The following is a 144,179-nucleotide window of genomic DNA, read 5'->3' on the forward strand; positions in this document are numbered from 1 at the left end:
TTTGTAGGAAAACATGGAGATTATGATGAACAGGGAGAGTGTGATGAACAGCTATTAGGAATAGATGAATGGTCAGATCAGAGAATGCATAAATAAGTCAGAGGCGAAGCTGTTCACTGGATAACATCAGGATATAATTTTCTTTCTTTACTCCCCTTAAAACATCCGTTAAAATAGAGAAATACGGATGTCAGATCAAACAGACTGAGAGGCAATATATTTATTTATAGGGATGAGAGTTATAATCACAAGTATGCAACAAAAAACACATTATTTATAATCCGTTTCTGTGCAAAAAGATGTGCAATACACAAATCTGCAATGTAATGTACGCAGTCTAATTGCGGAAAAGTTGATTGTTGGAAATTAAAGCCATCTGTTGCATGTATACTGTGAATTTAACATACGGGGGAAGTCAGTCATTTCAGGAGTTATAAAGTAACAACGGTGTAGGTTCAGGTGCTGAAATGTGGGCAGTTTCTTCAATGTATGTCAAACTTGCATTAAATTATACAATAATTATTTTTTTCTATAAAATGTACAAAATATATTGGGACAGTCGCACATATAAAAAAGTCACGTCATATATAATATTTCTAATAAACATATTCTGTTAAAAATTTGTGCATGTACAAATAATATATATATATATATATATATATACGTATTCTGCGTAACTCCTCTCCTTTCTAGGACCCACGTCTGCATTAGTTTAAGGTGTCCACACTATTTTGACAATTGTTGCGTGTTAATGTTTCTCTCTGCTCCCCTTGTGAACTTTACAAAATAATAGAGCTGCCAATCTACACAATGTGCGATCTCCAAGCTCCTACAATCTTCCAACCTTTTCCCACCCCTCCCCATACTCCCAAATTCTACTCCTTTTTTATGTTAACTAGATTACATTTTGAGCCTTTCATTTATAAATTGTATTTCATGATAATTATGTATCAAAGTGCACTGTGACTTTATGCTCTATGTATTTAACACTTACATTTAGGAAACAGTTCTTATTACCAAAAACACATTTTACAAAAATATAATATTGGGTTAAAGATGAAGAAATAAGTTAAAACAAATAAGTATTAGTATGTCATCCCACCTTTGGGTTTAATAACCTCCTTCAATTAGTGATTAATGTTTATAGTTGATCAATGAGATTAAGATCTGTAGTCTCTCCCTTAAAAGTTTCCTTGTCTATGAATATTGTGGCCTGACACCACCTGAAAACCTGCCAGGATACACATTTGACTGAGAAAGTTGTTTCTCAAACCAGCAAAGGAGGTCACCTCGGATCACCAGTTACCCCACCTTCACTGTATGTAGGCTTACACTTGCTGAACATTCTCTTCCTCTCATTACAGAGAGCTGCAGGACCAACCTGCAGGCTTTTTCCCATGCAAATGCAGGATTCTAAAAGCCTCATATATCAAGATTCAAAAAAGCAATAGAAACACACTTTCCAACTACCACTCAAATGAGTCCCTTGATTGTGCTTCATATGCTGACTCATAACCACACTCCACTCCTACAGTTTCCCCAAGAGTTCAGCTACCTTCATGATGATTTTACAATAGAAAAGATCCTTCAGGCAATTAAGTCCATAAAATTGGCTACTGTGCTCAGCCTGGAAGGTCTAACTTCCCAATATTATAAAAAAAAATGTTAATATTTTAATCTATAAACTGAGTGGCATATTCAACACCATCCTTAGTAATGCCAAGATAGTCATAATCCCCAAACTGGGGCGCAACCACAGGCCCATTACTGAGTGTTGTTTTGAAAATATATGCTAAATACTGGTAACCCATGTAAATTCAGTCCTCCCCCTCTTGTTCCATCTGGATCAGATCAGGTTTATCCTACGTGATAAATTCAACTTGTTTAAGACTGAGATAATAGATATATACATCCCGGATATAAAATCTTTTCTAGAATAAAATTTTCCCAATAGCTTAAATATTTAGGAATTTGCATAACAATACACTACTATCAGGTTTATTAAGTGAATTACCTGGCTCTGCAAGTTAAAATTAAAGCAGCCATTAACCTTTGGAACAAGCACGCAATCTCCTAGATTGGTAGAGTGATTGTTACGAGCTGTGGCGGCTCCGGGCACCGCATAGACTCGCTTCTTGCCCAGCCTCAGAGTCCCGGTCGTAGTCATGACGACCGGGACATCATTTCCTCCTGCCCCCGGCTGTTGCCTAGTCAATGGTCTGGACGCCTTCAGTGCTCAGCGCCGCGTCCCGGCATCTAGGGCAGCCGGGTGCGTGCGCATATTCAATATAATTATAGCCCAGCTGGGCTAAGTATTCCCTTCCTGCCGGTTATAGTTCCAGCTTCTGTGCTTTAGTCTGCTCCCTCTCTGTACCTGCTTGTCATTATACCTGTTTATTGTTGCCGACCCTTGCCTGGATTTTTGACTACGATTGACTGCCTGTGCCCCTTGACCCATTGCCTGGACTCTTACGCTGCTGTTTTGCCTGTGACCTCTGACCTCGGATTGTTTACTGGACACGCTGTCTGCTGCCGACCCTCGACCCTCGCCTGGACCTCACTCCACCTTCCTGGGTTCTCCGCAGCCGGCACCCATCTCATGACCCTCAGCTGTCTGCGGCCAAGTCTGTCCCCACCACTAGGGGCAACAGTGAAAACCAGACTTTCGGAGTAGACTCCGGGTTTTGTGGTGCTGGCTGTTGGGGTTCCTAACATTATAACCGGCCTAAAAGATTTACTTTTGAAGTGAGTGAACAATCTACTCGGTCCTATGGAACCTAGTCCGGCTCAAGTACTGGCAGGACAAATCCAGACCTTGTCCCAAATGGTCCAAGAGTTGTCTCAGCGGCAAGCCACCCAAGAACAAGCGTCAAGAGCCTCACAAGCCACTCAGCCTTCTGTCGTAGAACCCAAATTAACCTACCAGATCGCTTTTCGGGAGACCGTAGACTCTTCCGTGAAAGCTGCAAGCTCTATTTCAACCTAAGGCCATTTTCAGCAAAGAGTGGGAATTATAATCTCCCTTCTGCAAGGGGATCCTCAATCTTGGGCATTTAGCTTGGATCCTAACAGTCCTCAGCTGCAATCTGTGGACGCATTCTTTCAAGCTCTTGGTTTGATCTATGACGACCCGGATCGAGTGGCTTCTGCAGAGGCGCAACTGCGGTCCTTAAAGCAAGGACGACGTTCTGCTGAAGATTACTGCTCCAACTTCAGGAGTTGGTCCTCGGACTGTGAATGGAATGACCCAGCTCTTTGTAGTCAGTTCCGATTGGGTCTGTCCGAACAAATTAAGGACGCGCTTGTCCAGTATTCTACTGCTGGATCACTAGAGGAACTCATGCAATTAGCCATTCGGATCGACAGAAGATACAGAGAAAGGAAAGCTGAGAAGGAAAATCCTTCGGCCTTTTCTCCTGTGCCTTCTCCTACTTATCCCAATGATCAAGTGGAACCAATTCAACTGGGAGCATATCGGTTATCTTCAGAAGAACGCACCCAGAGATGCAATTTGGGCCTCTGCTTATACTGTGGAGAGAAAGGCCATTTGCTCCGTTCCTGCCCCGTCAGACTGGGAAAAGACCAGGCCAAGTGAACATGGAGAGAGTTCACTTAGGCCTACAGGTAATCTCTTTGAAGAATTCCCTACTAATACCTGCCCAACTCTTATACGGTGGACAGGAAATTTCTGTTCCTGCATTTGTGGATAGTGGAGCTGCTGGAAACTTTTTAGACTTGACGCTTGCCCGGTCCCTGGATTTCTCAGCAGTTCCTCTGGAAACCACTATCGCTGTGCATGGGCTAGATGGGAATTGCTTGAACAAAGGTGAGATCCATCATCGCTCACCTCCTCTTCTGCTGAAGATGGGTGCCCTTCACTCCAAGACCATCTCGCTGTACTTAATTCATTGTCCTTCGGTACTTCTTATCCTGGGTTATCCGTGGTTGGCCCTCCATAATCCCAGTATCGATTGGACTACAGGTGAGATAACCAGGTGGAGCTCCATGTGCTCTTCCTCTAGTCTATCCTTGCCACTCAGGGTGACTCATACTTGCCCAGAGCAGCTACCCTTTCCGTATCGGGAATTTCTCAATGTTTTTTCAAAGAAGGAAGCAGATATTCTCCCGCCTCACCGGGAATACGACTGTGCGATTGATCTTATCCCAGGTTCCAAATTACCTAAGGGAAGGTTGTACGCCCTGTCCATTCTGGAGACATTAGACATGGAATCATACGTAGAGGAGAATCTGCGAAAAGGCTTTATTAGGCCTTTCAAGTCACCTGCAGGGGCTGGCTTCTTCTTCGTGGCCAAGAAGGACGGCAGCCTGAGGCCCTGTCTTGATTACCGAGGGTTGAATAAGATAACTATAAAAAACACATACCCTTTGCCACTTATTTCGGTCATCTTTGACCAGCTTAAGGGAGCCAGGATCTACTCAAAGATTGATCTTCGAGGAGCATACAACTTGATTCGTATCCGTGAAGGCGACGAGTGGAAAACGGCCTTCAATACTCAAACAGGCCACTACGAATACCTCGTCATGCCTTTCGGCCTCAGTAACGCTCCAGCCGTCTTTCAAGACCTAATTAATGATGTCCTTCATGAATTCCTGGGCTCCATTGTAGTCGTCTACTTAGATGACATCCTGATCTATTCTCAGTCCCTGGAACAACATCGTGAACATGTACAACTGGTTCTTTGGAAACTCCGCCATCATCACCTCTACGCGAAATTAGAAAAATGTGAGTTCGAAGTTTCCACAGTCACATTTTTGGGGTATGTCATCTCCCGGGAAGGATTCGCCATGGATCCCGTGAAGGTGCAGGCCATTCTCGACTGGGTGCGACCCTCGAATCTTAAAGCAATTCAGAGGTTCCTAGGGTTCGCTAACTATTATAGAAAATTTATCAGATCCTTTTCTACTCTCGTTGTTCCTATCACAGCCTTAACCCGCAAGGGAGCAGGAACAAAAAACTGGTCTCCAATCGCTGTGTCTGCCTTCAAAGCCTTGAAACAGGCCTTTGTGTCAGCACCTGTGCTTAGACATCCAAATCCAGACCTTCCATTTATCAATGAGGTGGATGCCTCTGATGTAGGTGTGGGAGCAGTGCTATCCCAAAAAGACTTAGAGGACCATCGCCTTCACCCCTGTGCCTACTTATCTCGAAGATTTTCTTCTGCCGAGGGACATTACGATGTTGGCAAACGGGAGCTGCTGGCCGTCAAGTGGGCATTGGAGGAATGGCGCCACTGGCTTGAAGGTGCAAAACATGTAATCACAGTATATACCGACCACAAGAACTTGGCCTACATAGAATCAGCTAAAAGGTTGAATTCTAGGCAAGCGCGGTGGTCCCTCTTCTTCTCCCGTTTTCGCTTCATCATCACCTACCGGCCTGGCTCAAAGAACCTCAGAGCTGATGCCTTGTCTTGCAGATTTGTCTCTTCTCAAGCTACGGTCTCTGAACCCTGTTCCATTGTTCCCGCTTCTTGTATTTTGATTGCCTTCACGCAGGAACTTGGTAAAACCCTTCAACAATTTCAACCACAGGCACCTCCTGAAACAGCGGACAAACTCTTTGTGCCAGTACATCTCAGGAAATCGGTCCTCTCACAGTGTCATGACAACAAGACTTCTGGACATCCCGGTGTTGCAAAGACCATCAAAATTATTTCTCGTGTTGTCTGGTGGCCATCATTATCTGTGGATGTTAGAGAATATGTATCATCTTGTGATCTGTGTTCCAATAATAAGATTTCTCGAAATTCTCCTTCTGGGTTACTAATGCCGTTACCAGCCCCAGTTAGACCTTGGACCCACTTGTCCATGAATTTCATTGTTGATTTACCTCCTTCTTCCGGGTGCAACACCAACTGGATAACTGTAGATCGATTTAGTAAAATGGCCCATTTTATCCCGTTGAACAAATTACCCTCAGCACGCTCTCTGGCCACCTTGTTTATTAAACATGTTTTTCGATATCATGGGTTGCCGGAGGATATAGTATCAGATCGGGGGTCACAGTTTATTGCAGCGTTCTGGAAGGCTTTTTGCTCCCTCTTAGGTATTAGGCTCAGTCTATCATCGGCCTACCATCCACAGTCTAACAGCAAACCGAGAGGGTGAACCAATCCCTGGAACAATATCTACGGCTATATATATATCCAAAAATCACGACGATTGGTCTGACCTTCTCCCATGGACTGAATTTGCGTACAACAGCGCATGCCACACTTCTTCTCAGTACTCTCTCTTTTATTGTAACCTTGGATATCATCCCAGAGTCAACTCATTGTCCTCTCTATCTACTGATAGGCCACCCGAAACCAGGGCCACGGCCACCCGGCTTTAGATGATCTGGAAATCAGTTCATCAATCTTTACTCCGAGCATCTTTTAGGTCTAAAGTTTTTTCTGACCTGTATTGCTCTGCCTGTTCCTTTAAGGTAGGAGATTCAGTGTGGCTTTCTACTCGGAACATAAGACTCCGTCAACCCTACAAAAAATTAGGACCCAAGTTTATTGGTCCTTTTACCATCATAAAACAAGTCAACCCAGTAGCTTTCAGACTGAAGCTCCCTGAATCTCTAAAAATTCCCAGTACTTTCCACTGTTCCTTGCTGAAACCTGCCCGGTCTTCTCAGAAATTCAGACCTCGACAGTCCTCCAGGCCTCACCCAGTCTCAGTGGATGGACATCAAGAATATGTTGTCGAGAAGATCCTCGATTCAAAAAAAGTCCAGAGTCAGGTTCACTACCTCTTTCATTGGAAAGGGTACGGCCCTAAGGAACGGTCCTGGGTACCACAAAGGAATCTGCACACAGATAAACTACTCGCTGATTTCTTAAAAAAGTTTCCAGAGAAACCTGGGTGTCAGGGTTCCTTGACCCCTCCTCAAGAGGGGAATACTGTTACGAGCCGCGGTGGCTCCGGGCACCGCCGCGACTCGCGTCCTGCCCAGCCTCAGAGTCCCAGCAGTCGTCATGACGACAGAGGCGTCATTTCCTCCTGCCCCCAGTTGTTGCCTGGGCAACAGTCGGGACGCCTTCAGTGCTCAGCGCCACGTCCCGGCAACTAGGGCAGCTGGGCGCATGTGCATATTCAATATAATTATAGCCCAGCTGGGCTAAGTATTTCCTGCTGTGCAGGGCGCTGTTCATTGGCCCCTGTATGTTTATAAGGCACACAAGCCCTTCCTGCCGGTTATCGTTCCAGCTTCTGTGCTTTAGCCTGCTCCCTCTCTGTACCTGCTTGTCATTATACCTGTTTATTGTTGCCGTCCCTTGCCTGGATTTTTGACTATGATTGACTGCCTGTGCCCCATGACCCATTGCCTGGACTCTTTCGCTGCTGTTTTGCCTGTGACCTCTGACCTCGGATTGTTTACTGGATACGCTGTCTGCTGCCCACCCTCGACCCTCGCCTGGACCTCACTCCACCTTCCTGGGTTCTCCACAGCCGGCACCCATCTCACGACCCTCCGTCTGTCTGCGGCCAAGTCTGTCCCCACCACTAGGGGTAACAGTGAAAACCAGATTTTATGTTTTTATTAACTTTCTTTTCCCCCAGCCCTCTCCAACAACATTGGTGGTCAGTGGCAGCAACAGGCAGCCAATCGTGAGGATGTCTGTTGCTGATTGGCCTCAGACAGGAAGCGCTTATTTCACTTCCTGTCTGAGCAGCGCGGAGTGATGCAGCATAGAGCAAGGTAAGTGTGTGTGTGTGTGTGTGTGTGTGTTGACAAGGGGGCTTGTGGCAATCGTTTGATCAGCATATAGCACAATAGCATTTAACATATAATATACACCTGGTGAGTATAAGACACAATAGCAATAACATCTTCAATATCAATAAATCAATTTTTAGTTAAATCACTTAACATTAACATTCATCTAAAACATTTGGTGCACCAATATTATCCCTGGTAACGTTACCATATTTTACACTCAGTCCTGGGTTGAACTGTGCACAGGAATTTCGTAGTGTTTAAATATCCTGCAGAGGTTTCCAGAAGGGTTAATAATCCTGATTAAGTCTCTGTACTTTCTCTCTAAAAGGTAGATGTTAAACTGTAGGCAGTGATAAAGATTATAACAAAGCACAGGACTGTTGCTCAATTCAGTCACAAGATGGCGCTGTTCTCACATCACTCTTCCCTCTGACGCTGGGGTATGTGCAGTACACTACAGGCTAGGATTTTACTTTGAAAAGGTTCTGCAGTTCGTGGAGACTGTGTTGGATGCCCCACTGTGTGTCCCCAGCCGTTCTCCAGTCGTGTGTGCTGGCAATGTCACCAATTCCAGCAGCAGATCAGTCTCTCATGTCAGCTTTCCCTTTCTTGTTGCTATATCACACACTCCTCCTTCCTGCACATCCTCCTGGGTACGTACTTTCAGTTCAACTGTCAACTGTCATTCCCACTGTCTCTTCCTCAGCCTCTAGTAACCCCTTGTAGCTCTGCATTTTAAAAGCGTTTATGCACTTCCTCTGTGCTGTTTAATAGGGCTTTGGGGCACCACACTTGTCTAAGAAGGAAGTGATATATTTTCAGGAACTACTTTGTCCACTCCGTGATGTGCCTAGTAGTTCTGAAGAGTTACGCCCTTATCCCACTACCCTCAAAACACCCGTTCACTGTTGTATGTACAAGTGGCAGGTGCAAGCAGCAATTTGGCAGCACGGTTTAGTAGTGGTTAGCACTTTAGCCTTGCAGCACTGGGGTCATGAGTTCAATTCCCAACCATGGCCTTATCTGTGAGGAGCTTGTATGTTCTCCCTGTGTTTATGTGGGTTTCCTCCGGGTGCTCTGGCTTCCTCCCACACTCCAAAAACATACTGGTAGGTTAATTGGCTGCTAACAAATTGACCCTAGTCATTGTGTGTGTCTCTCTCTGTGTGTGTGTATTAGGAAATTTAGACTGTAAGCTCCAATGGGGCAGGGACTGATGTGAATGAGTTCTCTGTACAGCGCTGCAGAATTAGTGGCGCTATATAAATAAATGGTGATGATGATGATGCAAAAAGCTGTGAATGAGACCTAACTCTCAATATTTCAACCATTGGGTCAGAATTTTAGTTCATGCAAGAATCTGTCATTGCAATTTTTCCTTTTTTGTAAATTCAACTACCAGCTGTCTCATGCTAAAACGTTTTATTTGGTTTTCACTTTGATAACTATCAATGACACTAAATAGATGGTGCAAAATAGTTGTGCAGATCACTCCGAACAATTCTACTCATTTATTTTAATGTTTAAAATACATAAAGTCTTTCAATATTTAATTGCACTTATCCCAATAATAATCTTGTATGTAAATGGGGTTTTTTTGGTACAGTTCGTATTGAGTTTACTTTCATATTTGTCAAAAAAAAGTTTAATTATCAGTAAGATACTGTTTTATTTGCGCACAATTTAAACAACAGTATGTTGATTAAAATATTATAAATGTAATAGTAACTATCCCAATATTTTCCCTACACTGTATATTGATTTAATGCTCTATCACAGTGATGGTCAACCTGAAACACTTCAGGGAACTTATGGTATGGCCCCCTAACCTTCAAGAGGTAATAAAACAACACATTTAAGATAAGACACCTATCAGTATTGACATATCGACAGTTTTTTTTAAACAAAAGTAGCATACAAATCTGAAAATAAAACCGGATGGACATAGGGCCACTGGCGACAGCTCGGAGGACCACATGCGACCCTCGGGCTGTCTGTTTCCTGTCACTGCTCTAGCAGAATAAAACAAGAATCCTTGTTTATGAAATAATCAACCACTTGTCAAAGATATTTGAAAAAGTAACACTATTTCCATCACTATTTATAAGAAATACAGCATGGTAGGTAGTCAGTATAGCATTTGTGTCAGTAAGTAGAAATAAAAATATAAGTAAATGACCCTCACAGTGAAAAAGGAAGAATATACTATATAGAAAAAGATGCTTATGTTTCTGCACGCTTTGCATTTTCAATGACAAATCTGAAGAGTTGCAAAACAGGAGTGTTATGGGCACAAAACTCCTTTCTTTCCGAGGCATTCAATATAGTAAGCAAAATATGATTTGTGAGTGTGCTGTGACGTTCAGCTTCTGAGGCTCAGATGCCTTTAATGAAAACAGACATGTTTCCAGAACATGAGAAATCTTGGCATAAATATACAGGCAGTGAACATAGGAGTCATCTACAGTCAGGCACAACATTTGCAGGGAGAATGTCAGCTGCCTAAACTGACTACAAACCATTTATTAAGTGTTCAAATTTGGATAGTATATCATCGCATCCCTCAATTCAGAAGTTCATTTTAAAGTCACTATTTGAATGGGAATGTTCAACTTGTATCTGCACTTACCTAAGGTAAACCTTTTTAATTAATAATATATTCAATCAATCCTTTGTCATAACATTTACAGACAATTTATGCTTCATGAAGAGTTACTAAACCCAAAACAAACTATTTTGCTGTATAGAGTGTGATCTGCAAAGTACTATCGCGCCTATCTATTAATGTCAAACTGTTTTGATAGAAAGATTCAATTGTTGCCCACTAGACACCATGTTTCTGTGAATGTCCACATTCTTAGGCATTGACTCAGGTTAAAAAAAAAAGACCTGTTAGCTGTACAGCAAACGTAACATTTGTTTTTTAGCCTCATTTATCTAAATACATGGGACACTTTTTGTAAAATACAGAATCAGTGAAGAGAGGTAGAAGCTAGAATGCAACTGGGATCGACTATAGATTTGGGCTCTTCAGAAGAATTCATGTCATCAGAATGAAAGGATCTGGAAAGTGCGTCAGACTTTTTATTCTTTGATCCAGGCCGGAAAGTCAGCTTAATGTTGAATCTTGAAAAGAATCTTGAGGGCTTGATTGAAGAACTCTGATCACATGTGTCTGTTAACCAGATATATTCATAGTAGAATGGCTGCAAAGCCAGTGATGGCTGCTTAGTTAGTGTGTATAGCTCTACGTGTGTATAGATACAAGTGTGAAACAAAAAATTTAAACAGCATAATTCGGAGTTATACCGGACATCAGGCTATGAGAAGTGTCTAATCTCTGTTTCCTCTCTTTCATCAACAGGTAATTACTACAGCCTTATTGCCTTATTGCAACAGTCTGATCTGAATTAAGAAAATGCAATTTTATTTCTAATGGTAATTACTACAGCCTTATTGCAAGTTGTCCTTTCACTGTTTGTTTGTTTAAACCTTTTACTGCTAAGGTTTGTTGGGGGGGGGGGTTATTGAGGGCTTGATTGAAGAACTCTGATCACATGTGTCTGTTAACCAGATATATTCATAGTAGAATGGCTGCAAAGCCAGTGATGGCTGCTTAGTTAGTGTGTATAAATACAAGTGTGAAACAAAAAATTTAAACAGCATAATTCGGAGTTATACCGGAGTTGCACAGGAGGAAACAGGAGAAGAACATTCTGCCTATTAACACAGCTTCACAAGGACAACTGTCAGTATTCACCTGAAACTCCATATTCTACCTCTGATGTTTTCAACTCTCCCTGGCTACAAGCTACATGCAACATGAGGACTGTTTTGGACTCTGATCTCATTTTCCTCTCATCTCATGAAAGTTTGTTTTATTTATCAGTTTGTTTTCAATGCAAAATCTACTTGCTCAACCACTCCCTACCCATGCTACAGTTATTTCAGTCCCCTATCTCAGCACTGTACTTCAATTCTATTTAAGCTTTGTCTCCCATTACAAGTAGGAAGAAATTATACTGTCTTCAACCACTCTCCTCTCTCATGACTCTGCAAAATCTCAGCTATTCAATTACCCGCTCTTTATTACTCTCCATTCAACACTTCCACCCACATGGCTCCCCACATCATTACTTTATACTATCCAGACATACAGGAATACACTACATTTGCTGCATCCTAGCTCTCCACTACTTATCTGATTACGCTGGACATTGCAATTAGGCAATTCCTTTAATTCCTCTTTTTTGCTATTTGACTAATAGTCCCAATGCTTGCCAAAATATTTTTCTTTATCTCTTTTCATGGTATTATCTTTAGGACTATATCCTCCCTCACCCATCCTGCAACACACACGTCTGTCCACATTGCCCCTTCATTACTTCACTCCCCTCTAGTGAACACTCATGAACTCTTTTGCTATTTAAATTCAATAACTTTAACAGCCTCACCCAGCCGCCAGAAACTAAAAGGACACACATCTTCCAATCATCTTTCCTACCTTTCTTCCTCCCTGTTTCTATTAGCTGGTGATATATCACCTAATCCAGGTCCCCCTCACTTCTCCCACACACACATATATATCTGAACACTACAGAAATCTGGCAAACCTCAAACACATAACCTGTCTCCCCTCTCTTCCAAAGTCCTTTAAATGTGCCCTTTGGAATGCACGCTCTGTTTGTAACAAACTTACCTCCGTACATGATCTCTTCCTCTCATACAACCTCAACATTCTAGCAATAACAGAAACATGGCTCATGCATTCAGACACTGCCTCACCTGCAGCCCTTTCACATGGTGGTCTCCATTTCACCCACACCCCCAGACCAGGAGGCAGACAAGGAGGGGGAGTTGGACTACTTCTCTCCCCACAGTGCACATTCACAGTTCTACCAAGTGTCCCATCACTCACATTCACATCTTTTGAAGTACATGCTGTTAGGATTTTTAACCCATTCTCTATGCGTGTTGCTGTCATCTATCGCCCCCCTGGTCCACACCAACAATTTCTTGAACACTTCTCTGCATGGCTCCCTCACTTCTTATCTACTGATATCCCCACCATCATCATGGGTGATTTCAACATCCCTATTTCTAATCCACGTTCCAATGCTGCTTCCAAACTACTCTCTCTAACCTCCACACTTGACCTCTCCCAGTGGATTGAATCCGCTACTCATCAGGATGGCTACTGTCTTGATCTTGTTTTCTCTAGACTATGCTCAGTTTCTGACTTCCTTAACACTCCTTTCCCCCTCTCGGATTATCACCTTATTAGATACTCGCTCACCCCCAGTTCTTTACCCTCCCTAGTGTCAAACTCTTCCAAGCCTCCTTGTACCCTCAGGAATATCAACGCTATTGGTTTTCCACCTCTCTCCAACACCTTCTCTCCCCAATTTCTACATTCTCCTCCCCTGATTGGGCAGTACCCCATTTTCAACAAAACCTAGCAACTGCCCTGGATCAAGTGGCTCCAGCGACACTACATACTTCGCGTAGAATTCGTTGCCAACCGTGGCACACTACAGTAACACGAACTCTACAAAAACTTTCTCGTAAAGCAGAACGTCACTGGCGTAAATCTTGTGCCTCTAATGATTTCATCACATATACTGATATCTAACACTCCTACAGAAATGCTCTGGACACTGCTAAACAAGCATACTACCAATCTCTCATCTATGCTCAGGCTTCTAACCCCAAATGCCTCTTTAACACATTCAACTCTCTTCTGAATCCTCGTGCCCCAAATCCTCCAACTAACATCAGTGCACAGGATCTTGCTTCCTATTTCAAGGACAAAATTAATAAGTTCAGGCTTGAAATGGTATCTCCCTTGACAAGCAATCTGCTCAATTCCTTTGTAGCACCCTCTGACACTCTCTCTTCATTTGATCCCACAAATGAAGAGGAAGTTTCTACTCTCCTCTCATCTTCCTACTCTACCTCCTGTCCTCTTGATCCTATTCCCTCACAAATTGGTATGTCCCTGTCTCCTGGGCTCATTACCCCTCTAACTAAAATCTGTAATCTATCTCTTTCTACTGGTATTTTTCCATCACTATTCAAGCATGCAGTGATTACTCCCATTTTAAAAAAACAGAATTCTGACCCTAACTCTCTCATAAATTACCGCCCCATCTCCCAGCTCCCATGCCCCTCCAAGCTTCACACACTTTCTTACAGCAAACAACCTATTGGATCCTCCTCAGTCAGGCTTTCGCTCTCAACACTCCACAGAGTCTGCGCTGACCAAAGTTGTCAATGATTTGATCACAGCAAAAAATAATAACCAATACTCTCTTCTAATTCTCCTGGATCTCTCTGCTGCATTTGACACTGTTGACCACTCTCTCCTTATACAAACGCTACAATCCCTAGGTCTTGAAGGCACTGTCCTATCCTGGTTCTCTTCCTACCTATTGTCACTCACCGGACTGTGAGTGCCATTTCCCGTGTGTTCAGGAATTGTGGCCGTCCGCCATCCTGAGGGTCTGCGCATGTGCAGCCCTTATCAAGCCTTCAATACCTGTTGCTTTTAATTGATTGGATGATCAGGCAACCCTCCCTATTTAAACCACCTGTGATCATTACCTGGTTGCCTGATCTTGGAGTCTCATTCCCCATGAGCCTCTGAAGGTGTTCCTGTGCTCCTCGTGTATTCAGCTTCTGCTGATTCCTGTTTACTGCTATTGTGGTTGCCAGACCACTTCAACTCTCCTGTGTTCATCGTGCCTGCACTCAGCTGATTCCTATCCGCTGCCTCCGTTACTACTACAGAGTTCCTGCTCACTTCAACTCTCCTGTGTTCATCGTGCCTGCACTCAGCTGATTCCTATCCGCTGCCTCCGTTACTACTACAGAGTTCCTGCTCACTTCAACTCTCCTGTGTTCATCGTGCCTGCACTCAGCTGATTCCTATCCGCTGCCTCCGTTACTACTACAGAGTTCCTGCTCACTTCAACTCTCCTGTGTTTATCGTGTCAGCTCTCCGCTGCCTCCGTTACCACTACTACTGGATACCAGACCGCCTCAACTCTCCCGTGTTCATCATGTTTCCAGTTTCACTTACTACTGCTTCCTGAGTATTGCTTCGTTGATTCTGGATTACCTGCCGTGCGCTGCACCAACCTGATTACCGCTTCCACCCTCCAGTGGTCTCTCCTCCTGCCGGCCTTCAGCCTTCAGGTATCCCTGCACGTCGCTCTGACAGCCTGCTCTCCTGAACCGCGGTATGCATACTTTCCATTGACTTTGCTTTTGTATTGCATATCCATCTGGACTGAGTTGTGTTCTTCTCCGGAGCCTCCTATCCACTGAAGCTATTGTTACCATTGACTTTGTTTTCTATTGCCTGGATTGCTATTGAGACTTTGTATACTTCAAGCAGCGCTGGTCAGTTATTGTTGTATTGTGGATATCATCGTGGGATCAAGTTCGGTGTGCCCCGTGTATACTCTGCTTTACATTCATCTCCTCGTGCCCCTCCTCACATATATATAGCAGTGGTACAACTTGCTGACGCAGACCACTGACTCCTATTCCCTGTGACACCAGTTTCAAGTATCCTCTCATATAGCAGTGGTACAACTTGCTACACGCAGACCACTGACTTCCCCGTTACCTACCTTCACCTGGATTCCATTCCTTCACTATAGACAGCGGTACAACTTGCTTTACGCAGACCGCTGACTCTCACTACCTCCTCGCTACTCCTGGACATTCCTCCTCACTATAGCAGTGGTACAACTTGCTATACGCAGACCACTGACTCTCCTCACGTTTCCTTGTCCATCTGGATCCTCGTGTACATTCATCTACTCATTACCAGTTGCTGCTAGTCATAGACTTTCCTTGAGCATTCTCTCACCATCTGCTGTTTCTCCTGTTCCGTTGTCACCCTGCTACCAGAGAACCATAATACCAGCTATATTACTCTTGTATGTCCATCATCTGGTGATATCCTGGGCAAAGACTCCTAGTGCCCGTGACACCTATCTAATCACTCTTTCAGTGTTAATTTCTCTGGATCCACCTCTGCTCCGCTTCCTTTATCAGTTGGAGTTCCACAAGGCTCAGTCCTAGGTCCTCTGCTATTCTCTATCTACACCACTTCTCTTGGAAAACTAATAAGCTCCTTTGGATTTCAGTATCATCTCTATGCAGATGATACACAAATTTATCTATCCTCTCCTGATCTTTCACCATCTGTGTTGTCTCGCGTTACTGACTGTCTTTCTGCCATTTCATCTTGGATGTCTTCTTGCCAACTCAAACTCAATCTTTCAAAAACTGAATTAATAATATTCCCACCCAATAACAGAAGCTTCCTGCCTGACATTTCTATTTCTGTTGATAACATGACCATAAATCCCACCCCGCAAGCTCCTTGCCTAGGTGTAATCCTTGATTCACAACTGTCATTTATTCCCCACATCAACTCTATATCTAAATCATGTTACATACACCTAAAGAACATTTCCAGAATACGCACATATCTGACACAAGACACCGCAAAAACATTAATTCATGCACTCATCATCTCCCGCATCGACTATTGCAATTCCCTCCTTACTGGTCTTCCCAAAGTCAGACTTGAACCCCTACAATCTATTTTGCACGCAGCGGCTAGATTGATTTTCCTTACAAACCGTTATTCCTCTGCTAAGCCACTCTGTCAGTCTCTGCATTGGCTGCCTGTATTTCAACGAATCCAATATAAAATTCTTCTACTAACATACAAGGCCATCAACAAAATTGCACCGACATACATTTCCTCACTTGTCTCGAAATATCTCCCTATTCGACACCTCCGTTCTGCACAAGATCTACATCTCCTCCACTCTCATCACATCCTCCCATTTTCGGTTACAGGATTTTTTCCGGGCTGCACCCACTTTGTGGAATTCCCTCCCACGCACAGTAAGACTTTCCTCTAGTCTTCAAACCTTCAAGCGTTCACTGAAAACCCACTTCAGACAAGGTTATGATATTCCTCAACCATCATCTTAATTTCCCTAGATTACCCTATTACCATCCTCTACACTGCTAACGCAAGACAACAACCTTCTGACCAACATTGCAACACACATAGCCCACTCAGTACTTTTACCTTTGCAGTCTTGCTGGTTCATTGTGCAATATGATGTAGCACATGCCCTTGTGTTTCTAACTCGCATTGTCCTATAGATTGTAAGCTTTCGAGCATGGTTATCTTACCTTTCTGTCTGTATGTATTACCCAGTATTGTCTTATTAATGTTTGTTCCCAATTGTAAAGCGCTACGGAATTTGCTGGCGCTATATAAATAAATGTTGATGATGATGATGATGAAAGAATAGAGCCCATCTGGCTTGACAGGGATTTAGACACTTAGCAGATCTGAGATAAAGAAGATTCTTATGGTTGGTATAAATGGTCACAGGAAATAATGCTCTGCCAAAAAGATGTCGCCAGTTTGATGCCTAATAATTCTTGATCTCCAATCCCATTATTCTTTTCTGCTGAAAGAAATTTTACGAGAGAAAAAGCTGCATGGTGCAGTTTTCCAGAAGGACCTTGTTGGGATAATACCGCACCTGTGCCATAAGAAGAGGCCTCTACTTCCAAGAAAAAAGGACGTTGAGAATCTGGTTGCAGCAGTATGGGTGCCGAGGAGATTGCCATCTTCAGATTAAAAGCGTTAATAGTCTCAGATGACCAGAGTTTGGGATTAGCAGTCTTCTTGGTTAAGGCAGTAATGGGAGCAATGACAGGAGAATATCCCTTGATAAATTGCCTGTAATAATTAGAAAATCCAAGAAACCGCTGAATTGCTTTTAAACCTGTGGGAAGCAGCCATTCCAAACTGGCTTTCAACTTTGCCGGATCCATCTGCAGGTCCCTTCCTGAGAGAATATATCAGGGTAATTGTTTTTGCTCGAACAGGCATTTTTCTAACTTGCAAAAGAGATGATGTTTCCTGAGGTGGGTAAGGACCATCTGTATGTGTCTCCTATGGGAGGGACGATCCTTAGAAAAAATTAGAATATCGTCCAGATATATAGCCACAAACTGAAGGAGGAGATCCTGGAATATTTCATTCATGAAATTCTGAAAATAGCCGGGGCGTTACATAACCCAAAAGGCATTACCAAATATTAAAAATGACCGTCATGAGTGTTAACGCCCGTTTTCCATTCGTCCCCGTCTTTAATGCGGATAAGGTTGTACGCTCTTCTTAGGTCTAACTTGGAAAAAACAGTGGCTCCCTTAATTCGATTGAAAAATTCAGAGATTAATGGCAGTAGATAACTGTTCTTGACAGTAATTGCATTGAGGTTATGAAAATTAATGCACAGATGGAAACCACCATCTTTTTTTTTCACAAAAAAGAATCCAGCACCAGCAGGAGAGGTGGACTTCCTGATGAAGCCCCTCTTTAGATTTTCCTGCACATATTTCAACATACCCTGCGTCTCTGGAATAGAAAGAAGGTAGATGTGACCTCAAGGAACAGGTTGCCTAGGGAGAAGTTCAATAGCGTAATCCTAGAAGCGAGGAGGTGGAAGTTTGGTCGCCTTCTTTTCACAAAAGACATCTGCGAACTCTTGGTTCTGAGGTGGCAATGCTGAGACAGAAGAAAACCGGAGAGGTACTACTTTGTATAGGCAATGTGGTCCACAAGAAAGGATTTGAGCAGTTTGCCAATCCAGAGAAGGCGAGTGGAGGCGAAGTCACGAAGGACAAGGACTAAAGAATTTATTGCTCTAGGGATTATTAACAATCTTCTCCTTATGTAGGGCTCCAATCTGGAGTGTAAGTGGAACTATCTGAAACACAATTAGCCCCCCAGCTATCTTACTGCCACTGATAGCCGTGAGACGTACTGGACGTTCTAGGGGAATCGTAGGAATGTCATAATCTGAAACTACAGAAGCTGAAAAAAGTTCCCTGCTGTTCCAGAGTTCAAAAGGGCAGAGAGAAAAATGGAATGCTTTTCAGAAGAGAGAAGAGCTGGAACAAGGATATTCTCTTTTTGATAAGTGTTTAGGGGTGAGAGACCGGATGAACCTAACGAGTGCTCTCCCTGACTCACTAGGCTTTGTCGTTTCCTGGACAGATAGGACAATTACCAATAAGATGGTAATTTCCTCCACAAAATAGACATAATTTGTTTTTAAATCTTCTCTCCCTCTCCTCGGGAGCCAGCCAGGCTCGACCCAATTGATTGGGTTCCTCAGTAAAGATAGGAGAAGTCTGAAGCTGAGGAGAAAAATGAATATTTGATCTTCGTACCCGTTCTCTCTCTTGTGATCTCTCCTAAAAATGTAAATCCACCTTTACACACATAGAGATAAGGTCATCCAGAGAAGAAGGAAGCCCTTGAGAAGCCAGATAATCTTTTATCTTTTCTGATAAGCCTTACCAGAAAGTAGCTACAAGAGCCTTGTTATTCTAATGCAAATCGGATGACATTCATCATCATGATCATCATCACCATTTATATATATAGCGCCACTGATTCCGCAGCGCTGTACAGAGAACTCACTCACATCAGTCCCTACCCCATTGGGGCTTACAGTCTAAATTCCCTAACATACACAGACAGAGAGAGAGAGACTAAGGTCAATTTTAATAGCATCCAATTAACCTACCAGTATGTTTTTTGGAGTGTGGGAGGAAACTGGAGCACCCGGAGGAAACCCACGCAAACACGCGGAGAACATACAAACTCCATACAGATAAGGCCATGGTCGGGAATTGAACTCATGACCCCAGTGCTGTGAAGCAGAAGTGCTAACCACTTATCCACCGACATTGTTCTAAATTGAATGGCATATTGACCAACAGACTGAGATCCTTGCCGTAAGCAAAGGATTCCTGTAGCCGCCCTAGAAATCCCTCCAGGCTCATCAAAAACCTTTTTAAAAGCTTTCAGAAATTCAACATAGTCCACCAAAGAGAGAGTCATTTCTCTCCCACAGGGGAGAGGACCAAGCGAGAGCCTGGCCCAAAAGGAGAGATATAATATAGGCCACCTTAGCTTTCTAGGTGGGGAAATTAGCTGTAAGCAATTTGAATTGTATTGCACATTGATATAAAAATCCTCTACATAATTTAGGGTTCCCGTCAAACATTGGAGAGTTAGGGATGCGTAACTGTGAAGTAGAGATGGAAACAGAAACTGGAGGAGCCTGAACCACTGGAGCTGTTTGGCGGGATGGCGCCAGGGTGCCTTGTAATGAATCCAGCCGGACATAGAGACCCTGAAGAAACAGCATGATGCGTTCTTGATTGGCCTCTTGTTTCTCTACTCCTCCCAGTAGATGCTGTAATAGATCTTTCAAAGAAGGATCTCCTGCTAGATCCATAATTTTTTGGGTCAGTGCAAACTGTTACAATTCAGATACCTGTATTAATCCTGATTAGCGCAGGCAGACCAGAGGCGCGGAGTCTAACGGATTCTCTGGTAATCACCAAGAACTGCTGCAAGGCGGGATGGGCTTAGCTGCCAGGAATCTGCAGGTCACGGCCCTCAAGGTTGCCTCAGAATGTAACACTAGATCTGAATCACTTGAGAATGTCTCTAGAGAGCAGCGGATCCGGAGAGATGCAATGAAGGGATCAGAGTAGTCAGACACGCTGGATATTGGTACGCAGAGACTTGATCAGACAGGCGATTACTGGTATATGGTTTAGGCAGTGAAGTACACAAAGATGTTTCACAGACTTGATCAGACAGGTGATACTGGTACACGGTTCAGGCAGTGAAGTACACAAAAATGTTCCACAGACTTGGTCAGACAGGTGATACTAGTGCACGGAGATCCGAAGGGTAGGAAGCAACAGGGGAGAACTGGGAGTCAGAGGCACAGCAAACGAGTTGCACTGACACCAAGCAAGTGTCAGTGCAGCCTCCACTCCAAGTTTCCCTTCAAAACCAGTTCTTGGGAGCTGCCATCTTGGATACAGTCATCTGATCCATCTCAGCAACTCAGAGTGCTGCTTCTGCCCAGCTGACCGCAGTCTCCAATCAGGAAACAAAAACTATTATAAAAGTACTTCCTGGAGCACTTACCTGTTGCCAATGCAACGTTGTATTTCCAAATTCCAACCTGGTTCCCAGCAGTCTGCAGTCTTTCTAGCTCAGACAGAGCAGTCTGCATTCCGTTTCCATTATGGTTCTGCCAGATCTACTCTGCTAGTCTATCACCACCTGTACCAGTCCTTTTATTTTCATGTGAAGGAACATAATCAGACCACCCAGCTTTGTGTATCTAGTCACCAGCCTACCTTCAGAGACACAACCCAGTGTGAGTATGGACAGATCCTCAGGCATGACATGAAGCAGGATAGAAGGGTGAGGGGCATGCCAGATAGGAGGAAAAGGTGGCAGAAGTTGAGGCGGGAGATGACAGTATTGATAAGAATTTTGGTTGTATCTTGGGTAAGAATAGTACGTATTCTATCTGTATTTTAAAGTGGAGGGAACAGAACTGGGAGATAGACTGGGTGTGAGAAGTAAAGCAGAGTGTTGAGTCAAGTATTACAACAAGGCAACGGCTTGGGAGACTGAGGAAATTGTGATGATGTTGACTGAGAGTGAAATATGAAGACAGGGGGTGACTGAGAGGAGGGAAGGGCATAAGCTCTGTTTTGGACATGTTGTGCTTTAGGTAGCATTGTAGCGACAGTTGGTCCTACAAGACAGCAGAGAAGGACAAAGATTATGGAGGAGAGGTAGATTTAGATGACATCAGTATAGAGATGTAGTGGAGGCTGAATAAGTGAAATAGTTCACCAGGAGAAGAGGCAAACAGTGAAAAAAGAAGAGGACTGAGCATTTGGATCAGTAGTAAGTGACTTTGCTAGGGCAGTCTTGTCAATAGGATGGGTGAAGGAGACAGGTTGAGGGGGAAGTGTATGAGAGCAGTGGAAAAACCTCAATAACTGGTGAGAAAGGGCAAACAGTGTTTAGGAGTTGGAGAAAAAAATGAGTGTGGGATGAATCTGGCAAGAGGAGATTTCTTGATGGATAGTGTTGGTTTTACCTTTGAAATAGGTGGCAAAGTCGAGAGCAGTGATGGAAGGTGGAGGTTTCTTTAGGATTGTCAAAATTAGCAAATTTAAAGGAGAATGGGAATATGCCAGTGGAGAAAGAGAGGTTGAACAGATGAGATAGAGGCAAACACGGAGTGGGGGAGAGGTAATGGGAAAGTTGGAAATAGGGTGGAGATATCAGGTTTCAGAGTGAGATGATGAGTTGAGTGCAAAACAGATCCAATGGGCAAAGGAGGTGGGGGATAAACCTGGTGAAAGCAATGGACTAATCCATAGCAGGGTCATGGATCAGGAACTGGATATTAATTCATAAGTACTGGGTGTATAATTACAAACTGCTGTACAGAATCGAAATGTAGGTGGAAGCTGATTAAGCTAGATTTTGGGAGGATTTGTAACACTGGCTCCAGATAAAAGCTGTCAGAAAACAATTACTGTGTCACGATCTGCCTCAGGCAGACCACTGCTTTGTTCCCCACTATTTTACCTTCTCAAATCCTTTGACTTTAGCTATGTCCATCGCTATTCTACAATCCTTTGACTTCTACTTGTACCTCACTACCAGTCCTCTCAGAACTAAGTTGCATGGCCGGACGTGGTGCGTCACTGATAGCTACCCCCTAATCAGTTCTTTCCTGTAAGCTGCCAGCACCATGACAAGTTTGCCATAGTAAATTGATGGTGAATCTAAGTTGGCAGCATTGGCCTCTATGACTACCCAAATTATCATTCAAAGGTGAATGTACAAGACACACTGGGTTAGGTGGGTGGCTCTATAAAACCTGTTGTAGTTAGTTTTCTTTCTGACCACATGAATTTAAGTGATTGCTGTAGAGCTTTGAAACTATGAGCAGGGACTAAGTGTCATGATAATATATTAACTTTAATGGATGAGACTCTACCAATCCACAATATTAGTAGCTTATTCCATTTTGCGTGGTTTGATTTTATCACTGCTGTCAGGGAAGGGATGTTAGTGGTGTGTAGTTGATTATAAGTTCTAGTTAAATAAATCCTCAAATATTTCAGTTTTTGGTGCTGCCTGTGGAAATCATGATTAAATTTCAAATTTTGTAAGGTGACTGGGGGAAGATTAAAATCTAAGATTTCAGATTTATTAGCATTGATATTATAATTAGAAACACTACTGAACTTTTGCATTTCTCTGAGAAGATTAGGGAGAGAAATATGAGGATTGGTGATGGACATGAAGACATCAGTCGTGTAAAGAAATCTTATGTTCCCAGAGGCCAACTTTTATTCCTTATTTGTCTGGGATGTGGACAGCGGCTACACCATTAGAGGAATAATGAATGGAGACAGAGGGCATCTTTGACTGAAAGTATAATAATTTAAATCCATTGCCAAGAACTTAGGCCCCTGGATTGAAATAAAGAACAGCTATTCCTTTTAAAAAGCAGGGCTTCTCATGCCCATTGTTACCAGTGTTTGATGCATATAAGGCCATCCAATTCTACCAAAGGCCTTTTTGTGTCTAGAGCCACTCTGTGTATTTACAATGTGGATAAGGTCTATTGCAAGTCTAATGTTATTGGAGGATGATCTGACAGATAAAAACCCCACATAATCCTGGTATACAAGAGATATAATAACTCTATTCAATGTATTAGCCAGGAGTTTAGCAAATAATTTGAGATCCACGTTTAATGACGTATCTATAGTTACCACAGCAGTTGGAGTCTGTCACACTTGTGGCGATAACTTCTATTTCTGCTGTTGTGGTGGACGTGTCGAATTTAGAGTCCCTAAAGATAGAGTTGAATAGTTCTAATTAGAGATGTTTGCTGATCCCCATGTTTTGGTTTTTAATGTGGTTTTGGTTCTAAAATGTCTTCATGTTTTGGTTTTGTTACAGGTTTTGCGTCAAAATCATGAAAGGATTTGGTTTTGGATCTGGATTTAATTAAAAATTGTGGAAAATATATAAAATTATGTGATTTTGTTTACCTGATTTTGCTACTATATTACTATTTATAGCATTAATAGTCATTTTAAGTCTATTTTCTAATGATCTCTTCAGAACTGTCCAAATTTTCACCAATTTTGACCAAAGTATTGCTGCTGACCCGTTCCAATGTATTGCTGCTGACCCTCTTGTTATTTATCCCCATTGAGGAAGATGACCAGTGACAACTGTTATTTAAATGGCCATGATTAATTTGTTGACATTCCTATCTATTCCCCAGTTCAAAAACAAAAATATTGGCTTTTGTGGGGGCCCAAACAAATCAAGCACTTAAGCCAAAAAGTGACAGTCCCTGTCGCTGAAGTGCTTGGTTTTTTAAATGCTTGGTTTTTGGTGGGCCCAAGGACATTGCCATCTTGACTTACACCATTTAGCATTGTTCCTTCTCATCATCTTTTAGATATCTACTAATGCCACTGTGCATTGTTGAGGTCTTGTGTCCACTCTCGTCTTAATGAATGATTTTGTAACTCTGCCATTGTTGCATTTGCTTTCTACAATTTACTTAAAAAAATAATTAAATAGTCTGTACGGTTCTCTAACTCCATCACATAATGTAAATCGTCAGCCATCATATCACTATTTATACATGTATTCTTTGCCAGTGCCAAATTCTGTCCTCTCAATTTTTCAGAATGTGGACTTTCAATTGCATTGTCTTGTCAAGACAGATGTTTTTGGCAACCAAATCTGCATCAATGACAGTTATACACAATTTCTTGTGTGGGAACTGTCCGTTTTACATATTTTTTACACTTCACTAATATAAAATATATATAAATTACACTGGTCAACACTGAATTTATAGCCATCATAATAGAGTGCTTTTGCGGTAACTTTGTGGTGCTGACTTCGAATATGACATCGGGTTTGCTAGATTGGCTCTAATTTATTAGATAATTGGTACCCCAATGAAAAACCTAAAAATGCAGAAAAAAAAAATCAGGCAGAGCCTACTTACAAGATCACATTGAAAATATCTCATATCATAGAAAGACAAATATATATACCCAGTTGTGCAAGCTGAGAGTTCCAGTCCCACCACCACTTCATTTTCAGGTCACCTACTGGCACTGTCCTCCAAAGTCATGGGCACCTTGGGTTCCCAACACCACCTGCCATCCAACATCAGACCAAGGAGATCCGACTATTCAGGGCAACCGTAGTCAACCGTACTAGGTCAGATACTACACTTGAGCTTAGCCAAAAGGATGAATCGAGATTGACATTTTAGTCTCAAACTGGACATTGTAACTGAATGTAAATATACATGGTAACTGGCATAAATATGTTCCCTTGTTTTGATTCACAAGGGTAGCACTACGACACAGATGTACCTTACACATAGCATATAAGTAAAACAAGGTACTTGAAAGCTTCACCTTTGGCTACCGATGAATGCTCTGCCCATCAAACAGTGCTTAGTACTAAACTTTGAAGTTTTTAGTATGGGTGCAGGCTACCTTCGTCTATTTACTTTTATAAATGTCTATTTCTATTCATTCAAACCGCTGTCCATTTAATGACCTTTGCCTGTTACTGTAGCTTTAATGTCTATGATGAATGCCCTGTAGCATTTAAAATGTATTGTGTGTGTAGTCTTTGAAGTTTTGTAGTATGGGTGCAGGCCACAAACATCTATCATCATCTACATTTATTTAGATAGTGACAGCAAATTATGGAGCGATTTACAACCGGGTATTTACGTGTCTAAATATCTACTGATGCCTCTGTCCATTTAATGACATCTGTATGTTACTGCCTCTTCCCCCACCATGATCTATGCTGTCTAACTTTACAAATTTAGTGTGTGCGTAGTGTTTCAACATTTTTATCTCTTGCACTGCATACTATGTTTTATGTTGCTTAATTTATCTAATGGGCACGCTACAGTTGGTGGCGTGGCAGATGACATTTTTTGCAGCATCTGCAATGTTCTACATGTGGTTGCTGAATGTCGAAAATGGCCAGAAAAACCCTCACATGCAAACACCCTTTTTTGCCTAATTAATATAGATTCCACTGAATGTTCCTTAACAACTTCGCAAAAATTGAAAAATACAAAATGTTTAGAATGTAGTAGTTTTTTGGTTTGCTGCTGACCCTCACACACAAACACCCAGATTTTTCCCACTTAATACAGATGTCACTGCTCCACACCAGATTACTTTCACTAGAAAAACTTAAAATTTTAAAATAAATAAATCTACATTTTTGGGGGGTTCTGCAGCTAATAATCACACTGCCTACCAAATTTTATCCTAAGCTTACAAAACTATCGTCAGAGGTCATCACTTATAGCAGCTGCCTTTCCCATAAAGCTGGATATGCTCACAGGTATTCAGATGCCCCCAGGTCTTAAACTCAATGTAGTGCAAGCTTATGAGTAATGCCACAGCACGGGAATAGGAGGTGATGACAACAGGAAAAGTGGTCAGGTTCAGGCAAAGATCAGGGCTGGCAGTGAACAAGGGTAACCGAGTCACAAGCAGAAGATCAGGGCCACAAGCAAACAATCAGAAGTCCAGAGAAACAAGCCAAAGGTCATACACAAAGGATTCCAGGAATCAGCACAACAGGACAGAAGCAGGGCAGCAACCAGGAACTGAATGCTGTAACTGACAGGGAGGCTAACCCCTCCCTGCCTTAAATACATAGAGCAGCCAATTACCAGCTAGGAGGCACAGCATGAGATAATTAGCCCCAGGAGGCTGATAATTATAGTAGATAGCAGTGAAACCATCTGGGCCAGGGGCTGAGGCATTTTTGCATTCCTTAATAGATTGGTTGATTTCCGCAAATTGTTATTTTTTTATTAAGTCTCTAAATACTTTAATTTTCTATTTTAGGGTAGTCTGTTATTTGTGATTCTACATTATGAAGTGCTTTATCATTTTTGATTGAGGAGATATGATTACAGACATGTTTGTCCCTTCATTTTTAAACAAAAATTCTGCCCACTTTGGCTTCATTTTCAGCAGCATTTCTGGCTGAGCCATTGTAGAGTTTTGGATTTTTAAGTGGATAGAATTTAGTTGAGTCGGCCCCTGAGTGCAATTAATTTAATATATGTTTTACCTTTCAAAAGACTGTGATGCATTATAGTGAGGGAAATGATTTATGTTTCTAATTCCAATATGTGTTTTTTCTCTGCTGTCTTCCTGGAAAAGGATAAACTGATCAATGTACCACAAATTGTGGCTTTTTTGGCTTTCCATAGGATCCGTGGTGGATCCAGACGGGAAAGTTTGGGGTGATGCCCCGCGCTCTCCCTAGCAGCGGCAAGCTACCTGTGGCCGCACACTATACACATGTGTTTGTCAGACGAGAAGCAGAAAGAGAATCCTGGCCAGCTGCGCTGATTGTGTTTTAAACACAATCAGAGTTTCCAGGCAGCATCCTATGCCTGCCTCTCGGTCAACAGGCACCTGTATACCCATTGCCCAGGGGTGTGGGAAGAGCCCTAGTGCCCTGCTTTTTTTTGCACAGCCCATCTCCCTAGGGAATCCAGCTCCATGCTGATCTGTCTGGGGCTGAGTGTTATTATGGCAGGGGGACCCCACAATGCAGATTCCCAAGCTATAGTGCCACCAGCCCAAGCTGGCATAACCTAGTGCTGGTTGTAATTAAATTAGGGGGCGGACCCCACGCTTTTTCTCCCCCCAATTTTGTTACTACCATCACTAGGCTGGCAGCACTAGGGTTAATCTGAATGGCGAAAGGGGGGACATGCAGGGTTTTGTTTTACCCTTTGGCTGCCAGCACAAGTTGTTAGGTGTTTTTGGAGGGAGGAGGTAGTTTTAAATTTTATTACTGTTTTCATTTTTTTAACCACTGTTTTGTGCTGGTGGGTCTGGCAGTTGTTTAGTCACCAGATCCTCATTTAATATTGGCATTGTGACTGTTGGCAATCACACGGTCGGCATATGCTGGGTGTCTGGAAAATGGAAATGTCAGCATTTACTCTGTCAGCATTTACTCTGTCAGCATTTAAATGTCGGCAAGATAAGTGTTGGGATTTCCACCATCGGAAATTAGCACCCAACTCAGTTAACTGATTAGGATTAGGTCTATGCAACTAGGTATCTTAGGGCTAAATAGTGAGTAAATTGTTTGCTTGAGGGATTTAAAATATGTCAAGGTTATTGTTTCCTTAGCAGCCTCAGCAGCACCTGTTCCCGGAAACAACTCTACGCAGTGGTTCCTGGCTTCCTTAACAGTTGCAGTGTTATTACGTCACCACCTCACTTAAAGGAGCCAGGAATGCCTCTCTGCATCTGCATACATCTTGACCTGAAGAGTGAAGAAAGAAGGGAGAATAATTAAGTGACCTAAGGTATGTCTGTCATCAAGGGTGGCACTATTTTTAATTAAACTCATCAAGGGGCCACTATTATTAGTTACATTCATCAAATGGGCACTACTATAAATTTCAATCATTAAGGGGGCACTATTGTTAATTACAATTATCAAAGGGGCAATATTATTAATTTAGATAATTAAGGAGGCATTATTAATTACAGCCATCAAGTGATCACTATTATTAATTGCAATTATCAAAGGGGCACCATTATTCATTTAGAACATTAAGGGGGCATTATTATTAATTACAATCATCAAAGAGGCACTATTATTAATTACAATCATAAAAGGGACACTCTCAATAATTACAATTATCAAGGGGGCACTCTTATGAATTTAGATAATCCAGGGAACACTATTATTAATTTAGATCATCAAGGGGACATCATTATTCATTAGATCATCAAGAGGCCTAATAGTGTTGTATATTCAGATCCATGTGACTCAAAATTGGGTAAGTAACTATCTCTGAATGATAGCACTATGCTCTAACTTTCAGGCCATAGGCCCTGCTGTCATAAGTGCCCAAGCCCCTAAGCCTTAATCCATCTCTGGGCCCGGGCCTGCCTGGGGTCCCTGGCCTGCCTGTATAGTTGTAGGAGCCATCAAACTGGTATGGTCACTCGCCCTTCGACAGCTATGAAAAAAGCCCCAAGAAGTTTCTGTACTGGGACCCAAAATTCCTCTGCATGGATTGAGCGCATGAAAGATAAAACTTGTTTTCCTTTGTATTAAAACCCTATGCTTGCCTTTGCATAACTTTAGCGGGCAATTCTGAACAATGGGCCATTGTACTTTCTGCCCATGTCAAATGCTTCCAGTCCTCCTTTGGGTGATATTCACAAATAAAACAAACTAATGAAAAAAACGTCTTATGTAGTAAAAATGTTATGTGCTGCTTTTATTCCACAGATCATGGTTTTGGAGCCACACAGGTATTATGTGTCACTAAATCTGCAGCTTGTTTCCTCTGAAAGATTAATACAAATTTAAATAACCCTCCTAGGATTTTGCTTCTCACATCTTGGCTGGATTGAGAATTGTTATAGATTGCTCCCCTGGACTGTGCTCTGGGCTATTCCTTTTGGTGTACTGCACAAATAATTTAAAGGTCACTGGAGCAAAGGCAGAATGTTTCTATTTCTGTTTTCCTATTAGTAAAAAAGGATTTTAAATTGCAGAACCATAACACAGGCATCTGGTAGTAAGCAGTCAGTGTAATTATAAATGTATCAAGTAAGACCATAATATGGCAGACCCAAAGCAAACGTTGATCATCTTTCAAAGCCTGCATTTTGCAAGCAATGTGACTGAGCCACATTGGAAAACTTGGATTCGTAGTCAGTCAAGGGATGTGTGTAATGCTTTTGACAGATCTCCTAATGTATGACATGTTCTTTTATTCTCCAGACACACTGGGATTTCAGGGTTTGCAATACTTTCATCAACTCCTAATATCTATTAAAAACATATTAAGTAATGTAGACATAACAGACATATTCTTCTAATATATAAGCACTCATTCTCTTATACAGACAGCAGGAGCAGGGTAGGCCGTGAGGAAGGGGGGCATATGCCTCCCGGGTCGGACAGAAAAAGTCTATTTTGGGCCGGTCATATGTATTGCTTGGTGCCTTGCCCCTCCTCCGGGACCAGCCACCTTCTACCGTTGGCCGCGGGGCGCGCTGCGGATCCTCCCTCCCCTATTGTGTGACCTATCAGAGACCCGGTGTCACATGAGACGCGCACCACGTGACAGGTGCCATCCCATGTGTGAAAAGAAGCAGACAGTGCGCGGATGGTAGAAGGTAAGTGTGGGGGGATGTCAATATTGTGTGTGTATGTGTGATGGCAATATAGTGTGTGTGTGTGTGTTATGTCAATATGGTGTATGTGGGGGGGGGCATTGTTGCAATATATTGTGTGTGTGGGCATCATGGCAATATAGTGTGTGTGGGGGCATCATGGCAATATAGTGTGTGTGTGTTATGCTATGTCAATATAGTGTGTGTGTGTGTGGTGGGGGGGGGCATCATGGCAATATAGTGTGTGAGTGTGTGTGTGTGTTATGCTATGTCAACATAGTGTGTGAAGGGGGCATCATGGCAATATAGTGTGTGTGTGTGTGTGTGTGTGTGTGTGTGTGTGTGCATCATGGCAATATAGTGTGTGTGTGTGTGTGGGCGCAGTATGTTAATATGTGTGTGTGTGGGCACAGTATGTTAATATAGTGTGTGTGAGGGGGGGCAGTATGTTAATATAATATGTGAGGGAAGGGGGGTCTTAATATAATGTGGGAGGTAGGCTATTAAATAGTGGAGTGCAGGGGAGGGCTAATTATTAAATGGGTGCTATTTTATTTGTGGGGTGATGGTGGGGCTATTTAATTTAATAGTGGGGCCTGTTAATTTAAGGTTAGGTCACGGGACCTTTAATTTAATGCTGAGGTGGTTTGGCGTTATTAATTGAATGTGGGGCTGAGTTTTGGGAGCAGTGCTATATATTAAATGTGAATGAATATGAATTATTCAATTGTGGGGATAGTTGTGGGAAATGGTTGTATTAAACATAAATGCTGTTAATTTACTGCTGGGGCTGTTTAGAGGGAGGGAAAAAGGTTTATATATTAAATGGGAATACTATTTAATGTCAGGGCTGGTTGGAGGGAAATAGATCTATTTAGCAAATGTGAATATTATTATTTTAATGTAGGGGATGGAGGAAGGCTTAATTATAAAATGTCTTATGAAATGACTTAACGCTGGGGCTGGTTGGAGTTTTCTAAATCTCATGTACCCATTTTTTTTCAAAATAGGGCCTCCAACATTCCTGAATCCAGACAAGCAGCAACTGATCTAAAGATACAAGTGGTGAAAGGGACAAGAACAGGTAGGAGAGAACAGGACAGTCTGCCAACTGTCCTGAATCTGGTGGGACAGTCCTGAATTTGGGTGACTGTCTCGCTTAGGACAGTTGGGAGGTATGTCCCACTTCACAGTGTACTGCTCGTGAAGGCACCTAACAGTAGTGCACACAGTATTGCCTGTGTATTTGTCTAAAATGATAACCATGTTACATCAATGCCCCTCCCCCTGTCTTAAGTTTCCCAGGCCCCCCAAAGACTTAATCCAGCTCTGGGCCAATGTGTCAGATTGACACTTAGTGCTCTGCTCCTCCTCCCAGTACCACCTGTAAAATTATTTGTTTTAGGTTAACCCTAAAACAAATAATAACCCTGTTAGTATATAGCAAAAACAAGCCTGCCGAGGCGGGAGGGCCCACGTCACGGGCGGCAGGGGTCCGCGGCGATGTCGGTGACCCACCCGACCCGTCTTGAAACACGGACCAAGGAGTCTAACGTGCGCGCAAGTCGGAGGGCTCGCGTAGAAACCCCGCGGCGCAATGAAGGTGAGGGCCGGGGCGCCCCGGCTGAGGTGGGATCACGCCGCCGCCACGGTGCCGGAGTATATTGTTGGTACCGCATCTGTATCTGTGTTCTCTACATACCACCCCTGCCCCCCCCGCCCCCCCTCTCTCTCTCTCTCTCTTTTTCCTCCCCAGGTTGTGCCACGGCACAAACAAGAAGACTATCTGCAGGTACTAGTGGAACTGTTCCATAGAAAACCAGTATGTTTCCGAGAGGCCTGAGAACTTGGGAAATACACCAAATTTTGGAAAATCATTCAGGAATGACCTACCTGCTTTAGACCACTGTAGGGCCATTTGGGGTGAGAGCCGCAGAGGGAAAGTTGGATTGCCCCATAAAAGGATTAAGGAAGAAAGAGATGGGGCTTAGTCGCTGGTCTTACAGCAACTGGTCCAAATAGATGGAGATGTTTAATTTGTTTTGAATACACTAATGAAGGACTAAGGGCTGGAGAATGCCAGAGCAAGGCAATAATATGAGTCATATCCAGAACGGCTGATTCTATATCTAACCACATTCTCATACCCGAGTGTGGAGAGCCATTGTACACATTGTGGCAGTGAGCTGAAAAGTAGTATTTGTGCAGATTAGGGATGCCCAAGTCACCAGAGATTCAGGGTCTCTGCAGAATGCAAGCTTTTTTTTTGGACTACTCAAATTGCATCACCATTTTTGGGAGTCGGGAAAAGGATTGCAGTTAGGATTCTGATGGGTAACCTCTACAAGAAGTACAGCAGTCTCAGTAATATCATTTTAATGGAGGCAATCTGGCCAATCCAGGAGATAATAATATTATTCCATGTAGCCAGATCCCTCGTTATATATGCCATTTTGCATGGTGGCTTAGTGGTCAGCACTTATGCCTGACCATGGCCTTATCTGTGTGGAGTTTGTATGTTCTCTCCGTGTTTGTGCGGGTTTTCTCCGGTTGCTCCGGTTTCCTCCCACACTCCAAAACATACTGGTAGGATAATTGGCTGCTTTCAAATTGACCCTAGTCTTTCTGTCTGTGTGTGTATGTGTCTGTGTTGGGGAATTTAGACTGTAAGCTCCAATGGGGTAGGGACTGATATGAGTGATGAGTGAGTTCTCTGTACAGCGCTGGAGATTTAGTGGCACTATATAAATAAATGGTGATGATGATGATGATGTCCTGGGTTTGTTTTTTTGGGGAAATTGTTTCCTTATCATTTTCTATTTTTATGCAGCTAACACCTTTCTTAACTTTACTGCATTTTTCTTCAAATTTTAAGGCTTCTGGCATGTTGTTCTTGAACTATCTTCATTCATTTCTCCCAGGTATTTATATGAAATGGATTCAGAATGTAGACCCACTTTGCCAGTAGTTAGCTCCTACTAGTCCAGTATGTCGAGATTAATTGTTACACTGCTATTTACCAGGGACCACTGCAAAGAAGTATGGGCTCCTTCTGGGAAACCCACATGTTGTGGACCCAGGTTCATGGTACTAGTTGACAGGTGTCACAAGAGTGCTTTGGCACAGGAATAGTACACTGAGCATTTTATAAGTTCTGCACCTGACAATGCTGCAATATATAAAACCAAGACAGGTTTCAGAGGATAACAAGGATGTAGTTTCTTAACAAATAGGAGGGTGTGCACACCAAAAGCCTTTCTCCAGGGATATTTCCTCTGAGCAGGGGAGGGCTGGCAAATTTTAGCCTGGGGAGCAAGACTTGAATCAGCAGCCTATTAGGATTATTTTAACGGAAAAAAATGCAGGTGGCCCAGTGACCCAGCCCAAGGTAGCTCACTATGGGATGGGCGGATTCCACCTGTCCCCCAGTCAAGCATGCCCCTGACTCTGAGCCATAAACTGTCCTATCTGCTAGTTAGAATGATTTACCACAGATTGTAGTAGCAAAAACCTTCCTTGTCACCAGGATGTAAAATATGTACAGGTTTCCTGTGCCTAACAACAATGGGCCTGAGTCATTAAGGATAGCAACGCGTAAAAAAGGAGTAACTTTGCACCTGGGCAAAACCATATTGCATTGGAGGGGGAGGTAAATTTAAAAAGTGGGGACAGATTTATAGTTGGAGTAGGGCATGTCCTAGATCATCTTTAAATTTCAGTGTAAAAATAAAGCTATCAAGTATTTGTGTGCTACATGAAAAGACAGCCAGTATTTAAGTTATGTGCAAAATAATTTGCTCCCCTTGCATTGTAACATGGTTTGTCCCGTAGAACATTTACTCCTTTTTTTTGCTTTTCTTTCCTTAATGGCTCAGTTCCAATGTACTGTTGATGAGTGAAGCAAATTGGAGATAGTGACATCAATTGCAAATGACCCAGAGAAAAAGGAAATTGTGTAAGTAGCTTTGGATTGACAGCAGAAACAACAAAAAATAGAGTCTTATTGGAAGACTCACTAAACAATTGTACCTACTTAGATATTTCTCACAAATCATCTTGATGGGTGAATACCTATTTACCTGAGTTACTGTTACAGACTTTGATTAGTCCATTCCATTTGCAGCTTTTTATAAACAACTCTTCAAACTCTAGAAATAAATTGAACTCCATGCTCAGGTACTATTTGTGGCAGAAAAACATTGAGACTACAATGATGAAAAAAAAATGTTCTGCTAGCAGCAAGGCAGATGGTAGACTTTTGAGTGTAATGAAGTGAGTTATCTCATACCACTTTCACATTGCCGCCCCTACAATTTCCTGGGATTTTCAAGCCAGGAGTTTGCTGTGTCACAGAGCATCCCAGCTCAGAGACCCCGTTTTCCCGGGTCAATCCTGTTCATACTGAACCCGGGTCTGCCCTGCCAATAAGTCTGAGTCATCACAAGAGGCGCTTTGATTGGCTGAAAAATGGTGAGATCATTTAAAGGGGAATTTTTTTTTTTTGCACACAAAGATGAGGCCAAAGTGGGTGGTGACTGTTCACAGCATTGCTTTAATCATGGCCGACGAGTCACTATTGTGTGGCTCGGAGTTCCTGTTTAATTGCATTTTTTGGCTGTTTTATAAAGCAAATGAGAGCTTGATGCAGCTGCTAACACTGTTTTTTTTTATTTCTTCCTCTCCTCTAATGGCCAGCAGTTCACGCACTTCTTCCTCTAGCCAGTGTTCCATGATTTCTCATATCTCTCTTCTCAGCAGCATTGAAATGACATCATCCTAGAGCGTCCCTAAGACCCCCAGTCAGCTTATTTATGTGTAACCAGGGTTGAAAAACCCGGGTTTCACCATTCACACTGCAGACGACCCGGGACTGACACGAGAATAATCCTGCAAAAGTCCCCGGACTAATTCCTGGATTTTATAGGCAGTGTGAATGGGGTATTAGAGAATCGATCCACTACAGTCTTAAGAGATAGGACCTGTGAGTGGAATGAAGTGAGATATCTTAGAAAAAGTATCCACTACAATCTTTAGAGAGTGGAGATTAGTAAAGGAAGTAGAAAACAAAAAGGACCAGCAGGAGTCTGATGAGGATCTCACTGAGAGCACAAACAAAGCAGTCAGAGACTAAATCTGACATGTCTCCTTGGGCCACAAGTAACTTCTGTTGATAAGTTCCAGAGTTTTCTTGACACCAGAATGTCTATCAAACTTGGAAAAATGCACCAAGGGTAGTAACTTGAGACAAAGGTCAGCAGCCACAAATGTCTTTTTCTTTGTGGAATTTTAGATTTTAGTGCCACAGCGCAAGAATGTGCCACGCCATGAGAAAGTTACCAAGTATCCTCCTTGCCACATTTGGCACAAGATAAAGCATCTTCTTCTGGCAATAAATGGCAGTAAAGTCAAATTGGTGAAGAAGAATAGTATACAGTTAGCCTAACTTATGACAAATTCAAGGTGTTAGTGACATTTATGATCTGTATAAATTGCAAGTGGATGAATGGCTTTTTTCAGGAGATACCACCATTCTGTCAAAGCAAGTTTTAGGACCAGGGGTTTCTGAAGTCAAAATTAATATTTTTTTTCAGTAGAAGATTTCTACAGAAGAAACCACAAGGATGAATCTTCTTAACTTTGTTGCACTGCAATAGGATTGACCCAACACCAATAGAAGAGTTATCAAATTGGAGAAAGAATTGTTGTATGGTATCTGGGTACTATGGAACCAATGAAGATGATACAAGTAGTTTTCAAGCAAATAAAAAATGTTTTGATGGCAGATATGAATATCCATTCCTTTTTAGTAAGAAATGTAATGGTGACAGTAGCAGCATAATCTTTAGTAACTTTATAATAGTAGTTCACAAATCAAAAAAACTTTTGACTTGGTTTTTGGCACAAGGGCTGAATCTAATTTAATACAGCGGAGAACTTGTCAGGATATATTTAAAGATCAGAAGCTGAAATAACGTATGCAATGAATACAACCTGGGATTGTTCCAAAACACATTTTTTTTTCAGTTTGGCATATGAGCTGCCTTCCTAGAGTTTTTGAAAGACAGTTTTAACATGTAGGTGTTGAAAGCCAAGATTGGATGAGTAGAAGAGAATGTCATTGAGATACACATTGACAAATTAATATAGGAGGTCCCTAAAAAAAAATTGAATACAGTTATGAAAGACTACTGGGGCATTGCATAAGCCAAAAGACATGACAAAATATTTATAGTAGCCATCACAAAGACAAGACAAATTTAATTAATCTCTCAAACGTGGAGATTAAGATAAGAGGGGGCTGATATTCTTTTATAGTGTTGCTTTTAGTCTTTTTTGGTTGTAGAGGAATTCATTTAGCCTAGAAAGACTTCTCTCAAACCATGTAGACATTGTAGTTTCATAGTCCCTTTAACAAATCCAGACTGATTCACACAACTTGCACCTGAATCAGGCTGTAGAGTTTCCCACATTGTAAGATTTTAGCATGTTTCCAGTGACTGGGGAGTGTTCTTCCCTCCTGTACACACCAGGGAAAGGAGGGCTTTCTCACTCTGATGCAAAAATCTCCTGCCCCCAATATTTTTTGGAGACCTGCTGCCACTGCCAGAACCCTCTGGTTTATGGTGTGGCTCTTGGCTGTTTAGGACTCCCAGAAAGCTTTGCATCTACTGTATTCACTTGAACCCATTGTAAGTACCTGTCTGGCAGCCACTGTACTATGTGGCCCCCACTTGGCTCAGGGGCTGCTTCTGCAGACCCTCCACCCACCGGCACCACAACACTTCATTTTCTGTGAATGGGAACTGGAGCAGCAGGGTAACTTTAAACATTTATTTCAATTATAAATCATTTTAATACATACATACATTTTAATTGAAACACATTCAACGCATTCCTTGATGCTTAACCATTATGACACTGCAGTGTTGGACAAAAACTCATCCGGCACTGCAGTGCCACATCAAATATATCCATATTTATATACATTTTGGAACCCTTGGCACCTCAGCACTGTACATTAACCATTCCAATGCTTCAGTGGTCATTTTCTACATGTGGGGCATGAAGGGTGTCCCTGCCAAGACTATTGCTTTTGAAAATTAGGAGCCATGCATGCGATCCCTAACTTCTTCATACGGTGTCTCTCGGAATTGTGTTCCCTAAAGCGATTAGCAATTTTATTACACAGTGCAATAATACCATCAGGGAATTTCACAGGCTACTACTTCATCCTTTATAAAACCCAAAACACCATGAATAAAACTATCTTTTAGTGCTTCCTTCATTGTTCTACCCAAGTTTACAAACCAGTCCTATGGTCAAAGTATCCTGGCTTAGATGCAGAAGTCTGATGGAGTCAGAAGAGACTCAACTGGGCTGAGATGAAGAATCTAAACTCTCAAGGGCAGGGTTCTCTACCCTATGTCTCATGTCTTTCCACTCTCCGTCTTCCTGACTTGTCCCTGTCATGACTTCTGCTTAATTGTTTCTGGTTGCCATGCAATTTGTTTATTTGCATCTATGCATTTATTATAAATTTACGTATACATACTTTTACATATACTTTACTTATGTTGGTAGACTCTAATGGGTTACACTGTTAGTAGAAATAAATAAACAATATAAAAAAAATATATATAAAAATAAAAATAAAAACAACAAGTCCACCAGAGAACAAAACGTCTCGGATCCAATCACAAATACCACGTATATATTCTAATGGACAAAAATGTCTTCATTTTACAGTTTTACTTTTTCAACTGTTGACTATGTCATAGTGATGCATTCTCCAAGAGTGAAGGTGGCAGAAAGTAGCTGTTTGTAAATATCTCCCATATTCTTCAAAAAATAACACAGATTTTACTCTGGTTTACCACAACTTCATTGGTGTAGAAGTGTGTAAATTTTTACACAATATGGAAAATGTTTAGCACTAAGTTATAATTTTAAATTGCTATTTGCACTGGAAGTTTTAATTACCTGATGCATGGTGAATAATGCTCTCTCGAGCTACCACCCATAACTTTATCTTGATTGCCCATGAAAGCTTCCTGCTTCCAAACACCCCATCTGCCAATCTCCCCTTCCTGCTGGGTGACATCCCCTGCTGCTGCACCTCCCCTGTCACCATAGTCCCTTACCATACATTACGCTGGCATCCCTGCACCACTTTCATAGTAGCACTGTAGACATCAGAAGAGAGACAATAAAGAGCGGGGTTAAGTTTGAACTATAGGTAAGTGCTTGTACAGTATTTTTATATATTACAATTATTATAAATGTATTATTGTTTTTATTTGTTAGTATTAAAAAATAGCATTCAGGTGCAAAATATTTAAAATATTGATAATAAAAAGCTTAAAATTAATTAACACTCATTAATATTAATATAAAACTTATTAAAATTAATAATATGTATGTTTTTCTCTTGGCACTTTTTAACTATATGCATACCACTGTAGTTCACTACACTGCTGCTTCCACTTGATTTGAAATCTGAGGGACTTGGAAAATGCATTCAAGTGGAAGAAGCAATGCAGCAGTAAGGAGCTACAGTGGAGAGCAAATAATTAACAAGTATAAAAAATGTTTTAAAAAAAATGTTTTTCATGGGCTGTCCACATCCCCTCTATTAGCACCTCTCGCCACTTTGGTGGCTGACAACAACCTTCTGATGACTGGGCACGCCCCTTCAGTGGCCCAGCACCACTTTGAAGTGGGTGCAGGCACAATATTTTATGGGTCCCTACCATTGCATTACCTTGTTGGACCATTCATGCTCCAGCCCATAATTTTATAAAACATTGATATACAGCCAGTTCTCGTTTCATTTGTGTTTTGCAGTTTTACAGCTCTCTGCTTTATTAATGGCCAAGGTACAGTAAATACCTCAAAATATAAAGGTCATTGCACTAGAAAATTAAATATATTGAAAATAGACCCCATAGAGTTGTATACAAGATTCAACCCAAGGGTTTGTTTGTGTGGTCAATTTGCTTGAATGTCCCACTTTGTCCCTATGACAAGAATTAATGCTACCTGAAATGGTGAATTTATATTTTTAAAAGTAATTCCATGTGATGTCTTTCTGGGATTCTGTTATACTTCACATGGGAAACAAGGTGTATGTTGAGATATGTCACTGTGATATTCTGTGATGTCTGTGTATTCTTGTCTTAAGAAGACCATTCCATCAACTACATATTCATAATCTACAACTGAACCCAAATATGGACATCCAACATACTTATGTATGCAATACATGTATTTACATTACAAACCACTTATATCAAAAAATAATTAAATGTTAATGCAATTCTCTTTATATTAGCACAATTTTGTCTCTAGCTTCAAGCAATATAAACAAGATTACACCATGGGCTCCACTTAGAGTTCGGAGAAAATCCAGCTAAAGAGTATAAATTTGCACCTGGATGAATGTTGTTGCAATGCAAGTGGAGCAAATGTAATTTTAATTTGTATTCAGGGAAAATACGGACTGTTTTTTGCATGACAAATACTGGGCAGCTTTATTTTAAACTCTGTGATTTAAAGTTGAGTCAGTGCGATCCCCCCTCTCCCACCTCGAAATCTGTTTGCACATTTTAAATATGATCATACTTCTCACCCCTGCAGCACTAAATGGCTTTTCCAAGGTGCAGCATTGTACCCAGGCCCGGCGCTCCCATTAGGCAAGGTTAGGCAATTGCCTAGGGCGCCGGGACCTGCAGGGCGCCTCGAAATTAAAAAAAAACGGAAATCCACGGGGAGGAGAGGAGGGAAGGGGCTATTGAATCTTACCTGCATGAAGCTGCTCCTCTCTGCTCTGTCTTCTCCCCTCCGCTCACTGACAGTGACAGGCCGTGATGATGATGTCATCATCACGGCCGACAGTGTCTGTGAGTGGAGGGGAGAAGACAGCAGAGAGGAGCAGCTTCATGCAGGTAAGTTAAAGAAAGACATGGGGAGGGGTGGGGAGGGGAGTGCAGCGGCAATTTTTACACGGGGGGGCGGCGATTTTCACACTGTGCCTAGGGCGCCAAGGACCCTAGCACCGGCGCTGATTGTACCTCTAGCTTAATTTACTCCTAACTGTAACTGAGGCCTCACAATTCCTTTAACTTATATGTGTTTTCAACTCACCAACCCGTTATAAACAAATGTAGGATATACAACAAACAAATGTGCTTTTCATAAACTTACCTAACAGCATAAACATATATTGTAAAATCAGATTGTGACATTGTGTAGCAATGTCAAAAAAAAATTGAATATCCAATTCTTGGCAATCAGGCTCCTGTAACATTCCATAGACTCATTATTTCATGGTGATTAGTCCTGTATCACTCTTCTCACATACATTTTTATTTTGTCTTGTAAGAATATGGAAACAATATTCAAACATTAGAGTGTTGAATTTAGACCTACAGTGCAATGTACTATAAATTTAAATACACTACTGCATACACTACACTGGTCACTGTTACGCTCAGAACATACTTTGGGTTGAAGTTTTATAAATGGTTTGGGGGATGCACTGCACCTTCCTCACCCCCATCCTGTCACAGAGCCTCCTCCTTCCTTTCCCTCCTCACTGTAGTTCTGATGTTCATATAAGTAGCTCACTTACAGAGCACATAATACACATAAGAGACGAGACAGTCCAGAGCACAGCAGATCTTATATACCCTGTATAGCAAATAATAACTGCAGTAACACAGGTGAGTGCAAGAACTGAAACTATCCTTTGTATGTACAGGTACCCAAAATAGTCACGCAAGAGGTGTATGGTACGAGGCACATGTAAGACAGATTCAAATTTGTAGTTTTATGGGTACATTCAGGACAACATAACTGACTTGTTTTAATTTAATACTGAATAATGATTATGTTGTGGTATTCGATATTTATATTATATATTGATGTTATTTATTACGCTAGTCAGTATAGGATTATATGGATATATGTTATCATTGTGGTCATGTAATATTTGAAGCTTAACTTTATCAGAAATATATTGTAATATTACTGAGCACAAAGCCTTCCAACTATCCTTCAATGGACATAAATCCCCCAGTCTTGCTTTTATTATGAAATTGTCCCTCATTTTGGTCTGATGTATATGTGCTTATGAATATATTTCTTCAATGACTTTAGAAAGTGTCTGACAGTCTCCTAATTACAATAAAATAGCATTCACACAGAGTATTGTATAAACGTGTGTAATTTTCGCTGTTTGAAGCAGGGTATAATAAGCTGTTTTCTGTGTAAATTTGTATGGAAAAGTCTGCTCAGGCAAGTGTTTATATACAAAAGCAACTTTTAACACTAATCTGTTAGCGAATTTAACTGTTGGGCAGGATGGCACTGGAGTATATATATTAATAAAAAATACCACACACAGAATATCTGCTTTGAGTAGTACGTATTACAGAGCACATACAGGTGTGTGTGTGTCATTATTAGGAATACATCGTTTTGCGACATGTATGTAATGAACGACTCATGTAGGGTAATATTGGATGTGTGGCATTATTAGGAATATGCAATGATGCATTGTGGTATTGCTGAAAATAGGTAAGGTAATATTAGGCTCTGACATTATTAGGCAAATACAACAATGCAGTGGATAGATTATTACAAGGCAAATGTTATGTAATATTATTTGTGTACCATCTATAAGAACATACAGAAAATTAGTGTGTGTTAATATTGCAGACTATACTGGAATATCAGCTATAGGATATTATTAGAAATAAACAGTAATCCAGTTTGTGTGGTAATATTAAATACATAAAGAGCAATATTAGCGATGTAGCATTATTGGGAACATACAGTAATGTAGTATGTATGGTAATATTGTGTGCATATAGGGCAATATTAGGGTTGTAACATTATGAGATATATACAGTAATACAGTGTGTGTGGTCATATCTTGTACATATGGAGCAATATTAGGGTTGTGGGATTATTAGGAATATATTGTAATGTAGTGTATATGGTAATATTATCAACTTATAGGGCAATATTTGGGCTGTGGCATTATAAGGAATATACAGCAATGCAGGAGGTGGGGTATTACAAGGTTCATGTTGAGTATTATTAGGTGTGTACCATTATTGTGCCAATATACAATAATGCAGTGTGTTTTAGTTTTGTCTATATATAGAGCAGTATTAGGTATGTGATATTATTAGAACAGGGCACATGTTGGATAATATTAATTGTATGTTACTAAGGGTAATGAATAATGCAACATGTATATTATTAGTGGGTTTAAATAATGTGATATGAGTTGTGTGCTATTGGTAGAGATATATAATAATGCTGATCACAGGATCATAATGGAGCCATAACAATATTACTACACAGGATGATTAGTAATAATGACTGTGCCCCATCATTACAGATGTCTGATATAAGCGGGAACATATAGGAAACAAGAAGTTTGATTTTTTAATGGATATATAGTATAATATCCATACATGCTGTAGAGCTGCAAACTCTTAGATGCTGTGTACTGATGGAGCAGTATAGCGTGTCAGGAATTGTACGGCACATACTAAACATTATATACAGGGAGTATGATATTGTTGGGAATAGCCTTATAGCAAGAGCAGTAACACATCATTTTGCAACTAAATGTTGCTCTGTTTCTGGGCACATATAGGTCATTACTATGTATATGCACATGCATGCTGCTGAATGTATAACTAACAGTCACATCCTTAAAACAATTCCTTATGTGGAATTTTAGTACGTGTGTCATGTACAGGTGTATAAAAAGTTACTTGTATATAGTAAGCTTGGGCAATAAGCAAAACTATAAGTGTTTACCTGGGTATTTACACATCTCCTGTATAAGGGTAAAGCTGAAATGCAATATATTGCATATGCTTTGCAGACAATGGAATGGTCACGATGACGATAATTTCAAAGGCGATAATTCAGAGGCAGTGTTATTCCAGTTTCTTGAGTCTAGGGGTATTATGTTGTGTAACTGTTCATATAAAGGGATGTGCAAAACTAGCAATATAAACTAGCTGTAAGGAAGAGAGAATAATTTAATCATTACCTTAATCAAATGCATTACTAAAATAACATATAATGGTGCTGTACATGCAATGTGTAAGAAAATTGTAAGGGCATTTTCAAAGCTCGCGTATCAATTCTACAGGTAAGCAAATTTTGGGCAAAAAGACAGTTGTCAGCGCTTATCCTTAACACTGCATGTCTGTGTTCATCTAGCAAACTTAAAATGTGAGGTATTAGTTCATATTTTGATCAAAACATTTAAGCCTGCATCCCAGCGTCAAGGGCACCTCATTATATACAGGTCCTACACTGACCTATATGCTTTAAACACCATTAAAATGCAGTTAAAAATGCACTCACCTCCCAGGTATAGGGGTTTACATCTAGCAAGGGCTGGCTTGTGAGCCACACCCAAATGTGCCTTATATAGGGTTGATGGACAGCTGCTATGACAATAGGCCAATATTTTGAAACAAAACCAGAGAGAAACAAGCCCGCGCTCAGTATATTCCATATTTTGGGCACTTGTACCCTTCTGAGACCAGCTTTTCTTTATGAAAACATGAAGAAAAACTGTTAAATTACCTTTCTAGCACTGCTGTCCTCTGTGCAGAGCAGTGTCATTTTTTGAGAGTTTTATTCCCCCTATCAAAATTCTGCACATACCCCTGAATATTAATATGTTTCTAGTATTAACAAATGATCAAATTCCAAAAACGTCACCAAGTCAACACTGTTTGTGGGAGAGTTATCATAGTAATCACAGCTCTAAAAACTAAAAGAACCACTGATCGATTTATTGGATCTGAAAATGATCACATTGAATAAATAAACTAATCATCACATGTTGACCCTTAAAGCAAAAACTCAGGCTTCATTACTTATACATGTAGATATAAATAAATTAAAATGAGTAACTTTGCTGCATTAATGCCCCATCAAACCAGCTCTTAGAAATAGGAGTATAACTTGTTTCTAATGGTTAATGTGCAAGATTATGATCCATTTCATTTATACAGTAGAATTGTAGTGAAGAGTTACTTGTTTTGTCATTTATTTGTCCATTAATATTGAAAATAAATAAATACATTCTATTTGTTTACTTCAACTTCATTTTATTTCATTTAATTTTGTATTATGTCCCTTTTTTATGTAAACTAAATTAATTCCGTCCTTTTTTTCCCTACAGATTTCCCGCACTGTCTAACAGAATGCATTTCATTTCCCCTGCATTGGTGATTTTAGGTAGGTTAAATTACAATACAATATATTTTTTTGTTACAAAGGAACAAAAAAAAATCATCTTTATTTTTTATGCCACTGATTTGAGAAATAGGCAGGGATCTAATTAGCACACGTATTTCTCCCAAACTTTAAGGAAAAAGTATCAGTTTACTAACTAACAATTCTGTAATACGTAAAAAGGAACATAAACATGGCATTGTTTCATATAGAACACACATACACATCAAAAATGTTAATAGTACCTAATCTGAGATTTGATTTTGAAAGATTTTGAGTGTTTTTTCCCTTTAATATTTAGGAATTATGAGTTTGTAATGATTTTAGTGTGTTTTTGCTTCCATAAGCAATTATCACAATATAGGCACCTCCTAATTAATTTAAATATGCAAATTATGGTTTGCCTTTGGTTTGGTATTTAGAGAAAATTCTAAATATTTTCTATTTATCCAAATCCAAAATATGAATTTTGTGCATCCCTATAATCAACATTGCATTATGAAACATTTGTACAATCAAATTACGATCGGGTCACTCTGTTAGTATTCAGTATTAATATGAGTTTATTAATATGCAGGCTCCTGACCAAGTATGTGCGTTCTGCAAGTGCACAGCCAGGATACTTCAATAGATGGCAGACTTGAACAGTAATATCTGAACAGTATCAGAGTAACGGCAGCTCTCACTGAGGGAAGAGCAACGTATGAACAGTTGCTGCACATTAATGACAAATGCACCCAAGTACAGAGGTGCTAACATGCCAGGATCACAGAAAACCTAGCCATCAATGGGGGATTTAGTTCCATGCTATAACAGCTGCACCAATAACAAGATCAAGTTAGGGCTCACGTGTCTACGTTTTCCAAGTGACTTTTTTATCTCCAAAAACTTAATCTCAGAATAATTATTTTTCCATTATTCATTTAAATATGAGGTGCTTTTATAACATTTACATAGGTGTCAAAAATGTGATAGATCTACATATAGTGCACTCAGGGACTCATATAGAGTTGGACATAAGTCCACAACAGAAGCACAAAATGCACTATTCCTTACTGCACATGCGGATACAGAAGAGTACTTCTGAGTCTGCATGTAGCACCACCCTACTGAACCTACCTGCTGAATTGAGAAGGCAACAATTAGGGTTGTGTGGGTGTGATTTTATTTATTACAGATAGGTTTTTTTTATGTGTTTGTGTGCTGATGTACTACATGTCCTAGCAGGCTCTGGATGCCAGGTCATGCTTGTACTTGTGGTTCCTCAAGCACCAGCATCTCTTAACCTCCACGGGTATGCTGGCAAAAGTAGCACAATCACAAGCATGCCCGCCGACTTAATGGCGGCCTGGGCAATGCTGAGACTTATAGCACACAAGGACAAAATGATGATTTAAATTTTTTTTTAACTTATTACCCCACACTCACCCCACCAGGCTGGCATAGCCTAGTGAATGTTTTAAATAGTTACAAATGGATAGAAGTGCACTACCCAGAACTAAAACGTGCCTGCAACTTCAGAAACTAGAGCAACCCTTAATTCTCTATATCCACACTAACTTAAAAAAGAAAATATGAAATAATGCTCAAACATATAATATTGTAAAAAGACCAAACTGATTTATTCTTCATCTGATAAAACATACATCCCAACATGCATGGGACTAACATAGTAAACCTGCATCAATAAAATAAGGGTATTGTAGTTATCTTGCAGGTACAAAGAACCAAATTGTCTGCATGGACTTCCTCCGCAAAGAGATGATCTAGACAAATAAACAAAAAATATAATGAGGGAATCTCGAATAGATATACAGTTAATCCACACTCTAAGGATATTATATAGTAAGATTACCTGCACTAGTGGAAATCCGTCCTCCCACTAAGCTGAAATGCCATTTTGCCTCTCTCTGGGTCAAAAGCTTGAACGCACTCTGTGGATGGAATTTAGAATCTAATCAGTAAGTGCACCTGATACTCAATCTGATCTTGGGCTCAGTGGTTACGGTAAAAACTAAGAATGTTAAATGTAAGCATCTGCTACAGAAATTATGGGACATATATAATAGAACATATATCTGCTCTATGCACATAGAATGAATGGAATATTTGCTATTTAGTGCCCACTGGCCGTGTAGGAGTGTTCCAATAAAAATGTGCTTTTAGGGTCTCAGGGATCCCTCCTCCCTGGATATGTACAAGAAAGCCCGCAGCTACTCCGGCGTGGCTGAAATTGTTTGTGATCCTACTGTGGCCACGGCAGGATCATTTAACATTCTTAGTTTTTACCGTAACCACTGAGTCCAAGATCAGATTGAGTAGCACGGATTGAATATCAGGTAAGCAGAAATGCCCACCTGAAATGCACAGACATGCACAGACATGCCCTCTCTGCTCACATGCTTTACACAGACATGCCCCCCTCCGCCCACATGCTTTACACACATATGCTGTCCTCTGCCCACATGCTTTACTTACATATGTCCCCTCCGCCCAAATGCTTTACACAGACATGCCCCCTCCGCCCACATGCTTTACACACACATGCCCGCTCTATTTAGAAGCTTTACACAAACATGCCCCCCTCCGCCCACATTCTTTACACAGATATGCACCTTCTGCCCACATGCTTTACACACACATGCCCCCTCCCCATCACCTTACCCCTTCTTCTTACCTTTTTCTCCACCAGTGACTTCTAGCTGCACATTAACAGGAGGATTTCCAGTAGCTCCTGCACTGTGTACCATGTGACTGCTGCAGCCACATGACCTGGTGATGTCACACTTTATATTTTTGGCCACTCTACCAAAATATATAAATATTGTTGTGTATACTATCTGTTGTTTGTATCAAAAGGTGTGTTGGGAGAAATGTGGATGCCATCTTGATCCCAACTTGATCAGAAAATATCTTTGTCCTGATGGAGTTTTTGGCCACTCTACCAAAATATATAAATATTGTTGTGTATACTATCTGTTGTTTGTATCAAAAGGTGTGTTGGGAGAAATGTGGATGCCATCTTGATCCCAACTATTCTCAGAAGTCTTTGGGATAAAAAAATGTTTAAAGATTTTTTTAACTAGTGGCACTCTAGTCTTGTATTATAGTATTGAGAAAAAAAACTTCTGCCTGTTAATGTACAAGTTTTGGATGAAATATTAAATAGACACTTAAATACCATGTATAAAAATTAAGCTTGATGTACAGCAGCATATAAATGAACACATACAGTTTTTTGCAAACTCCCTTAGACTGCGCATGATAGCATTAAGGTTAAATGATCATCAGAGTGCATTTTATTTCATTGAACAAAATCTCAAGACGTGTTTCTATTTCCAGGCATTATGGTGCAGTCAACAGCAGCAGATCCCAACACCGGAGAATGTGAGTGTGTTAAGTATGTGCCTAGTTCTATATGAGAAACTAGTGTGGGACATTCTGAAAGATTGCATTGCATGTCCACCAAGTCCATTTAGAGCGCCAACTGGCTGACAGAAAGATAAAAGTGAGAACCTGAGATTAGTATGTTTCTTTAAAAGTGTTCAAAACTGTCTATATGTCATTATATTGGCAATATAAGACATGTTCATTTGTAAATACATCATAAAGAAAAATACATCTTTTTCTAAAAATGCAGCTTTGATTAATTTATCAATATCTTATATTGGTGCTAGTGTTTTTATTTGAATAATATGAATATGAAAAATATAATATTTTTTGCAAATGTCTAAATCTAATGAAAGAAATTAATATCTATATAAAAAGTAGCTGTTAAGGTTATTATACAAATTACAAGTGACATGGGTATGGGTTACCTAAATTATAAAAAGATAGCTTAAAGTACTAAACATATACATTTTATTATATATTTATAAAATATTCATATAATAGAGATATTTGTTGATATACAGTTGGAGGAATTTTATTTTAAAGGAATGGTTTATTTGTGCTCTGCCCCACTACCACTGATAGAATGAAGGTGGCAGGGTTATTGCAACGTAAATCAGCCTATCCATCTTGCGATACTGGGGCACCCATAGTCTATTTACCTGTGGAGAGGGTACCCAGGGTTAACTGGAAAAGACTTCTACACCAACTAAGAGCTTACCGACCTATCTTCTTGTCTCCAGTACCATGAACGTGGAAACATATTCTGACACCCAGGCAAATATCCAGAAAAAGTATCATTATATTTATTAATACCAAAAACACCAGCAGAGCTATAGCACTTTTAAGCAAGAGTGAAATTAATAACACTACAGCATGTGTAACCTAACACATAGGCATATAAGTATAGTACAATACAGATCTCCTAGTAGCTATCTATCTGCTTCAGGCTTCATCCGTGGTAGTAAGGCGCCTTTCGTGTTACTAATGGCAAAGCAGTGGGTCCTCCTTCACTGTGTTCCCACTTTTGTCTGGGGCGCAGAGCCACAAAACCTGCAGTTATTCAGAACAAATAAAGAATATTGTTAGTCCTCGCAATCCCTTGCATTAGCCTTTGAGTCTTCAGTCAGTCCATTGGAGGCCACAATCCCTCACTAGTTCTGATATCCAGCTTCATGGTCACCAAATCTCTCTACTCCAGACACAATTTTTTATCCGGTCTATGGTTCCGCTTCTTCATGGCATCACACTAGGTTTCACAATGGATCCCAGAGAAGTGCTTAATCACTGGACATGAGATTAACTAGAGCATTGTTCCTGAATTGATCTCCTATGCTGCTAGTCTCCAGATTATTGCTCTCTGAGGGGCACTACCTACAGAGTCTGGCTGCTCTTGTGGATGCATAGCCCAGCAACCAGACGGCCAACGCTTAGCACAACGAAAGGAGCAGGTTGCACTTGACTTGATCTTGGCAGGATCAGTCTTATCCAAGGGTGTCAGTGGGTTTTCTTGAACATGCTCGGTACCCTCTTCATCTTGCATCTGTGGGTCTGGGGGAACATAAGCTCTTGTGAGAAAAATAAGTTAATCCACAGTGGGGTGAAGTTAACAGCTTGGTTTTTCACAACCTACTAAACTTCACCAATTTCCAGATTGCACAACTCTCTCAATTGTCCTGATTTGTGGCCCCTCTCAACTGTTCCAATTAGCTGCCCAAAAGGGTGGTAAAGTAGGTGATAATTAATTGACAAATTAGCATGGGTGCGTGGATTAGGGTGTGTGTAGTGTGAAACAGGAGTGTCTTATATGGATTGTTTGTGGGGCTTATTCAGAACCAATTTTGCCTGGGAAAATGTTGGAGAAATTAAATATATATATGTATAATGTGTGTATACATATGTGTGTATATATATATATATATATAATGTGTGTATACATATGTGTGTGTATGTATATATATATATATATATAATGTGTGTATACATATGTGTGTATATATATATATATGTGTGTATACATATGTGTGTATATATATATATATGTGTGTATACATATGTGTGTATATATATATATATATGTGTGTATACATATGTGTGTATATATATATATATGTGTGTATACATATGTGTGTATATATATATATATATAATGTGTGTATACATATGTGTGTATATATATATATATAATGTGTGTATACATATGTGTGTGTATATATATATATGTGTGTATACATATGTGTGTATATATATATATATATAATGTGTGTATACATATGTGTGTATATATATATATATATATATAATGTGTGTATACATATGTGTGTATATATATATATATATATATAATGTGTGTATACATATGTGTGTGTATATATATATATATATAATGTGTGTATACATATGTGTGTGTATATATATATATATATAATGTGTGTATACATATGTGTGTGTATATTTATATATATATAATGTGTGTATACATATGTGTGTGTATATATATATATATATATATAATGTGTGTATACATATGTGTGTGTATATATATATATACACACACATATGTATACACACATTATATATATATATATACACACACATATGTATACACACATTATGTGTGTATATATATAATAATGTGTGTATACATATGTGTGTGTATATATATATATATAATGTGTGTATACATATGTGTGTGTATATATATATATATAATGTGTGTATACATATGTGTGTGTATATATATATATGTACATTTATATATATATATATATAATGTGTGTATACATATGTGTGTGTATATATATATATATATATATATAATGTGTGTATACATATGTGTGTGTATATATATATATATAATGTGTGTATACATATGTGTGTGTATATATATATATATGTGTATAATGTGTGTATACATATGTGTGTATATATATATATATATATATAATGTGTGTATACATATGTGTGTATATATATATATATATGTATACAAAATTAATATGAGGTAAATTTAATATTAGTGAAAAAGAAATACCCATTATTTGTATATGCAATTGATAAATGGTAAGCATTAATATAAGACACTGATTAGGTTTATTCAATAACGCTAGTTTAACTTTCCTAATTTTGGTGTAATTCTTGAAAACCTTTGTTATTTTTTTTTATTAAATTGACCACACCCATTTTTCTACTAAAATTAGCGTTCTTTAAAAACACTAGTAGGGACAATTGATCACCTGTGATTTGTTTGTGAATTGTTCTGTGATTTTAGTTAAACATGGAAGAATATGACCCAATCCAGCTGCTAGCTGACTTTAATGCTAATCTCAGCTGCAGTTCAAATAGTATGAAAGTTTAATAAATTACACCAAGTATCTATCGGTGCCTGGCTAATGTCAACATTACTAACATTTCCTACTTCTGACAACATAATGGGGATGAATATGAATATTGCGTGAAAAGTAAAAGCTGTAATCAGACACATATCAGCCGCAGTTTAGATGCAGAGGAATATTTATTGGCACATTTTACTTTATTATGTGTTTCATAGCATGCAGATGTCTTAGGGCTAGAGCGGCTTTGAAATGTGAAGCAACAGAAAATTGTGACTTAACAGACATCTAGGTTTCATATTTCAAAACCAGATTTAGACTATTTTCAATTTTTCCATTGCAAGAATTACTCAACTATGTTACAAAACATATAGTGGGTTAATTAGGAATACTGCTGAAAGGTTCAAATTGGCAGGAAAGCTATAGCAACCAATCAGATATTTGATAATACTGTCCAATTTGCACTAGACTAAGGTTTCTCAACCTGTTGTAAGTGTACACCCAGGCAGAAGCCGATGGCCGTAGACCTTTGCGGGAATTTTCCAGGTATGCCAGTGGCTCCATTAGACTCCTTCTGTATTTCTCTTCTTTTGTCCAATTTTAAAGAAATATATATATATTTTTTTATTTTTTTTTTAACCTGTGTGGGAGGCAGGGGTTGTGCAGCCCGCACTCATCAGGACCAGCCCTAGCTTAAAGTTAACTGGACTGCCTCCCATTCATCTGCACAATAGATTAGTTCTCCTCTCAGTCTGTCATCCTATAATAAGATATTACAGGCAGGCTGCTGTCACTACCAGGAGCTATGCCAGGTACCATTAGCCTCCATCCTGCAACTTCAGCCTCATTGTTGAAGAATGGGCTCCAGCATCCCCACTTCTTTATCTGCCCCCTCCCCTGGACGAGCTGCAAGATATCACAGGGGCAGAACTGCACACTCAGACACCTTCTGACTGTGAGCAGTGTCAGTCTGGCTGCCGTGTCCTCCTTTATAGGTGATAGCATACTTCCCAACCTTCCCAATTTAGGCAGGACAGTCCAGATTTGAGGACTGTGTCACGCCATCCCAATCAGAACAGCTTTGTTCTGATCAGTGAGAAAGTTGACATGGCAGAGCAGCGGTGAACGGGTACCATGTGCACCACACCTCATCCCACTGCCGGAGATCAACATTGGGAGCTATGGTAATAGTGGCACATGTTGCCACCCCAATACATGATCGACTATACATGTTATATATCTGCAGCTACAGTTACAGAGATGCCACTGCCTGTGCCCCATTTCTGTGAGCAGAGCCCCTATATCCAGCACTCCATCACTGCACTATATCACTAACCCTTTATACCCATCACTATTTCACTGAACCCTACATACCCACAACTACCTCCCTGCATTACATTATACTGATCGTTCCATACTCAGCTTTATCTCCCTGCATTACATTATTGACGTCTTCATACTCAGCACTACCTCCCTTCATTACATTACTGACCTCTCCATACCCAGCACTACCTCCCTGCACTATATCACTGACTTCGAAATACAAAGAACTGAGCTCCCTACACTACATTTCTGACCCCTCCATACCCAACACTACCTTCAAGCATTACATCACTGACCCCTTCATACCCAGCACTACCTTCTAGCACTACATCACTGACCCCTCTATACAACCTACTAACTATGTCACTTGATACCTCCATATTTAGCTGAGGAGAGTGTTAGCAGCGTGAGACATTTTTCTATGACATTTCTGAGTTTTTCCAACAGATTGACACCGGTATGTTTCTTAGTAAAGTCAGCGATACAAAAGTATCTTGTCTGTGAATGACCTGGCATTGTGTGCTAGAAATAATACGCTGAATGGATGAGGAAGATGATGATGCAACAGACACTGCTCCTGCTCCTGGTGATGCACCTACCCAGTGGGGTGCAACAGTCAATAGTCTTTTGTTTGATCAGTGCCACTTGTCTACATATCCACAGTTGAGTGGATAGTCGGTACAATGGCATTTTGTAGGGACTGAATGACTTTCTTTTTTGGGAGAAATGGAATTAAGATGGAATTTGGTAGAGTGGCCATATGACCTCAACTAATCTGCTAAAACATGATCTATTGATTATGGAAATTGGACGCACATCCAATGCTAATTTGGCTGTCATGGCTTTAGTGATCCACTGTGCAACAGGATGTTGGCTGTTATACTTGGTTAGTTTTGCAAACGTTGTCTAAAACTATGCTTACTCTTCTTGGTCCCCTCCTGTATGGAAGTTCCAACCCCGTAGCATGCAAGGATGCCTCTTGGGAATCATGGATTGCATTAGAGGTGTCAGTTTGCATTAGAAAATTGGATGCTGGACTACATACTAATAATGAGGAGATTGATGTTGAAAGTGAAGATTACATGAGGTGTCTATCCATTCTGCTGTTAGCTGGTGTTGAACTGCTTGTTACAATATATGATTTTCCACCTTTTGATAAACTACTTTATTAAGCTTGGTGCAAATTACGTAACAGGGAGGAAGTGCCTAGATGGTCAACGTTCCTACCTCTTCTTATTGTGGTGTCACGAAGGCTACAGATATCTTGACAAATGTTGTCTGGGTTGAGATAAAAACATTTCCACATGCAAAAGGCGGTTCTTTTGGTCTTATGCCCTAAAATGACAGTGCGTTTATCATGGGCATGAGATGGTACCACTGGTGACTGCTTTACTTGGACACAATCATCATCATCCTCCTCATTATCTTGTTCAAGTGCAACACATTCATCATTTTCATATACACAATTATCCCCCTCATCCTGTTGCACATCTGCAAGTACCAAAGTACCATCCTCAAATTCTACGTCTAAATCATCATCATTACTACTCATCCTCACATTTCTGAGTAATTGAGATTTTTTGAAAGGAGGCTACTGTCATGGACACCCTTAGACTCTGCTCAGGAATCTGTGAGCAGACAATTTGTTCTTCAGTGTTCTTTTCATGCACTGATATGCCTGTTTTGGAGGTGAGGGACCTACACTCAGAACAAGAAGGTGGTTCAGGTGATGTTATATCAGTAACTTAATCCTCACATTTAAAGCTGATGTTTTCTTTGAGATTGACAAACAGTGTTTGGATGTGGAGCATGCTTTTTTACACATTGTTCCCACATGACCTTTTTCTACTAGTAGAGATTGGAAAAAGTACTACTACTGCAAGTACTAGCACTGGATGCTCCTAATCTGTAGAATGATGAATGACACAAGAGGAGTAAAGCTACTTGAAGTTGGAGCTGCTTGTAACTGTCACCTGACCAGGTGGACACCCAATGAAACCCAATGAAATAGGGAAAGGAGGAACCGTTACCTGACACTGCTCCACAATATCATTCAAATTTATACAATTGGTTCTTAAAATATATATTCTTTGGGAAGGGGGGGGGGGTTTGGGGGGCATGTTGCTCAGGGTCAAAGATCACCCTGTTTTTTGGCAGTTTAGTAGTACAGATGTCAGTGATACTGCTTCTTACACAATTGCCAACACAGTCTAACTCTTGTTTTTTAACAGTAAGAGATAAATGTTTTTTATTTGGGATGAGGTGCTCAAAGCCAAACAGCACCCTGTTTTGTACACTAAATAGTTCAGGTGTCAGAGTTTGCACAACTGCCTTTAGATTAAAACACTTTGATTTTAAATTCAAGAAAGAATATTTTTAATCTGCTCCTAATTAATTTACTAATATACTATTACTACCAGTAGCCACTGATTATATACTTTTCACTCCCTCACATTCAGTTTATCAGCACACAATTCCAGCAGACTGACCTGTAAATGAATTGTTCAGATTTGTGCAGTAAAATCACAGCTATTTCAATAAAGATTGTCTCTTTCACCCTGTCCAACCCTCTACAAGCCACTTTATGTGCACACAATTCTCGCAAACATCCTACCCACATGCTAACAATTCTAAAATGACAGCTGAGCACAGGAGGAAGAGCTATATACAAGATATCGACCCAAAACTCCTGAGATCCGGCATTTTACCGGAAATTACATTTTGCATTTTTTTCAGATCAGAATTTTGCGCGAGAAACCAAGTTATGACTCGCTACCACTCAGTACCCCACATTTCCAAACCGTTCATCTCCAGTAAATTGCTCACAAGAATGCTCTCGGTATTGTATGGTGATTACTATGATGCCCCCTTTATTGTATGGTGGTTACTAGGATGCAATCTATATTGTGTGTTGGCAGAGTCAGACTGGATCATTGGGGTACCGGAGAAATCCTGGAGAAATAGGCAAACAGCTTGGGGAGGGGACTGGGAGGATTGGGACCTGAAATTGTACTGCATGGGTTTCCAGAGAATCAGGGATTGGAGTTGGTTGTGTTATTCTCAATTTAGGTGTACAAGACTTGCAACAGCCTATGTAAATTGAAAAATAATATTTCAGTGCTACATTTTGGTGTTCAATATTTTTTTTTCTTTTCTCTATCCTCAAGAATAGATGTGACTGGTCTATTTTTAAGAGGGGTCATATTTTTGAATAAACACAACAACAACAGCAACCACCTATTTGTGTGACTGTGGTGGAGATGTCCTGCTGGGGAAATTTCCAGTGGGTTCATGTAAAGTTAACTTACTACAAAAGGCAAAAACATTCACATCCATTTTCAAGGGGTACTTATTTGTTGATATAATTAGTATATTCGATATGAGAAATAATCCCCTGGTGTATTGTGGTATTTTTACATTTGCTATCACAAAGAAAACATGGGGTAAAATACATGAATTCCTATAGCAAATCGTTATAATGTAACAGAGTAGCTGGATCTTGATACTAATCTCGATTGACACAGGCTTACTAGAGGTGCGGAGTCTAACAAACTCCATGGTGTTCACCAAGAGCCGCCACAAGGCAAGGTGGGTTAAGCTGCCGGGAGCCTGCAAGTCGCGGTCCTCTGGTCTGCCTGAAGATGTAGTATTAGCAGAGAGGGTGAGCAGGTAGGAAACATAGTCGGACAGCCGGGACTTGTACACAATCGGGCAAACGCAGTACAGAATCAGCGGGCAGTGTGAGGGATTACCAGGTTCGGTACACAGACAGGCAGCAGAGGTACAAGACAGGAGACAGAAGCCACATCAAACAAGCTGGGTCAGGAGCACAAGATAACAATGGAGGAGAGTCAGCAAGCCGGGTATGTACACTTAAGACAAGAGAATCAGAATGGTCACACAAGCAGAACTGGTACACAGGAATCAGGACTGGAACAGAGGAGTTACAGAGAACCACGAGGAATCAGGAGCTAGGAAGCATACAAGTTGCTCTGACACTCACCGAGTGTCAGAGTGAAGATTAAATAGCCAGATAATCTTATTAATAGTTAAGTGAGCGCTCTTTTTATTATTGTATGCTGCTCCTTATTTGTTTTTCTTATAAATAGATTTTCTTATATGAAGTGCAAAAACAATCAAAATACTGCTGGCTAGTATACTATAAACGTGATGTTAATCTTTTAGGGTGCTGCTAGTTCTGGTGTTTAACCATTCATTCCATTAAAATGGTTTCTATTTTAAACCCCTTCTGGCTGTTTGATTGTAAACATAAAACTAGCCCTTATTGTTATTGCAGCGGAGGTGTCTAATGACAGATATTACTCCGTTCATTCCACAGCAAGCATTTATAAATGCCTTTTAAATATTTATAGCCCTTCTGCAGAGTTTCGCAGCTGAGGTTTTTGTGAACAAGCTTATCCGTTCAAATTTCCAACTGCCTCTATTCTAGTCTTACATTGTCTCATCGCTGTGCTTCTCGTTCAACTCAAGTTCAGTGATAGTGGACACCGCTTCTCCACCGCTGTTCCTGTTCATGACTGCAGTGGACCACATGTGGAACGCAGAAGATTCTGTACGGTGTCCTGGTTGGATCAAAAACAGTATGTTCTCATTCTCTAACGCGTTTCATCTGTAAGACTTACTCAAAGAGTCCTTGAGAAAGTCTTACACTGAACTTGAGTTGAAAGAGAAGCACAGCGAAGAGACAGGGTAAGACTAGATTTGGGGCCGTTCGTAATCTGGACGGATAAGCTTGTTTACAAACCCCTCCGCTGCGAAACGCTGCAGAATTCAGGCATTCATGCCTCTATAGTCAATGCGGGGCGAAGGCCCCCATCTTTATTTTTTACAAAAAAGAAGCCTGCACCGGCCCGAGAGGAGGATCTCCGAATAAAACCCCTTTTTAAGTTTTCCTGAACATATTCCTCCATGGCATTAGATTCAGGGATGGAAAGAGGATATATACGACCTGGAGAAATGAATTTGCCAGGAATGAGGTCGATACCTAATTCTATGGGGGTCTAAGTTTGTGGCTTCCTGTTCACAGAAAACATCAGCGAAGGACTGATAAAGTGCAGGCAGAAGTGACAGGGGAATTACCCTGTGACGCTGGGTAGAGTTTCTGGGAACCACCTTCTGAAGACAGTGTGAATGGCAATACTGCCCCAAGACAAGATATGGCCGGATTGCCAGTCCAAAGTGGGAGAATGGAGGTGTAACCAAGGGTGTCTTAGAATGACCGGGTTGGTAGTTCTCTGCATTACTAAAAAGGAAATATTCTCTTGATGAAGTGCCCCAATCTGGAGAGTGAGAGGATTAGTACGAACTAGAATAGATCCTTCAGAAATACTACCCCCATCAATGGTGATGAGAGAGATGAGTTGTTCCAAAGGTTGGGTGGGAATGGAGAATTGCTTTACCAAAGTTGCTGAGATAAAGTTACCCACAGCTCCAGAATCGAGAAGTGCGACTGAGAAGAGGCAGAAGATCCCATCCGCAAGAGAATAGGAATAATAAGGCTATTCTTACTTTGGAAGGTAGAGAGAGACTGACTAGGAAGGTCTAATGAAACCTCTCCTGAACTTGTTAGCTCTTGTAATTTCCCAGTCCCTTTGGACAGGACCCCAGGAGATGACCGCTCTCCCCACAGTATAAACACAATCTGTTTCGAAACCTCCTCTCCCTTTCTTCAGCCATTTAGCGAGTTCTTCCTAGTTGGATAGGCTCCTCGGGAGGAAGTACGGGAGTCTGGAAATTGGGAACCAGACGAACCAAACTGCAACATTATTGCTCTTTCTCAGAATTAGGTTTCTTGAAACGTAGGTCAATTTTCACACAGAGTGATATTAGATCATCCAGAGATGTGGGAAGCTCCTGTGAAACCAGCTCGTCTTTTATACAGTCTGAAAGACCCTGCCAGAATGCAGCCACGAGAGCCTTGTTATTCCAAAGGAGTTCTGATGCCATAGTCCTAAATTGGACCGCATACTGACCCACAGACTGGGTTCCCTGGCGTAAACGTAATATACTGGTGGCAGCATTAGATACCCTCACAGGTTCACCGAAAATATTTTTGAACGTAGACAGGAAGGTAGCATAATTGTGTAGAATGTGGTCATTCGTCTCCCACAAAGGCAACGCTTGACCAGACAAAAGTGAAATCAAATAGGCCACCTTGGCTTTTTCAGAAGGAAAATTTCCCTGCAGAAGTTCAAACTGAATGGAACATTGATTAAGGAATCCTCTACACAGTTTAGGGTCTCCATCGAACTTAGGGGGATTAGGTATGCGCAGCTGTGAGGTAGTTGCAGCCGCTGTAGGAGGAGGGTCGGAAGCAGAGACCACAGATGCTGAAGATCCGGTAGCCATTAAGGTGTCACGGGCACTAGGAGTTCTGCCCAGGATTCACCAGGTGACTATGCTTACCAGAGGGGCGGAGTTTGCACAGCGGTCCTCTGGCAGCAGGGTGAATAGTGTAACGTATATAACAGCAGATGGAGAGAGGATGCCAATGAAATTGATGATAGTCAGTGACTTGCAGCTATGCTGGTAGATGAGTCAGCGACTTGCAGCTATACTGGTAGATAAGTCAGTGACTTGCAGCTATAGTGGAAGGCAGGTTTCAACCACGGAGAGCCGGGTGGACGTGAGCAGGTGAAGGAAGGTAATGGGAGAGTCAGTGGTCTGCGTACAGCAAGTTGTACCACTGCTGTGAAGGGAAGACTTGTCCAGGTGCAGGTAGGTAGCGGGAAGTCAGTGGTCTGCGTTCAGCAAGTTGTACCACTGCTGTGATGAGAAGACTTGTCCAGGTGCAGGTAGGGTAGAGGGAAGTCAGTGGTCTGCGTTCAGCAAGTTGTACCACTGCTGTGATGAGAAGACTTGTCCAGGTGCAGGTAGGTAGAGGAGGCGTCAGTGGTCTGCACACAGCAAGTTGTACCACTGCGAGGAGGTGAGGACTTGTCCAGGTGAGGATAAGTGGAGGAATGAATAGAGTCAATAATTGTATGAATACAATGAGAGCACAGAGGAACTTGCTCCAAACAGATATGCAGCGTTATAGCTAATAGTCTATAGCGGGTATGGATACCGCTGCTGAGTAGGGAAGCTTGTCCTAAGCGGATATGCAAGGTAACAGTTTAAAGTCAATAGCAAGTAAACATACCGCTGATGAGTAGAGAAGCTTATCCACGAGGATATGCAGGCACAGCAGGAGCGCTGAACGGCTGAAGCGGGTATGAGAACTGCTGATGAGTGGAGCAGGTAATCCAGCAGACAGCTGAGGACACGAGCAGGTTACAGAAGTCAGAAGCGGGTATGAGATCCACCGATGAGTAGAGCAGATAATCAGCAGGAAGCTGAAGACACGAGCAGAACACAGGAGTCAGTAGCGGGTATGGGAACCACCGATGAGTAGAGCAGGTAATCAGCAGGAAGCTGAAGACACGAGCAGGACACAGGAGACACCTTCAGAGACTCACAGGGAATGAGACTCAAGATCAGGCATTGATGTAATGAGCACAGGTGCCTTAAATAGGGAGAGGTGCCTGATCCTCCAATTAGATTAAAAGCAAAGGTCATAAGAGTTCTTGGGTGCTGCGCATGCGCAGTCCATCAAGATGGCGGACAGCCGCGGCTCAGGACAGGCGCCGGCAGGAAGGCTAGAGAACCACGCACCAGCGCAGAGGCACTCACGGTCCGGTGAGTGACATAAGGTAATCTGGATGGTATCCATCCGAGCAGATAGACTCTGGAGGAATTTTAGAAGTTGCTCTTGATTAGCTTCTTCACTCTTCCTACCTGGTGCTCCAAGAGATCCCTTGCCGCTGGATCCATGGTCAGACCAAACTGTAATGTAGTAGCTGGATCTTGATACTAGTCTCGATTGGCAATGGCTTACCAGAGGTGCGGAGTCTAACAAACTCCCCGGTGTTCATCAAGAACCGCCACAAGGCAGGATGAGCTTAGCTGCCGGGAGCCCGCAGATCGCGGTCCTCTGGTCTGCTTCAAGATGTTATATAAGCGGAGAGGGTGAGCTGGTAGGAAATGTAGTCAGATAGCCGGAACTGGTACACAATCAGGCAAATGCAGTACAGAATCAGCGGGCAGTCTCAGAGGTACAAGACAGGAGACAGAAGCTGCGTCAAACAAGCCGGGTCAGGAGCACAAGATAACAATGGAGGAGAGTCAGCAAGTTAGGTCAGTACACTAAAGAAATGAGAATCTGAATGGTCACACAGGCAGAACTGGTACACAGGAATCAGGACCGGAACAGAGGAGTCACAGAGATCCATGAGTAATGAGGAGCCAGGAAGCATACAAGTTGCTCTGACACTCACCGAGTGTCAGAGTGAAGATGAAATAGCCAGGTAAGCTTGAATTCCCCGCCCAAAGTTGCGGTCATGTGACCGCCAATACCCGGAAGCATGGCTACCAACATCGAAAACGGGTGGACTGGAGTGAGGAGAGGTAACTGTGACATATAGTTAAATAAAATATACCTTTATATGGTGCACATAATTAGACGAGAGAAAGTTTAATATGTGTATAATTATAAACTTCAATAATCATCGGGTGAAATTGACCTTATTGCAAGATACACTTTTTATTTATATACTAAATTAATGGTGATAAAAAAGTCCTCTGTGAGCTGAACATACACCCTCTAATGGCTGCCATACCCCCTCTTATGGCTGGCCACACCCCCTCTAATGGCTGGCCACACACCCTCTGGCCACGCAACAGTGATACAACTACTTTTTCATGGATCCATATTATTTCATTCCCCCATTTGTGCGCTAGTCTGGCACTGTGTTGTGGTCACTAGGATGCTCTCTATATTGTATATCGATAAACTAATTTTATGCTGTTAGAGAGAATTTAGAACCAGTGTGAGACTGACACTGGAATGATCTATTTTATTGTGACTGGGATTAATAAAACAGCAAAGATTTACAAGACAAACCCAAGTAACTAGATTAAGCAGTACATTCATGTAACCAATGCATGTACTCCACCCATTAGTGTGCTGTCTCTGCCAACTTGTGTTTGCTCCACCTACCAGTGCAATGCTTAGCCTACATGTGTGTTAGCTATGTCTACCGTTACAAGATCTGCCTGCCTTTGCACTAACTACACCTCCGATGTGGCTAAGGCTAACTGTAGAACCCAACATGAGTTCACTTTCAGAATTTTTCTAGTGCCACATTAAGGTCCCAATCTGCCCCTGCTTTCAGGGGCCACGAAAGACAAATTAAATGGGGTACTTCCATCAATTAAATTATACTTAAACATATATCTATCAATGATAGGGCAGCACAGTGGCTTAATGGTTAGCACTTCTGCCTCACAGGACTTGGAACATGAGTTTGATTCCCAAACATGGCCTTATCTGTGTGGGGTTTGTATGCTGCAGTTTCCTCCAACACTCCAAAAATGTACTGGTAGGTTAATTGGCTGCTAACAAATTGACCCTAGTCTCTCACTCTCTGTCTGTGTGTGTGTGTTAGGGAATTTAGACTGTATGCTCCAATGTGGCAGGGACTGATGTGGGTGAGTTCTCTGTACAATGCTGTGGAATTAGTGGTGTTATATAAAATAGATGATCATGATGATGAATGAAACACATTCAAAATAAATTAGCTAGGGTAAAAAAACATTCAAAGGCGTAAGGGTTACTTGGTATAATGCATACATATTCAGGGGTTCCTGAGATACAATTACACACTTTAGGGTTACTTGGGATAAAATTATGTACAGCAGGGCGTACATAAAAAACAATGATAATGTTATAACAAAAAAGTTTAAAATAACCTGCTCTAGATAAATAAAAGTTAATTGTCGGTTGCTATGGTTTTTAGTGCAGGTATATATATATATATATATATATATATATATATATATATATATATATATATAGGGCTGGCAGCTCTTTGGGTGTCTCCCCCTGCCCACTTTCTCAACACAATAAAAAATTAAAGTGCACCTTACTTACAAACCTAACTTACACAAACTGGACAGTTTATAATGTGGACTTAGCTACAAGATTAGAGTTGGGTCACTATATATATATCTATATATATATATATATATATATATATCTATATATATATATATATATATATATATATATATATATATATATATATATATATATATATCCATCCTCCTGTTGAAGTCTTTTTAAGATGAAACATGTCAAGCTAAGGTACTACAGACTGGTACTTTCTTCTTGACATCTGTATCCAGATTTGCTATTAGCAGGATTCTAGGATTCTCCTGACATCTAAACCCACTGGAGTGAAGATAAGGATTGTACTTGGATTACAGATAAGCTCTGTTTCATATTTCCATTGTGACTGTGTATTTTACTTTGTCAATAAATTTGGATTGTATTTGAACATACTATACTATATGGGCAGGGCCGGTGCAAGGTTGCCCGGCACCCTAGGCAAAGCTTAAGCTTGCCGCCCCCCCCCGCCCAATAAAAAAAAATCTAATTTCCCAGCCACTAACACACTTAAAAATAATAACTCTTACCTCCTCTTGGCTGGCTACAATGCAGTCCAGATGTCTGACGCAGCACTGATGTCTGATACAGAATGCTGTCCAGGCTTCACTGCTGCCCAGGAGCAAGCACGGGATATCTAGAGGGGAGGCTCCAAATGCTAGACTTCAGAACAAAACAAACGAAAGAAAAGAAAACATGACATCACTCACCTGTTACACACTGACATGTACCCCGCTGCCCACCAACTTCACTCACACATGCCCATCTGCTCACTAGCTGTTCTCACATATGTCACCCCTTGCCCATCAGCTTGTGTCACATATGCCAGCCGCATAACACCAGATTTACTCACATGCCCCCCTGCCCACTACTTGGCTCTCCTCTGTTGCTGTCTATTAATGTATTCTGTAGATGATATATTAAATATACTAACACATGCAAATAAATAGAGAAAGGTAATCTAAATGACAGATAATCTAGACCGTTCTATTTTATTTGCATTTGTTAATGTATTCTGCAGATGTAAAATTAATTATACTAATAGAGGGCAACAAAGGAGAGCCAAATAGAGGGCAAATACTAATGCACATAAATGGTTCCTTAACTATCCTAGAGTAGCCCCAGCAAGTTGAATTAAAGCTGTGCTTCATTATGCATAGCTGCATTTTGTCACGGCACTATTTTAGTACAAAGACACCATAGTCTCTAACTTAAGGACATTTCTAAGTGTAATCCCCCGTCTCCCTATTTTCTCCAGCCTCCTCCTCCCCCCCCCAATTTTCTGTAGCATCCATTCCCCTCCCCTTTCTGTAGCCTCCATTCCCCCCCCTTTGTATAGCCTCCATTCTCACCCCCTTTGTATAGCCTCCATTCTCCCCCCTTTGTATAGCCTCCATTCTCCCCCTTTGTATAGGCTCCATTCTCCCCCCTTTGTATAGCCTCCATTCTCCCCCCTTTGTATAGCCTCCATTCTCCCCCCTTACTGTAGCTTCCATTCCCCCCTCTTTCTGTAGCCTCCATTCTCCCCCCTTTGTATAGCCTCCATTCTCCCCCCTTTGTATAGCCTCCATTCTCCCCTCTTTGTATAGCCTCCATTCTCACCCCCTTTGTATAGCCTCCATTCTCTCTCCCCCTTTGTATAGCCACCATTCTTCCCCCTTTGTATAGCCACCATTCTTCCCCCTTTGTATAGCCTCCATTCTCCCTCCTTACTGTAGCTTCCATTCCCCCCTCTTTCTGTAGCCTCCATTCTCCCCCCTTTGTATAGCCTCCATTCTCCCTCCTTACTGTAGCTTCCATTCCCCCCTCTTTCTGTAGCCTCCGCTCTCCCCCCTCTGTAGCCTCCTCTTTCCTGTACTCACCTTAACTTCTTCATTTTCCTTCCTTTCTCTTCTTCCTCGCTTCTGTCTTCTTTCTCTGTCTCCTCTACACTGGCAGCGTCGTGCGTCGTGACGTCACAACGCTGCCAGGCGCTGGGTAAATTTTAAAATGCGGTGCTGCTACAGTGCAGCACCGCATTATAGCGAGTGGGTGAGCGAGTGGGCGGGCGGGCCAGCGGGGTGGGCGAGCGAGCGGGGCGGGCGAGTGAGCGGGAGCATTTATTTATAAATTATTACTGGGTCACCCGCTTCAGTGCCGCCCTCCAGAGCCCGGCGCCCTAGGCAACTGCCTAACGTTGCCTAATGGGAGCGCCGGGCCTGTATATGGGACTTTTTTATTTACATTTGCCTGTCCTAAACCTGTTGATGTAGTGATTCGAGCAAGGGAGAGCTCCAGCTGCATAAAGCAATTATACAGATAAGCGATTATTATCCTATACTTTGGTACACATAATTAGAAGTAGCTGGGTAAATATTGGATTGACTTGTTTGACAACACTGCACTATTTGGGTTTTTTGGTTTTTTTATCTCCTCTCTATGAGCATACAAGACTTGAGTGGATCTACATGGTAGAAGTGAAATAATCCAGGCCTCTTGTACTGATGAGAATTCTTTGAATTTTATATTTGGTACGCATATATACACGCCTTGGTTTCTGGGACCACACTCCCCTAAATGCTACACCATAGGCACCTTTCCCCTCCGTTTTGTTTTGTAGATTGTAAATATTGGCATATTTATTGACAATGGCTTCTGTGTGTATATATATATATTAATATTTCCTAACATTATGAATTAAATGAAGGAAGAAAATGAGATTCAGGAACTTGAAGTTAAAAAGTAAGCCATTCTATTATTAAAATGATATATTATACCGCTATTATTATACTTTACAAACTATTCAGATATGAGAACATCCAATGCTTATTTAAAAACTGCTGTCACTTATTTTCAGTGTGAAAAGTAATTAGACACAAGTCTGACCTGCACCCCTAGTGGCCAAATTACCATAACCATACACATGTAACTTAATTTTTTTATCAAGGAATGACTTTTAAACAAATCAGATAAAGCAATATGGTGCTTTAGTCTGTTAAAAATAAAACTAATGTTTAAGAAAAGTGCTATAAAATCTTTGGACCAATGTATGCAATGTAATGTATTCATAAAGCTTTTTCTGCTTTTAACTATTTGTAATGCTGTGTATTAGTACTTTTTCATTGGTTGATTTGGTTTTAGTCTACACCAAGCCATTACAAAAGTACACCTATTCATTACAGTATTAAACTTCCATTTCACATAAAATTAGTGAGAAGTCTAACACAACAATTATACTTTCAATCAGGGGCGTAGGAACTGGAGGGGGGGGGGGGGGGGCTCGGCAAACAGGGCAGCTGCCCTCCTCCCCCATGATTTCTGTTGGGTGGACAAAGACTGTGATTTGACCACCTATGAACTTCTACACAAACGCCTCCATGCTCCTTTCTGAAGTCATGGTATCTGTTCTAAACTTGTGATTTTTTTTCAAATTATAGACTGTCTTAGTATAACTACCAAATGTTCTTTAATATAGATTGTGTTAGTATAGATTTAATACAGATTGATTGATTTTTTTTTAGTTAAAAAAGCTTTAAAGGGGCAAATGTATCAATGCTGCGAGTTTGAAAAGTGAACATGTTGCCTATAGCAACCAATCAGATTCTAGCTATCATTTATTTAATACATTCTACAAAATGATAGATAGAATCTGATTGGTTGCTATTGACAACATCTCCACTTTTTCAAACCCGCAAGAAACTCGCAGCTTGATAAATTTATCCCTACGTGTTCCATCCATAAACATTTAATAAATAACCTGTATTGATGATGAACAACTAGCTACTCACTTAACTTTTACCCTGAATTTTGTGTGGTGTGTTCAGTAACAAACATGAGATATAAAAATTTAAATTTATAGTACATACCATAACCAGTGAGGCAGTGACTATAGATTTAAAAATATTCCCAATCAAATTAGAGTGGACTGTCAAAAAAAACTGTATAAAACTAGGTTAATGACTATGAAAAATGTACATTTTTAAGATGAACAACTGAATTTATTTATCTTTCTAACAGCTATTGTACTAATTGGTAATTAATATAAATAATATTTATTTAATAATGTATAAATACATTTTTGACCAACCCCTCAAACACTGACAAAAATTAATATAGGATTGTGAGTCTTTGTATATCTACAGTCACTGTTACAAGTATCGTAAAATGAGATACAAAACGCAAGAAAAAGGGGCTCCAAGCCCTTTTAATAGTCATTGGCCTTTTCTCTCCCCGTGAAAATTTTCGTTCTATGCCCATTGCTTTCAGTGGAGCTAGAAGTTTAAAACCAGAGAATTTCCCATTTCATACTGAGGAAATATTATTTAATTTCATATAAAGGCACAGGCCGGGGTCATGAGTTCAATTCCTGACCATGACCTTATCTGTGTGGAGTTTGTATGTTCTCCCATGTTTGCGTGGGTTTCATCCGGGTGCTCCGGTTTCCTCCCACACTCCAAAAACATACTAGTAGGTTAATTGTCTGCTATCAAAATTGACCCTAGTCTCTCTCTCTGTCTGTGTGTGTGTGTGTGTGTGTATGTTAGGGAATTTATACTGTAAGCTCCAATGGGGCAAGGACAGATGTGAATGAGTTCTATGTACACCGCTGTGGAATCAGTTGCGCTATATAAATAAATGGTGATGATGATGACACCAGATCATATAACTGTTTTATTATCATTTGTACTGGCTGCTTGAAAAATACATTAGCTCATTGTCAGTTTTACAAAGCTGATTGCAAAAGAGGAAAAAAACATTTTTGGCCATACAATTAACATCAACCAATTATGTAATACAACTTATGAAATGCAAGTATGAAAATGTAAAACAAAACCATCAACTTTTTTCTGTCTATCTGAAAGTGAATGGAAATGTCGATCCATTTTGTTTATGACAATTATCTGTAACAAAACGATTCTAGTACAGCTTTCCAAGTTCCTTTCGGCTTCACTGCAATGTGTTCTTTCTTTGTCATAAACTTCTAAAGGATTCATTTCTTTACTGCTAGCATAATATAATTTTTATTTTCACGCTACAGTGTGCTGTAATATTATCTCTGGTATATTTTGTTTTTACAAGGAAGCAGGAATGTATAAATCTAGAAAACAGTACAGTGTAATATCTTTGCCAACAGAAGTCATTCAAAAAGAAAAATATCACTGCAGGAGACAGATTATGTAAAAATAAGCAGCGCAGCGAGACAGAGAGGGGGAAGAAACTGATTCGGCTCAGATAATGGCTTTTCTGCATCTGCAGAGGTGATACCGACACATGGATCATGTATGAGAATTAGAGTAGCTTATAAATATTAACTGTTAAAAGTAATTGCAAAGAACATTTTACAGTAACTAAATAAAGCAATATAGTAAAGGCATACTTGCCAACTCTCCTGGAATGTCCGGGAGACTCCCGCATTTTGCGAGAGTCTCCCGGACTCCCGGGTGAGTGTGGCAATCTCCCGAATTCTGCCCACTTCACTAGGAAGTGCCCCACTTCCTAGTGAAGTGGGCAGAATTATATCCCAAACGCCGCGATTCCCAGTGAATCGAGGCGTTTGGCCCCGGCTGTCAAATGACACGTTTGTGTCATGACGTCACAGGGGGCGGGGCCAAAATGACCAGATTTTGGACGCCCCGCCCCCCTCACGCCCACCTCCACTGGCAGGCTCCCGGAAGAGAGCTGAAGAAAATCGGTAAATATGAGTAAATGTCCTAAACCTGTTAATATGAGGAATTATTTTAATTGAAAGCAATGCTTAACATTTTTAGAGTAATAATAATAATAATACTGGCAGAAGATAGGTGGCACTGCTGTCATAGTTATATGGGTGACTGCAAACCATCGCCACAAAAAGTTTAGATGACAGATTTGACAGAATGTTTCATCATAGCCTGTACCCTGCAAAATGTCACAAGCAGCTTGGCATAACATTAGCTGCACTAACTTGTGAGAAAGGGGACTATGAGGAGAGAGTGGAGGGGACTCAGTGCAGGGACAGTGGTTAGCATTGCTGCCTCACAGCACGGGTCACGGGTTTGATTTCATACAGGGCCCTGCCCTATCTGCCTGGGGTTTGTATCCTCTCTCAGAGCCTGAGTCATTAAGGAGAACAAAGAAAAAAAAGTGTAACTTTGCACCTTGGCGAAACCATGTTGCATTGGAATGGGAGATACATTTAAAATGTGGGGACAGATTTGTAGTTGGGGTAGGGCATGTCCTAGATCAACTTTACATTTCAGTGTAAAAATAAAGCTATCAAGTATTTGTGTGCTACATGAAAAAGCAGCCAGTATTTAACTTGTATGCAAAATAATAAACTAATTTGCACCCCTTGCATTAACATTGTTGGTCCAGGATTACATTTACTACTTTTTTTGCTTTGCTCTCCTTAATGATTCAGGTTCTCAGTGTTTTGTTTTGTTTTGTATTAGTGTTAGGGAATTTATACTATAAGTTCCAATAGAGCAGGGACTGACGTGAATGAATACATTTTGTCGGTACAGTGCTATGTAAAAAGATTGGTGCTATTTAAATATATGATAATTTCTAGATATCTGAACAAAGCAACATATAACTTGCCACAGTAAGCCTGCAACAGAGACTTGGGGGTAAATGTATAAACCTCCGGATTCTTCAACTCCGGCGAGTTCAGCGTCTTCAGCGCTTAAATTTAAAGCGGCGCTGCCTTGTAAGGGGAGACTTTCCTTTACAAGGCAGCACCGCTTTAAATTTAAGAGGTGAAGACGCTGAACTCGCCGGAGTTGAAGAATCCGGAGGTTCATACATTTACCCCTTGGTAAGGAAACTAAGTGGGGCAAAATATGAAGTCCTCTCATCATTTGTCCTTTTTTGTTTGACTTGCAGTTGTTAAAAAGCGTTTTGCTGGCGTTTGGGAGGTTACTGAAGGTGTCTCTTTTGACCTAAATATGTTTAACTTTTGTAAATGCATTTAATGGAGCAAGAAGCATTGGAAAAACCATGGGGTAGATTTATCAAACCTTTTTAAAAAGTAAAAGAGGTGGTGTTGCTCATAACAACAGATTCTAGCTATCATTTATCTGGTTCATTCTAGAAAATGACAGCTAGAATCTGATTGGTTGCTATGGACGTCACCTCCACTTTTACTTTTTAGAAGGTTTAATAAATCTACCCCCACAACACAAAGCTAAAATAATGCCTCCAAACACAAGTATAAACGTCAGTGGGAATGCTGACATTGGAAACAATTGATTCCATTGTCAGACCCGTTTCCATACATTGAACAAGCATTAAAAATGGAACACATGTAATTTAACAGAGCCTGCATTGAAGACATATTAATGATCTGTATTACATACAAGATTACACAAGTATCTACACCTATAGCAATGTTTAAATGCTCTCACTCTGTCTCTATGAACAGATATTACAAAGGGTTTCACATACAAGTCTCCCAGGAGCGCTCCTAAATGGACCAAACATGTCCTCAAACAACAAACAGTCACCTACAGAAGAGGCAGTTTGATGTACACAAATTATTTACATTTGTAATTTGTATATTATATGAAGTTATTTTGGCAGTGAGTCCATACAAATATTTTCCCGAGCAGATTTCTGGGCCCCCATCTAAATTTTGCAATGAAGTCCAGTGATTATTATGCCCACTGAGCACACTACCATACACTAAGTGAACTGGCATGCTTCCCACTCTGCTTTTCCCCTAATGTGTAGAACTATAGTCAAATTACTTTATGTCAGTAATAAAAGCGTGAGACTGAGGACCGTAAGAGAACCATTGTCGGCATTACAAATGTTTTGTAATGCTTTGTTGAATTATTTTCCTACGGGAGCAAAGGCTGTTGCTGGCCAGGAAAATATGTACCCATAGTACTCCCTAAACAATTTGAATTTGTAACTAAGGGGTTACAGTGCTTATTTTACTACATCTATCCATATTTTCATCCATCTGCTTTTCACTTATTCCATAAAGGGACCTGGAACATGCACATGTCCATTTGTCCAAACAACTACCAGGAAACACCATTAAACTAATGGTATACTGGGGATTGCTGGAGTCTTTCAGTTCTCCGATAAATATTCAGAGCAATGGCCAAGTGAGATGGAGTATCTGTCCTTTTTCAAGTTACAGCAGTAACAGAACTAAGAGCTATTGGCAGGAGGTGGACAGTGGAACTGAAAGTTTGGCTGCACCTGTGAGTTTACTTCAACATGGTTGCGGGAAAATATCCTTTTGTAAAAATACCTGGTCTTGGTCTGACAGTGATTAAGTTACAGTCGTAAATACTGGATGAATTTCCTGTGACATGTGTATGTGTACACAATGTTATTATCCAAATTTAACAAGAAGCGTGCCAAAAATAGTCCCATGGCTATCTCAAGGATCTTGGCCACACCTTGGTGGCTGCGTAAAATTGCAAAAGTGCAATAAAAATTACTAGATGGTTGCATGTATTACTTGTTTTGCATAGTTAAATAGAAATATTTTGATTCTTCCATTAAAATATGTTTATCTAACGTACTACAGGCACAGATGCGTGTTTGTAGCATTCGTAATTTCAGGGAAAACTTCTGTTTCCTCCATTCTCTGATACAGATTTCCTCCACCTTCTTCATACCAGTCAGTGGCCAGGATTCAGGATGAGATGGAGATAGAAATATATACCAGAATACACTATCAAAAACTAACCTAAAAGAAATGATTTATTAGACTGACAAAGAGCCTACAAGATTATTAACTAACATTGTTCTAAGGTGAAAATCTGCACTAAAAACATAACAACCAGAAATTTGTTTTCATTATCAATCTTGCATAATGCTATGGTTGTAGTGCAGATTTGTACTTGAGCAATTTTTGCAAATAACTATAGTTATCAGTGGACCCATTTGCCTTGCTATATTGCTGCAGTTCCCAAGAAACGCAGCACTGCTGTCACCAAAATTCGGTCACCTCCCAGGGACAACATTAGTCCTCGAAGAGAGGCGGAATGTGCCTGTATGACATACTGACACTTCTCCAGCCCACTACAGGAGTATCCAGGGCCAACGGTTTGCGTGGAAAGCAATGCGGGGGAGCCCCATGCCAGAGAGGCACTCCGCTCCACCTGCCTTCCTCGTAGAGCTGCTCAGGCTTGGTTTTCTGAAAACCGAGCCTACCCGATCTGAATCGAGGAAAAATGTCATTGTTGCATTGTCGGATCTCGCGGCTTTTGGATTCCAAAAGTACCTCCCTCCCCAGGAGATTCAGCGTCATTGCTCACACAGAAACGGGGTAGCAGTGTTCTTGTCACTCTCCAGTCTCCAGTGCCATTGCTCAGTGCCATTGCTCACACAGAAACAGCGGTAGCAATGTTCTTGTCACTCTCCAGTCTCCAGTGACATTGCTCAGTGCAATTTCTCACACAGAAACAGGGGTAGCAATGTTCTTGTCACTCTCCAGTGCCATTGCTCAGTGCCACTGCTCATACAGCAACAGGCAGGGTAGCAGTGTTCTTGTCACTTGAAAAATACTGACTGGAAATGATTGGAAATTAATGTTATTGAGGTTAATAATAATGTAGGGATAAAAAAGAGCCAAATTGTGTCATTTTAGCAAAAAAAATAGGGATTTTAGAGAGAAAAAAAATCGGGATCCAAAACCAAAATCAAAGCCAAAACACGCGAGGGTAGTTTTGTCAAAACCAAAACCAAAACATGAAGTTAATTCAGATCTAAAACACGGGGGCCAGTGAACATTTCTACTTCCCCACTTGTCCATGGGAGCTGCTCTCTGTTACATTCTCACTGATAATGTCGGGTGTGACGTCATCATGTTCCGACACTGTCAGTGTGGAGCGACGCAGAGAGGAGCCAGAGCACTGGAGAAAGTGAAGAGATGAAGAAGAGAAGACAGAAAAGCAAGAAGAAGGTCATAGAAAGGTAAGTAGAAACGAAGGGGGGACAGCGGGGAAAATAGGGTGATGAAAGAGGGCACATTGTGATTGAGGGGCACAGGGTGATGAAGGAGGACACAATGTAATGAGGGACACAGGGTGATGAAACAGGGGGAACAGGGGAGAACAGATAGAGAGGGAGAGAGGGAAATACCTGCAATTAATATAGGTGCACATAACAACAGAGAAAAGAAACATATAAGGGAAAGGCAGGGTAACATGGAAGATATAAGGGAGATATTTTGGAAAGATTTATTATAACATTATGGAGGGAAAATGTAAGTGCACAAAGGAGACATGATGGAGGGACACATAGGGAATTAATTTGAAACAGGGTGGATAGCCTTGCTTCATTTAATATGTTTTATATTATAATATAAAACATTAAATGATGCATTTTAGATGCATCTAAAAGGAATTTCACTCTGTCAAAATCCCTAAACCTTCGGGGAACCGGCTGTTCACTTCAAAGTGGAAGTTCCATACCAGCACTTCTAAATTTCCACTTCAACCACTGCCCAACACCCTGCAAAAATTTGCATGCATGCAACCCTCAGTGCAAATGTGTTGAAATAGGTCACCAATGATTGCCATGGATCATGGCCCCTATACATATGTGCGGAGGAGAGTTCATCTAACAAAAATGGCTGTAGTTCTTTAAATAGATTAAGATGGTTTAATGTAAGCTATGTCTATTATTTTATCAATGCAACATTGAGACAGCTATGTAAGCATTTCCTCATCAAAATGTGTTAAATTAGTCAAAATCAATGGTTTTTTTAAAAGGTCTGTGATAAATATGTAGTTTTCATCATACAGCATAATTTTTTTTACACGTGTTTCTCCACTTGCACACAGGGCTGGTGCTGGTTTCTCTTTATTGAAGTATGTGCCATCTTCACTGAGCATGCACAGAAGAGGCGCCACTGCACATGTGCCGCTCCCCCATACACCCCGTGCTTGCTCTGAAGGTGGAACGGCACACGCCAACCTGTCCCACCACAAAATACATTTCGGTGGAGGTTTGCTTGTGGGGCTCCAGAAGCGCGGTGCCTCCTGTTGACTTACCGTGCACCGGCCCTGCTTGCACACCAGGGGGGGGGCTGGCAAATTTTGGCCTGGGGGGCAAGACTGGACTCAGCAGTCTATTAGAAACATTTTAAAGGAAAGAAATGCAGGTGGTCTGGTGACCCAGCCCAAGGTAGCCCACTATTGTATCTGCCCATGGGGCAGATGCCCCCCTGCCCTCCAGTCCATCCTGCCCATGTTGCACACATTAAGATTTGCATAACATGTGCTGAAACAGTTCATATTGTTGCTACAGAATATGTGACTGTTGTCACTGTGTATGACATCAATAGTCAAATATAACAGTTTTGTTCACTATGGTGCCCATAGGACTTACCTTATCCATGCCAGTGTGACAACAGTAACATGCTAGTGTTTCTCATATCCAGGGAACAATGCATGTTTTCTAGATCATCTAGCTGGAACACACGTGTTTTATTACTGAATAACACATTTTAAAAGATCCACAGGTGGAACTAAGTATTTCATTTGTGGTTCTTTAGGAGACATTGAAAATAGGCACTGTTAAAATACCGTGAGGACTTGAGAAACACTGCTACACAGTTACCTAAAATATCTACAGCTTATCAGCTTCTCTTCCACCATATAAATCTCTCCAGCCATAGACCGACTACCCCGTCCATAATGCACTTAGGACCACATCTGCACTCGGCCTATTCCCAACCCACAAGCAGCTTGCTGCAGACAGATACCTCTCACAAAACACAGCTGTGAGAAGACCTTTCTTTCTTTCTTTCTTTCTGTGAAAAAAACCCACAAAATACATAATTAAAGAAAGTAATTATACCAGAACATAATTTAATAAAATGATAATAAAAATATTCATTTTTTATTCCTTTGTCAAAATGACTTTAACATGGAATAATGTTTCCTCCTACTGTAAAATAAGGATATCAGAAGTCACATGCAATGTGTTAAAGACCTCAGCCTGCAGTTTCATAATACAGGGGTCTATTTATAAAGTGTCAAGGAGTCTAAAATCCGGCAAAGTGCCATAAAAAGGCTTTTTCACAGCTTTGTCCCATTAAACAAATGCTTAACAGTGGAGAAATCTCTGTAAGCAACCTTCAGCTATTTAGCACCGTTCCCATAGACCTCTACGGGGAAGGTGAACTGAATTAATTTATCAAGAGGTGAAAAGTTTTGCTTCGCCCACCATAGCTTTGCTTTTCACTGTTAGCACTAAGAACTTGACGCCATCTCAGGGTGATGTCACTTACCTTTTCCAATGGAGTGCCGTCCGGCAAGAAAGGATCCTCTTCGCAGGATGCATGCTCCTCCACTTCTTAGGCCAGAGTTGGATTCACAGCTCAAGCCTGAGGAAAACATCATTCATCAGTCCTTTTGGCAAGAGTTTCTTTGCAGAGAGGGTTATTCACCGATGATCACTTGCAGGTAAGTGTTCTTGAATAGCAGTGGTACAACAATTTGCACCTCAGTAGGCGGTGAAAAGTTTTATACATTATGAACTTTATGAGGACACATTACAGACTCCATACAGATCATGTGACATGTACCTGCTATCAATTATTTTATTTTTTAATATGTATAATAACAAAAGCAGAGAAATTGCAATAATTTTATTAAATGGTGTGACCTTTCACTATTTTGGGCTCTATTTATCATCATAATGGTTACCACAGTGAGATGTGTGTATATTTTTTTATTGCTGTCTATCTTGGCAATAAAAAATGGCGCAGAGCATATATGAAACTGGAAGCTCAGCTAAATACTTGGCTCTAAGGGGTCTATGCATCAATAAGATGCCATGCTACTAAATATGCATCGCTGCAAACCGCAACGATGCATATTTATACACCGCTGAAATGCACCATGCTGGGGCCGCTCTGGGAGCCTCAGCGAAGTGACCCCTGTGCTGCAAAGCATTTTTCCTGTTTACCGACAGTCTAGCACTGCCGGTGAAAGGAAGAAGTGTTGTGCGCATGCGCACAGCACATGCGAAGCCAGAGAGGCTTCAGCAGAATCCCATAGGAAAAGACAGGTAGCGCCATCCTGAGATGACCATTATCTTTCTGAGTAATGCAAAGCTTTTCAAAGCTTCATGCATTGCAGAATTTCGCAGTCCCCATGATCTATGGAGACTGCCAAGACAACCGTAAAATGGGTGATGGCAGTAGAAATGTTTGGTTTATCCTGCAATAAGCCCTTGATGCATTCTGCGATGGCTATTTCACGTAGAAAACTGCTGTTTTCTGTTTTAATGGCTCATCGTAGTTTGATGCATAGACCCCAAAATCTGAAGAAGAAGGCAGTATATTAATATCTTGTTGCTAAAGTAATCCTTGCCTAAATTACATGCTAGCCTGGTTGTAAAGAAGGATGTAACTCTTAATTTACCTACATGCACACACTCCATTGTACATAGATGAGCAAGTGTACTGGACCATGATAGGGGCCTGAGTAGAAAATTAGTTCGCAATGATATTACAACCTTAACATCGATTATGAAAATGGTAGTAACTCTATAGCATAACAATATTGTAGCAGGTAACTTGCAATATGAAGAAAACAATGATATTGGTATTTGTAATCCCAAAACTAGTAGATATTGGAAAGATAATGTGGTGTGTAATACACCCAGTTCTAAGAGCAACGGGAAATGTATTGCACATAAAAAAAAGGCGGCATAGATATCTGCAGTATGGAAAGGGCAGTGCAGTCCCTTGGACAGTAAGCTCTTCTAAGTAACACAATATTAAATTGCAACATCAACTCATTTTTTTAAGACAAAAACCCAAATAGTATGTGTTTCACTGGCATTCATTTACTGCTGGGTCTCAGCAAATAACACGTTTTACACGCAATATGTTTGGATCAAAGCATTTAATCAAATTGCAAGATAAAATCGCTTTTAAAACTTGTAAAAATGTCATAACATTATAACAATGTGAAAATACAGCTATTGGAGGGTAATTGAATCGCCCCCTAATATCCATTTACTTCACAATAGGGCTGTGTTATATCATGCATTGAAGTTCTGATGTGCCAGGATAATAATGTGATGAAAGCACAGAAGTAATAAAATATGTTTGCATTTATTCTCATGTGTCCAGGAACCTTCTTTTGGCAACAGTTGTTTTTATATTTATAATTATTTGTTTTAGTCCATAACATGTTTCATTGATAACCTAGTTAAATTGTAATATGTAAAGTTTATAAATAGTTACTTATTTTAAACTCTTTTAAACTCTATTCTCTGTTGAGAAGGACCATTTCTTATTTTATTTAATAGTGCAGGGCAGTGAAAATAAATCCATACCTGCCATCTGACTGTTCACAGTGTGATAATAATCTGCTGTTGCTTTTCCCACTTATTTTTCAATTGCAATAATTTGGTCCATTTACTAGCAGCAACATGCTCCATATATTTTGTATTGGAATTAGGGATTTCTGATAGTTGGCTGCCCTAAAACAGGAATAGGACTGAGAACGACGGGATCATAGCCCAAAATCTTGAAAAAAACAGTGCGGTCAGGAACACTTAGATAATCTTCTAATTCTCCACCTGAACAATAAATGCTTCTTGCTTCCTACACCTACATTCATAATTTGCACTTTATTTTCGCACTTTTGTACTGCCCTCTGCAGCCAATTTGAATACTTTCATATTTCCCAATCAAGGGAAGTGTAAGCAAAAGAACGTAATACAAAGATAATTTAGAAAAGGAGATAGAAGAAGGTTTCAAACAATAGAGCTTATCCCGTAAAACAAATTGTACTCGTCAGGCTGGCTGGCCTGGAGGGCCATTCTCATAGTGAGTTACCTTGGGCTGAGTCACTGGGCCATCTGCATTTTTTTTCCTTTAAAAGGTATCTAATAGGCTGCTGAGTTGAGTCATGCCCCCCGGGCCAAAACTTGCCAACCCTCCCCGGATTGTGCTGATGACACTACTATACATGGCTTCCATCAAGCTTGCATTCTCATGCAGATCATTTCTTTCACATTTACACTCATTTATCACGTACATGCAGCGCCGGTGCTAGGGTCCTTGGCGCCCTAGGCACAGTGTGAAAAGCGCCTCCCCGCCCTTTAAAAATCGCCCCCCCCCTTTAAAAATCGCCGCTGTGCTTCCCTCCCCACCCCTCCCCATGTCTTTCTTTAACTTACCTGCATGAAGCTGCTCCTCTCTGCTCTGTCTTCACCCCTCCACTCACAGACACTGTCGGGCCGTGATGATGTCACTGTCAGTGAGCGGAGGGGAGAAGACAGAGCAGAGAGGAGCAGCTTCATGCAGGTAAGATTCAATAGCCCCTTCCCTCCTCTCCTCCCCGTGGATTTACGTTTTTTTTAATTTCGAGGGCCTGCGTACACGTATGCACACTCTGCAGGGAGCATGCAAAGCAGGATAGCGTGTAATAGAGAGAAATACATATGTAATATGCAATATTGGAGAGGCAATAAAGTGGACTAGAGAACTGTAAAAGTATATTTTTCTGTTCAAGAGGAGAGAGATGTAATAGGGTGCGCTATAGGGTAGTAATAAAATATTGTTTCCCTGCAGGAGGAGAGGAAGGTAAAAGGGTTGGTGAAAGAGTAAGAATGCTTGGGAGATTATAAGGGGATATCTGGTAAATATTGATACGTATGAGGGCTCCTGCTGAGTTAATTATACACCTATTTGCCTAGAGTAAAATATGCAAATTTGTACTGCACATTTACAGTAAGGGTGCTCTTGTGTAACTACGGACAGGCATGGTGAAAATACATGCTGATATTGATGACAGTCACCAGTACTAACTAGCCGCTTCTGATTGACTGATTGGGGATTATTCTAGGAAGGCTATAGGTGCTTTCTTCATTGCTTGTCCCCAGGTGTAGCGTGGAGACATGGTGCCCAGAGCAAGAGCATGCTATGGCGCCACCCCCCACCCCTCCCAAGATAAGGGGTGGGGCCAGAAAGGGGGGGCGTGACCTTATGTGGTGGCAAGTGAAAAGAAAACAGCTGGGGCAATGTCAGACTTGGGCAAGAAGGGCCCACTGGGGGAATGCCTTTGTATGTAACAATGAAACAGTGTTTGTGTATTGTGTGGCTGGCTACCAGTGTAACCTATGCATCTCCAGATATTTTGGAACTATAAGTCCCAGCTTACCCACTGCCACGATATGCTGTGCATTGCAGTTCCACAACACTGAAGAGCACAGCGGCACTGATAAAAGTGTGTCATTGACTGAAAGCCCACCTTGCAGCTTTTATTCTGGCCTGTCTGCTTCATATCTGTATCTTCTCCTAAGCAGTGCAGGGGAGCTGAGTCCATCCATGTAAGAAGCTTGTATTGCTATACATAGTAAAAATGCTATGTAATCGCAAGTCTGCTATTTTAAGGTCTCTTTCTATACTTAAAAGAGACACATCAGAAGAGTTACATTTAAAAAAAAATGGTTTATCAATTATTTCTGTTTTTATAGTAAAGTCATTTTGTAAAAGAAATCCCTTATCACCACAATTTAAAAAAAAGCTGTAAGAGTTAATTTGCTGCTTTGCCAGTCCAGTCTTTGAGTCGGCTTGTCAGATTTGGAGTTTAATTTCCACTAAAGTGGGGGGGGGAATTTACAATAGATAAAATTTATTTAAAAAAAAATTAAAACATTTTTTAAAAAAACCTTTACACAGTAAAAGCAATGTTTTATTCAATGAATAAAGCATTTTTACATGACTAAATTATTTTATTCTGTTAACAGAATAAGAAATGGCGGTACAAGTTCCGCCATAACACTAGTGCATTTCGTTTATTGAAAGCTTCACTGGAGAAACCTGGCAAATCTCACTGCGACCAGGATTATCTCCAGTAGCAGCAGGGTTATAGGGCAAAAATTATTAAAAACAGAAGATTATGCTTACCTGCCTTCCACAGGTTCGTCCATGTCACTTCTGAATGGCAGCCAGCTGGTCACCAGCAACTTCAACAGAAGAGGAGGAGGAAGCTATTGGGTGAGAGGTGGAAGGAGTGGGAGGTGAAGGACAAGAGGAAAAGTGGGTTGTGAGGGGCACAGGGGAAAAGTGGGTGGAGGGCACACATAGAAAAAGAAGTTGGGTGATAGATAAGGTAAGAGCATACTATTGGCCTCCGGAAGAACCATATGGGGATATGGGCATGTGGGGGCAGGGCCCGGTGAATCACATCATTTTGGTCCCGCCCCCTATATGGACATCACCACGTTAGCCTATTACACTAGGGGGTGGGCCACAATGATGTATGAATCATGTCACTAAACCCCGCCCACACCCACTTAAACAACTAAGTCAGCAAGATCCAAGAGATTGCCCTGCTCTCTTGGGAGTCTCCCGGACATTCCCGGGAGAGTAGGCAACTATGGGTAAGAGGGGTGAAGGGAGGCTTACAGAATAAAAAGGAGAGAAACACATTACAGAAACAGAGACACACAAACACAAAGAGCGAACAACAAAGAGAGACATGTATAAATATTCAGCATGTGGCCAGTAACGGGAATGGCCCAGCCGTCGCAGCATAGTAGTTATGTGAATGGCGCAATAGTGTAAGTTCTGCACTGTACCCGCAGTCCATTAGTAAAAAAGAAGAAAAAAAACACACAGGTGACCACTTTGCCCCTGCCCACGACCACCCCGCCACTGGCACCCGGAGCATCTGCTCCAACCTCTCCGCCCAGGCTGCTCCCCTGCTTGTTCTATAGTATATGATTTTGAGGGGGTATTATAGAATTCATTTTTTTCTACTTTCCTTGATACATGAGAAGGGAGATTATACCTCCTGTATTATAGAGTGTTCTTTTTATTTAAATCTATTTTTGGTTTTATTTAAACCGAATAGTGAATGCATTTTTCTCTATCAAAACAAATGTTAAAAAACTCTTCTTGCACTTACGACCTGGTTGGGTGTAAATGTATCTTGATATGCCTCCGACTCGGAATATGGACATAAATATGCTATTTCTACCTAGGGCTTTTTAGAACTTATTTTTTGATGCATATATGTCTAACCGCATGGGCCCCATGGAGGTCACTAGATATGCATTTGCAAACACATAGGGCCTAATTTTGAGTTAGGAGAAAAGCAAAGACAAGAGTAACTTTGAACAATGGCAAAACCGTGCTGCAGTAGAGGGGGAGGTAAATTTAAAATGTTGGCACAGATTTATAGCTGGGATATGGCATGTTATAGATCAGTGTTGGCTAACCTGTGACACTCCAGGTGTTGTGAAACTACAAGTCCCAGCATACCCTTCCAGCAATAAGCTGCTATATATTGGCAAAGCATGCTGGGACTTGTAGTTTCACAACACCTGGAGTGTCACAGGTTAGCCAACAATGTTATAGATCAACTTTAATTTCAGTGTAAAGAGAAAGCTATCAATTATTTGTGTGCTACACGAAAAAACTGCCAGTATTTTCCTTGCATGCAAAAAAAAGAAGTCAATTTGTACCCCTTGCATTGTAACATGGCTTGTCCAGGTGCAAAGTTGCTCCTTTTCTTTGATTTGTTCATAGCTCAAAATCAGGCTCATAATGGAAATTTGCTAAACATTTAAAGACATAATGGAGCACATGGGGTACATATAGGGGTAATACCATTTTAAGGTATAACTGCAATACCTTCTGTACGTGTTAGACTTTATGTGTATGAGACATGCTATGTACACAGCTTATACAGTGCTAAAGAATTATACTTCTACAATTAAGATGTCTAAAATGTCTAAAGTATATAAAAGTACTATAAATAAAATGAGTACACTGATTTGACAAGCAGGACTGTAATCTGTGTGTTATTTGCAGCTCCAGTTCCTGTAACCTGCTCCATGAGAGGAACGGATTTAAAAAAAGAGTCTGCTCAAGTACTATGTCCCCCAGGATGCACAGAGCAGCAACTCTCTGTATATGGAGACTCAGTTTACGCAGCAGTGTCCAGTATATGCGGAGCAGCAATTCACCGGTTTGTACGATAAATCATCTTTCAACTTCACACTGTTAAAAAAAAATTAAATGTGTCTGGTATGTGTACTCTGAGCTTTCCTTTGAGGGGAATGGATTAATGAGAAGACAAGACTCAATTAAAGTGATACACTATTGAATTAGAGGAAATCAAAATGTTTATTAGACTTTGTTAATTGGTAGTTCATATGTTTTTTTAACAGTTTATATAAGAATTCCCTCCATAGTGTCCTAAAATGCTGGACATATACATGATTTAGATATGATGTATTAACAGGGCACAATATCCAATATTTAAAACATAATGCTTTATCATTTTTAAGATGTTCGATCAAAAAAAAAATAGCTAAATCACTAATATTGTGTTGCCTTAAGTGTGTTGTCCGGGAGACTCACGAAATCCGGGTAGGTCTCTCGGACTCCCAAGTGAGCAGGCAAGTATCCCGCATACTGCAATTTACTCGCCAAAATGACACGATTCGTAGTGAATCGCTGCATTTTGGCCCTGCCCCCCACAACAAAATTACGTTTTTGTTGCAGGGATGAGAACTGATTAAAGTGAAACTAAAGTATTATTCTAAAATGTTATGAAATTAACAGGATGTGTGTAGATTAAATGTTTTGTGGTCCTAGGAATTTGCTATTATTATTATTATTTTGTATTTATAAAGGTACCACAAGGGGCCAGCCATGATTATTTAAAGAAAACATTAAAAGAAAGAACAAAAATCAACAGTAAAATGCTCACATGCACAGTCAAAGCTACCTCATTATTTTTGGAAAAAAATTGGAAACCCCCTTTAAAAATCCTGCATTTGTACCTGAGAAGAAAGATTAGTTTTTAACAATAAAAAACTAGGAGACAGAAAAAACATTGTCAGCGTCATACCCATTATAAACTTATATAACTAGGTAAGAAAATTATGGAAGGAAGGGCAAGACAGAGGGAGGAAAACAAAAAGGATGTAAAGAAGTGTCTTACTCAAAACTCATCAAGAGATAAGTTACATACCATACCTAATGTTTATTGTAGAGTTTAGATTGGACTTGTTTGTATGAAAGATCTGCATAGTACAATAAAATCACCCAACAAAGTTATTCCCAAGTGAGGAAATAATAGTTATGTGATAAGAGGAGTCTGTGAGTGGGTGAAATAAAAGTGAACCAAGTCTTCTTTTCTCCACAGGAGCAATGAACCAACTGTTCTTTTTAACACGCTGGAGGTCCTAATTTCCTTTCCCAAATGAACTCATGCTTCAATAATGGTTCAGAGTTAGATGTTTAGAGCAGGTTATAAAAAATTGAAATTATTTTTTGTTAGGGTTATATAATAACACATATGCTTCAATGGGGAAAGGTGTTTAAACATTTAGGGCTAGATTTACTAAGCTGCGGGTTTGAAAAAGTGGGGATGTTGCCTATAGCAACCAATCAGATTCTAGCTGTCATTTATTTAGTACCTTCTACAAAATGACAGCTAGAATCTGATTGGTTGCTATAGGCAACATCCCCACTTTTTCAAACCCGCAGTTTAGTAAATCTAGCCCTTAGAATGTTTAATCTAACAGAAGCAATGTGACCAAACCAGGAAATACTGCATGTACTCCAAGCCTACATATCCTTTTGAACTTCAGAAAAGAAGGCAGGGAAAATGTTCTTATACTGACAGGTATAGTTGGTTATAATCTATATCCCCAAGTGTTTAATTTTTTTTGTTCACCAGTTGAAAAAATAATTTTGGGATAGTAATGATTATCTTTATCTGAAATATGTTGTGGGAGAGCTTCCAATTTAAAATGTATTTTATATCTAGAAATAGCTGAACTCTATATAGATTTGGAATGTAGGTTTGGGAAGACAAGAAAGTAAGAAGCATATCACGTGCAAAGAGTGACAATTTATAAACCTTGTTACCCATACCTATCCCTCTCCCACAATGTTTGGATTTCATCTAATGAGGTGTGCTAGCGGCTCTATGACAAGTGTGAATAAGAAAAGCGACAGAGGGCAATCCTGTCTATTGCCATTTCCTATTTGAATGAGATCTTAGACAGTACAGTTTATTTGCAATCTAGCTGAAGGATTTGTGTATGAGGCCTTAATACCTTTTAAATAATATACTGCTATTACAAATTTGCCCGTAGTGGAGAACATAAAATGGTACAAAATCCGATCATATGCCCTTTCAGTGCTGGAGATATTATTGACTCCAGTCACTGCATTCCGCTGGCTATCCTACAGGAAAAATTTGATTTCACATCTATTAGCTGTTTGCATACATACAGGTGAAGCTCTGTAGACTTCCTTCCTAAGCCTGATATTACTAGGTCTCTGTACATAACCCTCTCCCAAAAGGCATTAGCTCCATTCTTTATAATCTACTTGTTACAACAAAGTAAACGGCTACCCCCAAGCATGAACTAGGCTTGTGTATAAGAGAGATATTTACTTCTAAGAATTGAGAGGGAAAGGTTTTCCTTTTATAACTTCATCAAAAATGGTGAGATATGGAGATAAAACATGCTGAAATGTTTTACAATAGGCAGCAGAAAAACTGTCTGGTCCTTTATAGCTTGAGTGATTTATCCCGTAGTAGTCTCTTTGCCTAATAAAATGGCTCTATAACTTGGGCAAGTGTGGTCTCAGTTACTTTTGTTCTTTTGCCAGTGGGGTGATCTCTAGCAATGGTGGACCAGTGTCACTGCGTAGACTTCCTGGACAGCAAAATTATCCAGCAGCCTTAGCCAATGGAATGCAGTCCCAGGCTCTCAGCAAATGGTCATCATCATTTTCTGTATCCAGTAAGTACATTCATGAAGTTATTTTCAAATGTGGCAGAATATTTAATGTTTTAAACATAGCTCTAGCTTAACACATGTATTTCACCTAGTTCTGAAGCGTTTACAGGAGTTTATGTTACATGTATGATCGCACTCGTCCTTTGCTGCAATAACGGAGCCACAATCAATGAGAAGCAAATAATGGGCTGGAGAGGTGTGTGGGGGGGGGGGTGTAAGTGGGTGCAATGGACATTAGTCGACCCATAGAATTTGACTGAGCTTCCAAAATTAATGTTCAAACCATCAAAAGTATGTAGTACAGACTTTCATTTACATTTTTTTACTATTTTTATATATATATATATATATATATATATATATTGTTTAGGCACTAATCTGAGCATGTAGGCTCACCTGGGTGCCTCACATTCAAGGGTTAATAGTCTGCACCGATACTCTAATAGTATAACATGAATTGCCACCACCGTCTGCTTTACATGCTGCAGGACCATTTAGATAATTAGCTTTGCAGCCCTTATAAATTGGATCAATAATCCTAGTAGCTGTGGTTAAAGCACAGAGATTTAGGTTCCATTCATCAGGACAGGCGGTAAGTAAGTAGAGTTTTAAGATTAAGTAAAGTGGCATGTGGGGGATAAGTGGAGGGTTTCAGTAACCTGTGGGGAAGTCTGAAGGGACGGCATTTTGGGGTTAGTGAGAGGTCTAAGTGATATGAACGGCATGTGAAGGAATATTTTTGAGTGTGGTGCACAGATAATTTTGGGGCAGTTTTGTTTTGTGCAGTGGTAACTTTATGGGTGGCGATACATGCAGAGGGGAGAGGGAAAAATAAGGCAGCAGACTAAGAGAGAGTGGAGGGGTGTGTGCAAAACTGTTCATATTACTGAACAACCCTTTTGAAGGATAGAGGGCCATACATTAGGCGCTTGAAATGTATCAAGTTGCCTATAACTACAGAAAACACAAATACAATTAAGTCTCTACAACCCAACATACACATAATGCCACAGGTAAACTTATAGGGGAGAAAGGATTAATTAAATACATATATTTATCACGTGCATGATTGCCATATTTGACAGCACAAGCATCCAATTTTGTCACAACTGTATGAAATATACAAATAAAACATGAGATAGGTGGAAACCAAGTATAAATCAGTCAGGCATTCTTTGTGTATGAAGCATATGAAGGAGCATAGTAAGTATATTGTGTTATTATACTTTTTAGTAAGTATATTTCTGTATATTTACAGAATCCAAGAGTCGGGGGATGGAGGTGTCTGGAAAACCTGTGTCCACTCAGGGCTCCTCTCCAAGTAAATATTAACAATAATAAAAAATTGTATTGAGATGAATGTAAGCTTAACCGTTTTGGAGCATGTTAAATGCAATGAAAATAAAAATAAGCATTCAAAAAACACATTGCAGTGCATCATAAGTTAAACACACACTGGGGTAAATGGGGCATTTTTACAGTTGCTCTTGATTGTAAACACATGTTCCAGCATGTATACACGACCGTCATCAGTAGTAATCTGCACTTACCCCTGACCTGTAGCTGGTGTAAGTGGTATGACAGAAAAAAATGTACCTGAGAGATACTCAAAGGTTGAGTCATACGCTGCTGCGTGCGCTCGGGCTTGGCACGCCCTTACTGTTCATTGACTAAGTGTATATGCTCCCTCCCTGTTCCACCCAGGATATTATAGACTGTCATAAGTGTCCTTCGTGCTCGAAGATGAATTGCATACATTTGCATTCACAAGCGTATCATCTGTTTCTGGTCATGCGCAGAGCAATTTAACACAAAATACGGCATGTATCAGCATTTACGTCCCTTAATGACTCAGGGCCAATGTATCCATATTTTTCTAAGCTTTTTCCTGTCGCCCCACAGGAAAATGTTTAGAGGTTTTTAAAACCTCAAATAAGGATTGTATATTAGTCTCAGTCTTTTATAACTGTCATAATGTACATGCCCTGCAAGTGTGACACAACAAAAGCCTATTTGCGGACTGTACCCTTTTTATTGTAGAACTGATCAGGACAGTTTGCTTGCACAGTTTTGTGACTTACCTGTATTTTGTATTAATTATTCAGAGTTTTCTAATGATTCTACTGAATTAGAGCAATAATTACACGTTTTAATGGCTCTAAACAAACAAAATTTAAAGAAAAAAATGATCCCTCTATACCTTTGTCCAAAACTACATATGCAGTCATATTTGTCTTCGAAGATACACATTTTTATTATTTTTACTATATGTGATTGATTTAAGCATGCATTTTTCTTAGTTGTCCTCTGACAAATCGTTATCTCCTTTTCATATTCTGAAGGGCAGACAATTATGGCTGCCAGTCACACACAGAGTCATAGCTGTCACATAGCTGTAAAGCACCTAGGCTGCTCATTAGACACCTCCCTTCCCCCAACATTCCCACCCGCAGGACAAACATGTCCCCGAGCTGGACAGCAGGACAGAGCCCTAAAATCGGGACTGTCCCACTGAAATCGGTACAGTTGGGAGGCATGCTGTCAGCATGTCATGTGATGGCAGAGGAGAGAAAAAGAAGGAGGAATTTATAGTGCAGACAAAGCTGTTCTATTAAGTGTTTTAAAGTTGTCAAATCCAGCATTTCCGTTAAGCCTTTTATCAGAGTGAAGTTATAGGGGACTTTGTAATTTCCTATATCAGTCCTACTAATTAAACGTTATGCATTAAACTTGTATAATGTAGCTTGCAAGATGTAGAACAGAAATGCAGATGTGTAAATACTCTTATGTGGTTTCTGCAGGCAGACGTCAAAAGAAAACACCAGAGAAGTCAACTGGCAATAAAGGTACAGTGTAATGTTCCAAAATAGGAGAATCACCAGTCAGAATAATGACAGGCACAAACAAACAGTGCATTAAAGACTTTTCAGTATATAATAAGAGATTGTGAAGACATAGGTGGGAATATTGAGTGGAGATCTAGGGAGTCTTCAGTAGAGATGGGGAAATTGCCATAGACTACTAGTGGGAATTTTCCCCAGGAATGTATGTATTCTGCCTTGTATGTTCACCTGGAATCCAGTTTTGCAGGATAGTTTTGATAGAGAGCGATTGGGTCACCAGCTTACGTTGTGAATGACCAGAATGAAACATAACTGGGGGGAATATTGGGAAGTGTGGATATTCTGTGGGAACCCTGGGAAGGAGATTGTCATTGAGGAAAGCGGGAAAGAATAGTGAGACAGACTGGCTCAGTAACAGATCTGAAATGTGGTACAAAATCCTAACACAAATGGATGGTTGAACTACAAGCAAAAAGTAAAGCTAAACAGCAGACTGGAATGAGCAAGGGAAAAGGTCAGCAATGAGGAATCATTGTTTATGATTTTGATGCAAAGCAGTACAACTAGTAGCAAAGTCCGACAGGTGAGCATTGGACAATAGAAAGGGTACTTTTGGTGGACAGTTATGTCCATGCTCATGTCACCAAACAGCATACATATGGTGCAAGTTTCAGCTGCATTCAGCCGAACACAACTACTTTGTGAAGGTGAATATTACAAAGTGTCCTCTACAGAGTACCCATGGAATGCTGTCACTGTTGTTAACCACAAGAAGCAGCTCTTTGCACACTTTCCTGTAGTCAACATTCCATGGGTTCAACTCTATAGAGGAAAATTCATCACATCTGATTTCATGTCAAACTGTGATCATAAACACCTGGGGCCTGATCAAAGTCAGAACACAAATTGGGTGTAATTTCCGTGTTCTAAAAGAGTGTGCAGCTTTTGTATAGTTCCGCCTGTATTAAAATCCAAACGTTTCATTAGATCTGTTCTGACTTGAATAGTAGAAATATGCTGCATATAAACAGTGTGTACTTTCTATAAGCATAGACAAACATACAGGCTGAAGTATTTTTGGAAGCATCTGCACTATGTTTACAACTAATTCACATTAATGGCCTACATTAATCCGCCCAATCCTTTCCCTGTTATGCCTCTCGAGTCTTAAGGGACATCCAATATGTATGTTGTGCAGTTCTATAAGTTTGGTTTCTGGGCATGCACAGTGTGAAATGATGCAAGATATGCTATATAAATGGGCGTACATCCAGGCTGGAATCAAGCTCTTTGTGTATGGACCTTTCAGGTTTGTTCTGCTCCATGAGAGGTATATCATTATACTTTATGTTAATGTTTTATTCTTTTTCTGGTTCAGCTTTTAACCAAGCCACAGGAAAACATCTGCATTCCATTCCAACACCAATTTCAGTTGTTCTTTGTTTACACAGTACCCACATAAATTGTACCATGTTTAAAAAAAAAAAAAAAAAAAAAGTTTAAATTTTAGAAAATACCATTAGTTTCCTCCAAAGTGGGCAAAAAAGTTTAACTAAAATTGCAAGAAAGTGAACAAATGTGTGTATTTTTATTCTAACAACACCAAGAAATATTTTGCAGTTCTTGGAGTCATGATGGAGGAGATCTGGGCAGTTACAAAACCCCTCCTCCATCCTGTCTTCCCTAATGTTTTCTGTAGAGTAGGGTTTTGATCACAAATGATCACCAAACAATAACTAGTAAAGGGCCACATCATTTGAAACCCCTCTTTCAATTCAGGGTACTCCTTGTTACGAGCCGCGGCGGCCGCAGGCACTGCCTCGACTCGCCTTCCCCTGTCCCTAGAGTCCTGGTTGTCTCCATGACAACTGAAACATCATTTCCGGTTCTCGGCCTGACCATTGCTAGGTCAACGGCCAGACGCCAATCGGTCAGTTTATCGTGCCCCGGCAACACAGGGCAGCCAGGTGCGTGTGCCGGGACTTCTACTAAGCCTGCGGGCTATTAGCATTGATTACATTATTAAACCACACCTGGGGGGGCTTATTATGCCATTTCAGTGCCTGTCCTTGATTGGCTATCTTGAGTATTTAAGGCTTAGCCTCCCTTCCAGTTATAGCGTGGATTCTGTCTCTTGTTGACCTGCTCCTGTCCTGTTTGTGTGTTGTTCCTGTGGATACCCTGCTCCTCTATTATTGGACCTCCTGTTGTGACCCTTTACTTCGTTTCTGGATTCTGCTTTTGTGCTGGTGACCCTGACCTTTTGGCCTGTTATTTGACTACTCTGCTTACTTTGGACCCCTGACCTCGGCTTACGTTTGACCATCCATTACCATCTGCTCTGCCTCCTCCGGCCCTGCCGCTGTGGTGTTGTTTATAAACTTACACTACATTAAGAGTTAAGACCTGGGGGCATCCGAGTACCTGTGATCACATCAAGCTCTATGGGAAAGGTGGCTGGAATAGGCGAAGACCTCTACCGCTAGTTCTGTAAGTTTATTACGATACCGGCAGTCTAACACTCCTGAGTTTATTGTAGCAAGGACAGGGGAGATCCTACCCAATCCCTTGAGTTCGTAATGATTTCTGTAGTGGTTATTGTCTGTTTTCCCACATGCTCATCAGACGATACCTTTTCAGGGGCTACACCCTTTAAAAGAAATGACTCCCCTCTTTCAAACAATGATGCACCAAGTCTCTAAAATGTGGAAAATTGGGTACTTTTAGTGCCCTCTTCCATGTCCTGTTTCTTCTAGTATTTCTGTAGTGCAGGGAACTGAGACACCACTAATGATTGGATGCCCCTCTATTAAGTAGGTGCTTGGTCATCATAAATAAATCTCAGTATTCTGAAAGAAAAGAACATTGAGAATGAAACATCAAACCCTGTTGCAAGAGGGCTGGTCTCAGTGCAATTTGGCCACGCACTAAATCATATACCTTGGGGTTCCATTAATGCTGTTATATGATGGCCACACACACAGGTGTCACCTTTAGTCATTGGCAGCCGATCAGTTTACAATTGCTTACAACTATTGTTGGTGAATATCCACATATGGTTAATTTGAGTCAATTTGCTCTAAATCAGCCAAACTGGCAGATTAAATGTGGTCTGATTTTTTTTTATTATTATTTCTTGATAAGGGAAGAAGAATCAAATAGATACTAAGTTTACCACCACCCACGCACCACCCCAGGAACATGTATAGTATTTTGATAAAAATGAAAATATTTTACTAAATAATTATGCATTACTATAATTGTTTTATGTTCCCCTATTGACATGCAGACTGCAAGGCGGAAATAGCTTTTCTAATTGATGGCAGCAACAATATTGGACAGCGTCGTTTCAACCTGCAGAAAAATTTTGTGGCTAGAGTGGCCTTCATGTTGGGGATTGGCACAGATGGTCCTCACGTGGGAGTAGTTCAAGCCAGGTAATATGTTATGCAGATGATACAATGATGATGTGACAGTGTGTCATTTGCCAAAACGTGGATTGTAGATTAAAAAATCTAATAAACACTGTAACCCATGACAAAACATGTATGGATTTTCTCACACAGTGAGCTGCCAAAGACAGAGTTCTTTCTCAAGAATTTTACCTCAGCAAAAGATGTCACGTTCGCAGTGAAGGAAATCAGCTTCAGAGGTGGAAATTCCAACATAGGTGAGAAATAGTTATACTGGAAATAGGAAGATGGAAAGAAAGGTGGTTCACATTAAAATATGCTTATCACCTACACGCCTGCGGAGCAGCCAGTTTGTGGCCTGCCCTAAGCCTTTATCTGTGAGAATGCAGCCTATCAGTTCATTAGGAGCCAGTGACATCACATAGGCACGTTGTCAATGGCATTGGTGGCCTGCTGAATTTTGCATTCTCATTTTCATTGATTCTGCCTATAAAATAACTGCTTCTATTATGTATAGGCAAAACTTGCACTTTAAAGGAATGCTATCATTAAAGTATTTCCCCCCAAAAATTAAATACAAGCAGGTGTTAGTAATCCCAGGTGAATTTACAACAGAGTAAACCACTCACGGGTTTTGACGCAAGTGTTGACCAACTCAAAAAGATTGTATTTTATTTTAATTGAAAGGAAAAAAATGTTTTCTTATAATGTTGTTCATTTACAGGATGTTGGCTTGCAAACGTTCACAGCCTATAGGAAATGTTCTTTTAGTGAAATCTATACGGAGGTTCAGTTAGTGACTAAAATATGTCATAATACTTAGATGGGACCACAATAAATAGAATCAAACCTATAAAATAATAGTGTGATATCTTTCTTATTTGGCACTATACCAACCTAGCTAAATGTGTGTAACCATATAAACCTGAAATAAGACACAGACACAGATATTTTGGAAAAAAATAGGTTGCAGTTTATTTATTTAAATAATTAACCCTTCATGATGGCAATGAGAGCATAGCAGTCAGCTAACAACTAATCTTGAATCAATAAACCATGGGGGACAAACGCTCAACCACTAACCAAGAATCTCATTTTTGAAAATTGGCCGGAACTAATCTAGCATCAGCATGACTGCTTGCCCCTAAACTCGACATTGCTGTGCCAGGAAAAGCATGGCAAGGGACCCTCCACGCAGAAAAGGTCAAGAGTCATGTTCTTCGAAAGGGGCAGTGACGAGTGGCCAATAGGAATAGCACCTTCGACTAGTCACTGACTGACTGCACAGCTCTCATACCCACTGCGCCTCTTCTTTATAAATAAAAATGTTAAATGCAACTTACTAAAAACTAAGCAGGGTTAGTGGTGGTATCAGCGACAGCCAGGATCAGAAAGACTCAGCATTCCTTGCTGCGTGAAATTATACAGAGTAAACAAAACCTCCCAAGGATATCTTATTGGCTGGCTCAATGTAAACACAGGGAAAACTTAATCCCTAGTGGTAAGTGCCTATTCAGAGACCCAACTAATAGTTTTAAAAGCCCTCATCTTACTGCTTCACTTATTATATTTTTTTTAAATTAAATTGCAAATTCAATTTATATTTCATTTTAAGTATATTAAGCATTGATAGAAGTTATCCTTTAAAGGAAAATATTCCTTTGTGGCTTTTTTCCCCCTAGGAGTTAAATGTGAAAAGGGACACAAAACAGCTATTTTGTGAATATAACCACTATCCCTATTTCTAATCTTTTTCTAGATACACTCTTTCGTAGTGTGTATCTAGTATTTATGTTCCTAGGGATACTTAAGTTGGCCAGGTTTAAGCAGTCTTTTGTATTGCTCCAAGTGTCACTGAAAACATCGCAAGCCAGACTTCAAACCATTTTAAAAGTGGAATATAAATGATTGTCTGATCCTGTTGCTTAAAGTGAAAATAAATACATTTATTGAATAAAACATTAGTTTAAGATTGAATTACGCAGTGCAGCCAGCATGTTAACTTGGAAATTTCAGGACTGAAATCTCTCTCCATAGCAGCAAGAGCAAAGTTTTTTAACATTTGTACAATGGGAACACAAATATACATACATTATTACAGTGTTATACAATGTTCCAAAAAGAAATTAATTATAATATGCAATAAGTTCTGTCTCTCTCTGGGTGGATGGAATGGTGCTTTTGTTTTCAGTCCCTCAGGCAATGTTGACATCTGTCTTTTTTGGTCAATTTAAATCTTGGTAAATCTTAAATAGAAATATTACAAATAGGGAAGTTATATTTAGTCTCAAATTAATAAGTATTTCACAACAGATATGAGACGCTAAGGGGTATATTTGCTAAACTGCGGGTTTGAGAAAGTGGAGATGTTGCCTATAGCAACCAGTCAGATTCTAGTTATTTATTATACAAAATGACAGCTAGAATCTGATTGGTTGCTATAGGCAACATCTCCACTTTTTCAATCCCGCGGTTTAGTAAATATACCCCTAAAACTTTTACTTAGACTTATCTTATTATAGTTATTGAACAAAGTTATAAATGAGACCCTTACTTAATATTCAAAATAACTTGTTTTAACACAGAGACAGAATGAAAGGTCATTTATTCAATATAGAAATCTGGTTATTATCTTCTTGATTGAGGGCGGATATAGTGTCATAATAATATACAATGAACTGACGACTAAAGATACCATTGACGTTGTTCAGATGATATAGTAGTGGGGGGCAGAAGTAGACTGCATAAACCCACGTCTCCAAGATGAAGACTATACAGGAAAGGTAAGTGCTAAAGACTGAATCTAGCAAACGTTTAACCATAGGATAGAATTTATTTTCAAATTATACTTTTGCATATGTAAGCACTATTTAAAAAGAAAGTCCAAAAAATGGAATGTGTTCATTAAGATGGATAGTTACAGAAGATTCAGCTGAGCTCACCTTTGAACAACCACTGTTTATGTATCAAACAATTGGGGTAAACCCCATTTCACCTCCCACTTCCCCAGTGTTTTGCTCTGATTTGTGGTCACATTACAACCAAAGTGTACAGCCACCGGTGAGCATACAGTATTTTCAGAGCAGATTGAATATCATGTTGCAATTGAAGTTGGCGCAATTAAGGTGAGCATATGCTCTCAAATTATTAGAAGTTACTTTCCAATTTACAGACATGACCAAAAATAACTAATGCTCAGTAACAGGAGAATGACATGTCATTTAATTTTGCTTTTGTTAAATTCTACCAATTATTTTCAGGAAAAGCTGTGAAACACACAGCCCAGACCTTCTTCACCGCTGCTAATGGGGTGCGAAAAGGAATCCCGAAAGTCATGGTGGTATTTATAGACGGTTGGCCCTCTGACAACATTGAGGAGGCTGGCATAGTAGCCCGGGAATATGGCATCAATGTCTTCATTGTGTCTGTGGCTCCTCCCTCTCCGGAAGAGCTTGGAATGGTGCAGGATGTGGCTTTCATAGACAAGGTGATCTATAACAATGATAGAGGAGATGTTCCAACACAGTAATCACTCACATCTTAATAAGCAAACATGAATAGTCCTATAGCAAGGCAGCTAAACTCCTTTTATTAGGGATTTAAACAAATGGGCATTTGTCTCGCGACCAGGTTACTGCTTAAAACTAACAAACCAAAAAAACAACATCAGAGACCGTGTTTCTTCCATTGGCTACAATATTTATTTATTTCAACCTACTTGCGCTACAAGCAAAATACTTACTGAATATCACACTCTACTGCATTTGTCTGTTTGTTATAAAGGCCTGTGTAGCTGGGCTGATTTTTATTTAGCAAATGATATTTGAGCCTACAGTAGAGTTCAATTTGTTTTTTTGGGTTGCTGTCCCTGACTAGTCAGCTGATCAGTCATTTTAGTTTCCACATGTTATTAATTAGTATAAATAAAATAAATAAATACTCATTACCTGCCCTCAAATCCTAGAGGTAAAGGAAATGGCCAATAAAATGGCTTCTTTATTTTAAATTGCTATGGCTCAAAGTATACATATCCACTGCAAATTGCATATACAACCCCCCCCACCCCCCCCCCCCCCCCCGCCCCCCCCAAGCTTCTTCATGACATACTCGGGGTGTCCTTACTTGGCTTTCTCTCGTTGCCTGAAAAAAAATTGTCACTTGGTCTTCGAGCAGCAGTAGATACCACCACCTTCTCATTCAAGCTGAATTCAGTAATTTAAAAGTCCCAATGACAATAGCTGATTGCCTTGGGATGGTCAAACTGAGTTATATTGAAGGAGTATGATGTGAGGGAGTTGTCTGTATTTTACTGAGCAGAGAGTGACTTTTTCCCCCTCACAACAAGAGGAAGCCATATAAAGCCTGGCAGCTGTAAGAGATACCAGGGGGTAAATGTATGAATCTCCGGATTCTTCATCTCTGGCGTGTTCAGCCTCTTCAGCGCTTAAATTTAAAGCGGCGCTACATTGTAAAGGGAACTTCCCTTTACAATGCAGCGCCACTTTAAATTTAAGCGCTGAAGAGGCTGAACACGCCAGAGATGAAGAATCCGGAGATTCATACATTTACCCCCAAATGTATTAAACTGGGTTAAATTACATTTGGGACATTAGGGATGTGGACAGGGTGGAACAATGCATCGTCACGCCCTATTGCAAAATTTGCATAGTGTTCTATAGTGTGTAAGGCTCTTCTGAGTATGCACAATCCAGCACATGTGACCAGTGAACATGCACTGGATTGGCTTTTATCAGAGGAGGCCTTTGCTCTGTTCTATAAGGGCAGAGAGGAGGCATCATCTGGGTGTAAGGGGGAGCAAGCAGTTCGGAGATGACCTGGTATTTCCGGGGCCCACCTCACCTCTAGGCCCTGAAACCGTAGGACAGATAGTTACTGAATGTAGATATTTGTTTTCTAAATGGAAACACATCAGACACATATTTTAAACATCTATGTTTAACATCTATATTTCAGATGAATTAGCATGTATATGCAAGGGCCTGAAGGAATTGGTTCAATGAATTTAGCTTTATCTATCTTTATTGTGTCTCTTTTGTCGGAAATGTTGCAGTAATGTTGCATTGGTCTGTACTGGGTAATGTTAATGTGCACATGTATACAAAATATTAACATATAATTTTAGTTGTATTATATTCAAATATTTTTTTTTTATTTTTTTTTAAATGGTTTGTTTTTTAAAAAATATTCTGCTTCCCCCAGGCTGTCTGCAAAAACAACAGCTTTTTCTCCTACCATATGCAAAGCTGGTTCGGCACCACCAAGTATGCAAAGCCTCTGGTCCAAAAGTTGTGCTCTCATGAGCATCTTTTATGCAGCAAGACCTGCTACAATTCGGTCAACATTGCTTTTCTGATTGACGGTTCCAGTAGTGTCGGGGACCAAAACTTCCGTCTCATGCTGGAATTCATGGGTAACATAGTGAAAGCATTTGAGGTCTCTGACGTAGGTGCCAAAGTGGCCGCAGTGCAGTTCACTTATGATCAGCGTATGGAGTTTGGTCTGAATGACTATGCCAGCAAGGATGATGTGCTACGAGCCCTTTACAACATCCGTTATATGAGTGGAGGCACTGCCACTGGAGATGCCATCAACTTTGCTGTGCGCAGTGTTTTCCAATCCGGTAAAGCTGGACCCAACAAAAACTTCTTAGTTCTTATCACTGATGGCCAATCCTATGATGATGTCAGGGGCCCAGCCACTGCTGCACACAGAGCAGGTAAATACAAATCAATACTGTCAGTAAGCATGTTTTCACCTAGTACATGCACTTTCAAGAGCACTTGCTGCCTGCACACAGTGGCGGCAGACATATTGGACCTCATTTAGAGTCGGACCAAAGTCCGATTTAGGCGCAGCTAACCAAAAAACAGTACCACGCATGTGCAGAAAGCTCCAAATCCGCCTGCATCTTGGACGCAAATAACACTTGCAACAGCTTGCGACTCACTACGAAAGAATGGGAGGAACGCGGAATTGTGAAGGCGTGACCATGTAAATACATCCTAGTCGCAGAGAGGCGCAGACGCAACACACATCAAAACAGGGCTAAAGCTGTGCGGCAGGAATTAGGTGGCGCAAGCGTTAGCTAGCTGCAGGAACTGCTCGCAGCTCGATAGGGTATTAAGAGTAGAACGCAACTGGGGTTTGCTTGCAACTCGTAATACCCTACCAAGCTGCGGCACACTCCCACTTCTACACTTCTTACACAGACTTTGCGATCGACTCTAAATGAGGTCCATTGTGTACTGAACCAGTATTTAGGAAAGTACAGCCTGGTCTTTAATTAGCATGGTTCAGCACTTATTTAAAATTGGCCATGATGTGCCTCAGTGATGTCACGGATTCCTATGAATTGATAGACTGGTTGCATTTTATGACTATTGTAACAAAAATAGTAAGAGATAAAAAATAAAAAATTCTACTTTCACTGTTTGTGGGCAGTTGGTGCTCTTTAAGATTTTTTAGTTACCACCAAACCTGTGACATACGTAGTTCCTAGTTCCGCTTCTTACTCAATGGCCAGTCACATTGTTTTGCATGACATTTTAACAAGGTAATGTTATTACTTTATTTCTATAAAGCATTTTCAGCAATGAAATAGTTTTTAGTTACATTGCTTGGTCATCTATAGTTGAACAAATTGGTCATATTATCGCGCAGAAACATCTATTTTTTATATCCCTAATTAGAAAAAGAATATTGGGTTGTAATCTGTATGGCCACCTAACTGTTTTATTTCACAGATGGACCCCCTTTCCTCAATTGGCAGAACTGTGAGAGTCCCATATCAATGCCAGTAACTTAACTTCTGCAGGGCTGACATGGAAATTCAAATCAGTGCAATGTGTCAATAAAGCATACTTGCCCACTCTCCCAGGAGGTGTGGAAGAGCGGGCAATTCTCCCGGATCCTGCCGACTTCCTAGATGGGAGCCTCCATAACGCGATTCATGGTGAATCATAACAATTTGGCCCCAACCCTCACGGGAAAATGACACTTGCATTCTCATTGCATCATGGGGCCAAAATGACACCATTCACAGTGTCTCTGCCCCCTTCTGTCCTCACACTTCACCTCTCCTCCAGGACCTCTTGGAGTGAGGTGTAAAAAGTTGGCAGGTATGCAATAAACATCTGTAGGCGCTACCACAATATATTCAAGTCTGTATGAAAAAAATTGCAAACTTGTTTCCAAATGTTCAATTCTTGTAAATTTCTTGTTACTCAATCCACAGGTGATGGGTATCTTTCCTTGAATGTAGATATTGTCTTGGAGATACAGATTGTATCTGATGGTGAAGGCTTGTGTCACGAACGCCCAGCCTGTCTCAGATACAGCAATCTGAACAGCTGGCCGTAATTGTCATCACCTTAGTCACGTAGCAATAAATACACTTTTTCCCGCCATCACAAATTATTTTTTATGGTGTCCTAATGTTCACCAAAACCACTTATTAATGTTTCACACTTAAATCACAAACACATTTAGCATGAGCCTCCCTATGCTTTGTAAGTTCACAAGAATCACGACAAATACACTAGATTAAATGTATTTAATCTCAAAAATGTTTCCAAGGCTTATTTACAAAAATTAATAACAAGACATACAATATGTTACACAAATGAGCTTCAGAAAATAAAATAGGAAATAAAATCAGAGTTACAACTTACTAATTAAGACCTGGTGTGTGAGGGAACACATTTGAGGAAAATGGGACATTTCAGTCTTGATACACCCCTCATGAAAATGCACAATCTGGGGGTAAATGTATCAATATGCGGGTTCTTCAACACCCGCATGTTCAGCCTCTTCCGCGATTAAATTTCAAGCGGCGCTGCATTGTAAAGGGAAGTTTACCCTTTACAATGCAGCGCCGCTTGAAATTTAATTGCGGAAGAGGCTGAACACGCGGGTGTTGAAGAACCCGCATATTGATACATTTACCCCCTGATGTCTAAAGCAGATTTTAAACCCCTTTTTCCACATAGCCCTCACCGCCCACCTTTGCAATTTAGTTGTCAAAGGACAGATTGATCTCCCAAATCCCACGGGGCTTTTCGAAGAGAGCTAGGGATGTCCTGAGATCTGAATGTTCACAAGACCTGACTTCCCACCTTTGCTCGTTCTGCTTGGCTAGCTAGATGGTTTACAACTTTGGGGCTTCAACCTCCTCCAAGACCCTATCCCTCCCTAGTCTGGCTATTTCAACAGATTAATGATACTTGCATAAATTCAAACTCATGTCATCTAGCAAAGCACACGCTGAGATTTCTTTACAAGATTACATACAATATACATTGTCATACATGAATTCAACAGAAAATAAGCCATCAGATATACTACATAATCATCACAGCTTGTAATAAACTTTGAAGAGCAAGGCAGTCAGCCCCAGGCTGGATGTTAAATTACTGATGCATTTAAACCTATCACAGGTCTTTATCAAGGCATCCGAGCACCTAGAGATGTTTATCTATTTCTTACTATTTTGATATATTTGTGGTTTGTAGATGACATTCCAGACACTCATCTGAGGAAGCCACCTTTAGGAGCACTCCAGGTTGTACGCTAATTTCTAGAGGTATGCAATAAAGTTGATTGGATGAGCATTGCACAGTGCTATATTCATTCAAACTTCTCTAGGATGTCATACGAATGCTGATATTTCCTGAGATTCAGGACTCAGGAACCAGGCGGTTCCGCTACATAGGTGGGAGAGCAGTTCACCTGTGAAATAAAACATCTGGGTGGTCATCTTCTGTATAAACACACATTGAATAGTGTTCCAACAGGTAAGCACTTAAACAATTATAACCGTTATGTATTTTTCTCTTTTCATATATCCACAGGTGTAACAATGTTCACTGTGGGTGTTGCATGGGCACCTTTAGAGGACTTGAAGGACATGGCTTCTGAACCCAAAAACCAACACACGTTTTTCACCAGAGAATTCCCAGGCCTGGAGCAAATTGTCCCAAGCATTATCCGTGGGATCTGCAGAGATTACCTGGATTCACAGAAGTGAGGTTATCAGTTAGAACCTCCCCTTAGAGAGTATTGTTAAAGAGGCAGCTTGCAGATACTGGAAATACAGCCTCTCTAATAGGGGGAACACAGGCTACATACATTACCTGTAGACAACAGAAAAGCTACAGTTACATATTTCACAGCATTTGTTAACTGTGTAAAATATAATCAGCATCTTCTTCATCCACTTGTACGAGTTTATAAAAACAATGAGACCCTTCTGTATATGAAGGCAGTTATACAATCACTGGTAGCTTTGAACCAGTTAGAACCTAATCAGTCCTAAATCTCCTAGTCTTGTGTAAAATTACTCTTTTGACATGGCAGTGGCATGTACCTATGTGCAATGGAGACATTGTATTCAGCTCCCAACAACAAAAGGCTGTCAATTTCAACAGCCCAAAAATAGTAAGAATACAGAAAACTAGAAGATTTACTTTATTAAAGAAAGAGAAATGGCTGAAAAATGCACTTGCCTTGCAGCATACAGTTAGTAAATGCACCTCTAATTTTTATGACTGTCTCCTTTACGTGTACATTACACTTAGGTTTCAAAAACAATGTATTGGCTTGTAAACATGTATAATCAATTTTAAAATCTACCCTTCACCTATAAATAGGTCAGCTACCAAACTGGCTGTTTCTCTTCCCTCAATAAGCCAATCGATACCCTTTCAATGTTTACATCACATAAGCACTTTGCGTATCTGCAATGTAAGAGACAATCACTAGGTGGCAGTTTTGGCCTTGTAAAGATTTAAACTTGCATAGTAAACACAATTTTAGGCAAATGAAGATATATGCTTATTTGAATTCAAATTATCTAAAAATTAACTTAAAGTCATACCAGAAAGAGAACAAAATAATTAAAATATGACAATTCTGAAAAAAAGTACACTTTATTAACTGAAGGGGGGAAAGATTTATTTGCCAAGAATGTGATAAACACATAGTTGATCCAACTTTGCTTTTGACAGATTCTAATAATTACATCAGTATCTACAGTTTGTACCATTTATGGGAAAATATACCTGTACAATACATTTAAGTGTATATATATTTATATATTTGAGTGCTAACTGAGGATTGCTATCAGACCAAAGCATGTAATGTTACATCCAATAAATGCCTTGGCTACAATTTTGTTGTGATTTATTTCGTAAAATGTCTAGAAAAATAAATATTAAATTTTTTATTGCAATTTAATATCAATATGGGATTTCAAACTAAGTGATATTTCAATTTTGAATTATCACTAACATGGTCAGTTTCCAATGGTAACTCCCAATATCCAAAAAGCTCCAGAAAGCAAAAAGTAAAGAGAAAATAGCACTGCAGCCTTACCTCGCTTAGCCATGGGTTTGATTCCGGCCAGGGCAGTATGTGTGGGGAGATTATACATCCTTATCGTGTTTGTATGGGTTTTCTCTAGGTGTTCCGGTTTCCACCCACAGTCCCAAAACATCCTGGTATGTTAACAAACTTCTGTCAAGAATAGACCTTAGTGTATGTGTGTGTAGTAGGACATTTTCACTGTCAGCTCCAATGGGAAAGGGACTGACGTGAATGATCATTATTCTCTGGAAAGCGTTGTCTAATATGGTGTCACTATACAAATATATTATAATAACTCAAAGGAATGAATTGCTACTGCTCAGTGGTGATACCACACACAAGCATGTGTGAAGGCATAATAAAGCACACATTGTGCCATGAGGGGTCCAGAACACAAATGCTTAGACCACAACTCTTAACTACGTCAAAATTCCTTTTAGTCATGTTATGCCCTGAAGGAAATGACATGTTGATGCAACAATAACAATTTGTCGTATATACGGGTATGCTGAGAGGGTAATTTTACCTCTCCTTTATCAAGTCCCTTCAGATATCAGTGAGATAAGATGCTGGTTAACCAGTAGATCAGTAATCAAGACACAGACATGCCAATGTCAAGATAGAACTGAGCTGTGCTCATTTATTAGTGGGTTACATTTATACATGAAAAAGCGTTTGATCTGGTTATAGGGTAGAAACACATGATTGATATTTTCCTCAGTAAATATAAATCTTCTGACAAAGCTAGTTAGTTCTCTTCATTCCACTTTTATGGGTTCTTATCAACTTTCACTGGAGCCAGTACTCCCAATGTCATCATCCATTATCCCCTGTCCTAGGGGTCTTTTATATAGTTCAAGGCTGGAGCTGGTGATTATGCTGAATGTATTTTTAAGGCAAATACCAACATTTTTAACTCCTTCACATATCATTATTACCATTATCGCTGAGGACCTAGAAATCCTTGCACAACCTCCCTCCTTTTCATAATATATATATAAGGTTAAAAATGTTAAGGCCTGAAATGGTGACACCTAACGCAGCCCAGACTACTTTTGCACAGTCTCTTGTGAGACAGCAAGGGTCTCTCACCATTCACCCGGGGCCGAGTACAGATATCAGCATTTCTGCCCCTAATTATTCAAAAAGTATCTTTTCTTCATGCCTCTGCTGTAATCTCTGTATATCTTTTCTGAACATACATGACATATACCAGTTCCATCCTATCAATATGATCAATTCCACAGTGATAATGAGTTGTGGGTGTACTAGTAAGTTAAATATACCAGTCATAGATGGAGATGATCCGGTAAATACATCCCACCAATGTTTCTCTAAATCATATTTCAGTTTGGTGGCTAAAGATTTTAATTCATTACCTTCTATAACCGTTACTATTTTTGCGTGATTGTTAGTATAGTTTACCTGCTTCAAATGTTCACTCAGCATTCTTGTTTCATTTATAATTTGTACTATTTCCCCTATATTTAAGGTTAACTGAGGCAGACTTAGGTTATTATACTTGAACATTTTGTCTACCTGTGACATTTGGTCCTTATAAAACATCAACACTTTCCCTTGCCATTGTAAATGTTTTATATAATTATGAGATACCCTGAAAATGGGTAGGTCAGCCCGTAGGTTAGTATTTTTTCATCATATGGGATTATGAAGACCATTTGTTGGGTTACCTTTATTAGTGTCTAATATTCCTTTGGGTGTAATGCCCATACACAAACACTAGTGTTATGCTGCAACATACATGGTTCAAATACTGCAGTTTGTTGTGGGCAAACAGGTCCCATGTCTGTGTTATCACAGAGATCTGGGTTATGTGTCCAGTGTGACCAGCGCCTTCTTACAGTGTGATGCGTGCAGAAAGAAAAGGGGAGTAATCCGCACAGAGTTATGGATATGCCTCATATATCTATCTAGATCATTATCATGATGAGGGGGTGCTCTTCCCATTAGATGAAACATAAAACAAAAAAAGGGAGAAGGAACAGAAATGGGGTTTTGGAGCACTCCTAATCCAAAATTAATAAAGTTGAAAATGTCTCATATTACAGCCGCTAGCATGTGCTGATGATAGTTAGGAAACACTCAGATGAAAACTAATAGTTATAATACTAGGGTAATAATTTTGTTGTACAGGGCAAATGCCTTTATTCAATTAGGTAATAATATCTTAAAAACATATCTCAGTTGAGATTTAACAAGACCTCTTAATGAACAAGTGAAATAAAAGAGAAAAACATTGTGAAAATAGTGCAAAAAATGTTAAAAACACTACCACAGAAGGAGGAGCCAGAAAATTAGCTCGGGTATGTGTTCATCTATTATTAATTATCATGGTTCAAAAAATCGTCAACCCCTAATATGAATATGAAAGGGGGATATTGACGGACCAAAAGACTTTCAAAAATGATATAGATATGAGACCAGTTAATCCCTCAGTGGATATGATAAATAACTAGTCATGGAACAAATACCCTGCTAAATAAATTATGGTTAGATATACTGGTGCAATATGTATATGCAAGTAATATTACTTGCTATAAATATCTCCCTCAAACATCAGTATAGCAGTTATCCAATATAGCCTTGACAAATGGACTATTGCTACCATTAGATATTAATAATTGTATCTTTAATTCACCAGAGCGCTAATGATAAGAAATAGTTGTTTACGTATTTGTAATATATCATTAGTTCACTAGAGCGCTAATGATGACAAATGGTTGCTTGCAAACAGCAAATATCAAAAAGTGACCCGTTTATAAAAATTCTGAGGTATAAAGAATATTGGGCCCTTTAATAATTTGCCCCATATTAATACTATCACTTTATTATTGTATATTTATTGTTGGTTCATAAGAATACTGATAGTAGTGGGTAATCACTTGTAAACTAATAGTGTAGCAGCTGCCCCTTTAGGACCTCTATATATGAGAATTATGTCTTTCAGTTATTCTTATGTTGGTTCATAAGAATACTAATGGTAGTGGGTAGTCACTTGCAAACTAATAGTGTAGCAACTGCCCATTAGGACTTATATATATGGAGACTCAAAAATATAAAGGGTATTGTGCCCTTCAGTTAGTTTGAAAAAATATATCTGGCCACATATTCAATGCCATATTGCACTTAGTAATGTCACAGGCGTTAGTGCAACATATTGAGAGCAAATGATGCCGCTTTTATAATAGTCTCACAGAAGCGCTAATGGTAGTGAATAGTAGCATCCTGATTGTAATGATACTGCCGCACTGCTAAAGATGATTTAGTTTGGATGATTACTGACCATAATGAAACTGGCAACCAGAGAGCTCCGGCGAAATCGCCGCTCACTGACTCCTACTTCCGGGTATGACGTCAAGCGTGACGTCAGGTACCCATTACCCCCCAACGTACGTTTCACTACATAGAGCTTTACCAAGAGGAACAGATTGTAGACACAATCAGTGTCTTTATAGGGGAAACAACCAATCGAATGTAAGAATGGTGATGGACAGGGAAAAGCAACCAATAGGAGATGTTTGCCAAATACATTTGTTTTCCCTATAAAATCAAGTGAAAGGGGAATAGGCCTGAAAAAACGAGAGCCATGGGGTCCAAACCTTAGTGAACGATCTTGACGTCCTATTGATGATGCTGGTCATGTATTACAGGCGTTGGACCTGTCAAACTCTGTTAATAACGGCCTGAAGCGAAGGTGGAGATTGCTGCCTCCAGTCTGCTGCAATTTGGCAGGTAGCTGACGACAAGATATGTCTAGCCAGCTTGTTCTCGTGTCAAGTCGCCGTGGGAGCTCCCAAGGGCAAGAGAAAAAATTTAGGCTCTAATGGTATCGCTACCTGGAGAATCGATTGGATCAGGTGTTTAATCTCTGCCCAGAAATGTGTTAATTTGGGACAAGTCCACCATATGTGGATAAAATGACCCTCATGGGGGCACCCCTGCCAACAGCGGTCAGAAGAGTCTGGGAGAATTTTATGAATCCAGGAGGGAACGTAGTACCATCGGTACAATACCTTATAGATGTTCTCCTTTATTTTAACGCAGATTGAACTGGAGGCAGCATTCTCATAAATCTCTGACCATTCTTCGCTCAAAAGGGTTTCACCATAGTCACGTTCCCAGGCCAGTTCGTGTGAGACTCTAGGGTCTGAGGAAAGTGGGGCAAGTTCGTGGTATAGTGTTGAAATAAGGCCTTTCGTAGAGCAGTGGCGAAGACAGAGATTTTTGAACGTGGTAAGGGGACGGGGAGAGAGGCGAGTTTTAGCTGTGTGGTGGAAATGACGAAGCTGGAGAAATTGGTAGAAAAGTTTAGAGGAAATATCCATTCGTGATTGGATGTCAGTAAACGAGGGGAACACTACCGTGGAGGTGAGATCATTTAAGAAACTGACCCCTTGTGAGGTCCACGAGGAGAATACTTTAGGAGTAAGGCCTGGGGTGAAGTCAGAGGAGTTAAATAAAGGAATTAGGGGTGAGGGATGGGGGGAAAGGCCAAATTTCTGAGAAGATGAGTCCCAGACCGCCAGGGAGTGTGTAATGATCGGATGAAGCGAGACACGTTTTGGTCGACAAGCCCGTGGGAGCCATAGGAGAGTGGATAAAGATAGCATGCCCAGACTTTCAACCTCGATCTCAACCCAAACTCTGGAGGGTGTTGAACTACACCACAGAACGCATTGAGCAAGCTGAGCGGAGAGGTAGTAGCGTCGGAAATCGGGAATTCCCAGTCCCCCTCCCCGTTGGGCTCTCTGTAAAAGCTTGAAACGGACTCGGGGGCGCTTACCAGCCCAGATAAATTTGTATACATGAAAATGGAGAAACTTGAAAACATAAGAGGGGACCCGGATGGGGAGGGTTTGAAAGAGGTAGAGGAGTCTAGGGAAAATATTCATCTTAACCGCATTGATTCGACCTATCCACGAGATATATAGCTGTGACCATGAGACAAGATCCGATTTAATTTGGGCAAGAATGCGGGGAAAGTTGGCCTGAAAAAGCTGGTGAAGGTGCTTAGTCAAATATACCCCGAGGTACTTGATTTTTTGAAGACGCCAATTAAATGGGAAGGAACTTTCTAGAGACACTTTATCTGCTGAGGAAATGTAGAAGTCCAAGACTTCGGTCTTATCAGTGTTAACTTTATATCCCGAGAAATGGCCATAGAGATCTAGGGGTAAATGTATCAATCTGCGGGTTCTTCAACACCCGCGTGTTCAGCCTCTTCCGCGATTAAATTTCAAGCGGCGCTGCATTGTAAAGGGAAGTTATATCAATATAACATTAACCCTAGGTTCACCACCATTATTCCTTACACTATCCTAGCTTTACATATGTATTCTTAATAAGAATCAATATTTATATTATTTATTTAACTATTACAGATATCAGAAAATAGCTACACAGTTATATGTATATAAATAGTTAAAGCCACATTCCAAATACACATCAGACATGAGCGGGCTCGGATTATCGCAATCCGAGCCCACCCGAACAGTGCGGATCCGAGGGCGATCCAAGCACTGTTCGGGTATTTCCGTCAGGGAGAAACACTGAAACCGAAGCTCTGACTCCAAATCCCGCCGTCGGATCTCGCGAGACTCGGATTGTATAAATTCCCCACTTGCCGCCGCCATCTTCAGTCGGGCATTGATCAGGGAAGCGGGAGGTTGGGTTTTTTTAGTGGTGCTGTGTCCTGTCACTCTGTCCTGCTGAGTCCAGTGGTGCTTTGTCCTGTGCTCTGTCCTGCGGAGTCCAGTGGTGCTTTGTCCAGTGCTCTGTCCTGCTGAGTCCAATGGTGCTGTGTCCTGTGCTCTGTCCTGCTGAGTCCAGTGGTGCTGTGTCCTGTGCTCTGTCCTGCTAAGTCCATTGTTATAAAAAAATTATAAAAGAATTATAAAAAAAGTAAAAAAAAAATTCTACTGCAATATCTAACTAAGTTCACTGTTCCTTCAGTAAAAAGAAATTTCTACTGCAATATTAAACTACGTTCACTGTTCCTGCAGTCCAGAAATATTAGTACTGCAATATTAAACTACGTTCACTGTTCCTGCAGTACAGAAATATTTATTACTGCAATATTTAACTACGTTCACTGTTCCTGCAGTCCAGAAATATTAGTACTGCAATATTTAACTACGTTCACTGTTCCTGCAGTCCAGAAATATTAGTACTGCAATATTTAACTACGTTCACTGTTCCTGCAGTATAAAGGAATTTGTACTGCTGTATAACTTCAGTCCAGTGGTACTGTCCTGTGCCGCATATAATTTTTAAAGCCTTTGCCGGGTGTGTGTGGTTTAGGGGTACGCTCTCTTGTGCTGAATATAATGGAGTACAAAAATTTGGAGGATAAAGTAGGGAAAGATCAAGAACCACTTCCTCCTAATGCTGAAGCTGCTGCCACTAGTCATGACATAGACTACAGAGGGACCGGTGATTGTGGAGTCCAGCGGGGACGAATTGATAATGTGTGAGGATAAGAAAAAGTACACACTGAAGGGGGCGAGGAATCAGAGGATGAGGATGAGGACGACATCTTGCCTCAGTAGAGCCAGTTTACTTTGTACAGGGAGAGATGAATAGCTTCTTTTGTGTGGGGGCCCAAACAAACCAATAATTTCAGCCACAGTAGTTTGGTAGGCCCTGTCGCTGAAATTATTGGTTTGTTAAAGTGTGCATGTCCTTTTTCCAAAAACTGAGGACAATTCCATCTTGCACCTCTTTTTTTTCTTTGCCAGCTCGTTTTGTGGGGGTCAAAACAAACCAATCATTTCAGCCACAGTTTTGTGGGCCCTGTGGTTGGTTTGTTAAAGTGCGCATGTCCTATTTCAACAACATAAGGGTGGGTGGGAGGGCCCAAGGACAATTCCATCTTGCACCTCTTTTTTTGGCATTATGTGCTCTTTGGGGCCTAGTTTTTCAAACTGCCATCCTGTCTGCCACTGCAGTGCCACTACTAGATGGGCCACGTGTTTGTGCCGCCCACTTGTGTCGCTTAGCTTAGACATCCAGCTACCTCGGTCCAACCTTTTGGCCTAAAAACAATATTGTGAGGTGTGAGGTGTTCAGAATAGACTGAAAATTAGTGGAAATGATTGTTATTGAATGTTATTGAGGTTAATAATAGCGTAGGATTGAAAAAAAACCAACAAGAAAATGTTTTTTAGCACTTTTTATGTTTTTTTTAAAAAAAAATCAGAACCCAAAACCCTAAATCAGAACCAAAACCTTGAGTGGGGTGTTTTGGCAAAACCAATCAGAACCCAAAACCCTAAAAGTCAGAGCTGGATTTAGACCTCATAGGGCCTTAGGCAGAATACTGGTTTTCTCACTGCAGCAGAGTATCTGAGGAGGCAGCTCATCTCCTCCCCAGGTCTAAGACACTGGATGCATATCCCAGCTGCCTTTTCACAGACACCTCCCATCTCTTGATCAGTCTGTTTTAAAGTACAGCCGACAGGAACCTGGGACTTATGTACCTGCTATTTACCACTTACCCAGAGCTTCTGTCACAGACTGAAAAGTGAACATTATTACAATAGAGAAAATTTCATTTTAATAGGGTTTTTACAATAATCGTTTAGAATGATAACTTTTCATTACTCACATTTGCTGATGAAAAGAAAGGTTATTTCAGTCCCTGCAGGTTGATATTATTGGTCCAACTCTGCGCATTGTACCTTGATCCTCTGTATGATGTCACTTCAGTCCCTGCACGCCCAGTCCAAGCACACTGGGTCTGTGTAAGCTCTCACAGCTCCCTCCTACAAAAAATGTATTTGGGCAAATAAGTTGAAGTACAGAAGAGAAAAAAATGTCCCCTACTTCATCACTTTGATCACTTTTGCTCCTCCTTCACACTGTTTCCCCTTTAGTACACTGTACTCCCTTCATCATCACACTGTGCCCCTCTGTCATGCTTTTGCCCTTTAATCATCACACTGTGCCCTCCGTATTTTTGCTCCCCTTGTTTATTTCCCCTCACACGGCCTGTTCCACATTTCTGTCATCATGCCCCTTTGCTACATATTTTTGCCATTATGCCATCATCATGCACCTCTGCTACTTATTATTGCCATCATCATGCCCCTCATGCCCCTCTGCTACTTATTATTGCCATCATCATGCCCCTCTGCTACTTATTATTGCCATCATGCCCCCTCATGCCCCTCTGATACTTATTATTGCCATCATGCCCCCTCATGGCCCTCTGATATTTATTATTGCCATCATGCCCCCTCATGCCCCTCTGATATTTATTATTGCCATCATGCCCCTCTGATACTTATTATTGCCATCATGCCCCTCTGATACCTGTTTCAAATTTCTCTGACATGGCCCCTCCGTTAGTTAACTTACCTTCTATTCAGCTATTACTTCTTTGTCCGATGTCGCACTGCCTCTGCTCCTCCTCTCTGCTCAGCCACTGCTCCTCGCCGACTACTTACTGAAAATCACGTCGGGAGTGACGTCATCATGCCCGATGTGGAGACTGCCGGGTCCCGACGGTCAGCTGACTTTTTTTTTTTCCCTGTTCAATCTTTATTTTCAGCGTTATGCCGGCGGACAGAGGGGGATGGCAGGCGGAGGGGAGCGCCCCTCTGCCTCACCTACCCCGCTCACCGTCGGCTCTGACAGGGCCCTCTGGGTACCGCTGGGCCCTAGGCAGTTGCCTAGGGTGCCTAGCGGGAAATCCGGCCCTGCTAAAAGTGACCGGTGCACACCCCTAATACACATATAGCTCTATGGATATATAAATGATACTTATCAAGTCCTTGTATCCTCGGTCCGATTCTTTATCTGCAGTGTAGGGAACGTTCCTGTAGCATAGAATCCTTTCTTGTAGCTTAGTGTAGGTTTTCTGTAGTATAATGTATATATATTTTCTGTAATGTAATGTATCTTTTCTGTAGTGTAGTGTAATCCTATAGAATAGTATAGTCTAATATATATCTTTTCTGTAATATAGTGTGTCCCTATTAGTGAGTTTTCCTAGTGTATTTTCTGTAGTGTAATGGATGCTTTTTACCTATTACCATCTGGTACGGACCCCTTTATTACAAACTTTATGGACTATATTTTTTAGTGTTTTAAGATATATTGTTAATGTGAGTGTTTTAATAAATACATATGTGTTTTTTTTTTAATATAAACGGGATCACACAATAGATGTTTTTTTGTCTGGTCTATTACACGTGAGATAACTACTGCAATATTGCCTGCTCCCTGGGGAATACATTAGTTCACCTTTTTGGGATGTGGAGCATTATAGTTCCTGTGGAGAAGGAAATATTTGAAAGAATAAAGTCTCTTTGGAAGATTCTGGAGCAAAAGAAAGAGTCCAGTGGAGTCAGTGGTCAGTTTTTTTACATTATTACATGATTTCAATATTTTTCTCATGTTTTTAATTTTTTGCACAGGCATGAGAGGTGCGAGATAAAACTAGAGATTTGAGAGTTTACCGTGCTGCATTAAAAAACAATTGAATAGTTTTTAACCCGGCTGCCTCTCACCCACCCTATACTTTCAATAGATCTTCTAATTGTCCGCAATAGGACCATTTTGCGTTAAAAATGTAATTGAATATTGTGTAAAGCTAACCTGTTCAAAAACCGCTTTAAAATCACTTAACAAAGTGTTAAAAAATAAACCCCGTGGTAAATTGAATTCCCCCCTAAATGTCCAATATAGCCATTTATATCCGTTCATCAATATCGGCAATGCTTCAGGGCACTTAAACCTTTATTTTGTTAAACAATTGAATATATATATATATATATATATATATATATATATATATATATATATATATATATATATATATATATACATATACACACACACATATATACACATACATATACATACATATATACATATATATATATATATATATATATATATATATATATATATATATATATATATATATATATATATATACACATATACATATACACACACACACAGGGTGATTCAAAAGTCGCAGTACACCCTTTTATTTCAAAAACCCTACAGAAAATTGGGAAATCTGAATACTCCAGTAAGGTATGGGTGACGTGGTCTTTCTTTTATCTTTTATGGTATGGACCAAACATGGGCGCCATCTTGAAATCGGCCCAATTCCTGTAGAGTTTTTGAAATAAAAGCGACTTTTGAATCACCCTGTATATACATACATACAAATAGTTATAAGTTAGTACTCAACGTGCAGATAAGATACAGATGTAAACATTACAAGCTTTGCAACATATATTTTTTCAGGACGTAATAGTTGCTCTCAATCACAGTCACAGAAAGATGTTCTCTATAAACACCCAGGTTTTAGCAAATGAATCTGAAATGCATTTAAATACTGTAACACGAAGCAGCACCATCCTGGTAAGTAAACTCGATCCAGCTGAAATTGGTCAGCATATAAACTTCTCCTGTCAGCAGAGCGCTAGAACTCTCTTGCCGTCCTCACGCTGCGTGCTACTTGTGTAAGACAAAAAAAAAACCTGTCGGCAATAGTGTAAAGGCTCTGACAAGGAAAGAAAAAGACCTCCAAAGGCAGAATGGATGCACCCAAATCACTTTCCATAGTGGTGTAAAATCAATGACTCCTTACCCCTGACGCATTTCATCACATATGAGTGATTTCTTCAGAGGAAATGAGTTCTTACAGCATAGGCTCCTTTTATAATCAATCTCCTTAATTGCTTACTTGTTAGCTGTCAGGTATTAAAGGACAGCAACCTTTTTTCCTTTTTTTACGTAAATGTAGTTACATGATTCCCTTATTCGTACTCTTTAATGCAAAATAATAAAAATACACCCATTTAATGCTTGTTTACATTCCAATACTTAGTAATTGTTAAATCCTATTGTCACGAGCTGCGGCGGTGCACTCACCCGCTGCGACTCTCTGCTCCACAGGCGCCCTGGCTGTCACTATGACGACCGGGACGTCATGACCTTACAGCCTATAGTTTTAATCAGCTGCCTCCTGGGGCTGATTGCCAGTCCTGGGTGTGCTCCTTCCTGATTGGTCAATCTAAGTATTTAAGGCAGGGAGGGCTTAGCCTCCCTGACGGTTATAGCGTCTCAGTTCCTGATTAGCTAACCTGCTCCTGTCTGTTTCTCTGATTTCTGGCTTGATTACCGTGTATGACCCTTAGGCTCGTTTTCCTGCATTTGATTGTTTGCTTGTGGCCCTGACCTTATCTGTGACCTGGATACCCATGTTTGCTGCCGGCCCAGACTTTTGCCTTTACCACACTACACCTGTCTGCTCCAGTCTGTGGACCTCAGTTTATTCCTGACCACCCGTACCTCCTGTCATCATCTCTTTTACGCGATACTGCGGAGTTACTCATAAACTTCCACTGCATTGAGTTTAAGACCTGGGGGCATCTGAGTACCTGTGAGCATAACTAGTCTCTACGGGAAAGGCGGCTGCTAAAGGTGAAGACCTCTACTCCTACAGTTCTGCAAGTTTATGATATCTACTGCTAGCCGTAACACCTATATAGTAAAAATGTTATGATAATACTAAAATGTAATCAATATTCACAGATTCAAAAAAAAAATACAATATAGGCCACATTTTGGTGTCTGTTACACAATACAGAGCCTGATGCAGTTGGGAGGAAGAGGGGTAGTCGTCACGGTTTGGTATTTTGGACTCTGGATCCGTTCAGTGATGTTGTGAGAACGGATCCTCAGGGAGAGTCTAACTATACACTGGTAAGTGGTAATGGTACACCGAGGTTCAAACAGATGACAGATGCAGGATAAAAGTACAATCAGCGGTTTAATGATGACTGAATGAATATAGAGGAAAGTCTTGGTAGATGAATATACACTAGAAACGTGGTACAAGGTGGGCGGAGCCACCGGCAATGTCATAGACAATATGAATAATCAATGAGTAAATGGATATGGCTTTGAATGAACAGTCCAGCAATATTGTGGAAAGAATGAGGCACAAGAGTATGGTATCACAATAGCACAGCACACATCAACGGAAAGTTTAACAGTCCAGGTAGCCGTAGATACACAGTAGATGCGGCAGAGACCCGATACCAATAGTGCCTTAATACTTTCAATGATACTTGAACAGTTCAGCCAGGAAAGAGGACAACAAGCAGCTTGGTAATACGACCTGTAATGCCACTGAGCCGGAGTGACCAATGCGGAACAGATGAAGCTGGATAAAACGGCTCCAAGAGATGACTTGAAGGAGCAAGCTGACAGAGTCAGGTGTGGTTTAAACAGTCCCGTTCCAGGGTCAACGATACAGCGATGGCAGATGCAGCTGGAGCAGTATAGCCCGAGGCGTGACACACAGTAGAGATGGTTTGCAGCTTGAGCGGTATAGCCCGTGATGTAGCACACAGCCACGGTGGTTGCAGCTTGAGCAGTATAACTCACAGAGTAGCACACAGCGGAGGTAGTTGCAGCTTGAGCGGTATAGCCCGTAGAGTAGTAACACAGAAGAAACAGGTGCAGTTGGAGCAGTATAGCCCGAGATATAGCAACACAGCAGAGGTAGATGCGGCTTGAGTGGTACAACCTCTAGCGTAGTAACACAGCAGAGACGGGTGCAGCTGAAGCAAGTTAGTCCATGGTGTAGCACACAGCAAAGGTGGTTGCAGCTTGAGCGGTATAGCCCGTGGAATGGCAACACAGTAGAGACAGGTGCAGCTGAGTGGTATCACCCGTGGAGTAACCACAGTGGAAACAGGTGCAGCTTGAGCGGTACAGACCGCGGAGTAACGATATAGCAGAGGCACTGACGATCCAGATGAGAGCTTATAGAATAGGTAGAGACCTAACCAGACAGGTAACTTGATCAACAGGCCCAGAGTAAAGGGAGGAAGTGCCTTTTCAAGTCTGGAGCCAACACAGGAACCAATAGGAATCCGATTAGAAATGGACAGGTAATCAGTCTGCACTTGCGCATATCAGTACTTGAGGTTTGAAGTCTGTTAATGAGACACCTGTGAGTGTCTCAGTCTTGGTCTATGGAAGCCGAATAAGCAGCATGTGACAGTAGTATAGAGAAAGACAGGAGGAAGGAATATTTGATTAGATTTTAGGCATGGTATCAAAGTTTTAAAAACAAAACAAAATTAAATAAACTGTACCCTGAATAAAAGCTCTAAAGGGTAATGGAAAAAATGCTAAAAAAAATATTATGGCTTTAAATGAAAGTTAATTTTATCAATATTATAATAGATTGTCACAATATGACATTGTAGTCTTTATCTATTTGGCACATGTGTGTGTCCACTATTTTCTCCAAGAGCTGCAAAAACTCATAGGAGTGATCATCTAATAAAGATGGATTTTTCAACCATAGTTTAGCAATGATCAATAAAGATCATGCAGCAGTGTTTTTTGCAATTTCCATTGATTCAAAAAAGGTGAATTCACCAGCAATGTTTAAGAATATTTGCGCTTTTCCTATTTCTTTTGTAATAAATTAATGTACTGATAGGAGTGTGAAAAGCTCTATTTAAGGATTTTTCCAATACTAGTGAAACCGGTAGTAGAATAAGCTGACATTTGGACATCTGTCTGGAGTTGTCAGGTGAATTCTAAAAGATCACAAAATGTTTATGTGTTTTCATGTACCAAGAGTTCCCCAGCAGCATTAAAAGTTGATCTCATCCAGGAGTGCCAAGAGGGGAGGATAGAGGCGGGTGAAAATTACCAGGACCCAGGTCCCAGCCTTTTTTTTTACTTTTGCCTGGGGGGCCCGGACATCAACAGACTTTTTTTCTTTAACTTTTTTTTTTTTAAATACTTTTCTTTTGCCGGCAGGGGGGGGGGTGTTAAGGGGGCAGGGGGGCATATGTCCCCTGGTCCGGACAGTTAAATTGTATATTAGGCTGCCTAGTGGTCCAGTGGTAATGTGGTGCAGGGAGCCTATTCAGTCTATATATACAGCTTGCAGTACAATATTCTACAAATGAATGACACAGCCTCATTGAGTAGTATTGAATGCGGCCACCCAAGGCTGGATTAACAATGGGCCTGATGGGGCTGCAGCCCCAGGCCTCTCCACAGATAGAGGCCAAAGCCAGTCAGTAGGAAAACATATTTTGATTTTTTTTTTTTTTGTGAGGGCACCTGGCGCTGGGAGAGGGGGGGTGTTTCAGGGGGATCAGCGTTGCAGGGTGGTGATGTGGACCGCTGGCGGCTTTCCTGGTTGCCAGAAGGCGGTTCCATCATTGGAGAGCAACAGGCAGTCAATCGCGAGGGTGCCTGTTGCTGAGTGGAGTGGGGTGGGGGCTGAGTCTTCAGAGTCATGATGTATGAATTGTCCTGTACAAACGTCTTTCCAGTCCCAGACGGAGGTCAAAGGCGCTCAACATAATAGGCAGGAACAGTTTATTTTTAACAGAGGATATGTGACAACAAGGGATATGTGAAAATATAATCTGCATATGTGAATGGCCCGTGTGTATTAGCATAGGGGTCCGTTCCTTTTCTTACAACAAAATTACCAACTTTTTCAATGGAGATGATATCCTGGTACAACTGACATTTAACTGAGTTTGACTAGACTATCTGCCCAGATGTATGAACACTTGAAGAAAGAATAGTTATATGTAACAATTTCACCTTTGGTCATTTGAGGTGTCAGAAGGTATGAAAATGAACAACAGCTGATAATAATGTAATCATGTTTTCAAACATTAACTGCACAGTTTGTTTGTATCAATAAAATTCACATTTTGCTCTCCGTATTGGGTGGTGGTCTCATGGCTGCTCTCTGTATTGTGTGACAGTGACAAGATTGTCCTCTGAATTGTGTGGTGGTCACAAGGGAGCTATGTACTGTGTGGAGGTCACAAGGGTGCTGTGTGGTCTTCTGCTACTGTAGCATATCCACTTCAAGGTTGAATGGGCTGTGCATTCAGAGATGTTCTTCTTCACACCACCCATAGCCAATTGAGTTATTGTTGCCTTCCTGTCTGCTTGAAGCAGGGTGGCCATTCTCTTCTGACATATGTAATTAACAAGGCATTTCCAACCACAGAACTGCCGCTCTGGTTTGGAGCACCATTCTCTATAAACTTTAGAGACTGTTGTGGGTAAAAATTAGAGATGAGCGGGCTCGGATTCCGCTAATCCGAGCCCACCCGAACAGTGGGGATCCGAACGGGATCCGAGCACTGTTCGGATATTTCCGGCGGGCAAAAAAATGAAAACGAGGCTCTGTCGTCCAAGTCTCGCGTCGGCGACTGTCTGGTGGCAACATGACACCAGCAGGAGTGGTCAGTAATAGTCAGTTGCTGACGATGAGAAGGAAACGAAGATAAACTGCAGGAAGAACATCACTCCATTCTCTCTTCCCCTTTACACACCGGGTGGCGAAGAAAGCCCATCCGGTCACAATTGGCATTTATGTAATGAATCAGGCCCTATATGTCTACCTTATAGAATAATATTTGAAATTCATCACACAGTTAAATAGTTTCAGGTTTGTATCTAATTTAGTTATAACTTCATTGTACCTAACTTAACTATTTGTATCTCTCACTAACTGCCCCATTTGTGAGGAGGCCGTAAGGGTCTCTCTTTAACCACTACCACAAACTACCCCCAGCAGGTATTTGTCTGTTGGAGAGGTGAGCCACAGCAAAATCATCATCACTCCACATATCACTTGTCACCTTCCTATATTCCATGACATGTACAAATCCCACCACAGAGCACAATGATTTCACACCATTGTTTCAAAGCTCTAAAGGTACCTATGTACAAATATAAGATAATCAGATACCAAAGGATTTGCAGCCAGAGATATTGAGGACTGCAGTTGTGGCTGGACTCTCTCCACTTATGGTCAAACAGAGGTTTTTATGAGTTTGCTGGGACTTGCAGTTCAGAAACATGGCCCAATCCTGATACACAAGTTACTCTTTGAAGACAGTAAGAAAAGTCTCATCTTGCTTAAAGAAGGAAATGGCTCAGCTGGGTAGTAGCCAGGTTCTTTACTTGCAGTGATAAAGGAAGTTCTGGTCTGAATCCCCTGTCTGGTTTCATTTTAGTAAATTGAATGTTGCAGCAGGCTGATTGAAGACATTGAAAAAAGTATAAGTTAGCACTATTGACTAGTAGTGAGGTGCCCATGGACAGTCATAGTAGAGCCTGAGCTTTATCACATTTCATGCTGCAACAGGCTTGATAAAGTCCATGAGAAAGGTCTTTCCATATCTTCAACAAATGTTCTAGCTTGGTGGCCTGCTGCATAGGTGATCTGTTTATAGTTGCTATGGAGTCCCTTGTTTGAATCCCCAACCAGGTAACAACTACAGCTTCTACTATTTTGCTCCAGGCTATTGCTGGCATTAATAAAAGTGCTTACATCATGTACTGGCTCAGTTGACTAGTATCTAGATTGCTGTCATGGTGGAGGTATCCGTTTCAATCTCCAGACAAGTTTGATGGTCATTCTTATGTCATTAGCCTGCTCAGTGGGCTGGTTATTTGGTTCTCTCCTGCTTGTGATGGTACGTTAACTTGTTTGTCTAGCATTCTTAAGCAAACTTAGCTGTTGTGCCCAAAAGTGCAACAGCCAATGTATGAAAAGACAACTCTTTCTTACATTATTAACTTGCCACTTAACTACTCTTTTCTCAATACTGATAGGAACTCTGCTAACAGTTGAACACTTTACTAGTTGCCAATTAACTCATGCTCTCAATGTGAATAAAGACAGACCATCCATCAGGTAACTAGGAGGACTCTTCTCAATGTCATAAACCAGCCAGATGTACCAACCAATGTACAAAGGAGGATCTGAACCAGGACCTCAGCCATCTAATGATAGGAGAACACCAGGCTACTAGTCATCTGAGCCATCATATGGTGTAAGCAAGTGGGGAGACTTTTCTCAATGTCTTCAACAAGCCAGGTGTAAAATCCAAGGGCTTCAATCATCTCTACAAGCAGAGAACCAGGCAACTAGTCCTTAAGCTTATGTAAGTGGTTTTCCTCAGGGTCATAATTCATCCAGGTGCAGCAGGCAAGGTATTTAAAAGTTGACTGTCTTGGGGTTTAAACCAGAGTCTCCATCATTAGCTGTGAACAGAAAATCTGGGCACAAGTCTACAGCGCCAGTTTGTTTGCTAGGTATAATGGGGAGATTACGTTGTCAACCTGCCTGGAGCAACATCCAAGGTATTGAACAGAATGCTGTCTGTGCGAACATAAAACAGGACTTCAACATCTCTGCTAGTAGAGCACATGGGTACTAGTTCAATGACCCAGTATAGTTTATTTAGGAGGCAAGACTTTTATAAATGTCACCAAACATGTGCAATATCCTAAGTACTAAAAGGATACCTGTCTGCAGATTCAAACCTGGGACTCTACCATCACTGGCAGTGGCTTGCTGGGCCAGCTCATGTATTTTTCTCAATGTCACAAACCATCATAGCCAAGTGAGTACTGGGCTTCTAGATAACTAAGCTAGCATTTGCAGTCAGTGTTTCAGGATATTTTTCTCAATGCTATAAACCAGCCTGGTGCAACATTCAAATGCCTAAAAATGAAACCTGCCTTAGGACTCAAACCAAGAATTCTTTCATTGCTGTCAATAGAGCACCAAACTACTAATCCTGCATGTTTGTTATGTTAGTGCCGAGACTTTTGACAATGATGACATTGAGAAGGTAGGCACATTAATAGCAGAGACTAGTGCAACATCAAAGATACTAAAAGGAAGTTTGTCTGCACAATCAAACCAGAGCCTCTACTACTGCCTGTGTATTCAAACCTGGACAGAGTAACCTTACTCCATTCTGCTACTCAGGTTGTAGCTCTACAATCCCCAGCAGAGATATGACAGTCTCAGACACAGGTCACTGAGTTGAATATGGAGAACAAGCATGCCCCAATTATACAGGACCAGGCAGAACTAAGAGATAAATTCAATTCTTTGAACACTCTGTCATGTTCTTCAAGCACTTAATGAACAATTTTTGCAGTATGGCAGGGCATATTATTCTACTGAAAGAGGCCGCTACCATAAAGGAATATCGTCATGAAAGTGTGTGCTTGGTCTGCAAAAATATTTAGGTAGGTGGTATGTGTCAAAGTAACATCCACATGAATGCCAGGACCGAAAGGTTTTGCAGCAGAACATTGCCCAGAGAATCACACTGCCTCTGCTGGCTTGCCTTCTTCCTATAGTGCATCCTGGTGTCTTAACCAGGTAAATGACACACACGCACCCAACTGTCCACATAATGTAAAAGGAAATGTGATTCATCAAATTTGGCCAACTTCTTCCATTGCTCCATGGTCCAGTAGTGGCACTCATGTGCCCATTTTACAGTCATGGCCAAAAGTTTTCACAAAGTTCTCCTCCTCTTCGCCTATGTCTTTGAGTGACTTCCCAAGCTTTCACTGTAAATTAAACGTAATAAGCATAATGGGGGAGGGGGGCTGGGTTGCCTTGCAGTAATTTGAGAGCAGTAGGAATTACCAGTAAACATAGTTCACATTGTTTCCCTTCTATTCTCCATTGCAGAAAATTACAATGGGATTTACCAAAGCAATACAGTAAGGAGAGCTACAAAGAACAGAACAGACCCGCCATATATGCTGCAAAACCTTGGATGTGTGGAGAACATATCTTTTATTGACTCTCAGTTTGGGAGACAAGATGTGCAGACAATAATAACTAGAGAAAGTATAGATAGAGGTCCATCCAAATGCTTTGGAAAGCTGTCACTGAAGCCTGCGCATTTCATGCCAAAGATGTTGCTACTGCTCATGTTGAGTGGGCTCTTAGGATCTCTGCCATCTTACGCCTATTCCTCGTTTACCTGTGTGGCTGGATCATGTAGAAATAACTTATTGCATATATTTATTTTAATTAGGAGTGCAGTGCATCTCTGTATATCATTGCAAAAGTACTTTCATTTTCATAATGGCATGTGTTTTGTATGAAAATGAATGGACTTCCAAGACAGTAGGTCATGTTTGGGTTTTGAAACTAGCTGGAGACAGGTAATCATGTGTTAATTAAACCCTTTTTTCCGCTAAAGTGACCAAAACGTCTGTTGAGCTTGAAAGATAGGAGGAGGTAATTATACTTGCTGGTAGACTCCCTATGCAAGTGATCATAGATGAATGAACTTTGCAAGTTAAAGGCTACTGGGCAGCATGGTGGCTAAGTGGTTAACACTTCTGCCTCACAGCATTGGGGTCATGAGTTCAATTCCCAACCATGGCCTTAACAGTGTGGAGTTTGTATGTTCTCCCCGTGTTTGCGTGGGTTTCCTCTGGGTGCTCCGGTTTCCTTCCACACTCCAAAAACATACTAGTAGGTTAATTGGCTGCTATCAAAATTGACCCTAGTTTCTCTCTGTCTGTCTGTGTATGTATGTTAGGGAATTTAGACTGTAAGCTCCAATGGGACAGGGACTGATGTGAATGAGTTCTCTGTACAGCGCTGCGGAATCAGTGGCGCTATATAAACAAATGGTGATGATGGTGGCAGTAGCAAAAGCCCTTCTTACTGTGGTAAGAGGACGCATTTGGGAGAAAGGGGAAGGTAGCAAGGCAATTCCCGCTGGTCCCCAGCAAAACAACGGCCAGGGTGGCATAGGAGGTTGATCCTGCCACAGCCTGTATGATTACTACTACTACTACTACTAATGGCTTGTTTAGAATAGGCATATCTTTTCTGAGGTCTTGTAGGAATTATGAAAAGTTTTCAGTGCTTTGAAATCCATTTGTCCTCGCTAAACTGCTCTAACCAAGGTCAACTTCCTTTCCGTCACCAGGTTGTGGACAAAGATATGGCAATACAACAACCTGTTTAATGTGGAATATAGATACTACGTTAGTGAGAAACACTGTATTGGCTCTATGTTTAGATATTTATAAAAGGGTTCCTTACACCCCAATGCTTGTAATTTTTCAAACCTGTAAGCAAAAGTAACTACACCACCACTAGGAACACCACCTTTAGTGTCATACTTCTCAGAGAAACCTTTTGCAGTTGTTCTAATTGGTCAGAGATCAGTATGTTGAGAACTAAAAATTGAGGTCCCACAAAGCCACAAAGGACCTAATATAGGGATGGATCCTCTTTAGTGCTTGGAAAAATTGGACGATAAAATCCTCTGATGTTAATTTGGTATCTAGGAAGACAATCGGTGCCAATACTTATGTACACTCATGGTGCAAGGCAAGACAATACCCTTTCTGCCTCCATCTTACAGTAAGTCAAGAATTTGTGGAATAAATGCTGTAGGTATATTGATTTTAGATTCATGACACCTGATATACTTTTTCCAAACTATGCAATAGAGGCCGTGATCACAAGTTTTGAAAGTGAGAAAGAACTCTTCAGTAACCAAAGACACCATTATCTCTGAACAGTTTCCCAGCTCAAGCTCCATGTCATTAAACCTAGTTGCTATAGATTGGGATGAAGAATTGGGGCTTTGTGCAGAAGATTTGGCTGAACAGGTAGAAATCATGGTTGTTCCTCGAGAATTTCCTACAGTTCTAGAAACCATGGATAATTTGGCCAAACTGGAGTATTGCGATCACTATTTTTAAGCTTTGTTAGAATGCAAGTAGTAACCTAGGTGAAATGCCAAAAGAACTGTCACAACATCTATTTCCTCTCTCTCTCAATCTTTGTACTGGGAGAAGAACCTGTGTACTTTGGCATTCTGGTTTCTTGCCATAATGTCCTATTAAGGAAGTACAAACAATTCTATTATAATCTATTTATTAATTACTGATGCACAGTTCATTGATCCTGGATGAACTTGTTTGCAACAGGAATAATTGGCTATTATGTTCTGCTTGCCTGCTACATGCATTGCAGAGAGTAACTCCAGTTTTGTTTCTTGCCAGGACATGACCTTTGCCTCTTTCACCATTGTAATTCAGCATTTGATACCTCCCTGGCAATTTACAGAGGCCACAATCATCGTGGGGTCTTAAAATATTCTGAAGTGCTTCCCTTTTAATGAAAGCGTTAAACGGTCTTCCACACTGCTCTCATTTCCTGACTATGCTATTTGTGTCTAAAGATGATACTTCCAAAAAGTGATACTGGAGTCCATCATAGTATCGATTGTGGTTCTAATTACAACACTCTTCGTGTCTTCCATTTTGGACTTTGCCACCAGCTTCCTCATGGTCATCAACAGTCTAATGGTATGATTCAGAGAAATCTGTTTGCGACCCCAAAGGGCCAGTAGTTTTAGCTATGAGACTCCAAATGTGCAACCTTGCCCAGAGGATGATCTCTATGGTGGAGGAAAACATTTAACAAGTTCGCTCCTGAATGTTTTTTGGTGATGTCTGTAGTAATGCCAGGGACTGGATCTTAATACACCTTTCTTCTGACAGATACCTTGTACTGTATGGTGTTTATCTGGACCCCCAGAAACTTTATTTGTTGCGATGAGATGGGACGGCTCTTTTTCCTGTTCACGATTTGTCTATGCTCTTGAAGAACGGCTCTCATGCAATTGACAATGTCTCCAAATGCCCCACCACAAATTTGTCGTCCAGCTAGTGCAATATCTGGACACCTTGCTTCCTCAACTGCGCCATCAGCATCACTAACACTTTGGTAAAAGTTCAAAAGATCATTGCCAGGCCAGGAAGAGCATGCAGATGAACTGAAAGTGTTGCCACATGCCCTAAAACCAAAGGAATTTCCTGTGATTAAGTTCAATAGGAATAGGAAAATGGGCACCCTAAAGGTCTTCGGACATGAGAAAATCCTTGTCACTAATGTCAGTGAATTCTAGCCTCACAGCCACATGCAATAGTCTCAAACATGGACAAACCTGTTCAGTCTCCTAAAGACCAGAATTATGTGAAAGGCCCTTAAAGACTTTCTGACCAGAAATAGTGTGGAGTAAGAACCCGCGCTCCCTTGATCTGAGAGAAATTACTAAAGTCTTCCTTAAACTTCGCAGACAGTTGTGTAAAGCTTCCAACTTCACTGAGGTTAATGGAGTCTTGGATCATACAAAGAAATTTCCCCTGAGATGCTGATGAAATTATCTTGCATCCAATTCTTAGAACGTTCAAAACCCTGCACACTGTGTGATTCTGCCCCTTTTCGGTGTTAATGGGAACTGATCCTGGCAATAGTCATTGTGGAATCCTCCGATTCGTCAGTAGTAGGAATATTTGGTCTGATGTATTGTCTTCCTGGTCAATAACTTATTGCGTCTTTGAAAGGTTGACGGGGCGAAGAATAGAAGTATTTGACCTCGGATCCTGTAACAAGCAGTTATTCCAGCCCACCAGTGGACTTGTGTATCAGGTTGTCTAATTTGTCTCCAAAGAAAAAATGGGATATTGGCTAAACTATTATTCTCCTAGCTACCGCCACTGCTGATGCCATTAACCTTGCTGAAAACGTGTCCAAAGATGCTTCACACAAAAACTTAATGCTTCTCTGTATAAACGCAATACTTGTTCAAAACAAGGTGAACAGGCAGTGCTTGTTGACATCTGTATTGAGCGTCTCTCTCCAAAATCTGAGCATTCTGACTACTGCGACCATGGCCAAACCTCACTTCATTGTGATCCCAAATGAAATATGAAGCTTATTCAAATAAATATTAATCTTCCATTGATGGGTTTCCTTAGAGAACCACCATTTTCCAAAGAGTAGTTCTGACCAACATACTAGCTACAGCTGCGCCTACCTTTGGAACCAAGCTCCACTTGTGTGTTTCTTCATCACTGGTTACATATGTTCTAATCTCTACGTTAAACAAACGATTTTCCACTTATTCCCTATGGATAACTTCCTACGCAACTTGATGTACCAGGAAAACGCTTTGAAAGATGTTTCTTCATTCATCCCTAGAGACTTGTGTTTTAACAAAAAAAAATAATAATTATTCACATTATCTAAATTAAACAGTTTCTTTACTCTCTCCAGATTCATTACTAAAAAGGAGTCATCTAAATTACCTGCAGAATCCCACATTGTCTATTTAACTTCTAAGTCTTGCCTGAGACCTTGCTCTCTTTAGGTCTTGCATACTACATAGATCTTCTCGGACACAAAAGACTTCTTCATCCAGGCTATAAGTTCCTTAAACTACTCAGGGAACTGATATTTTCCATAAGTTTGAAACCACTACAATGTATAAAACACCTCTTCAGGTTCAATTGCTAAAGGTTTAGCACAGGCTCTACAAATCTATGTTGTTGCACTTTACTCCCCTTATTTCCTTTCACAGGCTCTACAAGAGTACTGAAAGGACAGGATATTACCAACAGCAAGCTACCAGAATAATGCAGGAATAATAAAGCACCCTTTGCTAGCTTAGGCACTTACCTACTCTTCATCCTGCTCAAGATATCCAGCTGCTGTACAGTAACAGTTTGGGTAATAACCTCTGTCCAGGAACAGGTAACATTAAGAGTAGTTGCAAGTCCCATTCTTACCTGGTCCTACATCTTGTTTTTCTGTGACCTCTGACACAGCACACGCAGCTGCACAGAACTCCGTCTGAGTACTAGCGTGCAATTTGAATTACAAACCAGATCTGGTAGCAAACTGGTGTTCAACATGTAGACAACCCATGTCCCTGGCTTACAACATGGAACGTGTATCACGAAGACCCACAAAACAGGTAAGCCCCTACACTGCAAAGCATACTGGGACTTGTAGTTTCACAACACCTGGCGTGTCACTGGTTAGCCAACACTGCACTAGACCCAAGATCTTCTCACCAATGTCGAGTCTTCATCTCCGCCCATGTCCAATTCATGCAAAGTAGTATAAGACCTTTTAGAACTTACAACACATGGTCTTGGAATGTGCTGTAAATGTGAGCATAGGAAATTGGTGGATCCTCATCGCAAAACCACCCTTATATATTAATATCATTTTACTCGTGTAGACAGTGGTCAAATTGGGGTGTATATAGCTGTATGCCATACTGCCACTTCTCCTGCTGCCTTCACTGTAAAACTATTACATTTCATTCCCATTACATTGTTCACATGATCACTTATAAATTTTCACTTTGACCACTGGGTGTGGACAGGCCAGACATAAATGATCCACTGCACTGTTAGACACATGTGCTAAAGTTTGATGGCCATACAAATGAAACAAACTTATTTATTACACATAAATGAAAGTGGTGGGTGTGGACACTGCACCATACAGAAGGTCCTATATCATGCAAATGACCAAGTTAAGGTCCTGTATTTGATACAGACATTTTAATCAGTGATTTAACAGATACTTTTCTTGGAATGGATATTAAGGAACAGGATTTTAAATCTGAACATTTGTCTTTGGTACTAAAACAGGTTTTGTTTTTTTGCATTAAGGCAGGGTTTCCCAAACCCAGTCCTCAGGGCTCCCTAACAGTGCAGGTTTTCCATATCTCCTTGCTGGAGCACAGATGTATTCATTACTGACTGACACATTGTAACAGATCCACAGGTGGCCCTAATTATGTCACATGGGATCCAGAAAATCTGCACTGTTAGGGAGCCCTGAGGACTGGGTTTGGGAAACCCTGCATATTAAGGTCTAAAGTACCAAGTGTGATTTAGTGTATGTACCTCTGCCAATAATAGTGAAGCTCAAGCATTACAGCATACTTGGAGGACAAGAGGAGAGCAAAGAGGCTAATAATGAACTTGGCCGAATGGCCCATTAAATGCCCCAGTCTTTTCCGTAGGAAAACAGATGGGTCAAAGTAGATAACTGCCTTGGCTGCAGTTGCGCTGAGTACAGTAATTTTGGCGGAGACACAAAAAGATGAAGTGCCATGCAGTAGTGGGTTTGCCAAATACTTTTGTTTCTCTATACTGTTTGCACTTGAATGTCGGGACCAGTTTTCATTCACCTGGGATAGACAACAATATACCACTACTGTGGTACCTCAAGCATATCTTCAGTCTCCCACCAAAAGTCATGGCATTGTGGCTATAGATTTGGCTTTTCTGGATTCAATATCAACAGTATTTCATTATACTGATGACATTTTATTGACAGATACTAAAGAACAAATGGAAACCCTTAACCAATGTTAGTAGGACATGGTGTTTTAGAATGCTTTTACACCTCATTTAGGACATATATCAGTCAATTTACAATGTTTTCAGGAAAAACTGCGTTGCCATGCTGTCTGACATTTTTCTAGTAACAAAGACAATCAGGACACAACCAATTAGGGTCTTTGCAACCAAATCTGCCTTTCTAGTTGGATGGAACAGTGACTGACTATGCCATGACCTGTAGTCTCTGGCAAAAGAGAATGAACAAAAGCAATTGGAAGATAATATTGGGTTTTGTTCCAGGCAATTTAGCCTGTCTGAGATAAAATATTAGTAAAAAGAATTAGTAAAAGTATTAGAAAATAATATTAGTATCCTAAACTACACTTCAAACTATGGAAGTTACTAGCAAAGCACAATCTGCTACAATAAAAATAGATTTAGTGATTGCAGGTTGGGTCAGACAAGGTTTAGCCGCAAATATGGCACAAGTAAATGGTATCAAGCCCATTTGAGGAAGTGCTGATGTTTGGAAACCATGTACTGCAGCTTCCACCAACAAATAAAGGTGGGACAAGCAAATGCTCACAACGAAGATTTTTACCATGAGGAAACGGCTGACAATGAATGTAGCACAAACCAGGGAGAATCAAGCCCTATAAGTGCTAGGTAGATGGATACACAAACTATCAGGTCACAGAAAAGCAGAGGCCACATATAAACACAAACCTATTACCCAAAACATTGCCAGAGACAATGTGCAACACTACCTCCGATGTGAACAGTTGACCTTGGTTACCTGCTGTGGAGGGGATATATACCTTGGCAAAAGGGTTGGCCAACTTTGGCAAATGGACTTCGTAGGCCTCTCTACCAAATGGTCAGAACAAACAAATGTAGTGTGCAACAAGCTATAGGCACATTTAGTGGATTACTAGTGGTCCAATTATCTGCTCATGCAGTCCAAATGTAATTTACACTGAATTTGTTGGACAGATGACACTTTTTTGAATGCCTTTAATAAGTTCAAACTTCTAATTGTGTTGCAAAAATAAGACCTTGGGCAAAGGAGAAAGGTGTACATTCCCTACTATCCTCAAGCTGCAGATTTCATAAAACGTATGGTGTATCAAAGGATCCATTTTGCAAGCTTACACAAAGGGGGATGAACTAGGATCTGTCACAAGCTGTGGACTTGATATATAAATCGGCCAATATTAAATCCTACTCCACTGAACACACAGAGGAGGACAGAGACACTTACTAACCATGTGTAGAGACCACTACTGGTAATGGTATACTGCAGGAGTTAGAGAAAGACATGACTAGGGTACCCAAGATCATTAGAGATACTATTCCAATAGGAGGTGAGAAGGCAGGGAATGTTGAATGCATCCCCATATATGTACCAATAGATGTTCTGGATCCCTGGAGTCACCAATCACAGATTCTCATCCTGATGGATGGGAGGAGTCGATTACCAATATACTCTTGGGGAATACTGTGTACAGATTATCCACTATGCATGGGATTACCTGGAGGGATACCTTACTCACAAAGGTTAAATTGAAGTATAAAATAAACACAATATGCCTTGGGTGAAAAAGTGTGGATAGATCCCGCATAGGTGGGGGGAAAAAAAAAAAAAAAAAGCAGAAATAGTGGCTTGGGGATCCAAGTTCTGTGCTGTAACGGTGACAATGATTCAGATGTTGAATTGACATTGTGTTCTTGGAATAAGCCTTCACTGTTGCCAAGAGCAAATTATTTTGTGCTGCTGGGGCAGCCTACACTCAGTGTAGGGAAAATCAATTCTTCCACTGACAGCGAATTGCTGTGCCAATCTCAAGCTAGATAGGTGCTATCAAAGGACAAAGTATTAACAACTGAAGATTCTTGACGTATGTTCCAAACAAGTCACTTATCTTGGATAATATCATGAAACACAACTGTTCAATCCTCAGCCGATTCACTTATACTGAAAAGTCCCTGATGCCAATCATTTTTGTACTACCACCAAAATGTATTTGCATTGTATGCATGATGTGCACCAAAGAAATAGTACTGCTGAAAGTGTACAAACATGGCTTACAGCCATCAATAATCAAAAAAGGTAGAGAAAATAGTGAATTGTGATTCAGGTTGTTTATGTGCATATCTGACAGCTCTTTTCCCCTGACCGCTCTTCTATACTATATTGTGTAACCAACTGTCTTTCTGCTATCTCCACATGAATGTCCCAACACTACCTAAAGCTCAACATGTCCAAAACAGAGCTCATCTTCCCTCCTGCCAGAAATACCACCTCACCGTCAATAACGCCCCAATTTCCTCAGCCTCCAAAGCCCGCTGCCTTGGTGTCACTCTTGACTCCGCCCTCTGCTTTACTCCTCACATTCAAACTCTCTCCCAGTCCTGTCGACTCCACCTTAAAAACATTGCCAGAATATGTCCTTTTCTTACGCAACATGCTACCAAAACTCTTATCCATTCTCTCACCATCTCCCATCTTGACTATTGCAACCTCCTGCTAACTGGCATTCCCGACACCCATATATCCACACTTCAATCCATCCTAAATGCTGCAACAAGACTGATCATCTTCTCTCACCGCTCCACATCTGCTGCACCACTTTAAAAATCCCTACACCGGCTCCATGTGTCCCCCAGAATCAAATTCAAATTACTCACCCTTACCTACAAAGTCCTCAACAACACCACCTCTGCATACATCTCAAATCTCATATCAAAATGCTCTCCCTCCCACCCTCTTAGATCTACCTCTGACCTGCTCCTTGTCTGGTCTCTAATAACCACCTCACTCACCCGCCTACAAGACTTCTCTTGTGCTGCTCCCCACTTATGGACTTCCCTACCACGCTTAATCAGACTTTCCAACAGCCTTCAAATCTTTAGATGCTTTTTGAAAACCCGTCTCTTTCTTCGATGTGACCTTTAACCTCGATAACACTATTCACACTAATATACCCTCGCAACTATCCCAATCTCCACTCGGAGCAACACTCGCTCCTCTTGTTTCAGCTGTACCCTCTTCCCCTTAGAATGTAAGCTCTCTAATGAGCAGGGTCCTCCATACCCTTTGTTTTCATGTCTCCATTCATTTTGTCTACCTTGTCTGTTCTTGTTTTACATATGTACCGTTTCATGCATGTCCTTGTCTTCCCTACGGCGCTGCGAAGCACTGTGGCACCTTACAAATCTCTGATAATGATCAGAATAATACCTGCATGTTTAGAACTGCACACATTCTATGCCACAATAAGCAACTTCAAGGCTATACCGTGTCTGATGTGCTGTCCCTTGTTAGACACTGACTTTCAATGGTTTACGATTGGCATTTTAGGGAAGAGCATAATAATAATTATTGGCCAAGGACAGAATTTCTTAGTGCGTCATTAGTGATGATCGGTCATTCTGCCACAGTGAGAAAACATACATATAGGGAAGGAGCCTTTTGCATGATTAAGTTATTCCAAAGACATCTTGTATGAAACTGTTAATTCTCATCTGCAGGATCTCTAAGTGAGATAGGACCTCACCTGCTTTTGATGTTGCCATCTGCGATTTCTGTATACTGATTTTATACTCCAAGTAAAACATTATCTAACTTGCTGGTACTGTGTGGTCTCATCCTTGCATAGCTTTTACATAGGTGCAACCTGACACAATGAACATTTGAAATTTTTATTCCTTTTTGTCTCCATTTAAAAAAAAACAAAAAATGACAGGAAAGGGAAAATATTTCTTTCTTGTGGTTACTGACTAAGGATGGAAAGGGTATAAAAGGATTGTATCATCACATGCAGGAATTTATTTCAAGAATAAAATAAAAATATAGAATTTTAAATATAATTTCATCTATATAAAACAGAAAACTACACTATGCTACTTAAGGTTGTGTTAACATAAATACACAATTTTAACAGTCTCCCTGAAGAGAAGTTTCCTATTAAACATATATAGCAATTATTTACAAAAATATCGTAATACTTGTTGCTATGATGCCAATAGGAGGTTTCAATCAATGCAAATTAATGTGTACAGGTACACCATTTAATATTTATTATATGCATTTTATATACATTATTTTTCAACAACTGTACTGCTTTTTCTGTGGTACAATCTTAAAAATTTGCCGATTTGCAGCCTGTAAAACGAAAAACTTACAAAACTCGCAAACTGATCAGATTTTTTTTTTCCTTTTGTGGAAGACTAGTAAAAATATGTGAAATTGATTTAGTCATGCATAACACAAAGTAAAATCGTTTGTCAATACCAGAAGCTGAATAATGCTTAAGAAAAAGTATGAAAAAGAAGAGAATATTCCAAGAACATGAGAAGTCATAGAAAAGAATGTGAGGACCCAACTGCAAAATAAGTCTGAAAATGAACTACAATAAAGGCCATATTTAGCCCTTTTAAAGGTAATTTGGCTGTTGTTTGAACTTGTACCAGCATACCTTAAAACTTCAACATTGGCCAAGATAGGCAACATTTGCCTACCTTGGATATTAGGCTATTGTCAGCTCTGTTTTGCAGGTGGCAACATTGGTCGTTGTTTGCTATTAATAAAACAAACTCCTGAATTTAAATATCCTATCTTTAAAACAATGCAAATAATGAATGATCGCTCCTCAATAACTTGTCCCACAAACAATGTAAGTTCTGCGTCACATGAACAAAACCAAAAACATAAAGCTGAAATAAATAACAATAAGCTGCTGTAACTTAGCTGGGAAACTCGGATAAATTAACTCGTCAATAAAGTAAACATACAAAATATCACACAGTGATAGAATGCTGCAATTGTTATAAAGGGGTGGAGGTGCAACAAACAGAGCATATGAAAGCCCTCTTCTGCCTGGTATTTAAAAAAAACAAACAAAAAAAGGAACTCTGTTAGTCTGTAGCCACCCAGATATGTTAACCTCACTAATACCAGATTTACTGGCAGCGTCACTGACTTCTGGCTTTATAAAGGGATGCAGGGGTACAACGGGAAAATGAGGATAAAAAAAGAATCCCTCATAATCGGAGGGGCAACAGTATAAAAAGCTGTAAAATTAATTTCACTTTCCGGTTTGTAAGATCCCGATAAAAACACTGCAATTCTGTGACAGCTTAAATATTAAAGACAGAAACAAAAAAAAGCATAAAAACAGACCATAAACTTGTGTATATTCAGGACTAATGCTAAAAATGATATAGTTACACACTAGGTTTTTGTTTTCAGGAATAATATATATATATATATATATATATATATATATCTCTCTCCCTTCATTGGCAGACAGGCATCGAGTTCTACAATGCCAGCTTTACAAACAACTACATGTGAATGAGGATTATTTTACGAAGATATTGCAATCTATATAGTGTGTATGAATCCGATTTTTTTTTTTAAACCTTTTATGTTCCTAGGAAATTATAACTGAAATTATTAAAAATTACTACTGCATTGTAACTGTATCTGACATGAACAGGCGATATGAACACACTGTAGAATTATGTTCAAAACTTAAGCAGCTCCATAACCCCATGTTAGCCAAGCTCCTGATTCACAATTACTGTGAAACCCAGAGCCTGAAATAGAGTACAAGTCGCCAAAAAACAAAATAAAACCGTTTTTTCTATGGACTGTAGAAGAAAGAACATATTTATATTATATATAATACAGGACAGACACCCTGCACAGGTGCTGTGAATACTGGTTATTGTGAAAAAAGGAAGGATTAAATTACAGTAATTAATGCTCCGGACTGAGCGATCCTGATAAATGAAAAGGGGTAGGTAGCGCCTTCCCCACTGTAACCAGTATCTCCCTATCCTGAAGGAGCTCTGTTTTGTAGTGTCAGTATTGGAGCAAACTCTCTTGGCAGTGATGTTGTAAGAATTTTTTAAACACCACAAGTGTCCTTTGTTTCTGTCCCAAAATGTATTTGTGGCATTGTGTAAGAATGGGGGAGAGGTGAGGAAGGGTCAAACGAAGACCCTGGCCAGGGCATCTGCCCCAGCACTGGCAATGAATGCTTTGGATGGGTGAAAGGCAACATCATAAATTGACTCGTCCAATTTCTTGCGGTGGGCGGTAATCTCCTGTACACAAGTCTTGCTGTCCAGATTCCACAAGCGAATAGAGCAGTCGTGGCCTGTCAGACGAAAGCACACACCAGTCTCAATTATTTCATTTACAAGCAAAATGTTTAAAAAGAAAAGTGTAAAAAGTCTATCTCTGCTGTCAGTTTGCACTGCAGAGGCGGTACAGCATAGCGATCCTCCGATGTGCAAATTGAAAGATGCACTTTCTTACACTTTTTTAGGGTCAGGTGTTATAGGGAAACTAATGGTAATTTTGGAAAATATCTTCTAAAAAAACGAAGGTATAATCTGTGTGGGTACGGCACAGAAAAACAACACCGATGTTGGGATGTGCCAAGCCCAAAAACTGTCAAAATAGGTTCAGCACAGCCTTCAAAAGCATATGGTTAACAACAGAAGACTGCACTCAGTTGTACATTAAATATAAATACAATTTTAAAAAGTTTTGACATATTAGAAGCTTATTTCTGTAAGACAACTTGTGTTTTGGGTTTAGTTGCACTTTACGAGATATGAGAAAAGAAATGGAGTTTCAAAATTCAACTTAATATGCCAAAATTTACACTTTTAAACTGACACCTGGTGTACTTTCACAGCACTTTTAATACAGAAGGTTAATTATAATCAAATCCAAAACATCCTTCTCAAAAGCACATACTTACTTCCAGACATAAGGTAGATTCCATTAGGATCCACTGCGAGGCTCGTTACAGCATCCAGATGTGCAACCATTGAATGAATGGTCTTACCTGAAAGATAAAGGAACAAGGACATTAAATAAACATTAAAGGCATACTTAGAACTGAAACATCCAGAAACACTTAGCACAGATGTTCTTTAATTAATGTTGAAGCTAAATCAGTGAGGGTCAATGTGAAATAGCTGGAGGGTCAGCACAGTGCACTCCCTCCTTCTCAGAGTATGCCCTATGACCTCCCTGCACTGTGCAGATAACGCCACATGACGTAAAAGTTGGCTGCTCCCGTTCTGATTAAATCGAGAGCAGCTGGCTGTGGGGCCGCAGGTTAAGGCTTAGCAGGTCGCTTGTCGCCCATCACTGAGCTAAATGTACAATGCAACAAAGTCTAAAACATGCAAAACATCAAAGTAAAAGAAAAAGTGTAAAAGCACACAAGGTAATTTGCAATCAGTAAATACTGTGGTGTAGGCATATATAGGGAATGTAAAATCATGGACATGGGCCTACTGAAGTGCAATAGTGAATGAGGGACCATGGAGAAGAAGAAGAAATGGAAATTCCAGGAAAGTAAAGTAAAGATGGAACATAAAAGGGATTTTCTGACAGTATATACACCAATTACTCCAGTGACAAAATGGTCATGAAAAAGTTGCACCTCGTCCTTTTTAAAAAGGATCAGCTTTCAACAAAAAAATTAAATCATTCAGAATAGCTTAAGATTTAACAAATTATTTTAGCCAAGTTTTCTTCAACTTTGTAACATATAAGCATTATATATATATATATATATATATATATATATATATATATATATATATATATATATCAGGAAATTTTATTCATTAATGAAATTCAATACCGTCAAATTGAGTGAATGGCTTTTCAGCAGTCTGAAGAAATGATCAATGAAGGCCAATTTGAAGAACGCTTACAGGGCTATAGCACCATCTGTTGCACGTTATGTTTTATATTTGAAATCAACAGTACAAAAGCACATCAGGAAGCGACGCTAAATTATTACTCTTAGCAAAGTAGATAAAGGAGCAAGAGTAAGGTACACAATAAAAGGGAAAGGAAGCAGAGAAAGGGATTTGAGAGACCTGTTTGTATGAGAAACCGTGATCAACTGTGTAAAATGTAGCAAACACAATATTCAGTAATAAAATATTTTGTTGATCATGTATCTGACCCGCTCTGCTTCCTGCATCAGTTGAAGTACCGGATGGCTCAGTCCTAGGCCTTCTGCTTTTCCCAATCTATACCACTTTCGAAAAAGTAATAAGTATCTCTTTTGGATAATACCCAAATTTATCCAACATTTCTAAATCTCTCGCCAGCTGTGTTGGCCAGCATTACTGAATGATTTTTTTGCAATTTTATTTTGATGTTCTCTCGCCACCTCAAACTTAGTCTTTTAAAAACTGAGCTAATAATACTCACACGTCAACAGCAGCTGACACCTTCTTTTAACAATATGACAATAATAATTAAAAAAAAAAATACAATAAACCCTAACCTTAAAAGACTGCAGTCTAGGTGACTCAGAACTGTGCTTTGCTACCCACATCCAAATCAAATTACATTCATAGAAGAAATATTTCCAGAAAATACAAGCAGTTCACACAAGACATGTCAAAAGATCTTTAGGCACACTTCTAACACACCACAAAAGCACTCTCTTAACCACCCTACACCACTCTATATATTTTGCTCAAACTTACATTTATTCTCCTTCTATACCCAAAAAAATCCACTGACCCCCAAACCCAAATTTCTGTGTGAGTGGATCACATGACCCCAACTATGCATTTTTATCCCATCGCAACATGACTGGGCTGGGTCAGTATGCATTATGTTGTGCTTAACCTCATCTATCGAATGCCTCTTTACCTATGGATTGTAAGCTTGCTTGGTTTTATAAAGACAGAAATCAAAGAAAGTCTATTAACTGAAAATGGGTAAATTAAAATAAAACCATCTTAAGTACATAAAGTAACAAAAGAATGTGTGTCTACAAAGATATTAATAAATGTTAGTTATTACAGATAATCTACAGTGGGTAAATTGCAATAGAGAAAACCACATGGTAAGTGGTTACAAAAAGAAAATAAAAAATGAAGTAACTGAAAAGGAATAGGCAATACTCAAATTATATTAAGTGACATAAGTGGAGAGGGAGAGAGCGTAAGCTCACATGGAAATTATATTGACACTTGGGGCACCAATTTCCACAAAATGCAACCAGAGAACTTCCTAGAATAAATCCAGCAATTAAAGGAGAGCAAGAAAAGAAAAAAAAAAAAAAAAAAAGGCCATGCAAAATGCCAGAGGCCTCTAAAGATGGCAAATATATACACACATATCTGTGTGTGTAAAATTTATATATATATATATATATATATATATATATATATATATATATATATATATATATATATATATATATATATATATATATATATATATATTTATTTACGATAAATTGGTTTCTCTGATTCCATCTGGGGACACTGCTTAACCATGGGGTTGAGTAGGGCAAGGAGGAGTTTGGCACCGAAATAATTCCAAGCTGCCGACAGGCCCCTCCCACTGCCAACCTCCACCGGAACTCAGTTTGATCAAAAAGCCCCAAGAAGATAGGCCAATCAACCAAGGACACACAGAAGAAAGCACAAGGGAGGGATCAAGTGTCCGCCAGATGGAATCAGAGAAACAGATTTATCGCAAGTATAAATCCATTTCTCTTTCATCCATAAGGGGGACACTGCTGAACCATGGGGACCTACTAAAGCAGCCCCCTTTAAGGGTGAGACCGCTCCGATAGTCCAGCACGTAGAGCACTACAGCCAAATGAGGCGTCAGATGACGCAATAACATTTAATTGGCAAAATTTTGTGAAAGTATGGACCGAGGACCAGGTGGTTGCTTTGCATAACTGATCCGCTGAGGCCCATTTCGTGCAGCCCAAAGCGCCCCAACAGAACGGGTAGAATGGGCAACAATACGCTCTGGCACAGGACGGTTAGCACTGACATAAGCTTGCTTAATAGTCAGGGTAAACCACCTGGCAATAGATTATTTAGACGCTGGCCAACCACGTCTAGAGAAATCAAACAAGATAAATAAATAATCTGTCCTACGAATCTTTGCAGTTCTCTTGACATTAATTTGTAGAGCCCTAACCACATCCAAAAATCTCATGTTCCCTGTTCCAGATCCCTGAGGATCCTCTGTGAACACAGGAACTACTATCTCCTAGTTTACATGGAAACCAGACACCGCCTTAGGAAGGAATGATGGAAACGTTCTTAGAACAGCTCGGTCATCATGAAAGACCAAATATGGTTCACAAGACAAAGCCCCCAGATCAGACACTCTCTGGGCTGTGGCAATAGCAAGTAGGAAAACCACCTTCCAAGTTAAGAACCGTAACTCTGCTAACGGTTCAAATGGAGGCTCCTGCAGCATATTAAGGACCAAATTAAGATCCCAAGGAGTCTTGGGTGGAACATAAGGAGGTTGGATATGAAGTACTCCCTGTAAGAAAGTCTTAACATCCGGAATCTCAGCCAAACGTCTGTGAAAATACACAGAAAGTGCTGACACTTGAACCTTTAGAGATCCTAATTGAAGACCTCCATCTAAGCCATCCTGTAGAAAAGCAAGAAACCCAGTAAGATGAAACGGCTCTGAACTGCAGGCCTTATTCCTACACCATTTTATATATGTACGCCAGATACGGTGGTAAATTTGCGCCGAAACTGGCTTCCTAGCTTTGAGGAGAGTATCAATTACTCTCGAAGAGAACCCTCTGGATTTCCACAGACTGGCCTCAAAAGCCATGCCGTTAAACTCTGCCGGGCTAGATCCTGATGCAAGAACGGCCCCTGAAATAGCAGATCTTTCTGAATAGGTAACCGAAGACCCAGACCTACTGCCATAAGAAGTATTTCTGGAAACCAGACTCTTCGTGGCCGTGCTGGACCCACCAGAATGACTGGCCAACCTCCCTGCTTGACTCTCCGAAGGACCATGGGAATCACGGATATGGAAGGAAACAGGTAATCTAACCTGAAGTCCCATGGCATTGTCAACACATTCACTGCTAGTGGATCCTCTTGCCCTTGCGCAAAACTCTTGAACCTTCCTGTTGAGACGCGACGCCATCAGATCTTGATCCGGAAGTCCTCACCTGTCTACAAACATCTGAAAAACATCCGAATGAAGTGCCCATTCTCCCGGCAGAACTTTGTGCCGGCTTAGATAGTCCGCTTGCCAGTTCTGAATTCCTGGAATAAAGACTGCTGACAGCACGGGAATGTATTTTTCAGCCTAAGTTAAAATCTGAAATGTCACTCCATTGCTCCTGCACTCTCGGTGCCTCCGTGCCAGTTTATGAACGACACTGCAGTGGCATTGTCGGACTGAATGCAAATCGACAATCCCTCCAGGACACACTGTGCTCCCTGCAATGCCTTCAACATGGCCATCAATTCTAAAACATTTATAGGAAGAGCAGACTCCTGCACTGATCAAAGACACTTCAAACTGGCGTCCATGGACACTAAGATCCAAGACCACAGAGCAAAGGACCTGCCTACCATCAGATTGTCTCTCACTAGCCGCCACCCTCTGAGAGACTGTCTCGCCTCAGGGGGATAACAGCACCAGCTGACGTTCTAACTTCAGATGGGACCCTGTCCATATCCTCAACATGTCCCATTGAAAACACAGAGTGAATCCTGCTACAAGGGAGAGTCTCGAAAGACGCCACCATCTTTCCCAACAGTTTCATGCACAGGAGGACCGACTGCCTCCTGCAGGACAGAACCCTGTTCATCATCTCCTGCAAGGACCTTATCTTGTCCTCTGGAAGAAAGACCTTCTGACAGGTTGTGTCCATTATTAGTCCCAGAAATGACATCCTTTGACAAGGAATCAAGTGTGACTTTGGGCAGTTCAAAAGCCAACCATGTCCTTCCAGGACCTGAATGGTAAATTGAAGATGTTATTCCAGCAATTGAGCTGACGCAGCTTTGATTAACAAATCGTTCAGATAGGCTACTAATTGCACCCCTCTGGCATGAAGAAAAGCCACCATGTTTATAAACACCCGTGGGGCTGTTGCAAGCCCGAATGGAAGAGCCCTCAACTGATAGTGAGCTGATCCCACCGTGAACCTGAGAAGAGGCTGGAGCCCCTTCCAGATTGGAACATTGAGGTAAGCGTTCTTGATGTCCATCAAAACGCCATGAACTGAACCACCTCCAAACCGTTGATGACCGACCTCAGAGACTCCATCCGAAATGAAACTACCCGTAGGTGAAGATTCAACTGCTTGAGGTTGAATACTGGCCTGAACGAACCATCCGGCTTCTGGACCAAAAAGAAGTTGGAGTAAAACCCCTATGTCCTTTGATCCTCCGGAACCTTTACAATAACTCTCTGCGAAAGAAACAAATAGACATAGTGGAGTATTGCCTGTCTTGTGTGGATGGCGGGGCAAACTGGTTACAAAAAACCTGTGAGGAGCTGGCCCCACCAAATCTATCACGTAACCTCTTGTCATGAATCCCTGAATCCATCTGTCCCCTGATGACTCTGCCCACTGATCTCTGAACAGTAGCAGACGCCCCCCCCCCCGCCGCTAACAGAGGGTGGGCATCAGGCTGACGGTTATATTTTAAATCAACAGTACAAAAGCACATCAGAAAGTGAGCCATATCCTCTTCCTGCAGAGGATATAATGACCCATACCTTTTAAGCATAGCAAACTTTTTGTCTGGCTGTTTCCAGGACACCTCTGCAATCTCTCTAAACTCTGCAGAGAGAGAAACGAATCCCTTGTCTTGAAGCCTTCTTAAAAAGAGATCGGTCCAAAGACCTGGGGCTAGATTTACTAAGCTGCGGGTTTGAAAAAGTGGGGATGTTGCCTATAGCAACCAATCAGATTCTAGCTTTCATTTATTTAGTACCTTCTACAAAATGACAGCTAGAATCTGATTGGTTGCTATAGGTAACATCCCCACTTTTTCAAACCCGCAGCTTAGTAAATCTAGCCCCTAGTCTCTTCCACTTCTAAAAACCCAAGGTTTGTCGTACTGCTTTAACCAGATTGTCCATACCCTGATGTCTAGAACTCTCCTCTGACTCCACTAAAGAGGGATCAGAGTCCTCTAACAATTCGCCTTCTTTCTCAGAGGACCCCTCCGAATCGGACAAGAGAAAAAGCGGATTTGCTGATCTATGTCTTTTATATTTAGGTAAATGTCTAACAAATGGTTTAACCGTTCTAGACCTTTTACCACCGCAGACCATCCAGGCTCCCCTGAAGGGGGTGATACCTGAGATGCCAGGAAAGGAGATTGTCCTACTGCCGAAGGCAAAGAACTTGACCTTTCCGTAGAAACGCCTGAACTAAGGGAGGCTATCGTTCCAGAGGTAGAAGGTAATACCGAAGCCACTGCTGGAATTTCAGTTGGCTTGGATAATAGCTGTACCAGGGTACTAACCCCCTGTGCCAAAACAGCCGTCCACTCAGGAGGATCTGCTACAGGAATGGAGCTGGCTCTTGGCTGCGCCACAACTGACGCCCCAGCGCAATCAGTACAAAGAACCCCTGGGTCCTATTGTTCACCAGATAATTTAGTGTTACATTTGGAACAGGAATAAAACTTGGCACGTGTTGCTTTACTTTTCGCAGACATTTTTATCAGAAAATAAAGCTACCACACAGCAAAAAGAATAGGCACATACACACAAGAGATTTACACAGAAAATGCTAACTAATCTATGACACAGTCAAAAGATCGTATTTCTGGCAAATATGAGAGCTACAATCTTACATTATTATGTCCTCACAAAATATGTGCCCAGAAAAGTCTATACTTTCCTATCTCACTATAGAGAGTATAAAAATGTACTCAGCCAGGGAGAAGCATGTCAGCAGCAGCTGTATTCTCAGAAATGGCTGCAGTCTCCTTCTCCTCGATCACTTTTGGTGCCACTGGGACCATCCAAATGCTCCGTTGTCACACTCTGAAGCTCTCACACACTATGCTGAAGCTGTCAGCGGGAGCCGTTCGGCACCCTGCTGACAGCTGCTTCACCCGGCGAGTGTGCACTGTTACTACAGAGCACAGCGTCTGCTGCTAATAAAGTAAAAAAAATTTTTTTTTTTTAAAGAAAAATAAAATCCTAAAAAACAGTGAACTATTTCACTGTCCAGCAGCTCTGATCTTCAGCCCAACTGGGTACCTTACCAAAGGGTACCTTACAAAAAAAAACTGAGTTACGGTGGGGATTAGCAGGGGGGAGGGGCCTGTCGGCAACTTGGAATTAATTATTTAGGTGCCAAACTCCTCCATACCCTACTCAACCCCATGGTTAAGCAGTGTCCCCCAAATGGATAAAAAAAAAAAAAGAGAAAAAGAAATAAAATTACATACACACACACATATACATACATGCATATACACACACACAATCATCATTCAAAGACCCTAGGTCACTCTCCCAGTCCCTGCTTGGCTCAACCACTGAGAAAATGTTGGTGAATATTCTGCAGCTTGGGAAAGTTGAACTTGGACATGGTTTTGGTGCATCTCAAATTCTCAAAGACCATAACAATAATCAAGACAGATTAGTGGGGGGACACATTACATTTAAATAAATGTTACAATTTGCTCAGTGTTGAAAAAGCAACCACACAAGTAAAACTAAACAAATATATTTAAAAAGGCAATACATTTGTTATGTTGCCGCTAAATACACCTCTAGACCTAGGGAAACTTGGTATCACTTCCTATTTAGAAATCAACATTCTGCAGCGCTGTGCATCAAGAGAACAGAGGTTACGTGAAATCTGTCAATTTAAAAGGAAAAAGAAAAAAGAAAAAACACTCAAAAACCATGATCTTGTAAAATACTTAAATGTGGTTAGAAAATGTTGCGGAGTTCTCAGAATTAGGGGAAGATTCAATTCCCCACGCATAATTACCGTTCGTTAGTACAGCCATTTCAATGCTGATGTTTGCTCACAGCTCTGAGCAAAAATCTGCGTGAAAATTGACAGTACTAACGGTAATAATGTGCATTATCGTAGTAACACAATGATGCGTGCCCCACATTGTTCTTTAGAAAATGAATCTGCCCCTTAGTGTTGACATTTGGTGCATATTACCTACAGTGAGGAAAGAAGTTTCAGACTACAGTCCCTTATCCACTGGTTTTTAAGCTAGTAAAAACATGTAAATGGCTATAGAAATGGAACATATTGGTTCCAATGAAACCATACCCACTTGCGCTTGCAGTCATGAGCAGTGGCTGCAAGACAACATCTTTTGGATGCTACCTGCAATATTTTCTTGCAGCATGGCAAGTAAGCTGATATAGGCAGCATAAAAATGTTTAAAGGAACTAGAGGATTACCACACTGTAAACAGAAATCAATGACTATGTGCTTGAATAATATACGTTAATCATATATAAAATATGGCATATGCAATTATCTACCACAACTATTTTGAATTGATTATTAATCTACATTTATAACTGTGTGCTGACATGCCACACTTATTTAAGCCATATTAAACAATCATGTATTTGAAGCCCTACCCTAATGGTTCTTGTGTATGTCATCTGTTGTACAATCATAGTCTTTGCTACATAAAATAATGACATTCTTAGTCTTCTAAAACGCTTCCGAGACAGCATATAAATGATAAAATGGGCTTACCAGACTTGTTGTCAAAAAACTTTATGTGCCTATCTTCATATGCAGTGATGGTAACAGGTAGAGTAGGGTGACTCACAACCTTGTTTATGTGGCTACTGAATGGGAAACCTATAAAAAAAAGAAAAAAAAAAAAAAGAACATACAATATTTATGAATAAGAACTTCAAGTTTTGGGTACAGACACATTTCACTGCACTAATGACATCCGGCAAATTAGGGAATCAAACATACTTACCAGAATCAGAAGGTGAAGACAACTGTAGTAGGGATTGGGAAGTCTCTAGGTCATAAACCACAATACAACCACTGGTGAAAGAGACAACAGCATGGGCAGGGTCGCAGCCAATAAAATCTACCGATGTAGGGATGCCATGTTCTGTTGGGAATTATGGAAAAAGGCAAATCATTAATCATAACTATTCCCATGAAACAGTGGAATTATTTCTTTACAGCATCCAAGCGTAGAGTAAGATTATTTTGCAAAAATGTTACCTCCTCAAACAACTTGGGCCGGACAGAGCTTGGTTTCAGGCTTCGATTTCTAGCCCCAGGCTGGAATAAACCAGTTCCGGGGAGCCTAGAGTTTTCTGCACTCATTACAGAATTCCTCTATCATTGGAATCGAAGGTATGATGTTTATTTACAGGACGACTCCTGATACTACTACTCCTGACAGATTTGTCAAGCCCAGGGAAAAAGGAAATAGAAATGTGTTGCACAGAATAAATGTTTGTGTGTGTTTATTAATAGATGCTCCTTTTTTATTTAACCTTTGCTATTGACCTATTATTTTAGTGTGTACAAAATGAATGCATCGGTTATATGTGTATGAAGATATAGATATATAGATATATGAGATCTGTCTTTAAGGCCAGGTAACCACTGGCACTGATTTTAACACTAACAGACGCAACAAGTTTCACATGCGTTTGTTACTATTATTACTCATTTGCAGCTCATCTGGAGCTTATACAATGCGTTTAGCAGTAGCTGTGTTTGGGACGACAATTAACAGCTAGCATAACAAGTTACATAGCGAGAATGCCACAGCAAATAATGCAATATTGGATCCTTCACAATGGACACTATTTTCATTGACGTATCAGATAACATTGAAACAGATCTCAACATTTTACATAAAATTGACACAGCATCAAGTCACAGAGAGGACTTCTCACCTCTGTTTCCATTGTATGTGCCGATACATGGTATACTTTCTGGTGGACTCCATAGTCGGACAGTGCCGTCAGCAGAGCAGGAGAGCAAGCTGTCTTTAATTCCACTGTGAGCTAGACCCCATACGGCATCTGTGTGTCCAACCAATGTGCCAGCAAGAACACTAGGCTCTGCAAGACAGAGACCATTTGCAATTATGTATTTAGCTTTATACAACAGTTCTAATACCTTACAGAGATAGAGATATTATATTCAGTAAAATATTGCAGAGGAAAATTCACATAGCCCAGCCCCCCACCCCCCACTGTGCAATTGTATAGACAAACACTGCTGCATTCCAATTTGTTGTTTTAAATCATAGATAAGATTATCTTATAACCAGTCACTAAATGTTTATGTACATCCATCGAACTTACCATATGTATCGTATGGATCTACGTTAGGGCTTGGCATTTTCCACCACTGTATTGTGGAATCCAGTCCGCCACTATAGCAGTGTTCTCCATTACAGCTGACCACCAAAGACAGGACCGGACCACTGGAAACAAAGTGATATATTCATGCCTGAGCGTCAAAAGACTGATGCCCCCAGAAAAACGTACTCCTTACGAGAGGTCCCTACACTTCTCTTCTATTAAATGTTTACTCTGAAAACTTACATGTGAGCCCTGAATGTATAGATTGGTTCCACATCAAAGGAGGCACTCCTAAAGGAAGAAAACCAGTGATATTACTTGGGTGCTGTCATGCACTGACAATGAGTATCAATTGATTCAGTTAAAAGTTTATCACATGTGCTCACTTTTTGGCAGCGACTGTTTTCTGCAAGTTCCACAATTTCAGGGTGTTGTCTTCAGATGCAGTCACCAGAACAGGTTCAACTGGGTGAAATGCTAGTGCTCGAACCCCATCAAAGTGACTTCGCAGGGTGTACTTGGGGTTCCAGGTCTTCCTAAATGCATCCTTATTGGATGGCATCTTTAAAGTGGAAGAGAAACAAATGTGTTATAAATATTTAAATTGAATCATCTCTTATTGATCATTTTAATTATGCATTTTAAACATTAGATAGACAGCGCATAACACAGGTAGACAACCACTTTGGTTCAGTGGCTGTTATGGAACTTCTGCCTGGTGAGCCAAAGATTGCCGAAGCTTGGTGAAGTAATCATTGCAGTTCAAAATGCTCAAATAAGAACTATAATTTCCAGCAAATAAACAATCCATTGTACTCGACCTAATTGGTTTACCCTGGCAAAAACATTCATGGTCAGGTTTGATTATGAATGCAATTGGGACTAACTCTGTCAGTGCAATCCTTATGCCTTTCTCCCATTTGACTTTAAAAATATTAAACTTGCATATATTACCATATTGTTCTTATGCGACTATAGTAACTGAGAAAAAAGGTCAGAGATGCTTGCCAACTTACTGCTTACTAATAACATTAAGCAGTCCCATCACTTTCTATTATAAATTGGCCACTGGATGGCACTATTTGAATGATTATCACTAAAAAGTACTTTACCACTGCATAGTGAACAATGAAACATCTATATACATCTCTGTATATATAAATATCGCAGGATATACTTTCCTTTACAGTATTAACATAATCAAATAATTAAAATCTTCATACAAGTCATCATTCCTTAATAACCAATATAATTAGATTTTTCCATGCACTGTTCCAAAGTTATTGTAAGCGTGGTCCCTTACATCGTAACTGTAGTCTGAATCATTTGTAACAGTGAGGTCTGCAAGGTCCCCGAGT

General features: G+C 40.5%; 2 protein-coding genes and 1 long non-coding RNA gene across 4 annotated transcripts in view; 1 reads left to right on the top strand and 2 right to left on the bottom strand.

The window, feature by feature from the left end:
- The first annotated feature begins 40,590 nt into the window (after positions 1-40,590).
- Positions 40,591-100,433, top strand: COCH (cochlin). The gene is made up of 12 exons (XM_075193155.1): positions 40,591-40,659; positions 44,163-44,218; positions 47,558-47,602; positions 81,036-81,192; positions 83,859-83,992; positions 85,248-85,310; positions 86,791-86,835; positions 90,122-90,269; positions 90,399-90,502; positions 93,506-93,732; positions 95,466-95,982; positions 99,116-100,433. Exons 2-12 carry the CDS (start codon positions 44,185-44,187, stop codon positions 99,289-99,291), a joined length of 1,650 nt encoding a protein of 549 aa, XP_075049256.1. The 5' UTR covers positions 40,591-40,659; positions 44,163-44,184; the 3' UTR covers positions 99,292-100,433.
- LOC142108232 (uncharacterized) lies at positions 45,816-46,965 on the bottom strand. The gene is made up of 3 exons (XR_012680126.1): positions 46,893-46,965; positions 46,071-46,149; positions 45,816-45,981 (listed from the first exon to the last, which is right to left on the bottom strand). It is a non-coding gene; the product is annotated as an uncharacterized LOC142108232 (long non-coding RNA).
- Positions 100,434-129,363: 28,930 nt separating the features above from the next.
- The window catches only part of STRN3 (striatin 3), a 61,609-nt gene continuing 46,793 nt past the window's right edge, over positions 129,364-144,179 (bottom strand). For both annotated transcript variants that reach the window (XM_075192225.1, XM_075192224.1), the window contains 9 exons: positions 144,125-144,179; positions 143,208-143,383; positions 143,065-143,112; positions 142,822-142,943; positions 142,408-142,575; positions 141,465-141,605; positions 141,230-141,337; positions 132,455-132,541; positions 129,364-131,842 (listed from right to left, as the gene is read on the bottom strand). The exon at positions 144,125-144,179 is cut by the window's right edge and continues 79 nt beyond it. In XM_075192225.1, the coding sequence (XP_075048326.1) occupies positions 131,673-131,842; positions 132,455-132,541; positions 141,230-141,337; positions 141,465-141,605; positions 142,408-142,575; positions 142,822-142,943; positions 143,065-143,112; positions 143,208-143,383; positions 144,125-144,179 (1,075 nt within the window). In that variant the 3' untranslated portion in view covers positions 129,364-131,672. The remainder of the gene's footprint in view (positions 131,843-132,454; positions 132,542-141,229; positions 141,338-141,464; positions 141,606-142,407; positions 142,576-142,821; positions 142,944-143,064; positions 143,113-143,207; positions 143,384-144,124) is intronic.

The sequence above is a fragment of the Mixophyes fleayi genome, chromosome 12 (genome assembly GCF_038048845.1).
Source record: "Mixophyes fleayi isolate aMixFle1 chromosome 12, aMixFle1.hap1, whole genome shotgun sequence".
NCBI lineage: Eukaryota > Metazoa > Chordata > Amphibia > Anura > Limnodynastidae > Mixophyes > Mixophyes fleayi.

Bases quoted from the DNA above. Each gene is read 5' to 3' on its own strand.
- COCH (XM_075193155.1), top strand. From the start codon at position 44,185: ATGCATTTCATTTCCCCTGCATTGGTGATTTTAG. The intron at 81,193-83,858 runs GTTTGTACGATA...TTCTTTTGCCAG, and splicing joins TGCGGAGCAGCAATTCACCG to TGGGGTGATCTCTAGCAATG. The intron at 90,270-90,398 runs GTAATATGTTAT...TTTCTCACACAG, and splicing joins GTGGGAGTAGTTCAAGCCAG to TGAGCTGCCAAAGACAGAGT.